Below are 144,179 nucleotides of genomic sequence, written 5' to 3'. Positions count from 1 at the left end.
TAGACTTGAAATGAATGCCAATATGGCGATTCACAACTCTGTACTGAAGGGAGACGGCGGGCTTGTGACGTAGGCGGCGTTGGGCCATCTCATTGGTCAACGCTCAGACGCACGCTCAGAATATCTGACATGCCAAATATTCCTCTGCACGTTCGGAAAGACTCTCGAGCGTGCTATTCCATGCTGTGACGTCAGAAACTCGGCACGCTCAACGCTCAACGTTCGGATGCACGGTCCGTGTGCCGACAGCTTAAGTAGCCACGCGTAGCCACCATGTACAGTGTTCCCCACTCGTTTGTCGTCCTTTGCAAAGCGCTTCTGTGTGTGTGTGTGTGTGTGTGTGTGTGTGTGTGAGTGACCCCCCCACGCGACTCGTCCTCTCCTGGAGTACTTGGTGACCACAGCCCGACTGCCGACCCGACGACTCGCGGAGAATTAAACCCCGGCGACGGCCGCGCGCTCGGCTGCTGCGGCCGGTCGGAGCGCGTTTGATGTGTGCGGGCTGCGCCGCCGCAGCTGCGGACCACTTGCCGGGATTCCCCCACCGGACAAACTTTGCTCCGCAAACCGAAGCCCGCCATTTTCTCCCTCCTTTTGTCGCCGGCTCTCAAGTTCCTACTTCCGTCTCTTCATAAGAGTTTGCCAGGCGAGTGTGTTCTCCAGCTCCACGAGCGTCAAGTTACGACTCCGCGAACGTTTGTAGACGGGAAAATCTAAACGAGTTGAGTGCCACTTTCGTAAAGATACGTTTCCGAACGAAGAAAAGCTACAAGCGTAGCCGAGTACTTACTTAAATAAACTATATCCCACCATCGCTTCTAAATCTTTTTAATTATAGAATTCCAATTTATGTCCTCTAACAAGTGTTTCAAGCAAATGTTGGCTTCAGGCATATTCTAGCATGTTATTACGTAGTTTTTCCCAAGATATACGAGGAGTATTCAATAAGTAATCCAACACTTTTTTTTAAGCACATTAATTGTGAGAGGTTCCATGCCCTCTTTTGCTTGTCTCCTCTCATTTTCATCAGTTTTATTAATGTTCTATGTCATTGCACGGTAGTAACAGACTGAATAAGGTCGTTGTAATGAGAGTATTTGTACTGAGAGCTCAAAAATACTTTTCACTTGATTCCTAAACATGTTGTTTTACTTCCGTGGGTGGGCTGGGCGAGGCGAGCATCGTAGGACGCGGCACACTGCGTTTCCGGTTGCGAGCTGCACTTTCCTGAATTCTGAGGGGTTCGTACAATAGGCCTAAGCGCCTGTCGGAACGACTGATGTCCGTCGAGTTTCGTCTATTGTATGCAGGGTGAAACGACATGCGAGACGTCTGAGTGTCGCCGCAGTTTATGTGTTTACCTTTCCGGCGCGTCCGGAGCGAAGGTTCCTGGCACCGACGGACTGCATTGTCCTCTTGATTCGGAGAAAACTTGTGGACTGTGCCCTGCTGAGTGCGACTGTCTAACACCGGATGCCCGGTGGCTTAGGCAGGTTGTTTTCGTAACCGTTCAAACGGCAAGTTCAGTGCCCTCCGCTGAATAGCAGAGGCATGATTGGTCATCTTAAACTGAGGCTACTTGACGTCATAAAGCCCTGCGCGAAATTGGAGGGAACGGTCGCTATTGGCGCGAACGATGTTCTGAGACAGTGTGGGGGAATTTTGGAATCAGAACTGAATGCTGATTCGCGGTTTTTCGAGGAGAGTAGGGAGTAGAGCAACGCTGGCTTCGCTGCTTGCATCGCATCACACAGGGAGATTCGGGATCTGATCTTCGTCGAAGTCGGACGGTCTTGCGACTTGGTCGCTCTTTTTCGGAAGAACTTAGAATTCTCGGACAGCCTTCGAGGCCAGGAGTTGACACAGAGTCTCTGCACGGCAGAAGTCGGCGCCTACATCAACAGGACGCTGCCTACCGACGGCGTGCTGCAGATTTCAGTACTGGTACAGTATTTTGCGGCTCCGGCATTGTAGGACCTTATCAATTTTATACTGAATCCCTCAGCAGCACGCGCGCTCGCTACAAGTCCACTTTGCTTGTTTCTCCATGTGATCCCGTATGAGCTCTCACTACTAATTGCGATACTGCTATATAGTCGGGAGATTAATATTTGATTCATTAGGACCTGCAGTCATTATCGTCAGTCAACTGCATCACAGAGAGTAGGAGCCCTTTGTACTTGAGCCAACTCTTATTCTCATAATATTTCAGTATACCCTATCCTTTAACCTATTGTGTGTGTTGACAATCATGTGCCCGCATCTCGTGGTCGTGCGGTAGCGTTCTCGCTTCCCACGCCCGGGTTCCCGGGTTCGATTCCCGGCGGGGTCAGGGATTTTCTCTGCCTCGTGATGGCTGGGTGTTGTGTGCTGTCTTTAGGTTAGTTAGGTTTAAGTAGTTCTAAGTTCTAGGGGACTGATGACCATTGATGTTAAGTCCCATAGTGCTCAGAGCCATTTGAACCATTTGACAATCATGTGCATTTATGTCCTGATGTATAATAAATCTCATTGTAATATTTAATGCGCATATCATTTCGTAGATGTAGGCAGAATCCCATTTCCTGTTGCTTATTATGATAAAGTTCTCTTTTTTCGAGTAGATAACGATTTTTATTAAATTGTTGTGAGTGTGCACTCCTTATTTTACCAACTAGCAGGGTCCACCATCATTTCCTTCCGTTACCGTTGCGCGCATAATTAATTACCTGGTAGATAAGGTGGGGGTCGAGTGCATGTTTCGTTCTCATGCAAAATTCGTCTGAATTAAAGAGGTACAAACTCTTCTCCAACCCGGCACCTCGCAGTTGTATTCAGGATTCCAATACACCAAACTATTTCTCACACTTTTACTTACAAAACTCCATTTTTCAACATAACCTCCGTTCAGTGTGGCGGTATTCCGCCCCCGTACTAACAGGGCCTGTATGCCCGCATGATACCACTCTAATGGTCGACGTCGGAGACAACTTCTCGCTGCTTCGATAACCTCCTCATCATCCACGTACTGTTTCCCGCGCAGTGCGACCTTCATAATCCAAACAGATGGAATTGGGAAGGTGCGAGATCCAGACTGTTGGGTGGACGAGGTACAAAAGTCGAACGAAGTTCTGTGAGCTGCTCTCGGGTGCGCAGATCTGTGTGAGGCCTTTCGTTATCATGGAGAAGGAGAAGTTCTTTCCCATTTTTGTGGCAGTGAAGGTGTACGGGAAGGCGTCGTCGTTGAGTGACTGTAGGAGGATACAAGATGACTTGGGCAGGATTTGTGATTGGTGTAAAGAATGGCAGCTAACTCTAAATATAGATAAATGTAAACTAATGCAGATTAACAGGAAAAAGAATCCCGTAATGTTTGAATACTCCATTAGCAGTGTAGCGCTTGACACAGTCCCGTCGATTAAATATTTGGGCGTAACACTGCAGAGCGATATGAAGTGGGACAAGCATGTAATGGTTGTGGGGAAGATGGATAGTCGTCTTCGGTTCATTGGTAGAATTTTGGGAAGATGTGGTTCATCTGTAAAGGAGACCGCTTATAACACACTAATACGACCTATTCTTGAGTACTGCTCGAGCGTTTGAGATCCCTATCAGGTCGGATTGAGGGAGGACATAGAAGCAATTCAGAGGCGGGCTGCTAGATTTGTTACTGGTAGGTTTGATCATCACGCGAGTGTTACGGAAATGCTTCAGGAACTCGGGTGGGAGTCTCTGGAGGAAAGGAGGCGTTCTTTTCGTGAATCGCTACTGAGGAAATTTAGAGAACCAGCATTTGAGGCTGACTGCAGTACAATTTTACTGCCGCCAACTTATATTTCGCGGAAAGACCACAAAGATAAGATAAGAGAGATTAGGGCTCGTATAGAGGCATATAGGCAGTCATTTTTCCCTCGTTCTGTTTGGGAGTGGAACAGGGAGAGAAGATGCTAATTGTTGTACGAGGTACCCTCCGCCACGCACCTTAAGGTGGATTGCGGAGTATGTATGTAGATGTAGATATAGAAAACGCTGAAGTCGTCTCTTCAATTTCCTGAGGTTAGCACAAAACACTTCAGACTTGATCGTTGCACTATGAGGGAGGACATCGAAATCCCTTTAAAGTCACAGACGGTAGGTGACGATCAGATTGGCTTTAGGAAAAGTAAAGGGACGAAAGAGGCAATTCTGACGTTACGGCTAATAATGGAAGCAAGGCTAAAGAAAAATCAAGACACTTTCATAGGGTTTGTTGACCTGGAAAAAGCGTTCGACAATATAAAATGGTGCAAGCTGTTCGAGATTCTGAAAATGTAGGTGTAAGCTATAGGGAGAGAAGGGTCATATACAATATGTATAACAGCCAAGAGGGAATAATAAGAGTGGACGATCAAGAACGAAGTGCTCGTATTGAGAAGGGTGTAAGACAAGGCTGTAGCCTTTCGCCCCTACTCTTCAATCTGTACATAGGGGAAGCAATGATGGAAATAAAAGAAAGATTCAGGAGTGGAATTAAAATAAAAGGTGAAAGGATATCAGTGATACGATTCGCTGATGACATTGCTATCCTGAGTGAAAGTGAAGAAGAATTAAATGATCTGCTGAACGGAATGAACAGTCTAATGATTACACAGTATGGTTTGAGAGTAAATCGGAGAAAGACGAAAGTAATGAGAAGTAGTAGAAATGATAACAGCGAGAAACTTAACATCAGGATTGATGGTCACGAAGTTAATGAAGTTAAGGAATTCTGCTACCTAGGCAGTAAAATAACCAATCACGGACGGAGCAAGGAGGACATCAAAAGCAGACTCGCTATGGCAAAAAAGGCATTTCTGGCCAAGAGAAGTTTACTAATATCAAATACCGGCCTTAATTTGAGGAAGAAATTTCTGAGGATGTACGTCTGGAGTACAGCATTGTATGGTAGTGAAACATGGACTGTGGGAAAACTGGAACAGAAGAGAATCGAAGCATTTGAGATGTGGTGCTATAGACGAATGCTGAAAATTAGGTGGACTGATAAGGTAAGGAATGAGGAGGTTCTACGCAGAATCGGAGAGGAAAGGAATATGTGGAAAACACTGATAAGGAGAAGGGACAGGATGATAGGACATCTGCTAAGACATGAGGGAATGACTTCCATGGTACTAGAGGGAGCTGTAGAGGGCAAAAACTGTAGAGGAAGACAGAGATTGGAATACGTCAAGCAAATAATTGAGGACGTAGGTTGCAAGTGCTACTCTGAGATGAAGAGGTTAGCACAGGAAAGGAATTCGTGGCGGGCCACATCAAACCAGTCAGTAGACTGATGACCAAAAAAAAAAAAAGAGTCACAGAAGACTGTCGCCATGACTTAACCGGCAGAGGATGCGGCTTTCAACTTTCTCTTCAGAGTACAAGGGGTGTGGCGCCACTCCACGAATTGCCATTTTGTTTCCCGTTCGAGGTGATGAGGCCATGTTACGTCACCAGTGACGATGTTGGACAAATAATTGTCACAATCAGCCTCCTAACGCGGAAGCAACTACACGCTGATGTCCGCCGTTGCTGTTCATGGTCTTCTGTTAGGCGGCGGGGAATCCAGCGGAATACACCTTAGATTACCGCAACTGGTGGACATGAGTGTCAGCATTACCAACAGAGACGTCCAGTTGTGCAGCGAGGTGTTTGATTGTGATTCATCGATCACCTCGAATGAGTGTGTCCGCATGTTCCTACACTCGAGAAGTCACAGCTGTGTGCGGCCGACCGGCACACATCCCCATATCCCATCATCGCTATCTTCCGACTGCTTAAAAGGGACAGTCAGTTTTCCCCACTTTATTTTCTGACGTTATCCTGGTTTGGTGTATGGTTTGGTCTATAAATAAAGCTTATATTACCTTCTCATGTTCAACAAATAAATAAATAAATAAATATAAAAACAAATAAATGACAAACAACAATAGATGACAAATATAAAAAATGCTCTGGAATCCCTTGCAACAGATACTGGCCAGATAAAGAGGGTAAATAAATTTAAATATTTTGGAGAAATTATCCAAGAAAATGGCTTAGAAAAATTCGCTATAGAAGAAAGAGAACATAAAATGGAGAGAGCTTATGGAATAACTAGGAATGTCTACAACAAAAGGTGTCTGTCTAAAAATTTGAAGATACAGCACTACAACACAGCAGTAAAACCAGAATGTCTTTATACAAATGAATGTTTAGTACTGAACTACAGATTACACAAACTTGAAGTCTTAGAAAGAAAAATCATTCGAAAAATACTTGGACCACCAAGAAATACAGAGGTATGGAAATTAAGAAGCAATGAAGAAGTTTATCGCAACATACAAAACATAAATGAAACACTACGAAAGAGGCGACTGCTATTTTTTGGACACTTACACTGAATGAACAGCAAAAGGTTAACCAAACAGATTTTTAAATATCTTTAGGACAAGAAGTCAACTATAGCCTGGACTCAAGAAGTAGAAAATATTTGGAAAGAAACAACATAAGTGAAAAAGATGCAACAGAAAGAGAGTGTTTCAAGAGGAAAGTGTTAAAAAATGGAAGGATTCTAAGGCAGGTGGGAGAAAAAGACAGGGTCAAAATGGTCCGAGGAGAGAAAAAGGATACACAGTGAAAAGATGAAAGAATACTGGAGGAAAAAGAAAGAACAACAGAGAAGGAAGCATTGAAATTGGTGCGTGGTGCTTAGATGACCCAAACGAAAAAAGAAGAAGAAATATAAAAAAGCGAGAGAAAAAAAAAGTCTTGAGAGCATCTGTCTAGTAAATAGGAGACCCGGGTTCGAATCCAGATCCGACACAAATTTTCGACTTTCCCCATTGATTTGAGCCAGTGGCCGCTGGCAGGTAATGTCTGTAATTTCTCTGTTTCTTGTTTTTCATTTATTTTTTCCTGAGGAAGTTTCAAACGTCGTGTTATACAGGGTGTCCGAAAAGTCTTTCCCTGATTACATAAATTGATAACTCAGGCTAGAAGTAAGATACAAATATGAAACTGGTGTCTAATTGTTTACGAACTATCAAAGTTTTTTTCACACATCAGTAAACTTCCACATGAGCACCCTTGATAGCACGTAGCACATCTAGGCTATATTCAATTTCCGTCCACACACTAGCCAACATCACTGGAGGGATCGATTCAACGACTGTGGTTATCCGTTGCCGCAGGGTTTCGAGATCTGGCACACGTGTTCGGTAGACCTCATCCTTGACGTAACCCCATAAAAAGAAGTCTAATGGGGTTATGTCAGGAGAGCGTGGAGGCCAAACCGTTGGCCCATCACGACCAATCCATCGCCCAGGAAAAGTCATATCGAGATAGTCATGTACGTCCAAACCCCAATGAGGTGGTGCACCGTCTTGCGGAAACAAGACATCGGGGTGATACTGAAGCAGCTGAGGAACAGCATACGGTTGCAACATGTTCAGATACACTGCAGATGTGATGGTAGCCTCAGCGAAGAAGAATGGCCCGATAATTCGATCGTGCAATAGCGCGCACCAAACATTCAGCTTTGGACTGCCTCTGGTGCACTCCATGACCTCGCCAGGGGGTTGTGAACCCCAAATGCGCACATTATGGCGATTCACTATTCCACTGACAAAAAAGGTCACTTCATCGGAAAAGGCAATTCGTCTGAGATAACCATCATCGTCCTCAATACATGATAGCATTTCGACCGCAAAGTCATATCGACGTGTACTGTCATTGGGCAACAATGGAAGTGGAAGTTTACTGATGTGTGAAAAAAACTTTGATAGTTTGTAAACAATTAGACACCGGTTTCATATTTGTATCTTACTTCTAGCCTGAGTTATCAATTTATGTAATCAAGGAAAGACTTTTCGGACATCCTGTATTACAGTACGTAATTTGCTGTGGAAAAATGGCAAAGATATTAGATGAAGGGTCTTAACAAAGATAAAATAGTTTTAGAATATCAACAAAAGAGACCCAACTCAATTTATTAATTAATAATTACCTAACAACACATTACATTCGAGAACAGAGCTGTCTTGCCTGTAATGGAACTACTGGCAATATTACTTACCAGAAATTTAAAGGGCCCTTATATTACTTCGATATAAGTTTTATGGAATTCTTTTAAGTCTTTTTTTTTTTGGTCAAGTATTGCATTTTTGAGTTGTGTCACTGTTCTTGACGGGTTTTGACGTTGTTCGACTTTTCGCGAGGACGAGTTTCGTTTAGTGGGTGGCGGTGTCGATACGAATCAACATCGAGGTAAAGGCGCATTCACCGATTTTACTGTTTCTTACACCGGAGATGGATTACCGGCATGGGAGAGGACTGGCGGCCGGTTGCCGTTTCGAGTCACGGAGCGCTCTCCAGACAGTCGAGAGAGGAAGCCCGGAGCCGTGATCCCCGAGGAGCTGTCTCGCTTAGGTGGAAGGAAAGCGGGCGGGCGGCGGAACAAAGGGAGGGCCTCCCCACATGTCACGCGGGTGACGGCTGGCGCTCCGCGCTGTTTGTCGCTGGCAGCTCGCCTCGCGCGGCACAAAGGCCGCGGCGCATCCGGCGCCGCCCACACCCCGCGAATGCCGACGGGATATCGCACGGATCATCCCACCGGTGAGCCGGGCCAGCACACAAGTTGGCTGCTCGCTGTTTCTGAACAACTCGGAAAACGTGACGGCTCCCGGAGACAGGCAAAACGACGGCTTGCCGACAGCGCAAGACCTGCTGCTTTCGTCTCTTGTACTGTGCCCATGTGGAGTATAAACGATTAATCTTTTGGGGGACTGTGGACCAAGAAGGAGTGTGTTTTTATACCGTGTTTATACGAGGAACGTTCAATAAGTAATGCAGCGCATTTTTCTTCTGAAAGCACCTTCGTTTTCTTCAGGATACCAATACACCCCACTCTTTGGTTCAAAACCATGCTGTTCAACTTCATTTCCGTTCAGTGCGACGGCCTTACGCCACTTTACTGGGAGGGTCTGTACGTCGGCATGCTACCACTGGGTCGACATCTGAACCAACTTCTTGCTTGTAACCTCCCCCTCACTTATCGACCTTAATGACAGTGAAAAATTAAACTGCGTGCACCTAATGGAAATGTGGGGAAAGCAATCATCACCGAAGTTAATTTGTCGGTAGAGAGGGAGGAAAGGCTTACATCTAAATGAAAGGAAAAATGGAAATGAAATTGGTGGAAATTAATTTTGAGAAAAGCGTAAAATTAATAAAGAAAGTAAATGTGAGGTCGTTACGTTAACAATTAATTGGCGTTAATTAGATATTTGAGATTTGGGAAAATTACGGTCGCCAGTCCTATGGACAACTACTATAATAACTGAAAATGAAAGATTAATGCACATATAATTAGCACTAAAGGCGTGGCAACTGAAGGTTGACACGTGTTGTGTGAAAACTGAATGTTTGTCAGAAGTAATAAATTTCGCTACGCTCTGACTTAATTTAGCAAAAGAATTAATAAAAGCGGAAAATTGAAAGTTAATTTAGTGATTGAATTTAATAGAGAAACTTTGTTTCTGAAGCACTACGAAATTCAATAAAATAAGGTTAGTCTTGGGCTACCTCAACAATCATTTCAAAAGCTACTTGAATCTACGCAATTTAGAAATAAGAGATTTAACTTTGAACTTGAATTAAATGATTGTGAACAATTAACAGTAGTAAAATTTAGTACGTACCAAGCTGAGCTGCAGTCGCAGGTAAGCCAAAATATGATAACAAAACTCGCACTCTTGATTTGTGCTTGTGTAATCTAAATATTGTAGCCAGCTGTGAATACTTTAACTGAATTTTGAAATTAAAGCAGTGAAATGGAATGATATCACTTTAATGCTGGCGTTTGAATTTCAACGACACTCGGGTTCATTCCGGAAAAGGAAGGAACCCTGCTTGGTAATGCAATTGGGACAATGAGCAACAAATGTTCATGCTAAGTTGCTGTATTTTAGTGATGCTAATGGAACAGTTTGAAAAGCTGAGGTCTACCATACAGTTCTAAAACTTTACGTGCTTTCAGTCTTCCTTGTTGGTTGATTGAAGGTTTGAAGTCGTCGATTGAGGAGGTGTCGACAATCACTCATTGTCGGCCGTAGCTGTTGCAGAAGCTGGATGTTGGCGCGCCTTCTTCTCGACACGGTCACCAGGCGAAACGGGCTCTTGATGTGTGCCTGCTAATGTTTCCCGTCCGCGACACCGTGCCAGAAACGTATCATAGCAAGTCGAGCGCAATTACATGCTGCCAAACCCCGGAAGCGCGGCAACTCGCGGGAGCGTCACTCAACCCACCTGCTCCACCGCCCAACTCCAGCCAGATCCTCTCTCTCTCTCTCTCTGCCCGCGCTCCACGCGGCAGAGTTAACACTACCAAAGATCCTAAACACTTTGGTTCTCCACACGACCTATCGATGTGTTTGTTCGATAGCATAGTTTTCCCTAGGCCAGACCCAGCAAAAAAATACTAATAATATTTACAAAACAAACCAATTATACATCGACATAAAAGCATAAATAAATAAATATATATATATAAATACAAATAGTAAAACTATTACAAAATATAAAGACACAGAAGTGTCATATCTTCAGGTAACAAAATAAGAAAAAAAATTATAGTACAATAGATGGAAATAGGAGTATATGCATTTCCTGCGTTACATGCATCAGAAACCTCCCCTTCATCCACGTAATGCTTCCCGCGAGTTACACTCTTCATTGGGCCAAACAGATGGAAGGCGGAAAGTGGTGTAAGATGGCTACAGAAGAACTGTCTAGTGAAGTTTTGTGAGCACTACCAACAGAGGCGTTCAATTGAGCAGCGGGGTGGTTGGTTGTGATCCATCCATCACCACGAATGAGAGTGTCCGCACGTTCCAACATTGCAGGAGTGACAGCAGTGTGCGGACGGCCGACACGCGGGAGATCGGACAGGTTTGCGCGACCCCGTTACGGTGATGACAGAAGCCTCGCCGTACGGCTCACCATGCTTTTATTCACTCCCAGGTCTCCGTAGACATTCTGAAAGCGCCTCTGAATATCCACGATGCTATGGTTTTTCGCCAAAAGAAAGTCAGTGAAAGCTCTCTGCTTGGAACGCACCTGAAATTTAAAGGACCCTTATATTATTTCAGTAAAAGTTTTGTAGACACCATTTTCAAGGATGCGTATAGCGCCGCGACCAATCGGAGCTTAATGAAACTGTACGGTCTGAAGCGGTAATATTCCACGACGCTCCTTCCGAATTTTTTCACCCGAAATTGCCCGAGAAAAAAAAAAGTACTGAATCGCTTATTAATCACCCATAGTATTCAACCAGTAACTGGTATGGTGGTCTCATGCGGAACTCTAGACGTTTGTTTTTTGTTTAGTTTGAATGTTTGTAACACTGTAGCGCTGCAGGTCTCAGTACCTTTTAGACAGTACGCTCTGAGCTGTTGAAGAGTGTGGTTCTGTTCACAACGGACGAGTTTGTGCCAGGAGACTAACTTGTCATACAGAGTATGAGATATCTGCCGTTATTTCACAGAAGTGACAGGTCTGATCTAAGAGCACGAAGAGCAACTGGCATGGTTCTGTGGGGGAAATGGGAGCAGATAATTTAGAAGCGATACACTCCTGGCGCAAATTTAACTGTAAATGAGCAGTTAGAACCTAATTCTAAAGCAATTATAACTTTTAATACTTTGTAAGTATTATGCCTTTAAATACTATTAGGGTCAGTATGACCCGAAAGATCACATGTGTATAGCGTGCTTAAGGAAGCGATCAGCGTTAATAGATTGAAGATCGTACTCAATGGATGCAGGGGAAGGCAACTGCCTCCCCCCCCCCATCCACCACACACACACACACACACACACACACACACATTAATAAGGAAAATTATGATCGAATTCTCATTCTCCTGTCCCACACATACAGACCTATCAGTTCAGTTAGTTTGAAGAAAGCCGGAAAGTGTGCTCGATACTGATCAGTAGCAGATGTACCCGGAGAAGGCGCTGATCCATTGTTGTTTATGGAAAGGGGGTCGTAATTCGTTACTTTCTCCCCCCGCCCACACACACACACACACACACACACACACACACACACATATATATATATATATATATGTATATATATATATATATATATCTCAAAAATATTACTGTTGACGTAAGATCTATGCGCGATTGGAAGCAGCATTGAAAAGTCGCAGATAATTAACAATCTTGTGAGTAAAATCTCATACGAACTCCTAGTAGAAAATAAGGAAAGGTGTCACCATGGGCTTCGCAAGGTTCCGGGAGTGGAAAATAGGGAGTATGACCGCACAGTGAATGCGAGTGAAGTGGGAATGTAAGGTGGTGCAAGTGAAGTGAACAGTGACTATACTGCGGGTGTGGAGCTGATACCTTCATAGTCAGGTATCCACATCGTCAGGAACACTTATATTTAAACCCTACCTGAAGAAGAAGAAGAAGAAGAAGAAGAAGGGAGGTAGATAGATAGATAGATAGAGAGAGAGAGAGAGAGAGAGAGAGAGAGAGAGAGAGAGAGCGAGAGAGAGCTCGTACGATAGCTGGTGTAGATCAAGCACAAATTATAGATTTGTATTATACTTCAATACAGAAGCTAGAATATTTTCTATGCAAAATTCATTGGTGATTTTACAGTGCAGTATAATGTTCCACAGTGAGTACTAACAACAGGGCTCTTGATCTTCGGAGCATGAATCACACCTACAAGACCGCAACTGCAAACACTAATAGAATTTAAGCAACTAGCTGTCGAGTGTTTTCATCCAGTGCTGACGCAGTCCTTATCTTTACCAAGTGTTTGATACTTTGCAATTGTAATATCTCACGATTAGTACCTCAGGAATATTTAATGGGCAGCCTGTACAGTTTAACTGACCCACGTCAATAATATAAGATAAAAGAGTGTAACGAGGCACCCTTTCAGGAGGAGGAGGGGAAGGAGGAGATTGGTGTTTAATGTACCGTCGACAACCAGATCATTAGAGACGGAGCACAAGCTCGGGTTAGGGAAAGGTGGAGAAGGAAAGCAGGCCGACATTTGCCTTAAGCGATTTAGAGAAAGCGCGCAAAATCTAAATGAGCCCTTGATGAAATGCCTGTAAGTAAGGCATACGGCGCTTTTATCTGTTTTAAGTAGAAACTAAAGGGGCAAGTAGAGCTCAATGAAACAAGCAAATAATCCTGCTAAGCATAGGTCCGGCGGTCTAAGGCGACTTGTCACGGTTCGCGCGGCTCCCCCCGTCGGAGGTTCGAGTCCTCCCTCGGGCTTGGGTGTGTGTTTTGTCCTTAGTGTAAGTTAGTTTAAGGTAGTTTAAGTAGTGTGTAAGCCTAGAGACTTAGGACCTCAGCAGTTTGGCCCCACAGTCCTTACCACAAATTTCCATAGATCCGGAAAGCTATTATTTCCCCGTTACGGTGTACGCGCTAGTGTACTCATGTCTTGGATGACGTACCTTGTGGTTTTAGGATGCGTTTGTGGTACACGCATGCAACGGCACACTTTCATGTGGTATTCGGGAATACGCAGCAGGAATCTTTGTTAAGAAGTGAATCAGTCGTAGCTTGCCGGGTCCGTGACTTCTTAGTTTTGTTGAATGGGTTGTGTTCTTTTTTTTTGGGGGGGGGGTGTCGGAGGCTTTTATAAAAGCTTTGATGTACTGCAACCCTATTGATAATGCCGATGAACCCTAGGAACGTGTTGTGGATGATTGTCTATGTATTCATACGCCCCTACACCCTCCAATAACAAATACATAGCAAACTTGACCATCCAACAACGGATTGCTTTGCGTACAATGCGTCCAAATACGTAATGCAGTGTCTGTATAAGCCACAGCATCTCAGTTTTAGATAATTCTGGAATATCTAAATGGAACATACAGATTGTGCTTTCTACTGAGCTACAAAAATAACAGTGAGCACTTAAATGCTTAAACCAGTCGGTTCTGAAATAGCATCATGCGTTGAAAAGCTAACCACAGACCACGAAAGAAAATAAAGCGAAACACACCATTCACCACTGACTAAGAGTGTGCGGATGAGCCTCCTTTATACAGACTAGGTGGGACCATAGGTTATCCGGATTACCGAAAATCATTACAGTTCTATCATATAGACAAAAAATTTACAACTGCGTTATGAAGTACCAATAGAACAATACGTAATATTTAGTTTCACCTAAACACACAAATTACACACCATTTTCACATAAATTCGTTTATACACTGCAATAATCAGTCAGTTTCTTTTGAGCCATGAGATGACATTCGTATGTAGTTTATGTGCAGCACGATCACGCAGGCGTTTCACTAGCAATAGTTTGGCCAAATTGTTTCTGTCTGGCGTTCCAAGTTAACCATTGTTGTATCCATCATCGTGCGGCTGGCCCCGGCGGAGGTTCGAATCCTCCCTCGGGCATGGGTGTGTGTGTTTGTACTTAGGATAATTTAGGTTAAGTAGTGTGTAAGCTTAGGGACTGATGACCTTAGCAGTTAAGTCCCGTAAGATTTCACACACATTTGAACTTTTTTTTTGTATCCATCATCGTCGTCGTCTGTAGACGAACAAGCGGCAATAATATCGTCATCTGAAGTTATCATTTTGAAATAAAAGTCTTTTTCTTTCCAGTTAGTCTTCGAATCTGACTGTGTTGAAGTTCAAACACCAAACTCAGCTACAATGTTTACCAACAGTACTCCTTTCTCCATCTTACGCAGTGCATCTGACTTCTTGCCTGTGAATACAACCACTTTCCTTCTGTTGTAAGTCATTTTACACTCGCTACAAACGGGGAAAATACTGTAATGTACAACTCAGTGTTGACTTGTTAGCTGTCACCGTGCCAGGACACGAGTATCGCAGTTGGGTGAATTTAAATTTAACGAATTTCGTCGTCACTTTCGGATTACCAAGTACTGAAAAAAATCGATCGAAATGAAACAGGAGATCCGGATTAATGAAAGCCATATAAACGAATTTCCACTGAACAACGCTTTTATTTGATGGAAAAGTTGGTATCGCCTGCAAAAACAAAAAGAAAATCTAACTTTTCGGAGCCTCGCACGGAATGATACGTCGCAGAGGGCCCGCTTTCGAGGGAAACAGGCCATCTAGTTGTCGGTGTTCTGTGGTTTCCCTAAATCCATTTAGGGGAAAATGCTAGTATTCTCGTTTGTGTCTTTAATTTCGTTCACCATTATTGTGCTGTCATATATTGCGCTCTGCCTGTTATGATTTCGACGTTGATGGGACGTTAAAACCTAGTGTTGCGGTTTTATCTTTCTTTGGGGGAGTTTCTGTATCCAGGTGCAGATGTCAATTGGCTGGTGATTGTTGCTACCATATCATAGAGCAAGTAGGTGTGAAGCGTGGGCGTCCGCAGTAATTTACCCAAGAGGGGGCAAGATTCTAAAAAATGGCTTCATTGATAAAATGATTCACAGGTATCCACTCAGTCGTGTTTATATATATATACTGCGATGGAAAGAATATTTCTTTAGTGTACGTTAAGTTCAAACTGTTATATTATTAGTATGAATGTGAATGCGACTAGCTTGATTCAAGAAATATTGAAAACCTGAAAAAGTAAAAAATTATTACGACCAAGAAAATCTTGACGGATAGGAGCAAAAAAAAAAGTAGGAAAAATGCCAAGTTGGTACTACTCAAAGTGGAGAAACAGAATATAAAAATCACAACATTTGCCACCGCACTAGGCATTGCTAAATCTGCGATTTAGTAGTATTACAGTCGTCGATAGAAATAGTCGAAAATTTTGTAGTAAATATAAAGTGTACACTGTCAGGTTCCAAAAGGGAGCAAGTGGCCCCCCCCCTCCCCTTACCACTCTCCTGCTTCCCTCCCCCCCTCCCCCGTCTTCTCCCCCTCCGGCGCCTCCCTTTGCGGACGCATATGGTCTGAAGATCAATTACACTAAGACTGTGTTCGAATATTATGAATTACCTTGAAGGTAACAGTCTATCGAAACATGGTAGGGAATGGTGTAGAGAGCTGTTTACGGCTTGTTAAAAACAATTATTAACTGTGTCCTTCATAAGGAAAAGAAAACATTTCATTTAATTGTAGGACCTGCGCAGAGAAAAGGATAAGTTGGCACTAGCAGGGTTAAATGGTGTTTGGAGAAACGCGTGCGGGTTCGTAGGTGAGAATGTGTAGTACCGGAGTTTCAGCTGCAAGATACATGTGGTTTGGAATATGGGTAACAAGCATGGAGGTCTTGCCATGGTTACGGGAAAGGGAAGAGAAGGATGGGGTGAGACAGGATGGGGAGGAATGAGAGCTGATGTGGTGGATAAAAATCAACATGGATTTCGTTGTCTGCGAGGAGTGAATGGATGTTGCGTTGGTAGATAATATGCAGAGAATGTAAGTGAAGGTCCGGTGGGATTTGATGGTATTGTCTCAACAGCAGGCCCTCCAGAGCTCTTTGTGCATTAAGTTTAGAGACTGTCTTGATCCTCTGTCGAGACCTGCGCAGCACAGCCCTTGACTTTTCATCGAAGCACTCAAACCTTTCCTCCCGTCACAAGCATGCCTTCGATTTCCACGGAAAGAAGCCAGTGGTATATTAAAGCAAGGAGCCGTTGTCGAGGCGTGCTGTGGTTGCTCAATACGAGGAGTTGTGCCCACTCCACGTATTAAGATTCGAGCCAAAATATCTTAATGTCTAGTTTCAGTCTTTTATTAACTGTTCTGTATCCATGGTGTGTTAATGAGGTGATGAAGTGGAGTTATTGAGAGCCGGAAACCAGATTTGAAGACAGGCAGGTTATGCGCGCACTTTATCTTAGGCCGTAATTGAGTGGGGTGCGGAGAGCAGAGAAAGACGACTTGCGCACCGTTGAAAGGGGAGCGGCAAAACGGAGCGATTAAGCTCCCACTCCTTCATGCAGGGGAGCCACGAGGTAAGGGAGCTTACCGCTTTGTTGTATCTTCAAAGGTAAAGGCGGCACGCGGAGATAACGAGCCTCTGTTGTTAGGTGTAATCGCAGTTGAATACGCATTTTTCATTGACATGATAAAAAAGCTCGGGTTTAATTCAAATAAGTGAACCTAAATATCTACTAGCGCACTGCAGTATTTTTGATCACGAAGGGTTGCTGCGATGGAGAAAAATGATGTCGAGGAGAGTCTTCCGACATCTAGTTATTATACTAATTATAGTTGATGATAAAAACATGCCGGAAGTATGTTTACCAGCATTCTGTACGTTATAATGATACTACCAGGCCTTGCGAATATATGACAGTATAATTCCAGAAATGGTTAGACACTGGACTCGCATTCGGGAGGACGACGGTTCAATCCCGCGTCCGGCCATCCTGATTTAGGTTTTCCGTGATTTCCCTAAATCTCTCCAGGCAAGTGTCGGGATGGTTCCTTTGAAAAGGGCACGGCCGACTTCCTTCCCCATCCTTCCCTAATCCGATGAGACCGATGACCTCGCTGTCTGGTCTCCTTCCCCGAAACAACCCAACCCAATTCCAGAAAGTCAATTTTCCCCTTACCCTGTCAGAAACAAGCTACTAAACTTAAAAGCCGTAACAAGTTACTGGAGATCCTTGTGGGATCCGTACCAGATAGGATTGATAGAAGAGAGAGAGAAGATCCAAAGGAGAACAGCGCGCTTCGTTACAGGATCATTTAGTAATCGCGAAAGCGTTACGGAGATGATAGATAAACTCCAGTGAAAGACTCTGCAAGAGAGACGCTCAGTAGCTCGGTACGGGCTTTTGTTGCAGTTTCGAGAACATACCTCCACCGAGGAGTCAAGCAGTATATTGCTCCCTCCTACGTATATCTCGCGAAGAGACCATGAGGATAAAATCAGAGAGATTAGGGCCCACACAGAGGCATACCGACAATATTTCTTTCCACGAACAATACGAGAATAGAGTAGAAGGGAGAACCGATAGAGGTACTCAAAGTACCCTCTGCCATACACCGTCAGGTGGCTTGCGGAGTATCGATGTAGATGTAGATGTAGAAATTAGTTGGTACTTTAAAGGTTTGCAGACGTGGTTACGCTTTAGCACTAGTATATTCAGCACTGTTGAGCAGTTGTCTCACGCACCAGACAGTGAGAATCATAACATGTGATACTTTGAAACTTTCAGGCAGAACTAAATCGTGTGCGGGACTGAGACTCGAGTTAGGGGCCTTAGAAAAGATCCCGAGTTCGAGTGTCGATCCAGCAAGCAGTTCTGTTCTACCAGGAAGTTTCATATCGGCGAACACTCCGCTGCAGAGTGAAAATTTCAGTCTGGATGTAATACCTGGTTCTCTATTTCTGGCGAGTGGTTAACCCTACTGTTCAAAATCCAGCCTCTATACACCAGACAGCAAAACCTCGTTGGTTAGATTATGGTCCAGGGTTCTACACAACCGTCATCTTTCCAACTGTAGGTAAACAAAAGAAAGTTATGCAGTAAGGATGAAACTTCGTAAAATTGCGTGAAGGATAGCCCATTTAGCTGATACGTCTTTTACACCTGACGAAGCGCAAAGACACTAATGATTTCAGTTACATTCTCGTGAACTACCAACATCCATGAACGTTTTGTAAAAATGGCTAGTTTCTACTCTACTCTTTGCTTGTGGACGATGTGATATGGGAAGAAGTGCGTCTGCTCTTTATCAATCGGACTGTTTTGAGTCTCGAGTTGGTGACAGTGATACCATCGCTTCAGCGAGCGCTTTCTGGTTTCATGGAATACCTAAATAGAGCATCACTTATTTTTTGTAAACTTTTGACTCTCTGACGAGTAGAGCTGGCTGTTCAGGTCCGGTCCATTATAAGAGTCGCTCTTCTTTTCAGCCAGCTGCCAGGCGAGCTAATATTGGGACAGAGGAGTTCGCAGTTTCGAATAAATAGAAGGGGTTTGCAGCCGAGTATTTACCTGACAATCAAGGAAAACCTCGCAAAATCCTTGTTCATAAGTGGGGAACTATTTTAATTTATTTTCGGGCAGAGATTTCCAATGTCTCGAAAAAAATTTGGATTTGTGCTGTAAGGTAATACTTTTTCGTGTACCTTTTCACTGTCAGAATAAGCGTGTTCACTTCTTAGGAAACAAAGATAATTTTTTCCTGCATCCAGATGAAATCTAATTTAAGTACAATGTTTATAATCTATGTGGGAAAAGAGGGAGTAGGAGTTAATTTCTTATTTTCGTTTTTTCGTAGCGAAAAACAAAATTTATGATTCGCACGGAAGAAACTGTCCGTGACAGGCGAGGCTATTACCATTCTATATGCATAATGAGAACGTGAAAGACAGAAACTATGGACCGCCGACTCGAGTGACACATGTGAGTGAGAGAAAAAATTTGAACAGGATCAGAAATTTTTTTTGAAAATAAGTGACAGTGATCTAGGTATAATAAGTGGAGTTGCCGTGGCGTCACAAACTTAAAAACCAATATCAGCCATGTAAGTTGCCCTACACTTAGCTTCTGGTGGAAGCGTTTCATCAAAACTGTCACCTTGCGTCATTTATGGACGTACTAACCCTAAGTGTAAGTGAATCACATTTTATTCCTGAGTGGATTCTTACAAGCGGTATTTTATTTTAAATTCAAAAATATTGGTTGTGCTGTTTACCTTTACTGTAATGGTTTTATACTAAAGCGCCAAAGACACTGGTATAGGAACGGGTATTCAAATACTGAGATATGTAAACAGGCAGAATACGGGGCTGCGGTCGGCAACACCCATATGTACACGTCTCGCGCAGTTGTTAGATCGGTTAATGCTGCTACAATGGCAGGTTATCAAGATTTAAGTGAGTATCAACGTGGTAGTCGGCGCACAGTTATGGGACACAGCACCTCCGATGTAGCGATAAGGTGGGGACTTTCCCGTACGAACATTTCACGAGTGTACCGTGAACATAAGGAATCTGGTAAAAAATCAAATCTCCGACATCGCCGCGGCCGGAAAAAGGTCCTGCAAGAACGGGACCAACGACGTGACAGAAGTGCAACCCTTTCGCAAATTGCTGCAGATTTCAATGCTGGTCCATCAGCAAGTGTTAGCGTGCGAACCATTCAACGAAACATCTTCGATATGGGCTATCGGAGCCGAAAGCCCACTCATGTACCCTTGATAACTGCACGACACAAAGCTTTACGCATCGCCTAGGTCCGTCAGCATGAATCCATGGACCCTGAATGTTAGCAGGGGACTGTTCAAGCTGGTGGAGGCTCTGTAATGGTGTGGGGCGTGTGCAGTTGGAGTGATATGAGACTCCCGATACGTATAGATACGACTCTGACAGGTGACACGCACGTAAGCATCCTGTCTGATCACCTGCACCCAGTCATGTCCATTGTGCATTCCAACGGACTTGGGCAATTCCAGCAGAACAGTGAGACACCGCACACGTCCAAAATTGCTACAGAGTGGCTCCAGGAACATCCTTCTGAATTTAAATACTTCCGCTGGCCACCAGACTCCCCAGGCATGAACGTTATTGAGCATATCTGAGATGCCTTGCAACGTGCTGTTCAGAAGAGATCTCACCCCCTCGTCCTCTTACGGATATACGAACCGCCTTGCAGGATTCATGATGTTAGTTCTCTCCGGCACTATTTCAGACATTAGTCGAGTCCATTTCACGTCGTGTGGGGAGACTTCTGCTTGCTTGCGGGGGCCAACAAGGTATTAAACAAGTGTACCAGTTTCTTGGGCTTTTCAGTGTATTTCTATCGTTTGACATTATTCCCATTAATCTAACTCTAAAAGCACTCGGGTTGAATGCTGTAAGAAGGAAAGACGTAAGACCGACCAAACAAGAAAAAAACATGTTCTCAGCATTTTCGGAAAGAGGACATAGACCGAACATCAGTTGCGGCAGTCCGTCTTAAGGAAAATGCGGGATTACGAAAGCAGCCTTTTCATGTCGCATATTTATCTTCTTGGTTATTCTAAACGTATGACAAAAAGAAAGTTATTTTACAGAGGTGAAATGCGTCGTATTACTGGTTTAAATGTGGGTTCAAAACCATAAAAACTCCTGAAAATGCTTTCGTGGCGCTGTATTATTCAAGAAAATTATGCGACGTTTTCTATTTAAAACAAGTGTTACGTGCACGCGACAGGAAGTAAGAACAAGAAATAATCGTAAAGAGTAGTCTGAGGCATCTAAAATGACGGTGCGTTTTCAAAGCCTCGTGCTGTGTAAGTGTTGGTAGCGCCATCTCCCTTCATTACGCCTTCATGGTGGCAGTGATGTAACTGTAATTAATAAAATATGTTCTTTTTTTAGCTACGTAACAATAGGATTATTTTTAATTTCTGTGTTGTTGAGAGTTACAGAAGATTGTTCTGGACTTTTCTGAAGTAATATTAGAGAGGTTTTTGTGGATGGAGTTCGGAGATGTAGTTCAGAGACTGTAAAAAGGAATAGCAGTGAGAATTGATAAAAACTTTCCAGATACTGTAAATGAAATTGCATTTTTCTCTAAACGACAATGCAGCGTAAGCTATCAGAGACATTTCTGTTTTCATTATCCAGGTTACAGCCTGGTACTTTTTAAATGACTTTAGTCGCAGCTTTGAAAGAGAGAATGATTGCAGGAGTTTTTTGTTGTGTAGGTAATTAATTCTTTAATCAGATCACTTTGCACTTAACGTGGGGCCGCGTGCGGCGTTAAAATAGAGGGCGGCGCAGCTCGACATCTTATACTGAAGTAGGCGGAAATAAAAAAAAATCCATTTCACGAGAACTGACCGCGAGTATGTCTTATAGTGTGGCAGTGGTGATTTGTAATGGTAATCCTGAGCTCCCAGCGTGTGAATAGCAACATTTATCAAAAAATTTGTACGCGTGTTTCTTTTTCTGTAATCTGCGTATCACAGCCTGCCCCACTATAAAGCCGCCAATGCAATTTTAAAAGCAAAACAGTATTTCTCGTAAAAGAAAGGTCTTAACTTCACCAATCGTTACGTTACTAACAGCAAACTCACTGATTTATTTTCGGGTACAGGTTTTGGCACGGTATCCTGGCTATTGATATTTAAAGCATTTACTACGTAACGTATACCAGTTCGCTTCACGGACGAAATCCGATACACACAACCTTTCTTCTGCAGCCGTGTATGTACAGGGGATGGGCAAGAACATGTAAATACCATAAATACAACACATTACCACGCCTAATACGAAAACCGTTGGCATTCAAAACAGCTTCCAGTCATCTCGGAATAATACATTCCCGCATAGTTTTGAAGGGAATCTTGTACCATTCTTCCTGCAAAATAATGGCAAGGCAACGATGATGGAGGTGGATAGCAGTCACGCGTTCTCTCCAGAGTAGACCACGAGGACTCAATAATATTGAGATCTGGGAATGATGGTGGCCAGCGGAGATGAAACAGTTCATCCTGATGCTCAGAAAACCAGTCCTGGAGGATGCGAGCTGTGTGAAGAGAGATCCTGTCATCTTGTAACACGACACCGCCATTGGGCAAGAAACATTGGACCATAGGATGGGCCAGATCAGTCAAAATGGGCACAAAGTTCTAAACAGTGACGCGACCTTGCAGAGTAACCATGGTGCCCACTGAAAACCACGATACGGCTGCCCAAAAAATTAACCGAACCTGCGCCATGTTTCACTCTTGGGACATAAACTCGGCCAGAAGTTGATGTAAGATCGTCTACTAAATGACTGTCCACTTTGCAACATACATAACGAGACCATCACGATCATACTATCGATTAAGCGGGGGAAGTTGAGAATTTACTCCAGAAAATGATAGAATTCGGAGGGACATGTACCATGCTGGGATCTGGTTACTTCCTGTGTGGCCAAGGAAGTTTGCTGAAGCAACACTTTTCTTTGAAAATAAGGTAATAGTGACCTAGATGGGGTGGAGAAGAGAAAAAGAACGGTCAGGAGTGGAAAAAAAAAATGTTGTTGTTGTGGTCTTCAGACCAGAGACTGGTGTGATGCAGCTCTCCATGCTACTCTATCCTGTGCAAGCTTCTTCGTCTCCCAGTACCTACTGCAACCTACATCCTTCTGAATCTGCTTAGTGTATTCATCTCTTGGTCTCCCTCTACGATTTTTACCCTCCACGCTGCCCTCCAATACTAAATTGGTGGTCCCTCGATGTCTCAGAACATGTCCTACCAACCGATCCCTTCTTCTAGTCAAGTTGTGCCACAAACTCCTCTTCTCCCCAATTCTGTTCAATACCTCCTCATTAGTTATGTGATCTACCCTCGTAATCTTCAGCATTCTTCTGTAGCACCACATTTCAAAAGCTTCTATTCTCTTCTTGTCCAAACTCTTTATCGTCCATGTTTCATTTCCATACATGGCTAACTCCATACAAATACTTTCAGAAACGACTTCCTGACACTTAAATCTATACTGGATATTAACAAAGTTCTCTTCTTCAGAAACACTTTCCTTGCTATTGCCAATCTACATTTTATATCCTCTCTACTTCAACCATCATCAGTTATTTTTCTCCCCAAATAGCAAAACTCATTTACTACTTTAAGCGTCTCATTTCCTTATCTAATTCCCGCAGCATCACCCGATTTAATTCGACTACATTCCATTATCGTCGTTTTGCTTTTGTTGATGTTCATCGGATAAAAAAAAAATCCGGACATTTTAAGTTCCGAGGCGAGGGAACACAAATCCGCCGTCAAAGTATCTCTGACGTGCGAAATATCTAGTTATTGAAAACAGAGAGAGGAATACACGTATCGTATTTTACTTTAAATTATTTTTGTCACGTCTTGTAATATTAATGTCTACTCCAGGAACACCATGTATATGAGAGCTTCTGTTCTATTTGCTAGTAGATTCTGTAACTACCAAAGCGGGAGAAACTTTTTGACATTACAAAATAATGATCACTGCAAATCCTTGTAGAAACCTAATTTTGGATGCTTCACAAGATGCATACTATAAGTCCTTTCTGTGGAACTTCCTAGTTAAAATCTGTTTTCCTAAGACAGCTTTACAAATAGCAATTATTCTGTAAATTGGTTTCTTCGTAGAATGCGGCTGATAGGGGTATTAGACACTAATGAAACAGTTTCTAGCAGACGAACAAAAGACTCTAGGAAAAGAGGTCGGGAAAAGAGGTTAACGACTGCACAATTGCTTGAGTAGCCCGTTATGGTCCCGGCATGGTATCGCCGACTGAAAGCGGCGTAACTGCTCTGTTCGGTGGCGTGCAAGTTATAACTCGGCCGCTCTGCTGCGGGCATTCGCAGCGCTCGCCGACGTGAAAAGCGATTATTGTTTCGCTGGCTGTTATCACGGTCCGCGCCAGCCGAGCTAGAATTCAATCCGGACGCACAATTTCCGAGGCGAGAGAGCACAGTTACGCCGGCAAAGTGGCTCTGACCTGCAAAATTTCGTTCGCCTGTGAAAGTATCGGAGCAGAAAAGCAGATTGTGCTGTTACGTTCACAGATTCCGTGCCACACTGAACACGGGGATACAATTTTCCTTCATGATTGTTTTCTCGCATTCGTGGAAGTATAGTGCCTAAAATGACGCGACAGTGTAGATTGAACTATAAAGGAAGATGATTGCTGTTCATAAATGACAAATTCTGTAGAACAATATTAATTGTTCGCTTTTAGAGATCATTTTTATTGCCTTTTTATTTAACCTAATGAGAATAGCCCTCTATTACAGCAGATCAGGGTTTTACACATTCAGTACTGTTTATATGATGATTACTTCGAGAATCGTAGAAATGACATATCGTAACACGTGAAATTGCTGTATGATTTATTTTTAATTGCACATCAGTTCAGAGGGCATTTTTATTTCTTGTTGTCAACTCGTGACGTTGTATTTAGATACAACTGCAAGTCGTTACATTCATCATAACAGTATTAACAGTATTAAGCGATTGTAAATATTTTATTCTAAATTCACGCTTCCACTGTTTTAATGTTTTAGCGTCGTATATGAATCATCATTATCAACCAGTTGACATTCACTGCTGGTTCAAGAACTACTCTAGATTTCTGCATGTCTAATGGTCTTGGGCTATACGCATATCTATTGCTGCATCTTTTTGATGTTAACTATCATTATCTCTGGTGTATTTAGTTTTGCATTAGGCCTACCTGTTTCTTTATTTTTTTATTCATTAGGCTTCCAGTATCCGTGTCTCCGTAACGTGAAGAATGTGGAAAGGTACGCAGGTCTCACAACATGTACGTACCAGCTTTTATAATATGGACCCTACCTGTATGCTTTCTAACCGGCCAGCAGTCTTGTGCTACCAAACTAAACAGTGGCGCTTCCAGATGCCGACGAGAAAATCAGGCACTTCCCTCAACATCGGGACTCGCCACTGCACCCTCGTCACTTTCAGTTAAACCCAACCGGTCGCCCCAAATTATCACAACTGTATCTAATTACGTCCAGTTGATGTGATGTGCAAATTATCTACTGCGATCTTATAGTCCAAGAAACCAGGGCAGCACAATCTGCCACAATACTCATCGTTCGCAGCGACTGTACACAAATTTAGCCGCTGTTACTATGTTGCTATGTCTTCTGACGATTGTATTTTTCTGTGTTTTCTGTGTTCCAGCTTCTCGGTCTTAGCATCCTGGCCGTGGGCATTTGGGCGTGGACCGAGAAGGACACCTTCAACAACCTCAGCCGCCTGACCAACATCGCACTCGACCCCGCCTTTGTCCTAATACTCATCGGTGAGTACTTTCTCTGTATTTTTTCCCCCACAGACGCTGTTTAATAGTGCTCTGATTGTTCATTTGACACTTCGGAAATAATTTCCATGACGACTGGAAATGGGATGACCCTACCCTAAAGATATTTAGACCAATGCAAACTCTACTACAGAGCCGGACGGATTATTTCCCTGGTTCAGGTTGCATCGACGCATGGGGCACTATAGGCAGAATACTATGACAAAAAAATTGCGGGCCAGGCATGTAGGATGGGCAAAACGTCAGGCCACCGTATAGGCCAGGAAAGCTGTAGTAGCATTCGTTCTTCGAAAGATCAGTAATGGAATACGTAGTTGCCTGACGACAAATACGAAGGGCTCTAAAACTGCTCCGATGTAGTAGTTACTGTTTACATTTCCCTTTGTACTTTGGAGTCGTGCTCGCAAGTCGTTTTTAATAGTGCTCCCCAGACCATGGTATCTGGCTTTGTCCACTGTGCTGACTATTGCAGAGTGGGGTGCGGTCATCAGGACAGCATCTAATACGACTGCCACCCTTCAGTGTAGAGCAAGATGAAGCGAGTCGCGTTCAAAACGTAACATTTTGTCTCACAGTCCACCAGCGATAGGTTTCGTTGAAATCTGAGGCGCTTGTAATTTCTGTTCAATCGAAGGCTGCAAAATGGGATGGGTGCCACCAGTAGAAGCAAGCAAAAATCGAATTGACGACGCATATGGGTGTGTCGCAGTCGTGAGGTGATATTGTAAAATTATCATCGATGGTTAAATGCTCGGCTTCGTAGATTTCTCTGTAGCTCTTCCGCAAAATGGCATCGAAATCAGTTTCTTCTACTACAATATGCAGAGGGAATGACACCTGTAATGCTGACCTAGACTGCTGTTCCTCAGTAGGAAACTACGTCCATGGCAAGTACCTCTGCTTAGAACTATACATATGCAGAAAAAAAGAAAGGAAAAAAAAGAAAAAAAACTGAGATTTTACTGTACAGGATGATTTAGCTGCGCCCGTATCGTCAGTCATTCCCAGAATTGTGAGAACGGATTCACTAAAGGACATACTGTATATCCCCTTGTTATATTTATATTAATTAGAAAAATGTCGGTATCAAGTATACTTTTTGAAATGAAACTGTGGGGAATTCTACTGCAAGTATTATCTTTAAGAGACGAATACACGCGCGTTACATTCTCTGAAACCCGATTACTATATACATTGAAGAGGGAAAGAAACTGGTATACTTGGGGCTAATATCGTGTACGGCCCCCGCGAGCACGCAGAAGTGCCGCAATACGACGTAGCAAGGACTCGACTAATTTGTGAAGTTGTGCAGGGGGGAATAGACACCATGAATCCTGCATAAACAGGTATAGGCATAAGTATGGTAGCTCCAGGAACACTCTTCTGAGTTTAAACACTTCCGCTGGCCTCCAAATTGACCAGACATGAACATTATTGATCATATCAGGGATACCTTGGAACGTGCTGTTCAGAAGAGATCTCCGCCCACTAGGACTCCTGCGGATTTACGGAAAGCCCTGCACGATTCATGGTGTCAGTTCCCGCCAGTACTACTGCAAACATTAGTCGAGTCCATGCCACGTCGTGTTCGGCACCTCTGCTTGCTCGTGGCGGCTCTCTATGGTGTTAGGCAGATGTACCAGTTTCTTTAGCTCTTCAGTGTAGGAGTGCTGTAATCTCAAGCAATAAACAAACAGTTTTACAATTACTGCTCTTCTTTTTCGTGCCCTTATTCTGTTCTATTCACGGGGTCGACACGTTGATCTGGATCTGGTAATATTAGTCGCAGAGGATGGCCGGATGGCTTTCCTGTCGCCAACCCTTCCCTCTGAAACAAGTCTGTTCACGCGGGACTGCATGAGCGTAGGCATTGTTAGGGAACTGTGTACGTGCTAAAGAGACAATAAAACAAAGTAATTTGACTTATACTGACATTTTCCATTTTTCAACTAAATACACTCCTGGAAATTGAAATAAGAACACCGTGAATTCATTGTCCCAGGAAGGGGAAACTTTATTGACACATTCCTGGGGTCAGATACATCACATGATCAGACTGACAGAACCACAGGCACATAGACACAGGCAACAGAGCATGCACAATGTCGGCACTAGTACAGTGTATATCCACCTTTCGCAGCAATGCAGGCTGCTATTCTCCCATGGAGACGATCGTAGAGATGCTGGATGTAGTCCTGTGGAACGGCTTGCCTTGCCATTTCCACCTGGCGCCTCAGTTGGACCAGCGTTCGTGCTGGACGTGCAGACCGCGTGAGACGACGCTTCATCCAGTCCCAAACATGCTCAATGGGGGACAGATCCGGAGATCTTGCTGGCCAGGGTAGTTGACTTACACCTTCTAGAGCACGTTGGGTGGCACGGGATACATGCGGACGTGCATTGTCCTGTTGGAACAGCAAGTTCCCTTGCCGGTCTAGGAATGGTAGAACGATGGGTTCGATGACGGTTTGGATGTACCGTGCACTATTCAGTGTCCCCTCGACGATCACCAGTGGTGTACGGCCAGTGTAGGAGATCGCTCCCCACACCATGATGCCGGGTGTTGGCCCTGTGTGCCTCGGTCGTATGCAGTCCTGATTGTGGCGCTCACCTGCACGGCGCCAAACACGCATACGACCATCATTGGCACCAAGGCAGAAGCGACTCTCATCGCTGAAGACGACACGTCTCCATTCGTCCCTCCATTCACGCCTGTCGCGACACCACTGGAGGCGGGCTGCACGATGTTGGAGCGTGAGCGGAAGACGGCCTAACGGTGTGCGGGACCGTAGCCCAGCTTCATGGAGACGGTTGCGAATGGTCCTCGCCGATACCCCAGGAGCAACAGTGTCCCTAATTTGCTGGGAAGTGGCGGTGCGGTCCCCTACGGCACTGCGTAGGATCCTACGGTCTTGGCGTGCATCCGTGCGTCGCTGCGGTCCGGTTCCCGGTCGACGGGCACGTGCACCTTCCGCCGACCACTGGCGACAACTTCGATGTACTGTGGAGACCTCACGCCCCACGTGTTGAGCAATTCGGCGGTACGTCCACCCGGCCTCCCGCATGCCCACTATACGCCCTCGCTCAAAGTCCGTCAACTGCACATACGGTTCACGTCCACGCTATCGCGGCATGCTACCAGTGTTAAAGACTGCGATGGAGCTCCGTATGCCACGGCAAACTGGCTGACACTGACGGCGGCGGTGCACAAATGCTGCGCAGCTAGCGCCATTCGACGGCCAACACCGCGGTTCCTGGTGTGTCCGCTGTGCCGTGCGTGTGATCATTGCTTGTACAGCCCTCTCGCAGTGTCCGGAGCAAGTATGGTGGGTCTGACACACCGGTGTCAATGTGTTCTTTTTTCCATTTCCAGGAGTGTAGTATTTGAAATTTATAAGAGACACGTAATCGTATTAGACACATAGTCAGGCTGAACAGATTCCTTCCACATAATTGCACACTCTGGAACAATGCGACGCATTGTTATTGTAATTTTTAACTGTCAATACGAAAAATGCTCGACATTTCAGTCACATCCGTTGCTGGGTACACTCAGAATGAAAGCATTCGTGAAAGTTAAGATGGTGGGCTGGAGCTCCAGTCCGGCACACAGTTTCGGTATGTCTCGAAGCCTCGTGCTATCGCACTGCACGTTCGTGTTCATTTCGCAGCCACTTCCCCACGGTGCCGGAATCCAGTGCGTTAGCTGCTTCGCTGGCCGCAGGTCGTTCCTCTCCGCTGGTTCGGCCCTCACGCGAGAGACTCGTGGTAACAATAAGTGGCCACTGGAGGAGGCGGATAGCGCAGACAGCGAGATTGGGCGGGCACCGTTGGGAAATCCCGGCCATTGCTCACCGGGAATCCACTTGAGCCGCTGTTGAGTTATTGATGGCGGCTGCTGGGGCGGACAGAGCAGCGCTGCCCCGGGACGCTGGATCACTGCAGCCGCACTCCCAATAGTCCCCTCGTAACGCACTCTCAGCGCCATGGGACACACGCGTTGCGTGTAACGTCGCCTGGCTGCTGGCTCGACTAGTCAGGATGCTGCCGCCTCCTCTGTTCGACAGGCATGTTGTACCGGTTTTCCTTTGAGTCAGTTTTCTCTGCCAAGTTTTCTCCTCATCAGGCAGGCTCGAGGGCCGGACTGAAAGGAGCACGGTACGTCCTGGCGTAAAATTGTAGACTCGATGGAGTATATACAGGGTGGAGAAAAATTATGTCACAAAATTTTAACCCTGGATGGCTGATGCCTGTAGGAGCCAAAATTATTACTGTTGTTTAGGTCGACACGCACAATTTTTAAACTACGGAAACTTGGCGCCACGTGCTCCGATTGGCCGCGGGATTTCCCTGTTGCTGGATGCTCTGGACAACGCATGACCGCAAATATTTTGCCTGCCGGAGATGGCGATGTATCCAAGGTGGCCCGCACGCTCGATGGTAGTATGCCAGCCTTCCTCTCTGGGGGCCTGAGGGCGAATCCGCCAGGATCCCGACACATCCATGTAGTTTCATGATAACACGTACCGGGAACAAACCCGTCAACAGCTGTTAGTTCTCGTTCAGAAAGTCTTTTATAAGTCATATCAGCCCTGAAAAGGGCCTTTTTGTAGCTAGGACATTGTTTACTTAAAGCAGGTGCTCGAACTGGCGACTCTCTGATGCGACACAAGCTTGGTAACGTCGAACAGTGTTTTGCCGAACTCTTTCAAAGATTCCTGGCATTGACCTAATGTGATTGGCGGTATGGTGAATGCGTCCATTAATTCCTCTTAGTGGTTCGCATCCAGGAGGGTGAAGTAGAACCTTGAAGAATCCCCACAGGAAAAAGTCCGGTGGCGTGAGGTCTGGTGATCGCGGGGGCCATGTCCTACGAGCACCTCTGCCAATTAGCCGGCCTTCGAAGAGTTCGTTTAAATATCCGCGCATAGCGCGACTGTTATGTGCGGACGCCGCATCGTGCTGCAACTACATGCGTAGCCCTGTGTTCTGGGAAACATCTTCCAGCAGGCCGGGTAAAGTTTCTTGCAAAAAGTGAAGTAATTTGCCCCGGTAAGTCGAGGAGGTAGGCGGACCAGCCCACTCAGATAGCCAACCACAATGCCTGCCCAGATGTTGAGCGAAAATCGTTCCTGGTGTCCGTGGACGTACGTGACGTGAGGATTTCCCCTTGCCCAGTAGTGAACGTTTCGAGTGTTGTGAAGGCCATCCCGATAGAAGGTGCACTAGTCGGTAAACAACACAATGGTGGGGAAGTCGGGATCTCGTGCAGCACGTCGCAGAAACCACCGGGAAAACCCTAGCCTGTGTTCATAGCCCTCCATAGGATTTAGGTTTGGATAGGGTGGAAACTAAATGGATGCTGGCTGTCATCCCTCAAAACCTCCCAGACTAACCGATGAGTGACCCCCATATAGTGTCCAACCACTCGAGTACTTGTCGTTTGTGCTTCCTCGAGGCGCTCGAGAAGAGTCTCTTCAAATGCAGCATCCCGTTATGTTCGAGGTCTTCCAGCATCACCATCACATCCCGCTAACGAGTGTCTCGCCAAGTCGCCAGTGAACTGCTATAAACATACGCGGGTGTGGTTGGCGTCTAGCTGGGTACCATTCCTCATACAACCGTCGAGCTTCACGCACATTACAATTCGCTAGTCCATAAATAAAAACCATACCTCGTTGTTCTTCAAACGAATATTGTGCCGCCATGCTTTCTGTATGACTAAATCGCAGGTCACGTGTCTGTGCTCCGAAGTGAAGCTTACGTATGAATGCCTTTAATGTGAGGCGGAGACTAACAGCCAGACCCTATTCGACACGTGTGCGTATCGCGTTGGGGCAGTGACTGGGCGAGAGATGTTCATATGTGTGAACCGACAACCAAATCTCTGCCCGTCATCCTACGAACGGCAACAAGGAAATCCCTACAGCCAATCGGAGCGCGTGGCGCAAAGTTTCCGTAGTTTAAAAATGGTTCGTTGTCGACCTGCACAACATTAGTAATTTTGGTTCCTACTGGCATCAGCTATTCAGGGTTAAAATTTCGTGACACAATTTTTCTCCACCCTGTATATCTATGGAGTGAGCATAACCTAATGCGCATGTCCTCGACATAAAACCGGGGCTAGTCACGTGATTTTGGGGTAACAGCGAAACCTGAATATTACATATATTCGCCTTGTTTTATAAACGTTTCTTCACGTGTCAGTTTTAGCAACAGCTGTGGTGCAGTATTGTCGTTGCTACAGATGTAAAAAGACGTATGTGAAAGGAGGACCAGTTATTTTTCTTAGGCATGTACAACAGATGTATAACTGTAAATGTCATATTGATATGAGGGACTTCGTATATTGAAAAATATCGAGACACAATATTATAAAGTCTTGTATTGCAAAGGTAATTTCAGCGATTTTGTGGCTGTGTGTGTACGTGACAAGTGCTAAATAAAATATGTGCGGGTTTGGTTGAGTGAACTACCAGTCAGTTGAAACGTCCCCTTAGAACAAATTATACAAGACTGTGCTTAACCTGACAGACTGTGCTTAACCTGACACACAATATTTTTAGCGCAACGCAATCTGACTTCCAATAATCCCTACAAAGGAATGGCCCTGACTAACATTAACCTATACCTTTCATAAATCACTTAGCTCACAAAAATCTTCGTTACTGGAACTACTGCAATACAGCGAGCGCCACTACTGCCAGCTAAATAAAAGATTCAAACTACGGAAGGCACTAACTACTGATAGGCATAGTTAGCAAATGAAAGATTTTAATAGAGAACAAACAATGTATTTACCTTAATATCATCAAAAGTCATAATATATGTAATTTCAAAACTCCGCCATCTCTCTCGTCACATCCACCGCTGCCGGCGGCTCACCTCTAACTGCGCAACGCTACGCGCTGTTCACATCCAGCTGCCGCTGCCCAACACTACAATGGCAGACAACAATGCAAACTAGCCACAGACTGCACACAGCACAGCCAGTGATTTTCGTATAGAGCGCTACGTAACGTTGCCAATAAGAAAACATAAACAGCCTACTTACATAAAGAAAACATAAACAGCCTACTTACACAGTGTATACATACTGATGCTATGTTCATATGCAGATAAAATTTATGCGTGGCAGTCTGATTAATTTCCACCAATTTATGCAAGTTCTCATATCTTTGTGTGTATCTAAGTATTTTTGTATCAGATAGTTTCCTATACAGTGTCATTAATTAGAACAGAGATTCGACAATATGAGTAAAAGCAATAGAAAACGTAAAAATATTATAGTTGGTTCTTACTTCTAATCGCGTCACCGAAAAAAAGTAAATAGAGTGGTAGTTGAGATATGATACTGTAGCGAAAAATCACAGTAGCAATTACTCATTGCTTCTCGAAGTTAACTTCAGTTCCTGCTATCAAATAGTTAAGATGTCTGTAAAACGCGAATACAAAAATGTTTCACGTTACTGCGAATGCTGTACTCAAAGTGTTACAGTGTTTACCACTTCTTGATGCTTATTGCTTTCTAGAGATTAGTAATTAGACGTAACTGGTGTACTATTAAAGTGCAAGAGTGTGAGAAGACAATGTTAGAACCGCCGAACAATAATAACACGGTAGTCAATCTTCTTACAGAATGTTGCAGTCGCTGTATTTTCCTGCTGTTTATCGTAAGTGCTAGGATATGAGGAATAGACTGTAAACCAACTAAGCATTCAATCATCCGTTTAGTGTGACTCACGCATTAGATTATCACGATTTCAATTATTATTGAACGGTTGTATATTTGGGCAGACTAGCTTCAGTACTTAATGTCAGTTGCGTTGCGGAGTAAGACTATTTACTATTGATTGGCTGTGAGGACACTTGTGGCTTCTCTTAAAAAATACTTTCAGTTAAGGTACTTGCACATTAACTTGCCTTTGCTGTTTGAATGTTTTTGAATTGTTGTAAATGCTACATTCTGCAGATAAAGGCCAACACTCATAATTGTTTCGAAAATAATTTCGACAAATTATGGATGTAATGTGTGGCTGAGTAATGACTACCACATTTGCAATCCAATTGCCGTAGGTTTTACTATGGCAATACTATTCAGTTAAATTCTACAGAAGTGTCGGGACAAAATATAATGTTTTTCAAATATTATTTTTTTTTTCTAAACACTGCAAAACGTGTAATAAACTGAGGTACGCTTTACACGCCCTATGCTAGAGGCTTATCAGCTACCCGTTCCCCACTTCGTCTCCGCTCGTTTAGTTTCGATGTTTTTAGTTTTCATATTTCGAGGTCCTGATTTTATTAGTATGTGGTATTAACGAGAGAAGCGCAGTGCTCATTATCAGCTTGAAATGACAACGAAACAAATCGTATCGATGCGACTCATCCATGATAAACAGAGAAGTAAATGTATTTTAATGTGAAATCATGACTAGCGGACATTAAAAATACAGCAACAAAACAGATGTCCTCAAAGAGTGTACTGCATGAGAGGGTGAAAAAAAAAATTAAAAATAAAATAAAATTTGCCTGCGCTAAATTTAACATTCAGAAATTAGGTACCAGGTACGGCAAATCAAAAGGGCCAGGCATTTAAAGTATGTCTGTGAGATTATAGAACCAACAGTGTTAAAAACTGTTTTCGTTCATTAAAAACTCAAAAGAAAATACGGGAGAACGTATGACACCCACAACAAAACATGAGTGGCCATTACAATACGGTGATAAAACCAGGAGCTCAGTACGCGAGTGAAATTTTGTTTTCAACAGGTGAGGCGATCTGCAAAACATGCTGACGAAAGAACAAAGGAGTCTGATGAAAATTCTTGATGCAGAAAGAAAGGAGGACGGATACGGACTGAAATCCCATATACCAACATTGAAACAAACCTGGGAGCACAGATTAAAAATTTTAAGAACATGTTCAAAGATTCTCAACGACGAGGCGTACACATAAGACATTGACAATCAAAAGTATCCGGACAGCCCTGTGTAATGCGAAATTGACCTCAATGTGTCACTAGAGGCGGATTCAGGTGTTTGAAAGGAGGCAGAGTGTATTGCGTTGTCAATAAAGAAACAGCTTCAGGAGAATGGGGAGAATTGGGTCTGTTAGGAGAGCTCAATGGCGTTGAACATGGACCAGTTTTCTGGATGTCACCTGAATGAAAAATTTATCAGCACCCTAAGAGAAAGCGTAGGTAGAATAAGTGGAAGTAGGGGGACAGAAATCTGTCCAGTCAAAAGTTCAGGTTAAAACAATGAGGAACCAAAGTGACTGAAGAAAGAAAAATAGTCTGCAGAGAGAGAATGAAAGCCATTTGGGAGATCATGAAACAAATGTAAGAGCGCTGCGTTAGCCAACATGGTTCATGCATAAATAATAATAATAATACCTAAAATTAGCGTTGCATTTAGAAATCTCTTTGCCCGATCTTATTTTCGGCAAATCCATGGACTGTGTCATGACAGTTAATCCTTTGTACGATCACCTTCAATTGTGAGTACACATAATTTGGCAAGTCTTTCTTTGCATAACAGTAGTCCAGAGATAATATTTATTTTTTTAAAAACAGAAAATGATGTTTACACAGAACAGTTAGATACCACTATCGATAGGTGCTTTCTAACAAGGGAACCTCCCCATCGCACTCCCCTCAGATTTAGTTATAAGATGGCACAGTGGATAGGCCTTGAAAACCTGAACACAGATCAATCGAGAAAACAGGAAGAAGTTGTGTGGAACTATGAAAAAAAGTAGTAAAATATACAAACTGAGTAGTCCATGCGCACGATAGGCATCATCAAAGAAAATGTAAGATCAGGAGCGCCGTGGTTCCGTGGTTAGCGTGAGTAACTGCGGTACGAGAGGTCCTTGGTTCAAGTCTTCCCTCGAGTGAAAATTTTACTTTCTTTATTTTCGCAAAGTTATGATCTGTCCGTTCGTTCATTGACGTCTCTGTTCACTGCAATAAGTTTAGTGTCTGTGTTTTGCGACCGCACCGCAAAACCGTGCGATTAGTAGACGAAAGGGGAACCGAAAACATTTGATCGCAAGGTCATACGTCAACCGATTCCTCGACGGGAAAACACGTCTGATATATTCTATATGACACTGGTGACGGCATGTGTGTCACGTGACAGGAATATGTTGTCGACCCACCTAACTTGTACACTTAGCGAATGGTTAAAAAGATTCTTGTACCTTGCCCGATTTAGGTTTCCTTGTGGATGTGATAATCACTCCCAAAAAAGTGATGAAAACATAAGAGTTTGTCACATAAACTGAAAATAAAAAATTAAACTTTTCACGCGAGGGAAGACTTGAACCTAGGACCTCTTGTTCCGTAGCTGCTCTCGCTAACCACGGGACCACGGCGCTCCTTGACTCCGAGTTTCCTTGATGTTGCCTATGTTCGCATGGACTACTCAGTTTGTATGTTTTACTAATTTTTTTCATAGTTCCACAAAACTTCTTCCTGTTTTCTCGATTGATCTGTGTTCACTTTTTCAAGGCCTATCCACTGTGCCATCTTATAACTAAATCTGAGGGGGGTGCGATGGGGAGGTTCCCTTGTAAGTACGACCATGAAATTTGGATATAATTCGTGTAGTACTTTTTCCTGGAACGACGACAAAAGGTTCAGTGGGGTTAGTAGAATAATAGCTAACACGGACAATAATGACAACTGGCAGACAATGCAAATGTCATTATGTGCACGAATCGATGCGAAACAGAATTAAACAACAGTTGCGACCAAGCGACATTAACAGTCGTTCTGACTGAACTCGTCAATTAGCCAAATGTGATGCCGAGAGTTCTGCTCGCTTGTCTTCCATTGTTTCAAATTGCATGTAATTCTTTTTTCTTTTCCTTGTGCGACGAAATATTCCGGAAATAGAAGCGCCGATCGAAGTCTCTCGGCGCCCTTTGCGTGAATTCAGCTGTGTGTGTCTCTACAGCGGCAGTTCCTTTAGGACAGGGGCGGCCAAGATTTTGACTTATGGGCCTTGCCGGGGTACGAGTGCTGAAGTGCTCAGCCCCACTTAACATTTCCCCAACCGCCACGCCATGCTGTTTGAGCGCGAGAGGGTAAAACTGCGAACAAGCCGCATTCAAATGGCAGCGCAGTCGCCCTGTCTACTATTTGGTTTTACATTTCACATTTCCCAACAATATAGATTACAAACAAAGATATTTTCAGTATTATTTAATTATTGTAGGCATACTGAAGACATAATATAATTTTTATCTGGTCCAAACTGTTGGCATACGCTCAGGCACAGACAATTTCAAAGACATTTGCACTCAAGTTGACACGTATTCGTGACGTATATACACTCCTGGAAATTGAAATAAGAACACCGTGAATTCATTGTCCCAGGAAGGGGAAACTTTATTGACACATTCCTGGGGTCAGATACATCACATGATCACACTGACAGAACCACAGGCACATAGACACAGGCAACAGAGCATGCACAATGTCGGCACTAGTACAGTGTATATCCACCTTTCGCAGCAATGCAGGCTGCTATTCTCCCATGGAGACGATCGTAGAGATGCTGGATGTAGTCCTGTGGAACGGCTTGCCATGCCATTTCCACCTGGCGCCTCAGTTGGACCAGCGTTCGTGCTGGACGTGCAGACCGCGTGAGACGACACTTCATCCAGTCCCAAACATGCTCAATGGGGGACAGATCCGGAGATCTTGCTGGCCAGGGTAGTTGACTTACACCTTCTAGAGCACGTTGGGTGGCACGGGATACATGCGGACGTGCATTGTCCTGTTGGAACAGCAAGTTCCCTTGCCGGTCTGGGAATGGTAGAACGATGGGTTCGATGACGGTTTGGATGTACCGTGCACTATTCAGTGTCCCCTCGACGATCACCAGTGGTGTACGGCCACTGTAGGAGATCGCTCCCCACACCATGATGCCGGGTGTTGGCCCTGTGTGCCTCGGTCGTATGCAGTCCTGATTGTGGCGCTCACCTGCACGGCGCCAAACACGCATACGACCATCATTGGCACCAAGGCAGAAGCGACTCTCATCGCTGAAGACGACACGTCTCCATTCGTCCTTCCATTCACGCCTGTCGCGACACCACTGGAGGCGGGCTGCACGATGTTGGGGCGTGAGCGGAAGACGGCCTAACGGTGTGCGGGACCGTAGCCCAGCTTCATGGAGACGGTTGCGAATGGTTCTCGCCGATACCCCAGGAGCAACAGTGTCCCTAATTTGCTGGGAAGTGGCGGTGCGGTCCCCTACGGCACTGCGTAGGATCCTACGGTCTTGGCTTGCATCCGTGCGTCGCTGCGGTCCGGTCCCAGGTCGACGGGCACGTGCACCTTCCGCCGACCACTGGCGACAACATCGATGTACTGTGGAGACCTCACGCCCCACGTGTTGAGCAATTCGGCGGTACGTCCACCCGGCCTCCCGCATGCCCACTATACGCCCTCGCTCAAAGTCCGTCAACTGCACATACGGTTCACGTCCACGCTGTCGCGGCATGCTACCAGTGTTAAAGACTGCGATGGAGCTCCGTATGCCACGGCAAACTGGCTGACACTGACGGCGGCGGTGCACAAATGCTGCGCAGCTAGCGCCATTCGACGGCCAACACCGCGGTTCCTGGTGTGGCCGCTGTGCCGTGCGTGTGATCATTGCTTGTACAGCCCTCTCGCAGTGTCCGGAGCAAGTATGGTGGGTCTGACACACCGGTGTCAATGTGTTCTTTTTTCCATTTCCAGGAGTGTAGTTTCATAATCGAAAAAAGGTCTTTCACACAAATGTGTCGATCGAAGTATTGTAGCACTTTAGCAACCTCATTATGGAGACTTGGAAACTACCTGAGGAAAGGAGTGTCGACGTCCTGCTCAGTTTTAACGTAAAAAGATTTGTCATTGAAACTGGAATTACCTTGCAGGTCAGTCAGTTACATCATCATATGCACAGGGACGCTTTCAACTGAAATGGCAAATGATCTCAAGAACAACACATAAACAGATGTAAGATTGACACTGTCCTCCAAATCTTTATAAAACTATCCTTGTTACTCTTTCAAGGCTGCAATGAATTCTTAAAACTTCGCGTTGTCTTTAACGGCAGTGAGCTTGGGGTAGTGGACTGTCCTTGTCAGAATGTGTGTCCCTTCTAAAACACGATTTTCTTTTTAAACACATTCCCATCAAATCAGAAAGTAGTTACCTTACAGTGTCTTACTCTGGCAGTGTGAATCAAGTCCACTTAGAATGCGAAGTCTGCAATCAGTTCCAGATGTTCTACTTTTCGTTTTTACACTCCTTTTTCTTTCGTAAAGTCAACAAAAACAAGTTTTAAATCGAAAATTCGTTCTAGGCATGCTCTTGACTTAAACAGCTTACATTGCAGTAGTATATAAAGTCTCCATACTCTTCGTTCAGTTTCCTGAAAACGGTTGCAACTGACAATGGACTAATGCGCGCGACTACAGAAATTTTACTATTCGTGCGACCAGTTTCTTCACGTCCTCCAGCCCTGCAAATTTAACACAGAGTGCTTTATATGTACAGAACAGCCGGCCGAAGTGGCCGTGCGGTTAAAGGCGCTGCAGTCTGGAACCGCAAGACCGCTACGGTCGCAGGTTCGAATCCTGTCTCGGGCATGGATGTTTGTGTTGTCCTTAGGTTAGTTAGGTTTAACTAGTTCTAAGTTCTAGGGGACTAATGACCTCAGCAGTTGAGCCCCATAGTGCTCAGAGCCATTTGAACCATTTTTGTACAGAACAACGAATCCCGTCTGTCGATCGTTGTAATATTTTGCTGCTTCATTGTCAACTAAATCATCAAATTCTTTCTGCGTGGTACTGTAACGTGTTTTCGTAACAAGTATGCAGTACCTGTCGTTATGGGAACTGGGAATTCTTGTCTGCTGTCATTCCTATTTATTTTAAACGATAGCGACGATATATCGCTAGACTACCTATTTTTGTGTAAACAGCAATTGGACCTGTAAACGTCCTTCATACCACGAACGTATAGCAAAGATTAAACAGAGCTGACAGTACGGGTCTGCTGCACTCGGAGAATTGTGCAGACCGAAAAATGCCGAATCGCAATGATACGTGAAATGTCCCGCTGTTCCGGGTGCTTCTGAGAAGGTCCTAGCAAAGCCGAATGACCGGCAAGACCTTGGCCTGCCCGCGGGCCGCACATGCTGCACGCGTGAAGTTTAGTATGCCATGGCCAGCCCAGCTTTAGGGCCTCACCGCACGGGCACACCACAGCAGTCGGTACAAGACGCTAGCAGAGATATCAGAGTCATTTCTTCGGCTTGCGTGCGGTATTGAAATAGATATAGAAGAGCTAGTAGATTTGTGAGGGACACGGAAATATACTCACGAGGGAATCTCCCCATCGCACCCCCCTCATATTTAGTTATAAGTTGGCACAGTGGATAGGCCTTGAAAAACTGAACACAGATCAATCGAGAAAACAGGAAGAAGTTGTGTGGAACTATGAAAAAAATAAGCAAAATATACAAACTGAGTAGTCCATGCGCATGAGAAGCAACTTCATGGACAGCGTAGGCTCAGGAGCGCCGTGGTCCCGTGGTTAGCGTGAGCAGCTGCGGAACGAGAGGTCCTAGGTTCAAGTCTTCCTTCGAGTGATAAATTTACTTCTTTTTTTTTCGCAAAGTTATGATCTGTCCGTTCGTTCATTGACGTCTGTGTTCACTGTAATAAGTTTAGTGTCTGTGTTTTGCGACCGCACCGCAAAACCGTGCGATTAGTAGACGAAAGGACGTGCCTCTCCAATGGGAACCGATAACATTTGATAGCAGGGTCATAAGTCAACCGATTCCTCCACAGGAAAACACGTCTGATATATTCTATACGACACTGGTAACGGCATGTGCGTCACATAATTGTCTGAAAATAAAAAATTAAAATTTTCACTCGAGGGAAGATTTGAACCAGGGACCTTTCGTTCTGCAGATGCTCACGCTAACCACGAGACCACGGCGCTCCTGAACCCAGGTTGTCCTTGATGTTGCCTATGTTGCACATGGACTACTCAGTTAGTATATTTTGCTTATTTTTTTCATAGTTCCACACAACTTCTTCCTGTTTTCTCGATTGATCTGTGTTCAATTTTTCAAGGCCTATCCACTGCGCCAACTTTAACTAAATCTGAGGGGGATGCGATGGGGAGGTTCCCTTGTCAGTAACATTGAAAGTAGCGCGCCCAGGGGCAAGAAAGGTACAAACGCGAAACTTTGCAGATAAGTACAGTGAAATCCTAAATGCTCGTGATCCACTTTTGATTCCAACACCCATGAGCACAGACCCTGCAATGGCGCTGCAGTCAGGCGGGGGGACGTTATTTAAACGGCGTATAGTGGACGCATCATGAACGTGACGACGACGAGCAGGACGTTAAGAGGCGCAGAATGACAGGCAGACGTGTTAGACGACATCTATCACACTTAAGCAAGTTTGTGCAGGATCCAGTCATCGACATTAAAAATGCACGCTGGTCGACACGCCGTGTGGCTCATCAGGTGTTCCTTCAGATGATGTTGGGACTTATCGACACGAGATGGCATCCACGCACGACTTACAGAGTCTGGAACGACCAGGAAGTCGGCAAACAAGAGGATCGAAGAATCGTACGATAAGCGACCAAGATTCCTACAGTGACTCGCTCCACGATAGTAGCAGATGTGCCGGCGCCATTTGTTCCACAAACCATTTCCAGACGCCTTGCAGATGCGAATTAGCAATCCAAACGCCCTTGTCGTTTACGGCCGTTACCACCGAGACACTGGTGACTCCGTCTACAATGATGCCAAGCCAGAACTACGTGGACTGCCGCAGATTGGCAAAACATTGTGTTTAGTGATGAATCCCGATTCGGATGATAAACGCATACTGGTACAGAGACAGCCTGGTGAACGGAGCAGATCCTTACATGCTGCGCGCGCCAGACTGCCCGCACAACCAGCTTAAAGGAACCACACCCTGCCTATCTAACCCATGTTAATTTAGGCAAGTATTTGACCCATTTCTGAAAAAAACTATTTGATGCAGGATCTTAATATTTTTATTGTATGTTACGTGATGCTAATAGAGTCAACTGTACTAAAATCTACTTTATCCATTTTATAGTTTTTAAGAAATACTTTTTTAAATTTATTAACAAATAATATTAAGTTTTTCTGCAGAAAATATTTTTTGTGAACATCCTAATGGGGGAATATTAATGAATGTAGTACCAGAGGTGGCTTTTTATGATATGCAGAGTCTCTGAAAATTTCATTCATTTATCTATGATAGTTTCTGATATAATGGGGCATATGTACTGAAAATTTTAGTTTGTGGGAAATTGACTTTAAAGAAAAAACTTTTGAAGTTTGTTACTTACAGTTAATTAAAACTTTCCTGCTGTATATGATGGCCCTTCTTTGGCCTCTATCAGGTATTCCAGCTTCTTTTTCATGTTCCTCGATGTTTGTCTTTCTTTCTTGGCCATATTAGATGCAGAGCTGTTTGCATCGGCTAACCTCATTTTATCCCAATATTGCTGCCCAGTGATCATATTTTCACCGGGATTAATTCCCAGATTTTTCAGTACCCAACACTTTCCAATATTACCACAACTGAATGTAATAACAGCATCATTAACTCCTAGTTTCATTTTATGCATGCCTACAAATACAGTTTTAGGAGGGCAGTTCCAAATTATCCTGTTGAAACATTCATTTGGGCTCTGTGCCTGCCTATGCAGACATTTACTTAGAAGGTCAGGATGAGCCAAGTCTCTGAAAATAGGTTTAATTGCTGTAATAACAGCAACAGGAAGAGAATGCTGTTGAGAATAAGATTCTCCAGTTGCCTGAGCCCTATTGTATTTGCACCACGAATTTTCTCTTGATAGACTCAATCCATGACATGGCTTATCATCAGTAGATGACTTACGGAAGAATATGGCCCAAACATCTTTCTTTATTGCCTCCAGGTTTTCTTCATTTCTCCTAATTGCCTGCCCATAGTATACCTGCAAGATTCCTGTTTTAGTTAACTGACCTTGTACGGTCAACAATTTTCCATCTTCTAATTTTTTTCCTCTCATATCAACAGTTAGTTTTCTCAGCCTTGTTCCCAAACGTTTTTGAACATGGCCTACACGTTCTATTTTGCTAATAATGGCATCTCCATATGGCTTAGAGTTCACCACATAGTTGTCTGCCTTACTGTCACCATCGCCCAAATATTTGGTGTACTGTACGCCTCTTGTTTCTACAGAACGATGAAATATTTGTTGTACTCCATGAACTTCCATACCACAACTTGTTCTTCCTCTAAAATTAGCCACAAAGTTGTGTTCTTTATGTTCATTGACTTAACAACATTTGCAATATTTAGACATTATCTCCACATCTAACACTTTACCGGTGTCTACACTAATGACAGTCACTACTCCATTCAGAGAAGTTTGTCCTCTTTTCTGCCAACTTCCATCAAGTGCAATATCCGAACATCCATCATTTTCTTCCACTGCTTCCCTAGCAGCCAGTTTCATGCTTTCCTCACTGACCTCACATAAATCTTTCTCTAATATTGCAGTCAATTTTTCAAATTAATTTGGTGGTTGATCACTGAACAAAATGTTCTCCCTGCAGCCATACCCTTGCCAATGGATCCTAAGGCATAAACTAATCTAGTATTGATTTCATATGGGCCACTTGCATCTTGTTTTGAAGAACTCATAAATGAAATCACAGCTGAGAATTTAGTGCAAATTAAATCCAAAGCAATTGCTAGGCCTTTTCTCCCACTGGCACTCTCACAAATTTTCACTCTCTGTGATTCACCACACTGTCTACGTTGTACAAATTTAGAAATTACATCTGATAATACACTCCTGGAAATTGAAATAAGAACACCATGAATTCATTGTCCCAGGAAGGGGAAACTTTATTGACACATTCCTGGGGTCAGATACATCACATGATCACACTGACAGAACCACAGGCACATAGACACAGGCAACAGAGCATGCACAATGTCGGCACTAGTACAGTGTATATCCACCTTTCGCAGCAATGCAGGCTGCTATTCTCCCATGGAGACGATCGTAGAGATGCTGGATGTAGTCCTGTGGAACGGCTTGCCATGCCATTTCCACCTGGCGCCTCAGTTGGACCAGCGTTCGTGCTGGACGTGCAGACCGCGTGAGACGACGCTTCATCCAGTCCCAAACATGCTCAATGGGGGACAGATCCGGAGATCTTGCTGGCCAGGGTAGTTGACTTACACCTTCTAGAGCACGTTGGGTGGCACGGGATACATGCGGATGTGCATTGTCCTGTTGGAACAGCAAGTTCCCTTGCCGGTCTAGGAATGGTAGAACGATGGGTTCGATGACGGTTTGGATGTACCGTGCACTATTCAGTGTCCCCTCGACGATCACCAGTGGTGTACGGCCAGTGTAGGAGATCGCTCCCCACACCATGATGCCGGGTGTTGGCCCTGTGTGCCTCGGTCGTATGCAGTCCTGATTGTGGCGCTCACCTGCACGGCGCCAAACACGCATACGACCATCATTGGCACCAAGGCAGAAGCGACTCTCATCGCTGAAGACGACACGTCTCCATTCGTCCCTCCATTCACGCCTGTCGCGACACCACTGGAGGCGGGCTGCACGATGTTGGGGCGTGAGCGGAAGACGGCCTAACGGTGTGCGGGACCGTAGCCCAGCTTCATGGAGACGGTTGCGAATGGTCCTCGCCGATACCCCAGGAGCAACAGTGTCCCTAATTTGCTGGGAAGTGGCGGTGCGCTCCCCTACGGCACTGCGTAGGATCTTACGGTCTTGGCGTGCATCCGTGCGTCGCTGCGGTCCGGTCCCAGGTCGACGGGCACGTGCACCTTCCGCCGACCACTGGCGACAACATCGATGTACTGTGGAGACCTCACGCCCCACGTGTTGAGCAATTCGGCGGTACGTCCACCCGGCCTCCCGCATGCCCACTATACGCCCTCGCTCAAAGTCCGTCAACTGCACATACGGTTCACGTCCACGCTGTCGCGGCATGCTACGAGTGTTAAAGACTGCGATGGAGCTCCGTATGCCACGGCAAACTGGCTGACACTGACGGCGGCGGTGCACAAATGCTGCGCAGCTAGCGCCATTCGACGGCCAACACCGCGGTTCCTGGTGTGTCCGCTGTGCCGTGCGTGTGATCATTGCTTGTACAGCCCTCTCGCAGTGTCCGGAGCAAGTATGGTGGGTCTGACACACCGGTGTCAATGTGTTCTTTTTTCCATTTGCAGGAGTGTATTTTCAAATTTACAATAATGTTACAGCACCCCTTGCCGCTTACAGTAAATTCGTTGTAACTCTCTTGAAATGGTGAGAGCTTCTTTGATGATACACTTGTTGAAGAATTACAGTTAGATACATCGTTGCCAGGCGACATAACCTCTTGTACTGAAAGCTTTCTAAACTTGTTTCCTCTAATTTGTTGTTTCTTGAAAATGCCTTTACCTTTCTTCATCTTCAATAACACAACAAAACACACGTAAACAAGCACTGCAAACGTAAGTATAAAAACTACTCGCAATCACACTTGAACAAAAGTAACCGCGTGTTTGAAAGCGTGTTGTTTACAAACAGCAGAAACGAAAGAATACCGACCGTTGCATTCCAAGGATAGCCAAGACGCTCGGGAATAAAAGAAAAAAAAAGTGGGGATATAAAGATCTAAAATATATGCAGAAAAGTGGGTGGCAGAAAAGTGGGCGTGGCACATAAACACACGTGGTAGGAAAATGCTCTTTAAATGCTCGAAAAAATTTTTTTTGAGCAAAATCCTTAATCTATCGAAAAATGATGAAAACCGAAAATCGATTTTTTTCGGCCTGAACCACGGTGTGCCCATAGCTGTTCTACTCTAATTGTGATAGTGGTATGTGGCACCTTAACGACCAGCCTTAAGTTGATGACATTCTTCGACTCCGCGTGAGACTCTCTCTACATGGTCGACCAGGGGCACTTTCCAGCAAGATAATGCTCGTCCGCATACAGCTAGAGTTGCTCAAGACTTTCTACGTCATATTACGACTCTTCTATGGCCGGCGTATTCCCAGAACTTGTCCTCCAGAAACGCCAGATGCCACTGCGTCATTTGGAGGTGGTTGTTCGTTTCTGGGACAGTCTACCTCTGGACGACATCAGACATCAAATCAAATCGATGCTGGATCGTGTTGTGACCTGTATTGCAGAAAAAGGTGGCCTGACGCGTTATGATTTTGTACTGTATTCGTATGCTTGTACTCACTGTATTTTTTATTTTTCTTGATTTTGGGATCAAATGAATCTCTCATCTGTGTCATTACGTATAATAAATCTCATATCCATTCGGCGCTCCTATCTTGGTGTGCTATTTTCAGTGTTCCTGAGTGTAAAGAGAATGCAGAAAAGAAGTTTTGCGTACATCCCCTTAATGTTAATTTTGATATTTGGGTTACTTCAGACACTGTACAGTGATGTGAGAAATTACAGTGTGAAAATTTTCATTTTCGTAAGAATGTCAGTACCTGCACTTGACGAATAAGTGGAGATCTCCCGAGATGAACTGAAGAAAGAGGACTCTCTTTCAAGGAAAGTCATTTCGACAAAAGAAAAGATTTTCGTGGTATTAAGGTCTAATCAATAGTTACTTATGTGTTATTTGTAGCGATATGTAAAGTTTTAGTTATATGTGTAAGGTATATGTAAAGTGATTAGTGACTTTTTGGGTATTTGAAAACTGCTTTATTGTGAACTCAAATTCAATTTACAAATTGTTAGATCATATTTAGGAAACCTGCTACATTTTTTTGTGTCAGCAGGAGATGTAGCTCTGCTATTTCAGTATGGAAGTAGGTTTTGAGGAAAACTTGCATATCCCGGATTGTAAAGTGATTTTTCTGTGTTGTAAAGCTATTGTGATTGATGTGGAACGTCAGGAGCGGGGTGCAAGGAAGTTGACGATCGATACTTTCCTCATTCTCCGACTGGCCAGTATTCTGAAAGTGCATTATTATAAGTATTTAAATATGATTACAACAGGACATATTCTTCGATCTGGGCCTCATTTATGACGCTCATGATTCCCAACGCTTTTGTTTTCAGTTCATTGTATGAACAGACCTGAGATCCCCAACCAGAAAGCCATACGTATTAATGCACTGCTTCCGTGACGACGAGGTGCGCTAAGCCAGTTGACAGTGAGGGATGGTGTGCCGGCCGACCTGGATGTGGCTTTTAGACGCCCTCCCACAACCCGCTAGGTGAATATCAGGCTGGTACGCAAGTCGTGCCTCAGTTACAAAATTCAAAAATATTTTGAAAAGTTTCTTTCACTTTCACATGAATAAAACTACACGCATACCGTTGGGGTTCAAACATTTCATCCTAGGTGGGACGGGGAGGGTCTCAACTGAATCTCGCAGGTGAAACTATCCGTAACGCAGTCGTGGAATTCGAAGAAAACTACATTTTATTCTGCTGCTGTGCCATCCTATTGCTGGAAACCCCTAAGGGGTCACAGCAGCCCTGCTGGCAGAGGCGCCAGACACGGTGCGAGGGACGCAGTGAGTCTCTCGCACTGGCATCTACTGGGTGTGCCAGAGTTGTCACCATGAGCAGGTCTGCCTGCCGGGAAGCGCTGCCAGGGGAATGCGCGGTGGCTTATGGCCGGTACGATCTAGTACGCCAGCAGAGCTGCCACGCACTTCCTGTTCTCACCCGTACATTGTTTTCTTCAAGTTTCACCTGTGTTCAGAGAATAGTTTTGACAAAGGATCTTTCATCTGCGACATGCAGATGAGACCAGCAATTCGGAATACTTCATTTGAGGTCTATTCAAACCACAAACTGGGAAAAAAGTGTCAGGAATTGTGAACGTCATAAATGATCTCCTGTTCGAAGAGGACACCCCTCAGCATTACAGTCACATTTAAACTACCTTGTTTTTCTGCAGATCCACAGTGTCACTGTACTTGGTCCAGTTACATTAATGTGACCACCAACTATTTTTGATGTCAACATGCAATAAACACCCGCATAAGTCATGTGGCATTACCAGCAGTGGAGGCTACACAAAGTGTGTCAGCAAACGCGGAAAACATTGCAGTAATTGTTTATCGGACGTCCAAAAGGGCGTGATCATTACCTTTAGGGCCATGGGTGAAAGCATTTTCAAAACACATAAGGTTGTAAGTTGTTCACGTGCCACTGTGGTTAAGGTATACTTGCATGGCAGAATGGCGCTATCAAAAACCTGTTCTGAGTCAACTGCGATGCACCATGGGCTATAGATGATAGGGATGAACGATGCCTGTACAGATGCATATGGGGGAACAGACATCTGTTGAGCAACTGACTGCTGCCAGCAGTGTCTCATCAATGACTGTAAATGAATGTTGCTGCATATGGACCTCTACAGCAGGTGCCGGTTTCGTGCACCAATGCTGACTGCTATTCATCAGCGATGAAGGCTGGAGTTTGCACACCAATCCCTCAACTAGACGTCCACTAAATGACTACAGGTGGCCTTTTTAGATGATTTACGTTTTATACTCCATTAGACAAAACCCTTCAACAAACATCAGAAGGGGGCCAGGCATGAGAAGGGGTCGTTATGGTCTGGGGAATGGTTTCGTGATATTAGCTGGGTGATCTCGTCGTTCTGAAAGGCACATTGGATCACCACACGTATACATCTGTGTCCTTCGGGCCATGAACATCTCCACATGCAGTTTGGTTTTCCTCGGCACAATGACATCAACCAACAGGACAGTGCAATGTGTCACATAGCTCACAGAGTACATGCATGGTTTGAAGAGCACCAGGATGAGTTTACCATATTCCCTGGCCAACAACCTCGGTGAATTTTAACCGAAACGAGAATCTGAGGTGTTATGTGTCGACAGAAGTGCCGACACAGTGTTATTTTGAAGGGGCCGAATAGGCACGCTATAAGCTCACCCAGAATATCGTGAAGTCTGAAACAGGATGCTCAATGAATGCTAATAAGAAAAGTACGTTGCTTTGGGAATACTTAACTTTAATCCATCCTTTTGGTATACATCGTTTATGGTGAATACAAGTAAGACTCTCTCCAGATATGGTTAACTGCGCCTTGCTAGGTCGTAGCTATGGACTTAGCTGAAGGCTATTCTAACTGTCTCTCGGCAAATGAGAGGAAGGCTTCGTACGTCTAGTCGCTAGCAATGTCGTCCGTACAACTGGGGCGAGTGCTAGTCCGTCTTTCTAGACCTGCCATGTGGTGGCGCTAGGTCTGCAGGTACTGACAGTGGCGACACGCGGGTCCGACACGTACTAATGGACCGCGGCCGATTTAAGCTACCACCTAGCAAGTGTGGTGTCTGGCGGTGACACCACATGAGGAATCATCTTAAGAGGCTTGTTTGTTCTCTGGATCCTCAACCGAGAAACCTAGCGTACCTAGCCAAGGCACTGGAGTCGGCATGGTTTCACAACTCTGTCAGTACCTTTCAGAACCTCACTGATTTTCTTCCACTACAACAACTTCCCCGAATTTTAGCCGAATCGAGAATCTGTGGAATCATCTTAACATGGTTGTTTGTTCCTAGGTTCCTCAACCGAGAAACCTAGCGTACCTAGCTAAGGCACTGGAGTCGGCATGGTTTCGCGTCTCTCTCAGTACCTTTCAGAACCTCATTGACTCTCTTCCTGGACATTCAGTGTGGTCCACGCTACAAAATGAGGTTGTTCAGGCGTCTGACAGGTAGTCACATTAATGTGACTGGACAGTGCATTATGTAAAAGAAAACAGTGTCCTTTGTAGGCTGTTAATTTATTGTTTATTAACTGCATCATTTTCCTATTTCGATACTGAAGTCATTTTCAGCCACATACATAAGGACACTACGCACCAATTCACGTAATATATGGCACATGAATCAATTTTTCAGTCCACATGGGGGACCATGTATCAGTGATGTGCATCTTCTGTATCACACATAAACATGGAGGTTGTAAAATATGTGAAACAGCCACATGGAGTACTACATATGAGAAGCTTAACAATGGTACAATAAAGAACCACTGTATATCGTGTGTGAAATTGACTTCTCTGTGTTGTACTATGAGAAGAGAGGTAAAGAGAGAGAGCTGCATTGTTGCCAAATTTATTCAAGATATAGGTTCTCCCTAGGTGGTCCCCCCACCACATCTCTATGAGGGGTAGATATGACAGTATTGCAATGATGATGTCACCACCCCATTCCTCCCCCACTTACCTTCCCCTCCGCCACTTCCCCCTTCCCCTTCACCACTTCCCTCACCTCTTGGCGATAGGTGGGAAAAAAGACTCAATCTGTGGTGAGCTGCTGGAGAGGAAGGACATAAGGTAATGTCCTGGGAATTGTGTTTATTTATTTATATGTGTATTACACTGCTGGAAGAATTTACTAAATTTTGGCAGGGAGACCAAACTGACTACTTGCTTCCTGCTTGAAGTTCAAATAAACACAACGGCTTAAAATTGATGGGGACGATAGAAAACTGCTCTTGTAAAAAAAAAGGATCTCATTACATGAAATGGATACAAATTCGAGGGATATATAGTTCATTTATTTAAACGTTAATTAAGTTAATTAATTAAATTGCTGGGGAATGTGTTCAGTTTATGATATGTTGGTTTTGGACAGAGAGGAGTTTAAGTTTAGGAAGTGTAATACACATAAGCATACAGCTGAGAACTGCATCCATAGCCTCCTACACAAGGAAGGAAGGAGATGGCAATGGATGAGCATAAGGGGAACACTTTTCAGCAAATAATGATGGTGAAGTAGGATGGACTGAGGTAGCATTTCGCAATTCATAGAGACTACTACGTGTATTGAAAGGAGGATATAAGATGAACATCAACAAAAGCAAAACGAGGATAATGGAATGAAGTCGAATTAAGTCGGGGGTTGCTGAGGGAATTAGATTTGGAAATGAGACATTTAAAGTAGTAAAGGAGTTTTGCCTTTTGGGGAGCAAAATAACTGATGATGGTCGAAGCAGAGAGGATATAAAATGTAGACTGGCAATGGCAAGGAAAGCGTTTCTGAAGAAGAGGAATTTGTTAACATCGAGTATAGATTTAAGTGTCAGGAAGTCGTTTCTGAAAGTATTTGCATGGAGTGAAGCTATGTATGGAAGTGAAACATGGACGATAAATAGTTTGGACAAGAAGAGAATAGAAGCTTTCGAAATGTGGTGCTACAGAAGAATGCTGAAGATTAGATGGGTAGATCACATAACTAATGATGAAGTACTGAACAGAATTGGGGAGAAGAGGAGTATGTGGGACAACTTGACAAAAAGAAGGGACCGGTTATTAGGACATGTTCTGAGGCATCAAGGGATCAAAAATTTAGTATTGGAGGGCAGCGTGGATGGTAAAAATCGTAGAGGGAGACCAAGAGATGAATACACTAAGCAGATTCAGAAGGATGTGGGTTGCAGTAAGTACTGGGAGATGAAGAAGCTTGCACAGGATAGGGTAGCATGGAGAGCCGCATCAAACCAGTCTCAGGACTGAAGACCACAACGACAATAACTACACGTGCTTGGGCCGCTTTTGTTTTTTGAAATGGATGGTCAGTCCACAGTGCAGGGGACAACTTTGTCCTTCTCCACTACACTAGACTTAATAAACCAGAGATCCTCACCTTAATGTATAGGGCTTTAGGGCTCGACTGAGGACACTTGAAATATTGTGTGTGTGTGTGTGTGTGTGTGTGTGTGTGTGTGTGTGTGTGTTGACATATCTGTGTAAAATGCCACACGAAACTGGCAGGGAACTATCCTACAGCTGCTGTTGGAATAATTGCCGCCCACTGATCTACAGATATGTGGTAGATGGCATAGGACAGAAAACTATTGCTGAAGTGTAGGAAGCGCAACACACACTACCGTAACTGATGGAAAGTGCGTCACTGCTCTAATTACACATCGAAATTGTTGTGAAAAACCACCATTCATAAACAGTGGATCATAATGCAACGCACATACTGGGAATTGAGAAAAATCTTGTGATAACCCAGCTATCAAAAAAACTAACCCCAAAAGATCTCGGCCTCCCCTTCTACCTCTCATCGTGTGCCTCCCCCCCCTCCATCTCCTAGGTATGGATACACATTTTCCACACCCATTCTAACCTTTCGATGATGATAAACAAAGAGATCCATCTGCTGACAGTGATATAATGTTTCCGGTAGTTGTGTTATTACGATTATTTTGCTCAGTTTCAGTGTGGTTGTGTGTGTGTGTGTGTGTGTGTGTGTGTGTGTGTGTGTGTGTGTGTGTGTGCGTGTGTATGTGTTGCAGTATGATACGTTGTTTATGAGTAGTGGTTTTTTAACAACAATTTCGATATATAATTACAGCAGTGAAGCATTTGCTATCATTTGTAGTAGCATGTATTGGGCTTCCTACACTTCAGCGATAGTTTGCTGTCCTGTGCCTTCTACCACATATCTGTAGTTCGATGGGCGGCAATTATTCCAGTCAGTCCGGAACCGCGCTGCTGCTACAGTCGCAGGTTCGAATCCTGCCTCGGACATGGATATGTGTGATGTCCTTAGGTTGGTTCGGTTTCAGTAGTTCTACGTCTAGGGGACTGACGACCTCAGATGTGAAGCCCCAGTCCTTTCTTACCAAGTATGTATGTCTTTGTACAAGTTCTTCAACAGCTCTACACTTGCACATCGGTAGGAGACAACGCTTCCTATGCCTTGGTGATAGTTTGTTGTCTTGTGCCTTCTAACCATGTATCTGTGTACAAGTAGCTCAGCAGCTTTTTCACTTCGGTATCTGGCTGCTCTTCCTACAATTCAGCGATATTTGCTGTCCTGTCTCTTTTTACCATGTATCTGTGTATAAGTTCTTCAGCAGCTATACACTTGTACATCAGTGGACGGCAGTTTTCCGGCAGATGTTGTCGGACAGTTGACCACCAGTTTCGAGTGGTATTGTGGTCTAGGGCACACAGCAGGGTGAACATGTCCAATGGAAAGGGGAACAAAACGCGCTCTAAGCGTCCTCATTCGAGCCCCATAGATCAAGGCAAGCACCTGTGCTTCATTCAGTCTGGTGTGCTGGAATAGGAAAAAATTGTCTCCTGCTCTGTGGATTGACTGGCCATGTCAAAAAATACGAACAGGTCAAGCACAGGCAGCAGATTCTATGAACTGCTAAATCACCCTCAGTCCATCCTGCTGCATCACCATTATTTGCTGAAAAAGTGTTCCCCCTTCACTCATCCAGTACCACCTCCTTCCATTCCTTGTGTAGGAGGCTATGGACGCAGTGCGCAGCTGTATGCTTACAGGTACTCTTTACAACACCAACATATCGTAAATTGAACACATTTCCCAGCAATTTAATTAATTAATTAAATTATTGTTTAAATAAATAGACAATGCGTTGCTCGAATTTGCTTCCCATTTCATGTCATGAGGTCCGTATTTTCACGAGAGCGTTTTTCTAGTGTCCTGCCAATTTTAGGCGGTTGTGCTTATTTGAATTTCAATCAGGTAGCCTGCAGGATAATTGTCAGTTCGATTTTCCTACCAAAATTTGGAAATTCTTCCATCTGAATAATACACACAAGAATAAATGAACACAATTTTCAAGACAGTGCCTTATCTCCTTTCGTTCCAGCAACTCAAAGCAGACTTTCCTATCAGTTCCCAAATAGAGGAGGAGAGAGAAATGGGGGTGGGGAGGAGAAGTAAAGGAGAGGAGGGGAAGTGAGGGTGGGGATGGAGTGGGGGTGGCGATAGCATATGTGCGACGTTGTCACATCCACCCCTCACAGACAAGAGGTGGGGGAACACCCACACTGCAAACTGTCCCAGCTCTCTCTTTATCCCTCTGTGGATTTGTCTATGTGGGTTGCTTTTGTAGTGAAGCATGTTTCTACTATTGATGATGATTATCAGAAGCAAAGAAAAAGGAAAGTGGGTCATGTTAGAGACATAAAGTGGAGCAGTGAGCCTAAACAGGTCACCTGGTGTGCAGAGCACCATAAACGTGTCCCTTTACATCTACTCTATTAGAACGCTCAGACTGAGGATAGTGGTGTTGTGGTGAGAAAGAGGACTCACGTTTGGGATTACGGATGTTGCAATTGCCATCCGGCCATTCAGATTTAGATAGTCCTTATGTCACTACATCGCTTAAGGCAAATGGGTCTCTGGTTCCTTAAAAAAGGTGACAGGCGATTTCGTTATACCATGATGTTGATGATTGATCACAGTCATTCGTTATACCATGACGTTGATGCTTTTTTAAGTTGCTCACGAGATTTTTATATTTTATTCTGGGTACTGGAGCATAGTCTTGTGACCTATGACTCACACCCCGCTACCTCTGTTTGCATATTGATATTATTCCTACACGCGTGCAAGTGTGTGCGGTTTAGGCGTGTGAGGGTTGTGCCTGCGCAGAGGCAGACAGTGAGTACGTAGTGACTTCACTTATTTACGCTCTCACTCAATTTCTCAACCCTGTCCTCTGTTTGCATTTGGCAGAGCTGGGGAGCTATATCTGAGGTTTCTCAGTTACCCCTTCTGTGGTTCTATTGAAAAGCAGATACAGAAAAAAAGCAATGGGTTTTGGGTTCTATGTATGACAGGACATATTTTGTGCAGCTCCTGAGTACTTCAAAAATCCCATACTTCAACCGCTTTTAATTCGCAGATCATCTTCTTCTGCAGTGTTAGTACATTTTACCATCGACTGTGTAATATATTTTACTTTCGACGACAGAGATGCAACGTGGCGTCTGCATTATTTGACATCATCCTATTTATGTTGCCTCGAAGTCTCTTGTAAATAATTTCATGCTGCCTGAAGATCATCTGAATACTGAAACCAGTTGTGAATAAAGAAGGATTTATCGGCGGCTAATGACGCTAGAAATGTCACGTTTTCCAACACAGGTTGTTTTACCTTCTGTAACGCTCTATGACTGTGAGAGATGTGTTTAACATGGAAATCATTGCTAAATGATGTTCAACCCTCACTAGGAAACGAATGATGTTTGCAGAAGCTTAGAATGAAATTGTGGTCCCCACGAAACGACAAATGGCTTCGTCTGTGCCCTGTACTCAGAGATATGTTAGTTGCCTCGTGTATGGTGAGGGAGAAGGAAGAAAACAAAGACTTATTGAACAGTCGTGGTACATTTAATTAATTTGCAGGATGTAAGCAGAGCTGTACATTGTGTGTGTGTTGTGTTCCAGGAACGACGACGTTCGTGATCGGCTTCACGGGCTGCGTCGGTGCTCTACGCGAGAACACCTGCCTACTCTCCGCAGTGAGTACCAACCTATTGTGCTGTACTCTATTGTACTGTTCTGTACTAGGCAGGGTTACAATGCATTACATACCGTACGCAGTAACAACCTATTGTGCTGTGGCCTACTGCACTGTACTATAGTAGGCAGGTGTACAATACATTAGATATTATAATCTTTATGTAAATTCTATGCGGGTGGATCCGAGTCGCCACAGAACCTGATTGTATTGCCCTCAAAGGATGTAGAACAAATAAAGAAACTGAAGTTCATTTTCTTTTGGAGCTCAGTACAGTGTCATAAACATAATAATGTAAAAATTCTAAAATGTGTAACATTATTCCTAGCCTGCTGTAACGAAAAACCACTTAGAACTTATATACAGGGGTTGGTCAAAAACGTAGAAACATCAAAAACAAAATACAGGGTTATTACAAATGATTGAAGCGATTTCACAGCTCTACAATAACTTTATTATTTGAGATATTTTCACAATGCTTTGCACACACATACAAAAACTCAAAAAGTTTTTTTAGGCATTCACAAATGTTCGATATGTGCCCCTTTAGTGATTCGGCAGACATCAAGCCGATAATCAAGTTCCTCCCACACTCGGCGCAGCATGTCCCCATTAATGAGTTCGAAAGCATCGTTGATGCGAGCTCGCAGTTCTGGCACGTTTCTTGGTAGAGGAGGTTTAAACACTGAATCTTTCACATAACCCAACAGAAAGAAATCGCATGGGGTTAAGTCGGGAGAGCGTGGAGGCCATGACATCAATTGCTGATCATGATCTCCACCACGACCGATCCATCGGTTTTCCAATCTCCTGTTTAAGAAATGCCGAACATCATGATGGAAGTGCGGTGGAGCACCATCCTGTTGAAAGATGAAGTCGGCGCCGTCGGTCTTCCAGTTCTGGCATGAGCCAATTTTCCTTGGGCTACACGTGAAACTTGCCCGCACGCGTTCAACCGTTTCTTCGCTCACTGCAGGCCGACCCGTGATTTCCCCTTACAGAGGCATCCAGAAGCTTTAAACTGCGCATACCATCGCCGAATGGAGTTAGCAGTTGGTGGATCTGTGTTGAACTTCGTCCTGAAGTGTCGTTGCACTGTTATGACTGACTGATGTGAGTGCATTTCAAGCACGAAATACGCTTTCTCGGCTCCTGTCGCCATTTTGTCTCACTGCGCTCTCGAGCGCTCTGACAGCAGAAACCTGAAGTGCGGCTTCAGCCGAACAAAACTTTATGAGTTTTTCTACGTATCTGTAGTGTGTCGTGACCATATGTCAATGAACGGAGCTACAGTGAATTTATGAAATCGCTTCAATCATTTGTAATAGCCCTGTACATTACCATGCCTAATACTGTTTAGGAAACACGCTGGTATTCTAAACAGCTTCCAGTCGTCCCGGAAAAATGCAGGTCCTGTATTGTTTTCGTGGTATCTCGTGCAATTTCTCCTGCAAAATATTGGCAAGTTTAGGTAACAGTGGTGGAGGTGGATAGCGATCGTACGTCCTTATCTCCAAAGTAGTCCACAAAGGCTCAATAGTAAAGAGATCTGGTGACTGGTGGCCAGGGGAAATACGATAATTCATGAAACTTCCTGACAGATTAAAACTGTGTGCCGGACCGTGACTCGAATTCGAGTTCGAGTCTCGGTCCGGCACACAGTTTTAACCTGTCAGGAAGTTTCATATCAGCGCACACTCCGCTGCAGAGTGAAAATCTCATTCTGGACGACAATTCATGCTTGTATTCTCAAAACCACTCTTGGGCAATGCGAGCTGTGTGAAGAGGGTCGTCTTGGAACACAGTGTCACCATTGGGAACAAGCGTTACACCAATGGGATGGACCTGAGCTGACAAAATGGTAACATAATCGTTGCCAGTAATGTGAACTTGCAAAGTAAGCACGGGGCTCCTGGACTACTACGATAGGCTGCTCAGAGCTTCACCTAACCCCGACCACGTTTCACTCTCGGGACGTGAACTTGATCAGAAGTTAGAAACAGCGTGAAACAAGACTCATCCGACTAAATTACTTTCTTCCATTACTCCATAGGCTTGGTTTCTACATCACTGATGAGTAGTTTTGGAATTCCAGATGACCGTGAAATTCCCTGCTTATGGATCTTTCTTCGTGTTGTTTTGTTGCTGTGATTTTTGCAGTTGTCGTCTTATTTTTCGTCGTATTTTTCTTCAGTGATCGTCCGTCACGATCTCTCGACACGCACTTTCTTCCGCGCTGTGACTTAGCGGGTGATGTTTTTGCGCTTTCCCTGTTTACAGTATAAATCTTCAATTCTGTCCCTGTTGAAACCCAAATGCCTTGGTTCTCTTGTATACGGAAGCATCCACCAAACGAGCACGAACTATTTTCCATGTTCGAATTCACTTAGCTCAGACATAATACACTCACAACTACAGAGAACACTCTTCTGACCACGTTTCCAACGTGTTGTGGACATTGGCCAGCACATTCGTTTATGTTGAAGGATCCATTTATCACCGTGTTTCCATATTTTTGTAAAAGTCCTGTACATTGATTAGTGGACTATTAACGTACATAGATCCCACACTCAGCGATGGCATTAATAGTATATGTGAATCAGTTGTGATAAACAATTTATCAGCCGAACAAGAGTTGGTGTCCAGTAGATCTTTCCGGTTTCTCAAAAAGTTCACTTTGTTGGTATATGATCTTCTTAAGATTGGTAAAAGACCAAAAATACAAAAAAAATTGGAAATATTCTAGCTGCTTTTACTATGAGCTGGTTTCTGATCATAAGGCATTTGTCAGGTAACAACCGGCTGGCAAACGCTGCCGTAGTCGAGGTGGAAAGAATGCAATTCTCTGGTTCAAATGGCTCTGAGCACTATGGGACTTAACAACTGTGGTCATCAGTCCCCTAGAACTTAGAACAACTTAAGCCTAACTAACCTAAGGACATCACACACATCCATGACCGAGGCAGGATTCGAACCTGCGACCGTAGCAGTCGCGCGGTGCCGGACTGCGCGCCTAGAACCGCGAGACCACCGCGGCCGGCCAATTCTCTGGAATTAACATTTTATTGTACAGGGTGCAGAAAAACAAGCTGGCAATGAGGTTTGAGCCAGTTTGGGACGTCTAATGTAACAAAATTTTCGAAATTATCACAGGTCGGAATTGCAACGTTGTGGAGCTACGACCATAAAACGATAGGCAATCAGCGACGAACGCCTGAAAATACGTGCATTTAAAGTCACTTGCTCCAGCTAATAACCTGTCATGCTAAGAGCATACTTGTTGAGTAAGCTGTTGAAGATAATGGTACGCAAACCTTAAATTACTTTCCTTGGCTGGTTACATTAGAAGCGAATTTTCTGTGATGATAACTATTCTATCATCTCTGTTAAAATTATCGTAATGCCAATAACATAGGAACAACACTGCAGTAGGAATGTCAGCGTGAGGTACTTCAAGGTGCAGTGTTATTAATACTGAAACCCAAAGGCCATCTGTTTCAATTTCCAAGCAATCTTTATCTCGTATATTACTTCTACCTAAAAAAGCACTATTTGGGTTAAGGAACAGATGCTTCAAACAGCAAAATGTCGATGCATATGAAAGAAATAACAGAGTCTGGAAGTTCATGTGTGGTGTTATATGGGTTAATGAAGTCATGTTGTCACTACATTTTACCAGACAGTTCCGCGCAGCCGGCCAGTGTGGCCAAGCGGTTAAAGGCGCTACAGTCTGGAACCGCGTGACCGCTACGGTCGCAGGTTCGAATCCTGCCTCGGGCATGGATGTGTGTGATGTTCTTAGGTTAGTTAGGTTTAAGTAGTTCTAAGTTCTAGGGGACTGATGACCTTAGAAGTTAAGTCCCATAGTGCTCAGAGCCATTTGAACCATTTTTTTTTAGTTCCGCGCAGAGGCACTGTGGACGTGGCACATGATGGAAATGTCACAAGTTTTCTTTCCTACATTTCACCGCTTCCCTTCACGCCTATGCAATGACGGTCCGCGCCGCGACGCCAAATGTTGAAATCACGTAGTTTTCTTGTGGGTGGTTGAAGAAAACATTTCACACATAACACCACTCAGAATCGACGTGAAAAGGCCGCCTGAGGTGCCAGAAAGGGCGTCAGTGAAACTACTCATTCCCTGGGGACAGTGTGAAGTGCGGTAAACAACAGGACGATTTTCTTGGTAAATTTTGACACTGCTGATACCCCCTGGACGATTCAACGCTTCTCTAAGAACATTGTAGACCTGCAAAGTAACTGAACGTGATCGTACCCCTTTAGAGTGTAATGCGACTGCAGTTTTTTCTCTGGTGTACAGGTTGGAACCACTAGGGACTGCTCAAAACCATTTGACTGAATTTGAACTTGATCCGAATCAGCAAAAGGTGTGTATGCTTTTTCAGCCCTCCTGTTTCGCGTCCTCATGTACCATTACCATTTTGGAAGGGGGGAGTGTGCCCTCATGCGTGAATAAAACGTCAAAGGGTCCTCCTGAAACTCCCACATTTTGAGAACACTTTTGTTTGTACCTCGTCCGCACCTTTGTTGAGCAGTTTAAAAATGTACCTATACAGGGACAACCCGCTAACGGCCTTGCCACAGTGGTAACACCGGTGCCCGTCGGATCAACGAAGTTAAGCGCTGTCGGGTTTGGCCGGCCGTTGTAGCCGTGCGGTTCTAGGCGCTTCAGTCTGGAACCGCGCGACCGCTACGGTCGCAGGTTCGAACCCTGCCTCGGGCATGGATGTGTGTGATGTCCTTAGGTTAGTTAGGTTTAAGTAGTTCTAGGGGACTGATGACCACAGATGTTAAGTCCCACAGTGCTCAGAGCCATTTTTTTGTCGGGTTTGGCTAGCGCTTGGATGTGTCACCGTTCGGGTCTTCCGTGTCGTGTTCACAAGCGTGGTGAGCTCAGCCCTTGTGAGGTCAGTTGAGGAGCTACTTGATTGAGATGCAGCGAGAAGTAGCAGCACCAGTCACGAAAACACATAACGGCCGGGAGAGCGGTGTGCTGATGACATTTCCTCCGTACCCGTGTCCGGTGACGCCTAAGGGCTGAGGATGACACAGCTGGCGGTCCTTTGGGCCGTCAATGCCTGTTTGGACGTTGTCTTTTACGGACAACCATTCACCAACTCGTAGGCGTTTTCAGTACAGGCAACAACTTCAGCAACGTACAGCGATTATCACTACACTGCTGCTGCAGCACCTGCTTGCAGGCATAAGAAATCTGAGGGGTGTGGAAGGGGTTGACTATCCCACAGGCGCCTAGAATCGGTGAATGGTTGTTACTGTACAGGTACATTTTTAAAGTGCCTTAAAAAGGTGCATCGTTGACATCAAGGGCGTTGCCGAACTGGAGGGACTCTTTGCGTTTTATTCACACACATCAGTTTCGAATCTCCCAATGCATACGTCACAGGAGGGCTGGGAAAGCATAAACGCTATTGCTGCTTCGAGTCACGTTCGAATTTCTTCGAATGATTTTGAACGGTGCCTAGTGGTTGCACCCTGTATACCGGAGCAATAATTGCGGTCGCGCTACAATCCAAACGGGTGAGATCACGTTTAGGGGATTTCACCCCGCGATGACTATAGAGAAGTGTAAGCGTAGGCTTCCGCGGCCGTTGTCATCTTCAATAAAATTCTTCAGGGTATCAGACCGCATCGTCATAATTTATAATGCGCCAACGTTTCGGCCAGCGTTGCAGCTAGCCTTCATCAGGGCCTTACGTTAAACCGCTAAATGAAACACACATGGTTCCTTAAATAGCTGCACGAGAAAACCGTGTCGTTACTTGATTGGCTGTAAAAGGAGGAGGAGGAGGAGGAGGAGGGGTAAAAGGTATGCTTCATTGGTGTTTCCTTTATTATCTGTCATTGGCTGAAATAGCTGTTTTCTATTGGTCTTTATATTAATCCACCCCATTGGAGGAGACGGACGAATAGCGAACAGGTGATGGCTGTGACGTCACACTGTTTACATGCTGTCCAGAAGCCGGCTGCGGCGTGTCATTGCTTTGTGTGCTCGCGACCACTACTGCGGCTCTCCGCGTGTCTGCATGGGCCGCCACGGCTCTGCCGCCGCTCCGTAGCCCTGCTATTGCAGGCAGCCAAGACCTCGGAAGCTTGTACCCGTCCTCTCTATTCATGTTGGCGGGTCTTTTGGCTATTTCTATCGCCTCTCTAATCTTTCTTTTGAAAGTGAGAGGCTGTTTCGCCAGGACGCAGGCTTCTTGAAAAAATATTGGTTTCCCGCACTCGTCTCGGTGTTCCGCCACTGCTGACTTAGTGTGTTGTTTCAGGCGGATATATCTTTCATGTTCCGAGAGCCTTGTGCTAATCGGACGTCCCGTCTCACCTATGTAGACTAATCCACACGCACAACCAATTTCATACACGCCAGCTGTGTGTAGTTTGTCAACTGCATCCTTGGTAGAACCGAGCATGTCTGATATTTTGTTTCTGCTTCCGAAAATTGGTTTGATGTCGGCTTTTCGTAGAATTTTGCCAATACGTTTGGTGACCCCTTGTACATATGGTAACACAACAATGCTCTGTGCCTCCTTCTCCTCTTCCCTATTAGTCTTCTCCCTTATCGACATGGTGCTGTCTATCGTCTGCTTCCCATAGCCATTGGTTCCGAAGATGGACCTGAGGCGTTCAAGTTCTGTCTTCAGATGTTCTTCGTCGCTTATCCTGTACGCTCTCTTCGTTAGCGTGTGCAGGGCGGACTTCTTCTGCGTGGGGTGATGGTGGGAGGAGGCGTGAAGGTACCTGTCCGTACTGGTTGGTTTCCTGTACACTTTGTGGCCAAGTTTACCATCAGGTTTTCGATAAACTTCCACGTCGAGAAAAGGCAGCACCCCATTCTTCTCTGTTTCCATTGTAAACTGAATTTTCCTATGCTGTTGGTTAAGGTGCTTGTGGAAGTTCTGTAACTCCTCCGTGGGGCCAAATGACGAAAGTATCATCGACATAGCGAAGCCAACAATTTGGACGTAATGGTGCGGACTGGAGGGCTGTTTCCTCAAATGCCTCCATGAAGACTTCTGCTGCGATAGGCGATAGGGGTGAGCCCATAGCTACACCGTCAGTTGGTTCATAAAATTGACCTCTCCACTTGAAATAGATGGTCGTCAGACAGTGGCGCACAAGCTCACATACACTCCTGGAAATTGAAATAAGAACACCGTGAATTCATTGTCCCAGGAAGGGGAAACTTTATTGACACATTCCTGGGGTCAGATACATCACATGATCACACTGACAGAACCACAGGCACATAGACACAGGCAACAGAGCATGCACAATGTCGGCACTAGTACAGTGTATATCCACCTTTCGCAGCAATGCAGGCTGCTATTCTCCCATGGAGACGATCGTAGAGATGCTGGATGTAGTCCTGTGGAACGGCTTGCCATGCCATTTCCACCTGGCGCCTCAGTTGGACCAGCGTTCGTGCTGGACGTGCAGACCGCGTGAGACGACGCTTCATCCAGTCCCAAACATGCTCAATGGGGGACAGATCCGGAGATCTTGCTGGCCAGGGTAGTTGACTTACACCTTCTAGAGCACGTTGGGTGGCACGGGATACATGCGGACGTGCATTGTCCTGTTGGAACAGCAAGTTCCCTTGCCGGTCTAGGAATGGTAGAACGATGGGTTCGATAACGGTTTGGATGTACCGTGCACTATTCAGTGTCCCCTCGACGATCACCAGTGGTGTACGGCCAGTGTAGGAGATCGCTCCCCACACCATGATGCCGGGTGTTGGCCCTGTGTGCCTCGGTCGTATGCAGTCCTGATTGTGGTGCTCACCTGCACGGCGCCAAACACGCATACGACCATCATTGGCACCAAGGCAGAAGCGTCTCTCATCGCTGAAGACGACACGTCTCCATTCGTCCCTCCATTCAAGCCTGTCGCGACACCACTGGAGGCGGGCTGCACGATGTTGGGGCGTGAGCGGAAGACGGCCTAACGGTGTGCGGGACCGTAGCCCAGCTTCATGGAGACGGTTGCGAATGGTCCTCGCCGATACCCCAGGAGCAACAGTGTCCGTAATTTGCTGGGAAGTGGCGGTGCGGTCCCCTACGGCACTGCGTAGGATCCTACGGTCTTGGCGTGCATCCGTGCGTCGCTGCGGTCCGGTCCCAGGTCAACGGGCACGTGCACCTTCCGCCGACCACTGGCGACAACATCGATGTACTGTGGAGACCTCATGCCCCACGTGTTGAGCAATTCGGCGGTACGTCCACCCGGCCTCCCGCATGCCCACTATACGCCCTCGCTCAAAGTCCGTTAACTGCACATACGGTTCACGTCCACGCTGTCGCGGCATGCTACCAGTGTTAAAGACTGCGATGGAGCTCCGTATGCCACGGCAAACTGGCTGACACTGACGACGGCGGTGCACAAATGCTGCGCAGCTAGCGCCATTCGACGGCCAACACCGCGGTTCCTGGTGTGTCCGCTGTGCCGTGCGTGTGATCATTGCTTGTACAGCCCTCTCGCAGTGTCCGGAGCAAGTATGGTGGGTCTGACACACCGGTGTCAATGTGTTCTTTTTTCCATTTCCAGGAGTGTATATCAGGTGACACGCGTTCTTCTAGGATGTTCACAGTATCTGACACTGGGACATTCGTGAATAGGGATTTGACGTCGAAACTAACCATCAGATCTTGGTCCGTAACACGCATTTCCTTTAGGAGAGACACGAAGTGAGTGGAATCCTTAACGTAGGACTCGGTTTGATGCACTAGGTGTCGGAGCCTAGGTGCCAGTTCTTTCGCTACGTAGTAGGTCGGCGAATTTATACTGTTTACTATGGGCCTTAAGGGGAAGTCGGTTTTGTGTACCTTCGGTACACCATATATCCTTGGTGCCTGTGTCACTTGCGGGATGAATCTTCTGGCATGTGTGTCGCAATGGCAGAAAATAATGATGATAAAAAAAATGACACTTTAATTCTGTTGCCCATTATATGGTACTTCAAAAAACTTGACACATTTCTACAGGACTAGTGTTACCTAAGACTAGAAGAAAAGTTTCCATCATTATCGTATAGGCCCCTATAGTGTTCAAATAACTTACGGGAATGCAGTCCGTATTTCGATAGGTGCACACCCTGCCCCTGCAGCAAGCTTAAAATCTCGGTTTGCTGAACAATTCAGGAAATATAACACACACACACACACACACACACACACACACACACACACACTAGAAACACTAGCACCACCAAACAAGCAAAGATGACCGACATCAGAAGCTATCGGTAGTGAAAATTAGTAACAATCGGGTGAGGCAGCGTTAATTCTCTCTCTTTGTTTTTTGACAAGGGACAGAGCAGGAATCTACGCAGATCTCAGAATTGAAACAAATACATTGTTATTTGTTAATTTAATTTCAACTGATTCCTTATTAACACTATCCCAATAGCTGGATGTGCTTCCAGGATGACCGGTGCCAAGACAGTGTCCTGCAGTAGCAGATTTGCTCGATTGTTGCAAGCATGTGTGACGCTTGTGCTCAGTACACCGTTCCACCATAGTCCTGACAGTCTGACCAATGTATGACATGACACAACTGCGGGAAATACGATGGGCATCCACCTCACCGAATCAAGATCGTCCTTTGCGGAATCTAAAAGGATGCTGATCTTAGATGATGGTCAGAAAACCCATTTAATTTGATACTTCCGCAAATTACGACCAATCCTGTCGAAAATTCTCATGCATAAGACAAAAAGGTAGACTATGGTGCTATCTTGGTATCATCATCACTCACCCGGTGTCTTGTTGGTCGATAGCGCAATGTGATCTCTCTTTAACTCTATCCATTCTGACGAAATGTGACTTCAAGATGGGCTAACTCAGCTGATGAACTCTCAGGGTCTGAGATGACGTGGGCCGTGTGAACAAAGGTACGAAGTTTTTCTTCGCGCTGAATTGGATGGCGACAGGTGACAGCCTGTAGACAGAAGTCAGTGTGAGTGAGGCTTCCTATAAAAGGCGTGTCCCAACGTACCGTGACCCTTCTGGTTGACCAATAGATCAAGAAAAGGAAGGCAGCCTCTTTTTCCACCTCCATCGGGAAACGAGTATTCGGATGGATTGAATTCAAGTATTGTAAAAAATCGTTCAAATTCTCACTGACATGAGGCCAGACAACAAAATTATCGTCTACATATTTGAGAAACACTCTGGTTTCAAAGCCACCTTCTTTAAGGCACTTTCCTACAGGTCTTCCATAAACATAAATTGGCCAGACTATCAGGACTGTGGAGGAACCGTATCATCTTATAGAATATAACAACACAGAAATTACGGCGTGTACTTTCAGCTACTGGGATAGAGTTAGTAAGGAAATAGTGGAAACGAAATTGGCAAGTAATCTTATAAATGGAGGTTTCTGAATAAACTCCGCGTGGAATCCTGCTCTCTCTCTCTCTCCCTTGTCAAAAAACAGACGAGCAGATTTAATGCTACCTCACTCGATGGTTATTAATTTTCGGTATTAGTAACTTCTGAAGTCAGCCACCTTTTGTGTGTGTGTGTGTGTGTGTGTGTGTGTGTGTGTGTGTGTGAGGGAGAGAGAGAGAGAGAGATCTTACCAGAATTGCTCCGCAGTTCCTTTCGAAAGCACTTACTTGCTGCAGTTTTGCCTTGGAAAAGACAGTGTGTCCACCTGTCGATATATCGGCGGTTATTGACGACGTCACGCAGATGTACTCATTAAATTATTTGAACGTGGCGAAATGGATGAAAACACAGAATACTAGCAATTTACGATGATTTATTGATAGGAATATAGTAGTACTTAAGTGGAGTAGAAGACTGAGCGTGGCAATGTAGATCAATATTCACTTGCACTGATCTCTTTAAGCGCTGGTACAGTCCTAGACACAGTGAACCGTGACTTCTAAAATGTCCAGTGGGGCTCTTCTTGGTGGCGACTGTAGATGAGTCCTGAAACACTGTCGTGAGATACTAGCCTGAGGTACGGTCTAAGTAACTAACTGGCGAGCGGAGCTGTGTGTCTGCTTATATCCGCGTTTGGCGGATGTGTGTCCACTTGGGAACTGTTTGTGTGACCCAAAGCGGAAGCCTGAAATGATTCTTGACGTGTGTGTCAGCGTTGTTGTACAGTTGTCATTTCTTAATAGCTCAATAACAAAAGAACATTTCATCACTAGACCAAGCCATGCCTGACACTACATATGGCCCTTAAACCACAATGCCCTGTTCCCTTCATCCAGTTGAGCGTGTCTAGGTGCCATAGAAGGTTCCATATTTAATTATCGGTACTGGCAGGAAGTTTTCCGTCTTAGGAGGAGTGAATGGGGGTGGACTCAGCCTCATGATGCTAATTGAGGAGCTATTTGAATGAGGAGTAGTTGTTACAACGTCGGGAAAGCTGAAAACTATCGGAAGAGCAGTTTGCTGGCCTCGTCTCCACCATGCCGTATGCAAATGACGTCATTTGGCGGAAGGTCGGGGCGAACGAGAGGTCCTGTGACATACGTCACAGCACGTGACACTACAGGTCTTACGAGATGCAGCGGCCGTCTCCGGCGGGAAGGGTCTTACTATCTGACACTAGTTTACTACGGTCAGGCTGTCAATAAGACGTGACACAGTTAAAGACTTCAGCTGGTACATTTTCATTCACATGCTGATTTTCCGCCTGCTCCCGGACCTAGCCGAGCGTTTGCCATGCACCGGGCGATCCAAATGTCCGTTAACATCTGAAAATGCACAAATTCACGGAATAATGTAGATAGAGTGGTAGAAACTGACAGAAATTCCTGAAATGATATGGGATTGTATTGAAACCAAGAGCGAGAACAAAACTGGTCGACAAATGGCGATGGACAGCAACATGTTAGTGACGCCGCGTGAGAGTCGTGTATGAAATGAGCTATAGTGAGAGAGGGTCAGATCATCCATAGCGTGGCTGATAAACACCTGCTCTGCTGGAGGGTACGACTTATGCAGGGTGGCGCTCCATCCCATGCTGCTACACTTGTGAAAGACCTATTGCGCATATCGTATAGTGAGGATAGCGTGCTGAGCCGCTACGTCAGTCATGCGCGTTGTCCAGTGTCCCCAGACTTCAGTCCGTGTAGTTACTGGTTGTGGGGCTAATGTGAAATCGCAAGGCTGCCACGATGCGACCTCATTACGGATGGTAAAAGACAACATGCGACGCAAATTTTTCACCGTACCTACTGATACGCTGTGCAATGCTGTTCACAACATTGATCCCTACTACAGGTATTGTTGATGAATAACGGCCAACATGTTGAGCGTTTGTTATAAAGAGCATGTCTGTGCTAAAACTCAATTGGTGTGCGAATTACTGCTTTTGAACCATATGAAGCGCCATCTGTTGTTAATTTTGTGGACCTTTTTCTATTTCAATAAAATCCCATATCATTTCAAGCATGTGTGCCAGTTTTTACCTCCATACCTACGTTATTCCATGGGCTTTAGGGTCACCCTCTACAACAAGTGTGACGTCACCAGTTCGTTGCGGGGCCCGTATTTCTCGTGCGCCTCGGTAGAGGACAACACAGCGTCCGGCCAGCACCGAATATTGTGGATCCACCTTTTTTTTATTTACGAAATTCCACCCCGAACCGTCCCTCTTCCTAATTGGAGAATTTTCACCCTGCCACGTCCTGTTAACAACTGGATACTGCATGGACAGAACTGATACACCACACTGTATATGTGTACATATGTGCACTTTCTGAATTAACTAATAACAGTATCTGCGGAATACATGAACTGTTGGTATTTTTAATATAGGAAATAAATTTCATGTATGAGTCCGCGTTGATTGTGAGTATTTTGTGAACAAAACCTTCTAGATCTGACTGCTGTATGGAGACCCATGCTGAATATCCTGTACTGCCGGAGGCTTTTCCTCGTTGGGGGACTGGAAGGGGATGCACACAGCCTCGTTATGCCTAACAGGTTCTAAGTTTTGATCAGCTGAAGGCAGCAGCTGAAACTATATTATAGATAGATATTAAGCTGATCCTGATGGTTTTGTTAACGACACTGTTTATGCACATGAGTGAGTTTTGTTAATATACTTTTTGCGTGGCAGACTGCCTTCAGCCTTTTACTCGTTTACTGAGCTGCTGAGCGCCGGCCCGCTTTGTGTTTCAGTATGCCATCTTCCTCGCCATCCTGCTGCTCCTCGAGATGACAGCGGGCGTCTTAGGCTTCATTTTTAAAGACTGGGTAAGTAGCGCGCCGCGCCGCGCAGCGCAGAGCTCCTTTCCGAAAGTGGCTGCTCCGCAAAATTAATGCGGCGTAATTTCTTTTTTCCGTAGAAAGACTACTTTGCTGCTCGTTTGTTATTAGGTATATTTCTGAAATTGGAGCACAAGAGAGGCTTAATTTGTTACTTAGTACAGCATCTGGTAAGCAGAAAACATATTTCTGGAAAGACTTGGCCGCCCAAAACACTGAACTGTTTGCGACCCGCTCGCAGTCTGTTTTACCTGTTTCAACTTAATTCGTGGCATAAGTGATGGGGTAATAATCCGATAATGACTTCATCATCATCATCTCCTTCCGGGTGTAATCTCCTGTTCCGATCTCTAGCATCTATCCATCCATCTCTTAGGACGTGTACCTAGCTGTGTTTTTCTAGTGGGCTCATAATTCACTATCTGATTTGGCAATCTCTTTTCTGTCACTGCATCAACATGAACCTTCCATTTCATTTTATTCTCTTCTGTCTTGTCGTTAACTGAAAAGATTTTTTAAACCTCATCTTATTGTCTCATGCCTTCTGAACTCCCTACTTATTATGATTTTTATTTCTTTAAGAACGCTGAGAAAGAAATTTATTAGATGTGGTTTAATTTTTATTGGGTTTGATTCCATGAGGAAGCAGATGCCCCAATGACTTATTTACGAGGGCTTTTTGAAAACTAAGTTGCGGTCGATAGCGAAATGGAAAAAAAAAACAGCAAAATCCGATGAAGCCTTGCACAGATTTGTTGTTCAGTGTCTGTAATACGCCTGTCGATCGCGTCTCATCTTTCTTTTCAGTTTTGAGCGCACAGTGAGCGTATAAAGATGCCCAGAAAACAGTACCTACCGCCACGTACGAAGGCCTGGTGAGAATTTTCGCCTGTAGCTATGCAGCCCACATAACATAACTGTTGTTATGATGTAACTCTTCAGGCTTTCCCGGCGATCTAATGACATCTTGGGTTGTCGGGTGTTCTGTCGGATATCAGCGTCGTACTTGCACGATATTTCGGTCACGTAGCTCGAGACCTTCATCAGGTGCGACCTGAGACTGCTCCTCCAGTGGACCTGGTCCAGTATTTATCGTGCAAGTACGACGCTGATATCCGGCAGAACACCCGACAACCCAAGATGTTGTAATGATGCTTATACATTATTTTAGTCTTATTACAGTACTTTCTGTAGTCTATCCCCAACTCTATTCAGTTCCTCCATTCGTCGTTAAAATGTTATCTGCGGACGCTGCTACCAGTATATTGTTAACAGCAAAACGAAGGAAGAAACGGGTATGAGGCTTGTTGAAACGTTGTCGTGCGATGACATTATTACTAGACAGAAAATCTGTGAAGGTTTTGTTGGAGTGTACACGGATTAACCTGCAAGAAAATCAAACTGTTTTCCATAGTTATTCAACATATCATTCTTCCGATTTCAGGGCTGCAGTGTCACTTTTAAACTAAGCCTTTGTTTTATAGAATCTTATTTCTGTCTTTCTCATTGTTTGCGTTCGTTTTTGCAGATAAAAAACCAAGCCACGGAGGGTTTCCAGGCTTTCATAATCCACTATCGGGAGGACCCGGACCAACAAAACCTGGTAGACTGGATACAGGAGGACTGGGTGAGTAGTTTTTTTTTTTTTTTTTGGCTATGTGTTGCTTGTAATTTACTGAAACACATTTAACATAAACAGAAAATTTTGCGTCTCCGATTGGCGGAGCGCTTACACATTTTCTGTGCGTAGTTAGTACGCATCATCTACACTCATGGTCATAAATTAGGGATAACTGCACAATGTCATGTGCCACAACATGGCACTACACAAAACTGGCGCTAATAGCATAGGCACATAGGGAACACACACGACACAGATCTATAAGTACACGGTATTGGTAATAAATTGAGAAAACCGTCCAGAAACACATGTGCTACAAAACGCCACTGTTTCCTGCGCATGTACCCCGACATCAATATGGGATATGATCACCATGCACACGTACACAGTCCGCACAACGGGTTGGCATACTCTGGATCAGGTGGTCGAGCAGCTGCTGGGGTATAGCCTCCCATTCTGGCACCAGTGCCTGTCGGAGCTCCTGGAGTGTCGTAGGGGTTTGAAGACGTGCAGCGATACGTCGACCGAGAGCATCCCAGACGTGCTCGATGGGATTTAGGTGCGGAGAGCAGGCAGGCCATTCCATTCGCCTTATATCTTCTGTTTCAAGGTACTCCTCCACGATGGCCGCTCTGTTGGGTCGTGCGTTATCATCCATCAGGAGGAAGGTGGGACTCACTGCACCCCTGAAATGGTGGTCATATTGGTGCAAAATGACGTCCCGATACACCTAACCTGTTACAGTTCCTCTGTCAAAGACATGCAGGGGTGTACGTGCACCAATCAAAATCCCACCCCACACCATCAAACCACGACCTCCATACAGGTCCCTTTCGAGGACATTAAGGGATTGGTATTTGGTTCCTGGTTCATCCCAGATGAAAGCCCGACGAGAATCACTGTTCAGACTATACCTGGGCTCGTCTGTGAACATAACCTGGGACCATGTTCTTGACACCAGGCCTTACGAGCTCTCCTGTGACCAGGGGTCAGTGGCATGCACCTTGCAGGTCTCCGGGCGAATAAACCATGTCTCTTCAGTCATCTGTAGACTGTGTGTCTGGAGACAGCTGTTCCAGTGTCTGCGGTAAGGTCCCGAGCAAGGCTACCTGCAGTACTCCGTGGCCGTCTGAGAGCACTTATGGTGAGATATCGGTCTCCTTGTGGTGTTTTACACTGTGGACGTCCCGTACTGCTGGAATCTTTGCCATAATCTTGAGATCACACTTTGTGACACACGGAGGGCCCGTGCTGCGACCTGCTGTGTCTGACCAGCCACCAGTCGCCCTAGTATTCTGCCCTTCATAACGTCATCAATATGTGTTCTTTGAGCCATTTTCAACACACAGTCACCATTAGCACGTCTGAAAACGTCTGCCCAATTACTCGCTGCACGGTACTCTGACACGCACGAGAACAACCTTGCGTATGTGGACTGCTGCCAGCGCCACCGTGCGACTTCCGCAGGTCAAATGATGCAAGGTACGGTCATACCCCGAGGTGATTTAAACCCGCAAACCGCCCACCAGAACGTTGTTTCACCATGTATCAGCGTTATCCTTAATTTATGAGCATGAGTGTAAATCGATGATCCAAGCTATTAGTTCTCCGCACTAAAGAATTCCACGCAGTCATTGTATAGCGCCGTGCTTTGAAGCATCCATGTGGAATACTCCAGTGAGCACTTTTATTATTTTCTGTTATGATGTTGCACGATAGTGAGTATGAGACTTGTTATTGTGCACTAGAAACAAAAATGCTTAATTACATGACGTGTTCATTGCGTTACCACTCTCAGTACGGCACTAAGAATTTCAAGCCTCAGCTTACTGACACGCTGCGATTCGTGTGTTAATGTATTTTTAAACGATACACAAATGCATGTGGCTCATAATTATGCATAGGACGTAGACCTACTTGAAAGGAGAATGGAGGTCAGAGCGTCTCAGGAAACGACAGAAACTACGTCAGTCTAAAAGGGTTCTGGGCAAACACTGGACGAGGTAGACCTAGCAACAATCAGTGTTTTAGTTGTAAATTGTCGCAGATGCGTTGGGAAAGAACCAGAGCTCCAATCGCCAATAGAAAGGAGTGAAGTTCAAATCGTTATAGCTACGGAAAGCTAGCTGAGCCGGAAATAAGCTCAGCCGAAATTTTTACAAAGGACCTAACCAGGAAGCATACAGTTGGTGGTGGAGTTTTTATTGCTGTCCGAAGTAGTTTGCCTTGAAGTGGAAAGTTCCTGTAAGTTAGTGTGCGCTGAGACTATACTGGACAACCGGAATAAATTAACCTCAGCAGCACCAACGTACTTTCCAGTTCGCGTACTACCGGGGGGAGGTACTTTATTCACGGCCTAAAAAGCAAAAAAAAAAAAAAAACATTGTTTGTTCATGGCTTACATCAACAACATACTTTTTAAAGACGTAGTGATGCGCAAGTAAGGCTCAGAACTTGAAAAGGTCTTTTAGCACTCTCCCAGCAATATCAACGCACTTTCAGTAATTGTACTAACTACTTTGTGCCCGCCATATAAAAGATGTAAGAAATGAAAACTTCGTGACATCTACTCCTGAGACTTACATGTTTTGGATACGTTTATCTGAACAATTTTGAACATTTACGGAACATGGCAGAAAAAATCATTAGAAACAAATATATTTTTTCAAAAATTTTATATATAATGTAACTGATTAGATTACAGTATTTTCAGTAGGTGAGCATAATGTATTCTTCCCCCCCCCCCCCCACCCCACCCCGTTGGTACTGCGAGGGCTGATAATTGTTTGCTTTTTCCAACCGTCCAACTCTGGTGATACATTGCTGAACAGTTCCAAGAAAAGCTGAGTTTCATTTCAAATAGGTACTCCACTGATGCATTGATAGTTGGCAGTGACTTCAATCTATTCTTGATAAGTTGGCGAAAATAGATGTTTAAAGCTGGTGTTAGGCATAAAACGTCGTCCGAAATCGATCGAATCGGAAAATGAGTTTAAACAATTACTTCAGAAGCCCTGTCGAAGCGTAACTGGTTGCGAAAATACACTCCTGGAAATGGAAAAAAGTACACATTGACACCGGTGTGTCAGACCCACCATACTTGTTCCGGACACTGCGAGAGGGCTGTACAAGCAATGATCACACGCACGGCACAGCGGACACACCAGGAACCGCGGTGTTGGCCGTCGAATGGCGCTAGCTGCGCAGCATTTGTGCACCGCCGCCGTCAGTGTCAGCCAGTTTGCCGTGGCATACGGAGCTACATCGCAGTCTTTAACACTGGTAGCATGCCGCGACAGCGTGGACGTGAACCGTATGTGCAGTTGACGGACTTTGAGCGAGGGCGTATAGTGGGCATGTGGGAGGCCGGGTGGACGTACCGCCGAATTGCTCAACACGTGGGGCGTGAGGTCTCCACAGTACATCGATGTTGCCGCCAGTGGTCGGCGGAAGGTGCACGTGCCCGTCGACCTGGGACCGGACCGCAGCGACGCACGGATGCACGCCAAGACCGTAGGATCCTACGCAGTGCCGTAGGGGACCGCACCGCCACTTCCCAGCAAATTAGGGACACTGTTGCTCCTGGGGTATCGGCGAGGACCATTCGCAACCGTCTCCATGAAGCTGGGCTACGGTCCCGCACACCGTTAGGCCGTCTTCCGCTCACGCCCCAACATCGTGCAGCCCGCCTCCAGTGGTGTCGCGACAGGCGTGAATGGAGGGACGAATGGAGACGTGTCGTCTTCAGCGATGAGAGTCGCTTCTGCCTTGGTGCCAATGATGGTCGTATGCGTGTTTGGCGCCGTGCAGGTGAGCGCCACAATCAGGACTGCATACGACCGAGGCACACAGGGCCAACGCCCGGCATCATGGTGTGGGGAGCGATCTCCTACACTGGCCGTACACCACTGGTGATCGTCGAGGGGACACTGAATAGTGCACGGTACATCCAAACCGTCATCGAACCCATCGTTGTACCATTCCTAGACCGGCAAGGGAACTTGCTGTTCCAACAGGACAATGCACGTCCGCATGTATCCCGTGCCACCCAACGTGCTCTAGAAGGTGTAAGTCAACTACCCTGGCCAGCAAGATCTCCGGATCTGTCCCCCATTGAGCATGTTTGGGACTGGATGAAGCGTCGTCTCACGAGGTCTGCACGTCCAGCACGAACGCTGGTCCAACTGAGGCGCCAGGTGGAAATGGCATGGCAAGCCGTTCCACAGGACTACATCCAGCATCTCTACGATCGTCTCCATGGGAGAATAGCAGCCTGCATTGCTGCGAAAGGTGGATATACACTGTACTAGTGCCGACATTGTGCGTGCTCTGTTGCCTGTGTCTATGTGCCTGTGGTTCTGTCAGTGTGATCATGTGATGTATCTGACCCCAGGAATGTGTCAATAAAGTTTTCCCTTCCTGGGACAATGAATTCACGGTGTTCTTATTTCAATTTCCAGGAGTGTATATTTAACCTCTTAGGGTAGTGACGGAGGAGAAAAAACTCTTGAGACATTCTCGTTGACATTGTTGTGCCAAGGGTAGATTTACTTCTGGAGGAGGTTGAATGGATGCTGCAGCATAAAAAAATTCAGTCACTCCATGTACACATGAATGACAATCTTGTATTTGTGACTGGCGCTGAACACTATGACTGTTGTCACTTGATACAATACAGAATTACAGTCTCATCTCAAGGTATAATTGACTACTTAAACTTTGATATACAGTTCTGACTAATAATTTTGTTAGTTCGCAGCGAGATCTGATGAGCTAAGACGATGCTGTCGTCGTATGCGATGATTACCCAGTGACGTCAGCGGCAGTGCACTCAGACGTAGATAATCGTTATGTCGCGGGTGGGTGTGTACTTCTTGAGGACGTGTCTTCTCCTACGTATTTCATTCTTCGATGTATGTGGCTGCGACGGTTCTGACTTGTGGTTCCCTCGTGAGGTACTAAATTTGACGTGAGACCTCGTTCTTCAGACGATACCATATTTAGCGACAAATAATCTTCAACAGTTAGGTAGCATTATGACGGACATGGGAATCGGGTCTGAAGACTGAATACCGTCATATATAAATTCACCAAAAATAAATGCATAATACATCTATTTCAAAAGCAGATAAAAATTTACTTGACACATTACTGAAACACAGTCTTCACATCACCCAATCTGACTTTGTAAACATAGATGAGATGTGTTTTAAATTCAAGGAAATAATATCGGCGACAATTGAGAGATTTATACTGAATAGATTAATAAAGATGGCAGCGATCCCCATGGTACACAAAAAAGTCAAAACACTGTTCCAGAAGCAACGAAAAATCATGCCACTTTAGTTAGATTCCTTTCAGAGTATGCTGATACAATAGCACCATACCTAGCAATCATATACAACCGCCAGCTCGTCGAAAAACCGTTTCTAAAGATTGGAAAGTTGCAAAGTTAACACCAATACTCACGAAAGGAGATAGGAGTGCCGGCCGCGGTGGTCTAGCGGTTCTGGCGCTGCAGTCCGGAACCGCGGGACTGCTACGGTCGCAGGTTCGAATCCTGCCTCGGGCATGGGTGTGTGTGATGTCCTTAGGTTAGTTAGGTTTAAGTAGTTCTAAGTTCTAGGGAACTTATGACCTAAGATGTTGAGTCCCATAGTGCTCAGAGACATTTGAACCATTTTTTTGAGATATGAGTAATCACATGAATTAAAGACCCGTATCACTAACGTCGATTTGCAGTAGGATTTTGGTACATTATGAATTCCTTTGAAGAAAACGATTTACTGACAAATAGGCAACACGGATTCAGAAAATATCCTTCTTGTGAAACACAAGTAGCTCTTAATTTTCAGTGGGCGTCAGATTGATTCCACATTTGCAGATTTTCAGAAGGCTTTTGACGCCGCTCCTCATCAGCGTTCTCCAGTCAAACTGCGTGCCTACGCAGTTGTGCGACTGTATTCATGATTTCCTGTCAGTTCATGATTTCCTGTCAGAAAGGTTACAGTTCATTATAACTGACGGAGAGTCATCGAGCAAAACACAAGTAATATCTGGCGTTTCCCAAGGAACTGTTAGATGTCCTCTGTTGCTCCTGAGCCATATAAACGTTTTAGGAGACAATCTGGGCAGCCATCCTAGACTTTTTGCAGATGATGCCATCATTTACTATCTAGTGAAGTCATCAGATGATCGAAACTAATTGCAAAATGACATCTGTAAGGTGCGAAAAGTGGCAGTTGACTATAAATAAGGATAAGTGTGAAGTCATCCATACGAGTACTAATAGAAATCCGCTAAATTTCGGTTGCCACGAAAAATTACATAAATCCGCCACTTGTGGTCTCGCGGTAGCGTTCTCGCTCCCCGAGCACGGGGTCCTATGTTCGATTCCTGGCGGGTTCAGGAATTTTCACCTGCCTCGAGATGACTGGGTGTTGTTGTGTCGTCTGCATCATCATCATTCATCCCCATTACGGTCGGAGGAAGGCAATGGCAAACCAACTCCACTAGGACCTTGCCCAGTTCGGCGGTGCGGGTCTCCCGCATCGTTCCCCTACGCTCTGTGAAGGAATTAGGGACTTCATCATCATCGATAAATTACATAAAGGTCAAGGCTGTGGATTCTACTAAACACTTAGATATTACAATTACAAATAATTGAAATTCGAATTAAATTCTAGTGAGCTCATAGATAAGGATGTGGAGAAAGCGAACCAAAGACTACGATTTATTGACAGAACACTTAGAAAATGCAACAGGTCTACTAAAGTCACTGTCTAGACCAAACTTATCCGTTCTCTTCTGGGGTATTCAAGCGCGGTTTGGGATTTGCATCAGATAGTATTGACGGATGACACCGAAAAAGCTCAAAAAAGAGCAACTCATTTTGTATTATCGCGAAATAGAGTGAATACCATGAATTTGATACGCGAATTAAGGTGGCAAACAATAAAACAGGCGTTATTCGTTGCAGCAGGGTCTTGTCATGAAATTTCAATCGCCAACTTTCTCCTTCGAAGGTGAAAATATATTGTTGGCGCCCATCTACAAAGAGAAAGATGATGATTTACTTCCGCCAGTAAAGCTTTGAGGACAGGTGGTGAATCGTGCTTGGGTAGCACGCGAAAGGCAAAGGTCCCGAGTTCGAGTCTCGGCCGACAGACAGTATTAATCTTCCAGAAAGTTTCGTATCAGCGCACACTCCACTGGAGACCGGAAAGCTCATGTTGACGGTAGGCTGAAGTCACTACCAAGTGTACTTGTATGAGTGGGGTAATTGAAACCAGACTCAAGTTTTCTTTGAACTCTGTTCAGCAACTGTATCGTCTAGATCTGGGGGAGTGAGGGAGGGAAGGGGATTGTTAAAAGGGGTCAATAATTAATTTATTCTGGTTTTCAGCGTACCCTAACCTTTACCCATACTATAGTTGGAGTCACTAACGATGGAGGTCGAGTTTAGGCTTATTCTGCGCACCTATGTCACGCATGCTCGGACAGCCAATGAGCGTTCAGTATGTTCTGATCGCCCTGCTGTGAATGCCGTAGCTAATGCGAGCGTTAAACGTGATCGTAGCGAGTTGTTTAGTGAATTTAAGTTCCATTTGTTGCGAGTTGTCATCGCTGATTGTGGTGATAAGTGATAAATTCTGCATAAGTAAGCGAGAGACATAATTTATGGGATATACGCTTTCTTCAAGCAGAAGGCAAATGCTTGCCCGACCGCAACTGTCGCTGGGAATCGTCACCAATGCAATCCCGTCCGTGCTTCGACATGCGCGAACTGTCATCGTTCGTGGATCGCACTATAACTCACAGGAACTATCTACTTGAATTTCGCTACAAGCTAAAGTACATCTAATGCCTTGCAGGTGCCCTAGAGGAGAAAGTCTTTTTTTACCGGTAGAAGGAAAATACCTATGTACTCCAGGAATTCGGGTATTTAGTGTTCTTACAATAACATACACTCCTGGAAATGGAAAAATGAACACATTGACACCGGTGTGTCAGACCCACCATACTTGCTCCGGACACTGCGAGAGGGCTGTACAAGCAATGATCACACGCACGGCACAGCGGACACACCAGGAACCGCGGTGTTGGCCGTCGAATGGCGCTAGCTGCGCAGCATTTGTGCACCGCCGCCGTCAGTGTCAGCCAGTTTGTCGTGGCATACGGAGCTACATCGCAGTCTTTAACACTGGTAGCATGTCGCGACAGCGTGGACGTGAACCGTATGTGCAGTTGACGGACTTTGAGCGAGGGCGTATAGTGGGCATGCGGGAGGCCGGGTGGACGTACCGCCGAATTGCTCAACACGTGGGGCGTGAGGTCTCCACAGTACATCGATGTTGTCGCCAGTGGTCGGCGGAAGGTGCACGTGCCCGTCGACCTGGGACCGGACCGCAGCGACGCACGGATGCACGCCAAGACCGTAGGATCCTACGCAGTGCCGTAGGGGACCGCACCGCCACTTCCCAGCAAATTAGGGACACTGTTGCTCCTGGGGTATCGGCGAGGACCATTCGCAACCGTCTCCATGAAGCTGGGCTACGGTCCCGCACACCGTTAGGCCGTCTTCCGCTCACGCCCCAACATCGTGCAGCCCGCCTCCAGTGGTGTCGCGACAGGCGTGAATGGAGGGACGAATGGAGACGTGTCGTCTTCAGCGATGAGAGTCGCTTCTGTCTTGGTGCCAATGATGGTCGTATGCGTGTTTGGCGCCGTGCAGGTGAGCGCCACAATCAGGACTGCATACGACCGAGGCACACAGGGCCAACGCCCGGCATCATGGTGTGGGGAGCGATCTCCTACACTGGCCGTACACCACTGGTGATCGTCGAGGGGACACTGAATAGTGCACGGTACATCCAAACCGTCATCGAACCCATCGTTGTACCATTCCTAGACCGGCAAGGGAACTTGCTGTTCCAACAGGACAATGCACGTCCGCATGTATCCCGTGCCACCCAACGTGCTCTAGAAGGTGTAAGTCAACTACCCTGGCCAGCAAGATCTCCGGATCTGTCCCCCATTGAGCATGTTTGGGACTGGATGAAGCGTCGTCTCACGCGGTCTGCACGTCCAGCACGAACGCTGGTCCAACTGAGGCGCCAGGTGGAAATGGCATGGCAAGCCGTTCCACAGGACTACATCCAGCATCTCTACGATCGTCTCCATGGGAGAATAGCAGCCTGCATTGCTGCGAAAGGTGGATATACACTGTACTAGTGCCGACATTGTGCATGCTCTGTTGCCTGTGTCTATGTGCCTGTGGTTCTGTCAGTGTGATCATGTGATGTATCTGACCCCAGGAATGTGTCAATAAAGTTTTCCCTTCCTGGGACAATGAATTCACGGTGTTCTTATTTCAATTTCCAGGAGTGTACAAGGGCGTGTTGGAAGGTAATGCCTCCGATATTTTTATGTGAAAAGTCTTAAAGTTTTTTAAATAAAACAACCGTTTTTAACATTCTACATATTTATTGTTCACTTCGACGTATTTATTTCTCAATATAACAACACTGGTGCTGCAAACATTTCTCCCAACGAGAGACCAGCTTGGTGATATCGCCCCTGTAGAATATTTGACTTCGCTAGCGCAGCGAAAAACTCACCTCTCTGTGTACCGCTTTATCACCGTCAAAGTGAAGGCCTCGAAGGAGTTCTTTAAGTTCTGGGAACAGATGAAAATTGGACGGGGAAATGTTGGGACTATATGAAAGATGAGCGATGGTAGTGAATCTAAGACGAAGGACTGCTGTAGATGTCACAGCAGTCGTGTGTGATGTGACTCTGTCATACAGCAGGAGGCGGAGCTCCACGCGTGGAGGAACTTTGCGAATTCGAAGCTTGTTTCTCACGCACCGACGTAACTGTAAGCTCGTCTTTGAACAGGTTGGTTGCCGGACCCCGGCTGTTCAATATAAAATGTCAGATCGCAACACCTTCAGCTATTTAAATTTTCAGTTTTATTTTGGCTTTCAGCGTTACACTAGGCCATCTTAAGGCCACCAGACCGACTTCTAGGAGGAATCCCACCTGTTGTACAATCGAAATAGGGGCCAGCATACAGTCGCGGTATCCATAGACTTCTTTTAAGACAGCGATCGCTTCGATCATCATTGCAACTGGAAATTTAGATGACTGGGGCTTGTGATTTTACATTTTAGTTACGTTCCAGAACGGTATGTTACACGCTAAAATTCGAAGATCTGTGGTAACAGTGGGCTAAAAGTATGTAGACATGAAGATTAAAGGTATAGAATGTTAACGACATTTGTTTTGTTTAAAAAGATTTAGAAGTTTTCATATAGACATTCAGAGGCAATACTTTTCAACGTGCCCTCGTATGTGGGCAGAGATGGCGAGAGAAAGGGAATCTGGCCACACTATACTACTGACATGCAAAAATCCAGATTAACAGGCCGACCACGTTAGATGTGGACAAAGAGCAAAGAAAAAGAAGACGTTCTATACAAAGGTTCCCATGGCCAGAAAATACAACGCCATTAAAAGAGCAGAAAACGTTAATAGTGAGAAACCACAATGATTTCAAGTTTTTACAAAAAAATTAAAACTTTTTTAATGCTTTTCGTTTTATTACTTCCCAAAATTATCATCTTTAAAACTTATACAGTTTTGTATGCTGTAAAACCAATGTTGGAAAAGTTTCTTCTGCTCAGATGTTGGCACCTCAAAAGCATGGACTGGGAAGGATTCAACAGTATTTTGGAAATCGCCGCTCACTCATTTATTTATTTTTTTGCCGTACGGAAGCAAAAGGTTGATAATTGATGCACATGCAATGATACATTAATTCAAGGGGATACTGAGTGTCTTCCGTTGCCGGGCTGCTCCTCTGATGCGTTCCAGCGGTTGTCCAGTTCCCATGCCGCCCTGAATGTGCGCCCCGTGTGTTGCAGCTGCAGTGCTGCGGCATCGAGGGCCCCAAGGACTGGGACCGCAACAACTACTTCAACTGCTCCTCCCGCGAGGTCGGCAGCAGGGAGGCGTGCGGCGTGCCTTTCTCCTGCTGCAAGCGGAAACCCAACGTAAGTACCCACCCACCCAGTGGGCGCTCTGCTCACTCACCTTTTGGCGGGCTACAGATATTTATGTTCGTTGTTCACATAGCTGAATAGTCTGGGGAACCTAACAGGAATAAACGTCTCTCCTAAGCATTCGTAAACTTAAATGAAACTCTCACACTTTTGATGGTAATCTCGAATTATTTATTGGAATTTTATCTGTCTAAAATAGTGCCACGGCAGGATTAGCAGCAGCATAGGGCGAAGAGTGGAAATAACTGTGGTTTTTGGAGGCCTATATGTTTCTTCTGAGAATCCACAATTTCTTAACAAGAGAATCACCAGAAAGTTCCAAACAAATGACAAAATCTTCCATAAGGGACAGTGAAATGAAGACCGAATACCGGCCACAACGGGAACATGGAACGTTTCCATTCAAAAGTAATCACCATACACACGAAGACATTTATCACACTGCGAGACGAGCCGATCAATTCCTTTCTCGTGGGACGCCGTTGACCGCTGATGGGTACACAACAGCACCCACCGCCAAAAATCTGAAAATCACAAGGTGAACGATCGGGGCTGTGCAGAGGATGTTCATTGTTTCTGAACCAAGCCGCTGAAGCGTCCGATTGACAGTTTGGGAAGGGGGGGGGGGCGTTATCGTGCAGCAAAATGATTTCGATCGACAGCGTTCCTGGGCGTTTTGACTGCAAAGTGTCTTTGTAGCACGCCGCACTGATTACGGTTCCACGTTCGAGAAACTCGACAGGCAGAGGGCCCCTACAGCCGAAGAAGAAGGTTACCAGCATTCGCCTGTAGTTGCGTATAAACTATATTATGTATGTAGATAGCCCAGCTATAGGTTTTGTTGAGCGAGTTTGCAAGTATGAAACTATGTGATCCAAATAGCAGTTTCTTTTGATCGAATTGACTTAAAAACTGAAATCTTTTTACACCTCCAAGTGACATGACTAATTTCAAATCGATATCGATATCACCATCCATATATATATTCTCATTGGAAGATAAACCTAATCTTATTTACCAGTTTTGAAAATTACTTCAAGTAAAACAGTTCTTCTTACTGTCATGACATTGTCTTCAGTTTCCTCTGCTATTCTGCACAACGACTCACCTTGCCTTTCCTAAACAGTGAGAAATGTCATTTCTTAGAGTACCACACGGTGCTTAAATATACATTCTCCAGGACGCTCCCTAATATTTTTTCAGTTCTTTAAGAAAATTCTTTCGCTGTGAATTGAGGTTATCTCGATCTCGGCACGAACTGCTGTTTATTACGCAATTCTTCCCTTACACGGTACGATATATTGCTTAATATACAGAGCCAGCATAAATATTTTTAAAGCTCTGAATTTTCCTTCAGTACAAGTATATTGCGCAAACACTCAACACCGCTCTCAGACTGTCAACAATATTGCTCAATAGTCAGTACTACGCAATAAATATTCTGCATTTGACGGTTCCTTAAGATCGTGGTAAATTAGTGCTCTACTGTAAATTTTACATTTTTGTGGAAACAACTGGGCAATTTTAGCAGTTCTTCACTCTCCTCTTTAGTCCCATCATATAGCAACAATTTACCATCACCTCACCTCCAGTAATACATAATTTTACTTTTGAGCATATTGTTTTCTTTAAAAAATGGTTTTCCAAAAGGTTGGGAAGATTTGTACGATTATATGAGCTTATCACCAACTTCTGAAATTAAGAAAATTATACGTTCTCTCAAAAAGTAAAGCTCAGCCGGTTTTGATAGTGTTTCCAATACAGTACTAAAGTTTTGTTCCCATGAAGACTGAAATTTCCCTCTTTAACGTGATAAGAGGTTAATAACTATCGACCTGTTTCACTGCTGACATTCTCCAAAATTTTTTGAGGAGACTATGCATTCTAGAACAGTATATCACCTTAGTAACAATAATATCGTAAGAAAATCACAGTTTTGGTCTCAGAAGAGTTGATTTACTGAGAATGCCATTTACACGTTCACTCACCATATTTTAAAAGCATTAAACAATAAAATAGCGCCGGTTGGTATTTTCTACGACCTCTCTAAAGCATTTGGCTGCGTCAATCACAGTATTCTCCCAGGTAAATTGACGTTTTATGGTACTCATGGTATAGCCAACCAATGGCTAATGTCGTAGCTAGCAAAAGAATGCAGAAAGCTGTACATAGAAATTCGAGCAATATAGTCCAGGGACATAATTCTGACTGGGAAGAGCCGGCCGGGGCGGCCGAGCGGTTCTAGGCGCTTCAGTCTGGAGCTGCGCGATCGCCTGTAGAGCGAGCCCGAAGGCAAACGGCGAAGCCAACAGCCGAAACATCTCACATCTCCCCAGCAACTGAAATCCAAAGCTGTTCACCCATATCGGGGGTCATGATGACCTTCTCCGACTGCAATGGCCCTTTGCTCGACGAGTTCAGCAAGCGTGGAACCACAGTTAGTGCGCAGTGCTATCGAGATACTCGGCAGGAATAGCAGAGCGCCATAAATTCAAAATGCCCAGGAACGGTATCGGGCAGAATCATCCTGTTGCATGACAATGCCCGCCCCCCACACTGCCAATTGGACGAAAGCTACACTTCAGGGATTTGGGTGGGAAACACTGCAGCATCCTTCGTACAGCTTCGATCTTCCACCGTGTGACTTTCTCGTCTTTGTCGACCTGGGGAAAAAAAAGAAATGCGTGGACGTCGGTTTCTGTCGAACGACAAAGTACAACCGTGGGTGCAATTATGGATCCGTCAGCAGCTGAACATGTTCTACGAAACAGTAATTCACCATGTCGCCTACCACTGGGTTAAATGTCTTAACGTGTATGGTGATTACTTTTGAATGAAACCATCCCATGCTTCTGTTATGGCAGTGTTCGATTTTCATTGGACTGCCCCTTATATGAAACATGTGCCCCACATATCGTAGAATCTTTGTAGATATTTTGTAATTAATATACAATGAATATAGCAAATCCTGAGACACAGCAAAGCCTATGTCAAACGTGCAAGACATGAACGACATGTGTGGCTGTATAAGATATATATAGATTATATAGATATTTTGTATAGCCAGTTACTTGTTCAACTAAGGATATATTCGCTAAAGACTTAATTCTCATACAAGATAGAATTCAGGGTCGCCATTAAAATATACTCGTCGGTACATCGTTTTAATTTGCTTAACAACTGTCTGATTAGTTCCTTTTTTTAAAAAGTAATAGATTAAATGAGCCAGTTGTCCAAATGCTATCTGGAACCGCGCAAATGAGCCAGTTGTCCAATTGCTATCTGGAACCGCGCGACTGCTACGGTCGCAGGTTCGAATCCTACCTCCAGTATGGATGTGTGTGATGTCCTTAGGTCAGTTAGGTTTTAAGTAGTTCTACGTTCTAGGAGACTGATGACCTCAAAAGTTAAGTCCCATAGTGCCCAGAGCCATTTGGTGAAATTGCTCGATAAGTCTTAGGATCAACTGAGAGTATCTCCAGCACTACATAATTTTCTTACTCGACAATGAATAATTTGGATTTAACAAGCAGAGGACAAGCCTCTCTCATCGAATGATACTGCAAATTGAGAATAGGCTATGAACGCCCAACGGTGCCGACCTGGGGCCGTGTCATCCTCATCCCGAAGACGTCACTGGATGCGGATAAGGAGGGGCATGTGGCCAACACACCGCTCTCCCGTTCGTATGTCAGTTTACGAGATCGGAGCCGCTACTTCTCAATCAAGTAGCTGCTACTTCTCAATCAAGTAGCTGCTACTTCTCAATCAAGTAGCTCCTCAGTTTGCCTCACAAGAGATGAGTGCATCCCGCTTGCCACCAGCACTTGGCTTGCTAAATAAATGCGGAATAACTAGCACAGATTTTATGACTAACGAAGCTCTATGCGTAAATTCACGTAACAGTCAATAAAATCCACAATGGATAGAACAAGAGTAAGAGCACAATATTAATACAATAATAAACAGCAGAGTTAAGTTACTCTATGCCGCAGATCATAGAATCCACAAAAATCGAGTTGTAGTTTGACGCGCTCGGAGCCCTTCACGGACAAAATGAAACAATTAAATGGTAGTTGTGAATCAACTCGCAAATTGCGATTATGGTTCCGCATCAGCTGTACAATATTTGAAAACAAATGAAAATTTGTCCCCGACCGGCGCTCGAGATCCGGTTTCCCCGCTTGTCGCTATCGGTCGCTTAACCAATTCGGTTATCCGGGTTAGAATCCCGGTCCGACATAAATTTTCTTTTGTTCTCAAATATTCTACAGCTGATGCCGAACATTCCTTCATTCCAAGAGATCCTCCACCTCTGCTGTTCTATGCGGTCGCTCGTTGGCATCCATAAAAATCAAGTCAGGGCCGAATGCACCCCTTAAACGATGCATGTAAGGTAGCAGTAGTGTCCCAATAACGCTGACCGGTGAGTGTGCCGTATTGAAAGGAGCGACCATTACAAATCGCGTGACTTCAGTGTAATTATTATCTTTGAATAAAATTGTCGTTCTACTAGTCTCATTTATTTCTTTCCGTTACCTTCTGTACTATGCTGTAGCAGTTCTTTCTGTGTATGGACCATATTTCGTCGAGATATTTTACGTGGCAGGTACACTACATGAGAAAATTACTTCCGTCCTTGAATTTTGCACATCAGTGTACTTGGATGGGCAGGCCGTTTAGGTCTAGAGTTGATAACGTTTAGGGTTGTGCGGAACCAAGACGGAACCCTATTCAATAAAAAATTCCCAAATATGTTAACAATACAACTATAAGTATTTGACTGAGTGGTGCCAACGGCCTTGCCGTAGTGGAAAGACCGGTTCCCGTCATATGACCGAAGTTAGTCGCAGCCGAGCGTGGCTGGCACTTTGGTCACCGTCCGGGTCTGCAGAGTGCTGTGGACAAGCGGAGTGCACTCAGCCCTTGTGAGGCCAATTCCGGAGCTGTTTGACTGAGAAATAGTGGTACCGGTCACGAAAACTGACAACGACCGGGAGAGCGGTATGCTGGCCACATGCCCCTCCATATCCGCATCCGGTGACGCCTATCGACTGAGGATGACACCGTGATCTGTTGATACTGTCAGGCCTTCAGAGGCATATTCGGACGGAGTTAAGATTGACTGATACTAATGGAGTTGTAGGTGCCTCCAATCAGTATAAACTTGCAGTTCACTGACATAATTCCATTATTTATTTTTATTTCCCATGTAGAACACCTCTCGTTGATTTTCCCAAATTGCGTTGTTAAATCAGTTGTGATGCAGTTGAGCTTCTGCTTGCTATTAGCAAGAACAGTATTATCATGAGCGGAACCAGGTGATTACCGCCCCTCCCCCCCTCAAATATCAGCCTTCATCGAAGAAATAAGGATTTTTAACATGTTGCAGCCCTGCCAGCAACTGTGACAAATTAATACTTCAAAGATCCGCCTCACTTACGAAAAGTTACTGGTTTTTACCCAGGTCTCAGCTGGAGTTCCAACGCTAAGTTCCTGGAGTTCCTCAGCTAAGTAATGTAGCTTGGCATGGTAGCACGGTTCTTTAGCTTTTCATGTTTGACCGTGCCTTATTCTGGCATGTATTAGTTTATTTATGCTTCTGAAGAAGGCTAGATTACTCTAGCTGAAACCTCGGTAAAGACCAGTAACTTTTCGCAACTGAGGCGGATCTTTCCAGTATTATTGAAGAAATAAGGCGCAGATTGTAAGCTGGTGAAGGGGACTGTCAGATTGGGCGTACAGGGCAGGGCGTCACGTCGTGCCACACATAAAGGCTTCGTCTTCGCTTTCTCGCAGTGGCACCCCTATACCATGGGCATCCATTCTTGAACGACCAACCTTCTGTTTCATTCTACATCTACATCTACATCTATACTCCGCAAGCCACCTGACGGTGTGTGGCGGAGGGTAACTTGAGTACCTCTATCGGTTCTCCCTTCTATTCCAGTCTCGTATTGTTCGTGGAAAGAAGGATTGTCGGTATGCCTCTGTGTGGGCTCTAATCTCTCTGATTTTATCCTCATGGTCTCTTCGCGAGATATACGTAGGAGGGAGCAATATACTGCTTGACTCTTCGGTGAAGGTATGTTCTCGAAACTTCAACAAAAGCCCGCACCGAGCTACTGAGCGTCTCTCCTGCAGAGTCTTCCACTGGAGTTTATCTATCATCTCCGTAACGCTTTCGCGATTACTAAGTGATCCTGTAACGAAGTGCGCTGCTCTCCGTTGGATCTTCTCTCTCTCTTCTATCAACCGTATCTGGTACGGATCCCACACTGCTGAGCAGTATTCAAGCAGTGGGCGAACAAGCGTACTGTAACCTACTTCCTTTGTTTTCGGATTGCATTTCCTTAGGATTCTTCCAATGAATCTCAGTCTGGCATCTGCCTTACCGACGATCAACATTATATGATCATTCCATTTTAAATCACTCCTAATGCGTACTCCCAGATAATTTATGGTATTTACTGCTTCCAGTTGCTGACATGCTATTTTGTAGCTAAATGATAAGGGATCTTTCTTTCTGTGTATTCGCAGCACATTACAGTTGTCTACATTGAGATTCAGTTGCCATTCCCTGCACCATGCCTCAATTCGCTGCAGATCCTCCTGCATTTCAGTACAATTTTCCATTGTTACAACCTCTCGATACACCACAGCATCATCTGCAAAAAGCCTCAGTGAACTTCCGATGTCATCCACCAGGTCATTTATGTATATTGTGAATAGCAACGGTCCTATGACACTCCCCTGCGGCACACCTGAAATCACTCTTACTTCGGAAGACTTCTCTCCATTGAGAATGACATGCTGCATCCTGTTATCTAGGAACTCCGCAATCCAATCACACAATTGGTCTGATAGTCGATATGCTCTTACTTTGTTCATTAAACGACTGTGGGGAACTGTATCGAACGCCTTGCGGAAGTCAAGAAACACGGCATCTACCTGTGAACCCGTGTCTATGGCCCTCTGAGTCTCGTGGACGAATAGCGCGAGGTGGGTTTCACACGACCGTCTTTTTCGAAACCCATGCTGATTCCTACAGAGTAGATTTCTAGTCTCCAGAAAAGTCATTATACTCGAACACAATACGTGTTCCAAAATTCTACAACTGATGGACGTTAGAGATATAGGTCTATTGTTCTGCACATCTGTTCGACGTCCCTTCTTGAAAACGGGGATGACCTGTGCCCTTTTCCAATCCTTTGGAACGCTACGCTCTTCTAGAGACCTACGGTACACCGCTGCAAGAAGGGGGGCAAGTTCCTTCGCGTACTCTGTGTAAAATTGAACTGGTGGCTTGTCGATACAACATGAGATTTAAATTCCTTTTAGAAAACTTGTGGATGGAATAAGAATGGATGCGTTTCAAAACTCATTTTTAAAATGTTTTCATTTTTTATGCTGACAGGTTTATTGAATTTTATTCGGTTTCACGTAGTGGAACGACGCACCTTTCCAATTACTCTAATAAACACTTAAACATGTTATTGACATGTTATTGTATTTTCTATTTTGAGCATTTCTTGTTGTTACAGGAAATTATCAAGAACAAACAATGCGGATATGACGTCAGGAAACCAGGTTATGTGAGTATCTGCATTGCCAAATAGTCTGATTCTATACATATTCTGCACGGATCCAAAATCTAAATAACTGAAGCCTATATTAGTGAAATAATATGCCAACTGTGACTTATACCCGTATCATAGATGGTACATGGGCAGAAAAATTTTCTTATTTAGTTTTCAACCATTTTGTACTTCACCAGTAAAAGCAATCGTAAACAGATGATGAAGTTTATTTCGGCTTTATGCTTGAGTAATTTAAAACTGACCATTGTTTCATCTTTGAATGGAGAGGCGAACTTGCAAACGCGGCTCGTTGCCAGTAGGATGGAGGGATCAGTGCTGCGCGCTTTGTATCAGCCAGGGGCAGTGAAATGCTTCCTTTCTTTGGGCCTGTGGTGGGTGGAGCGTAACGAAACTCAATACTCTTATCAGACTGGGATAACTGGGAACGAAACAATGTAAAGACAAATTAATTAAGGAAGAGAAGACAAAGGATACATGATCCCCTGTCGGAGAGGTACACTGCTGGAAGTATCCTATGTAATTTTACCATATTATTTACGCTTGTGGTGAATACTTAACGACAGTCGTTCGATAAGTGCATTAAAGTTCTGTGAAAGATCAGGATTCTTACTGAAATGGTCTGGCATTCGTAATCAACTTCAAAAAGCCTTCGAAACTCTCAAATGGATGTGAACAGCAGTTATTCATTGGCTGCTATTTCAACGGCTTAACGAGATCTGTGATATACGAAATAGGGTAAAAAGGAAGAAGAAGCTTTTTTTTCTGTCGAGAAACGAAGTGGATGGATTTGATTTGAGACTGGAGCCGTAAGCGACATCTATTTGAACGTGTATTGATGAGTTGCGTCGGAGGCAACGAGGTTGAAACGATAAGCGGTCTGTCACTGGACGTCACGATATGTAAAGGAAAATTTCAAAATGAAAGTGTACCAGATGAATAACTGTATAGGCATGTTCTTGCGTGAAAATACTTGTCACTTAACACAAGATACAATGGTTGATTACTTACATAAGACTCAACTGATAAAAATAATATTTATATCATTCTTTTGCTCGAACTAGAAGGTACCGTGAATGTTCAAAGAATTTGCACAGCACAAATAGAATGGTGATATAAATGATGATTTGCTGTCTACATCTCTCCTCACCAAGAGCCGACCTAATTTGAGGTTGAAGGCTGCGTGATGCAGGGAAAGAATAGTTCTGCACGGAGCGGGTGACGCGAAAACTTATGTAAGGTGGATTTTATCGTACTGGGTCGCGATGCAGTAGTTCTGGCACACGATATAGTCGTTCTGGCTTGTGATTCGCGAACTCGGAGTTACAGAATGTCGTGTGAAAGCACTATTTATTAAACGGAACATAAACTCTTTAAGTACCTCACATAACAGTAATCTTAAAACGTTTGTAGTATTCATTTATTCGAATCCCAGCCACAAAACGTATAATCAAAGAATCTACACAGCACATAAAACGTAACTGAGGCTTACTACTTACTTTCGACCAATAATGGATGCGGGAGAACATTTGAAGGTACAATCTGTCGATAAAAACACGCAGCAGCTAGGAAATATCACATAGATTCCTGGCTGTTAATGAATTTTGATTCTAGGACACTCCAGAGTCGACGCATAAATCAAAACTATGGACAAATAGTCGTGAGAGTAAAACAGAATGATAAGAGTCTAACGCTCCACGAATAACGCGATCGTCAGAGATGCAGCTCTATCTCGCATTGGACAAGGATGGAACAGGACTTCGGACGTGTTGTTTTGAAAACAACACGGTATTCATCTTAAGTGTTTTGCGGATATCGCAAGTAACATAAATCTGGATTGAGAAATCAAGATTTTAACGCTGCCTCTTACGAATGCGAGTGTTTGTCAGACTGCATTTTCGAAACATGGGTAGACGATGGCTACTGCTGCTTCTGATTTGGAGGACATCATCCTGATAGATTTCTTGGACAGAGCAATAGCTAACCTTAATGTGCTACGTTATTGGTTCAGTGCAGAACCTTAGATAGGCCGTAATACCCTTCATTACTAAATCGTCTGTGCGAGACGTCGACTGAAATAGGACTGATCTTTCACGAGTATAACGCTCCAACCAACGCACCAGCACTTGCTATGACCAAAGGACATCATTTATTGTTCTAACTAACCCTTTCCCATCTTACTCGATAAAATATTTTCGCATGTCCTATAACATGAAAATTTGAGTTGATGGAAGATATAGGTAGCAGACTAAGAAGGCACCACGTTCACAACGTCGTATTACGCAGAATTTTACAAAATGTATGGGATGAAAAAAATGGGAGCTTTGTTGAGCTGTGTGCATATTCGATGGAGAGGCTGTAGAAAAATAGTGTACTGTTTTCACTAGCGAAAATCATAGATCGCTTTTATACAGAACGTAGCAAACAAGCCTCATAATTTGAACGCCAGTGATGTTGACGTACTTTCAAAATAGGACACGCGCATGCATTTCAGTTCTTGTTTTGAATTTTAGTGGAGCAGTTGCGTTCATAACTGTTGACAGATAGGTCTGCTTTGGAGCTTTCCAAAGGGCATTGGGTTTCATCTCAAAGATATTACAATTGGCTACCAAGATAAGATTACGTAGAAAAACAATATCCTCTCAATGTCTCGATACTCGCAGTCCTTACGGACCGAAGGTATGGGCTCTGCCTTCAGGAATGTATAAAAATATTATTCACAGTTATTTAACGGGAGGTATCGTCTTTCGAAAGGCTCAGTGCTGTTAAATATCTATCTCGAAAGGAGAATTCCATAAACTGCCAACAAAAGAACTTCTGGATTTTGGTGAATGCGTCCGTCGTAAAAAATTATCTGGAAGGAATTCTCAGAAAGCAAACAACTTCGCACAGGTGAAATTTGCGGACGATTCTTCAGTGTGGACGTTTCAAACACAGATTAACAAATGTTTGAGCCTTTTGATGGAAATCGTTTCCCAGTATTCGTTTGGTAGCATAAGTATAATAGGTGACCAGGGAGGGGGGGGGGGGAGGGCGCAAAAACACGTCAGAATATTGTCTCTGAGGAGCATACTGTGGTGCTGAATCTAAATAATAGAAGCATTCAGAGAGCAGATCAATACTGTATACTGATGATACTTAATGCAGAGTATATGTACATATTTAATATTATTGTGAAAGATAGGATCTACTTTTAGGATTATTCAGTATAAAATGGAAAAAGTCGCGAGAGGTCTGTATCATTGTGGATAAATATTATATGTCCATTACATAACTTTACACTCCATGGAGCACACATAATGGAATGCACCATATCACTTCCACAGGAAATTCGAAGTTATTGAACCTGCTTGGAAATCCTTATGCGAGTAGATGAAACATGTTAAGATAAATAAAAAAAATCCACAACCAGGCAATTGTCATCTAAAATATATAAAAATAAAGGATAGAAATGCATTTTATCGCAACTGAAATAAGACTCGACTCAAATAAGTTGTAAACATTCACATATTTTATTGTCATACTCATAAAATATTTGTAGACACGCAATCTGTGTGTACTGTGTGTATTAGATTGTGTTCTGGATCCACAAAGTACCATATCGAACGGTATGTTCGATTTTAAGCTCATCATCGATCTGTAGAGAGGAGAAAGGCGAAGTAAGGTAGGTGATATGCAGCTGCGTGAAATATCAGGCGATTCTGTAATAATTGATTTTCAGATTCTCTATTTTGGTGAAGCAATGGTCGTGTTTTAAATAAATTCGATGGAGAAAAAGAAAACAGATTTATTATTATGTTTATGTGCAGGGTGGTCATAAATTATTCACTTGATTACATATTACGGTAACTGTAATGCAGAAAGGGATACAGAGACAAGTTTTATGTTACCTCATAAACTGAAAACGTTTTCAGTGCGAGTTATTAGTCCGTAAAAACTTTCTAGGGAGCCCTGATAACATTGCATTTACGTATTAATTCAACGTTTTGGGAATTACGTCCACTATTACTGAGGATACATCATTTCCAGAACTATTCCATAATTCTGGCAAGTCCTTAATTTTCGTTCCGTAAGCTGTGTCTTTAATGTGATTCCACGTAGAGCAGTACGGGATGGGAAATTTTAATGGAGGGGGTTAGGGGGTTGTGCCTCCACGAGTGAACGGATTAATGATTCACTGTTACCCTACCGTTCGACGTAAAACTACCGGGCACACAGTTCATCAACATCTGTAACCAATTCACATATCACTGATACGACTCAACTGCATATGTCCGTTCCACGCGATACATGGAAGACGATTGCCCTCGCATCATATAAAGGCACGTGAGCGGGAACACTAGGGCATTGTTGAATGAAACAGCAAGACAATTGCCTCCTGCCTGAAAAGACGCATTCGGAATACTCCGGAGAACCAGTGATGCGTAAAGTGTACAATTGAGTACGTCTACATCTACATCTACATCCACACTCCGTAAGCCACCTGACGGTGTGTGGCGGAGGGTACCCTGAGTACCTCTATCGGTTCTCCCTTCTATTCCAGTCTCGTATTGTTCGTGGAAAGAAGGATTGTCGGTATGCTTCTGTGTGGGCTCTAATCTCTCTGATTTTATCCTCATGGTCTCTTCGCGAGATATACGTAGGAGGGAGCAATATACTGCTTGACTCCTCGGTGAAGGTATGTTCTCGAAACTTCAACAAAAGCCCGTACCGAGCTACTGAGCGTCTCTCCTGCAGAGTCTTCCACTGGAGTTTATCCATCATCTCCGTAACGCTTTCGCGATTACTAAATGATCCTGTAACGAAGCGCGCTGCTCTCCGTTGGATCTTCTCTATATCTTCTATCAACCCTATCTGGTACGGATCCCACACTGCTGAGCAGTATTCAAGCAGTGGGCGAACAAGCGTACTGTAACCTACTTCCTTTGTTTTCGGATTGCATTTCCTTAGGATTCTTTCAATGAATCTCAGTCTGGCATCTGCTTTACCGACGATTTACTTTATATGATCATTCCATCTTAAATCACTCCTATTGCGTACTCCCAGATAATTTATGGAATTAACTGCTTCCAGTTGCTGATCTGCTATTTTGCAGCTAAATGATAAGGGATCTATCTTTCTATGTAATGGCAGCACATTACACTTGTCTACATTGAGATTCAATTGTCATTCCCTGCACCATGCGTCAATTCGCTGCAGATCCTCCTTCATTTCAGTACAATTTTCCATTGTTAAAACGTCTCGATATACCACAGCATCATCTGCAAAAAGCCTCAGTGAACTTCCGATGTCATCCACAAGGTCATTTATGTATATTGTGAATAGCAAAGGTCCCATGACACTCCCCTGCGGCACACCTGAAATCACTCTTACTTCGGAAGACTTCTAAGACTTCTCTCCATTGAGAATGACATGCTGCGTTCTGTTATCTAGGATCTCTTCAATCCAATCACACAATTGGTCTGATAGTCGATATGCTCTTACTTTGTTCATTAAACGGCTGTAGGGAACTGTATCGAACGCCTTGCGGAAGTCAAGAAACACGGCGTCTACCCGTGAACCCGTGTCTATGGCCCTCTGAGTCTCGTGGACGAATAGCGCGAGGTGGGTTTCACACGACCGTCTTTTTCGAAACCCATGCTGATTCCTACAGAGTAGATTTCTAGTCTCCAGAATAATACGTGTTCCAGAATTCTACAACTGATCGACGTCATATCACTATTGACGGTAGTAACCTTACAGTAGGAAAGGAAATATGGGGAAAGCTTTAATTGAGTGAATAATTTATGGTCACCCAGGATACTGTACTTTTTAAGTTGATAACATGAAATAAATTAGCTATTTTGGATTGTGATATGTGTTGGTGTGCGGGTTTCTGCTTTTGTCTGTTTCTCCCGTATCCCATTCCTCTCTGCCCATTAATCGCAGTGTGTCTGTTTGTGTGCGTCTACTCGCGGCGCGAAATGGATACTGCAATTTGTGGCCATGATTGCAGGCCCTTGGCAGGCAGCCAGCCGCGGTTGCAAGGGCCGCTGTTTAAATTACTTCCTCCGCCTCTGCGGCCGGCCGTTTCCCAATTAGAACTTGCGGCCGTGGCTGGCTGGAATTCTTACCCGACTGCGGGATTGCAGCTCCGTAACCGAATGCCCGGCTTGCACCCAGCATCCCGCAGCCTAACTCGTATTAACCCAGCTCTCCACTTGGGCACTAACACGGGGCTTGCGCCGCCACGCTCGCGGGAAGTAACAGCTTTTTTTGCTACGTGACCACCTCGAGCGGCGCCTAACTGTCTTTCTCACCTAACTAGATGCAGCAGCCACAGAATTTGTTTTGGAATTTTAAATACTAATATGTGGGCAGCGAAAACCACGATCTTGCACAGTAATATAGCAACATGAGCCCACCCCAAAGACTGAAAATTTACACCTACATCCATAATTCGCAAGCCACATGATGGTGTGTTGCGGAGTGTACTTCTGATTCCACTGGCTGATCCTCACTCCCCTGTTCCTCTCGAAAATGGCACGTGGGAAGAATGATTGTAGGTAAAGCCTCTGTGTGAATTCTAATTTCTCGAATTTTCTCATCTTGGTCATTTCCCGCGAGGTACGAGGTAGAATTTTGCACAGAGCGTAATTTAATAATCGATTACACTTGGTTTAAGAATCGCGAAAGAAGGTTGTGTACGTGAAAGAAACCTGGAGACACCGGGAGGTTTCAGGTTGGTTATATAATGGTAATACAGAGATTTCGGAACCAGATTTTAAATTGTTAGTCATTTATAGGGGCAGATGTGAACCCTGATCACAAGTTATTGCCTATGAACCGTAGGTTGTAACTGAAGAAACTGTAAAAAAAAGTAGGAAATTAAAGAGATGGGACCTAGATAAACTGAAACAATGAGAGGTTGTTGAGAGTTTCGGAGAGCATTAGTCAACGGCTGACTGAAACAGTTGAAAGGGATACAATAGAAGACGAGTGGGTAGTCTTGAGAGATGAAATAGTGAAGCCAGCAGGGGATCAAATAGGTAAAACGCCAGGGCCTAGTAGAAATCCTTGACCATCACAGAAGATATTGATTTTAATTGATGAAAGGAGAAAATGTAAAACTTCGACAAAAGAAGCTGGCGAGAGAGAGTATAAACGTCTAAAAAATGAGACTGACAGGAAGTGCAAAATGTCTAAGCAGGCATGGCTAGAGGGCAAATGTAAAGGATTAGCTGCATATTTTACTAGGGGAAAGATAGATACCACCTACAAGGAAATTAAGGAGTAAAAGATGCGTATTACTATTTTGGCAGCAAAATAACTGATGACGGCCGAAGTAGAGAAGATATAAAATTAAAATGTAAAGGAAAGATTTATGGAGAAGAGAAATTTGTTAACATCGAATTTAGATTTAAGTGTCAGGAAGTCTTTTTCTCAAGGTACGTGTCTGAAGTATAGCCATAAGGAGGTGAAACGAGGACGATAGAAAGTTTAAATTAGATGAGCATATAGGCTTTTGAATTCTGGTGCTACAAAAGAGTGGTGAAGATTGGATGCTTAGGTCGCGTAATTAATGAGGAGGTACTGAACGGAAATGCAAAGACAAGAAATTTGTGGCGTAAATTGACTAAAAGAAGGAATCAGTTGATACCGCAGGTTATAAGGCATCAGGGAATCGCCAGTTCAGTTGGAGGGAAGTATGGGGGGGGGGGGGGATAAAAATCGCAGAAGGAGACCAAGAGATGAATGTAGTAAGCAGATTTTGAATGATGTAAGTTTCAATAGTTCTTCGGAGATAAAGAGCCTTCTACAGGTTACAGTAGCTTAGAGAGCTACATCAAACCATTCTTTGGACCGAAAACCTCAACAACAACCACGTGGGTATAAATAGTAGTAGTAGTAGTAGTAGCAAGTGCCCGCGAAAGGCAGAGGTCCCGAGTTCCATTCTCGGTCCGGCACACAGTTTTAATCTGCCAGGAAGTTTCATATCAGTGCACACTCCGCTGCAGAGTGAAAATCTCATTCAGTATTGCCGGTAATCATCCAAGTGTGATGAACAGTACTCAAGAATCGGTCGAAAAAGCGCCTCGTAATTAGTTAATTGTAGTTAAATTTCCTTAAGATGGTTCCTATGAATCTTAGTCTGGCATCTGCCATTCGTGCCAATTGTTTTGTCTGGTCATTCCACATAAGGTCGCTCTGGATAGTTAGTCCTAGATATTTTGCGGTACAATTTCGAAGATGAAAAAGAAGCTATAAGAAACGTCGTAGGGGAAGGTTAATTTTGATCCAGAGAAATATAGGTACATGACAAGCAATACTGACCGAATAATCATGGAAGACAGACTGAAGGAATATCTAAATTTTTAGTATTTGTGAGAGGTAGTCATAAAGTTTTAATTATCTCTTCAAACAAATAAAGTTAGGTAATAATATATATTTTTTGTGTTGTTATTGTTGTGGTCTTCAATCTAGAGACTGGTGTGAAGCGATTCAGAAAAAGCTGTTCACTGTGCAAGGGAGTTCTTTTACTCCACCACGACGTAGTAGATCATTCTTCACATGACACAGTCCTACTTCTTTTGGCTCTCAAATTTGGGCTCTTGACACGTCACCCAATGAATACTTCGTTTCACAACGAGTCGATTTTGGAGGTGGAACGTTTCGTGAGCGGCCAAAATGCTGATTTGTACAATCAAGGTATCCGCCAAGTGAAGCATCTTTGGGAGAAACGTGTCCGATTGAAGGGTGAGTTTGTAGAGGAGGACTGCCACCATCACCAAATTCCATGGTCGCAGCTTGACTGGTTCGGGATGGTAATTACTTTATGACTATCCCTCGGAGATTTAGGAAAAGCTCTTGACAAGAATAGAATCTTTGAAATTCAGAGGTTATTAGGAGTAAAGTACAAATATGGAAAGGTTATCTACTACGTCTTGTATAGAAACAAACTGCAGTCCTAAGAAGCGAAGGCCGTGAAAGGGAGGGAGTAGCTAAGAAGGTAATGAGACTGACTTGTAATCTCAGTCTGCACGCAGAATAGGCAGAGAAGGAAACTAAAAGGGAGTCTGGAAAATGAATAAAAGTCTAGCGAGAAGAAATAAAAATGTTGAGGTCTTCTGATGACTCTATAATTCTCCCAAAGAAGGTAAGGGCTCCGAAGACCTACTGAACGAAATCTAGGAAAGCGGTTTTGAGATTAACACAAATGAAAATCAAACAAAGATAATGGAATGTAGTTGAATTGTCTGGAGTCATGCCGAAGGGATTAGTTTAGGAAATGAGATGAGCTCGCCGGACAAAAGATTTGTCACCGCAATGCGCACGCACAGATGAATCGTTAAGCCTTTACAGATGGTGCAGCGATAGAGTGATGAACCTCTCGCGCACTGCCTCTACGTGAGCATAAGGCAGCAGCGATCAGTGAGACATTTGTGTTTCAAGCGAACATTGTATGTAAATGTGGGTAAATATAGGGAAGTGACAGAATGACAGAAAGGGAAATTGAGTTCAGCAGTGCCCATGCCATGTGGTGTGTGAAGTCGCTTTACTTGTTGGTGTTTCGCTACGGAGTGTGCGCCTTGTCTAAGGCAATGGCGTAACACACGTGGCCGCGTAAGACGACGTCATAATTGCGTTCGGAAAAAGATTCTGAGAGGGACCGGGGACAAGTTTCACGGCTTGTGAATCAAAAACGCTTCCCAACCCGTCAGGATCTGGTGCAGGCAGCGGATGAAGGTCCATCCCAGCCTGTTAGCAAGAGAACATTGCGACGGGAACTACGTTTATAGTCGATCACCTCCCAAGAAGCCAGGCACATAAAGACGACAACAGAAAAGTTCATCAGCCTAGAAGATTATGTGATTGGTCTTCTGAACACTCCTCCATCCTATTACACACACTATGTGATCAAACGTATCCGGACACACTCAAAAACAAACGTTTTTCATGTTAGGTGCATTGTGCTGCCACCTACTGCCATGTACTTCATATCAGCGACCTTAATAGTCATTAGACATCGTGAGAGAGGAGAATGGGGCGCTCCACGGAACTCACGTGGTCAGAGGATTGGATGTCACTTGTGTCGTACCGCTGTACGCGAGATTTACACTCCCCTAAACAGCCCTAGGTCCACTGTTTGCGATGTGACAGTGAAGTGGAAAACTGAAGGAAGACGGACAGCACAAAAGCGTACAGGCCGACTTCGTCTGTTGACTGACAGAGACCGCCGACAGTTGAAGAGGGTCTAATGTGTAATAAGCAGACATCTATACAGACCATCACACAGGAATTCCAAACTGCATCAGGATCCACTGCAAGTATCATGACAGTTAGGCGGGAGGTGAGAAAACTAGGATTTCATGGTCGAGTGGCTGCTCATAAGCCACACATCACACCGGTAAAAGCCAAACGACGCCTTGCTTGGTGTAAGGAGCGTAAAAATTGGACAATTGAACAGCGGAAAAACTTTACGTGGAGTGACTAATAACGGTACACAGTGTGGCGATGCGATGGCAGGGTGTGGGTATGGCGAATGCCCGGTGAACGTCGTCTGCCAGCGTTTGTAGTGCCAACAGTAAAATTCGGAGGCGGTAGTGTGATGGTGTGGTCGTGTTTTTCATGGAGGGTGCTTGCACCCCTTATTGTTTTGCGCGACACTATAACAGCACAGGCCTACAGTGATGTTTTAAGCACCTTCTTGCTTCCTACTGTTGAAGAGCAATTCGGGGATGGCATCTTTCAACACGATCGAACACCTGTTCATAATGTACGGACTGTGACGGAGTGGTTACGCGACAATAATATCCATGCAATGGACTGGCGTGCACAGAATCCTGACTGAATCCTATAGAACACGTTTGGGATGTTTTGGAACGCCAACTTCGTGCCAGGTCTCACCGACCGACATCGATACCTCTCCTCAGTGCAACACTCCTTGAAGAATGGGCTGCAATTCCCCAAGAAACCTTCCAGCACCTGACTGAACGAATGCCTGCGAGAGTGGAAGCTGGACCGACACTATATTGAATTCCAGCATTGCCGATGGAGGGAGCCACGAACTTGTAAGTCATTTTGAGCCAGGTGTCCGTATACTTTTGATCACATAGTGTACGTTATAGTAGTTAAGCAGACGTGAAAAATTGCATCTGAACAGTCTTCACAGTTGAAAACTGTAAGGTAAAACGCGGATGGTAAACGGAGTAGACAAGAAGAGAATAGCTCTTAGAATACGATCCCATAGGAAATGGTAAATATTAGGTGCATAGTTCGGATAATTAATGAGCAAGCATGAAAATAAATTGTGAAGAAAAATCTACGGGACAACTTGATTAAAAGAAGGTATGATAGGATATATCGTAGGTCGTCAAGGAATAGCAAGGACGGAAGTGTGGTTGGATTCAAATAATAGAGGGTAACCAAGTCTTTACTACAGTAATCAGGTTCAAACTGATGTATGTTGTTGTACTTACTCAGGGATGAAAATACTTACACAGCATACACTGGCGTGTAGAGCTGCGTTCTACATCTACATCTACATGATTACTCTGCAATTCACATTTAAGTGCTTGGCAGAGGGTTCATCGAAACACAATCATACTATCGCTCTACCATTCCACTCCCGAAGTGATTTCTCTTATTTTATTTTGATGATCATTCCTACCTATGTAGGTTGGGCTCAACAAAATATTTTCGCATTCGGAAGAGAAAGTTGGTGACTGAAATTTCGTTAAACCAGTCTTCATGAGGAAGATCACAAGAGCAACGATGAAAGTAATAGAGCTCTGAAACCTCACAAGGAAAACCAGCTGTTCGTGGGTAAGTGACGTGAGGCAATAAAGATAAAAACCCTGATAGCCATGTTGTGAACGAAGTAACAACCACATACTGCGATGAAAATGCAGATATTATCGGTTTGTAAAAGAATTTTTTTTTTTCATAAACTCACTGTAATCTTGATTGTAATCACAAGCCTTCTCTGTACTTTTGATAGCCATGTTGTGAACGAAGTAACAACCACATACTGCGATGAAAATGCAGATATTATCGGTTTGTAAAAGAATTTTTTTTTCATAAACTCACTGTAATCTTGATTGTAATCACAAGCCTTCTCTGTACTTTTGATGCAGTTTAAGTCACACTCCCAGATCATCTTTTTTGATGCTGCTTAGTGTAACACGTCCAGAGAGGCCGGAAGTGAAGAAAATATTACGCTGAAAAAGGGATAATATACGACTTCAATGTCGTCAGACTTCACGAATGCGTCCTTCAAAAACGAAACGCGCGAGCAATGTATTTTTACTGTTTTGTTTCGCTTACGACAACGGCACACCCAAAGAAAAATTACTCCTCTGAGACCTGGCTTTCTATACACTACGTTCGTGCAATTACGTATTCTTCTCAAGCTTACTACCGATGGTTTGCAATTAAATCTGAACAGTGTTTGTCTTGTTACGTTCGAGTAACGTATGAAAGAGCATAATTTTGTATAATGAGTTATTACGCAGTTACAAGTTATGTAAAATGAAAAAGTCTGGCAATTCTTTTTAAAAGTAGTGCGTCTGGTAATGTTCGCGTTGCGAAATGAGCATGTCTGGCAGAAAAAATGAGCAGTAATACTGCTCAGCAGTCCCGCAGAACAGAAAGGGACCGAAAAAAAGTCTCTGTGAAGCTCATACGCTACACTCCAGATTGCCCACATCGCATTTCAGCGACAGCCGGAGATAAAAAGAATGAAAATTGTCCACAAAATTAATATACTCTGCGAGTTTTAATGTTAGAGGGGTTTATTAACAGTCCTGTCACCAGCAACATTAGGTTCCGTCGTGAAAAAAAAAGTACTGAATTCAAGCACGGGAGTGCACCGTTACTAAAGACATCTGGATCGTGCGCTAGTATTCGTTCAAAAATTTCTAACTTCGTTCTCAACTCTGAGATTTTTCTTAGGTCAGCCTTGTTAGCGTATCCGTGATCAGAAATTGGTACCAACTCCGCTCACAACATGGCTCTCTGGATCATTGTCTTAACTTCCTCATGTCAATGCCCCACAAAGAAATGATTGTCCTACGTGAAGATTTTAAAGTAACTTTATTTTCATCGCAACCAATCGTAAGGGTACACTCATCAAATACTTTCAGAAAAGGCTTCCTAATACGTAAGGTTATATTTGATGTTAACGTGTTTCTCTATTTCTACATTTTACAACGACTTTAGTTCCGCCTTCGTCAGGTGTGTCGCTGCCCAAGTAGCACAAAGTGTCCACTACTATCAGTATCTCATTTCCTAATATAGTTCCTTCAGCATCATCTGAAATGGACTGCACTCCATTGCCCTTAGAAGCAGTCTGTTGAGAACTTCGGCAGTTCTGATCTCCTACTGTGCTGTCTGTAGCAGCGTTCCACATTTTCGAACACAAAGACCTTTTTTTCGTTCTCTGAACTCCCGTCTGAAGTCTTGTTTTTCTAATCCATGTGTTCTTTCTGGCTTGAGAACAGGCAGTCCACATTTTAAGGGCGTGACAATAGTGTTATCTGCTGTCTGTAAACTTCTTGTAACGGTTGGCATTTAGCGACTTATTATTTTCGAGTAGTCACCAGCACCAGTCACCTGAAGATATCGTGCGTTTGCCTGGATGAAATATTGCTGGATTTATAAGACGCGTTACGGCGGCTGACGCAGGCATGGCCCCTCGTTCGTATTTGAGAAAAGTGAGGATTCCAGACCACGTCCAGCATTTCGAAATTAAATTTCCTTAAATAAATGTTGATGACTTCTTGCAGAGGCCACGGTTGATTTATTACCCAGTTTCTCACCTGCAGATCTGAAGTAGCTACTGCTCCTCTTTAATTACGACGATGTCAACGGAACGGTAAACTGAAGCCTACACGACTTCCTTCATTGGAATGGGAATAATGGCATTCCTTGTAAAACATCACCCATTGCGTGGAAAGTGAACTAGTTGTCGTACACCCTATTTGCGTCAGAAGCTGCCTAACTCCCCATGCTGCTCCGTGTTCAGTGCTTTGTCTTCCTGAAGTTGCTGCATCGGAAGCTGCATTCGAAAAGTTTATTTCTCTCTGAAGTAATATATTAATTCCCCTGTGCGCTGCAGCAAAAACCACATGCTGTAGCGTGTCTCTATGCGAGCGCGCAATTCTTAGAATAAGCCCACCAGAGAACAGTGTCACCTGCAGGAGACATGGTTGGTATATCAAGGTGGACTGTCCAATGTATGGAATGATGGACCACTTGCAGCCACGCAACGGGGATAAGAAGACTGGTGGTCCTAGCCGACACAGGCCGCAGTTGAGTGTCACACCTTGTCAGTGACAATCGGCTTCAAACCCGACAGCAACGTGCTGTCAGTGAACAGAGGTCGATCTCATCCAAGTTCAAGCGAACACGGCGAAGGGAACCGCGTACAGTGGACATTTTGAGTCTTGTAATCCGCAAGAGGCCATTTTCCACAGCGACAAATAAGCCGCACACCTTGAATGGACAAAACAAAAATTGAACAATAGCTAACTAGAGGTGCGTAGTGTGGTACGACGAATCGCGATTTTGTGTTTTTTCAAATGATTTAGGTCTCTGACTGTACCGACGGCCCGTTGAGGAACACGCAGTGTATGGAAGGTATAGCTCAGATCGGAGGTGATTTTGACTTCTGTTTTGATATCCAATCATTAGGGTTATCGTGAGTGTCAACTAGAATGTTTATTTCAATATTCATGGCGTTACCCTTTCTTCTACGAAGGAGACTAAAATATAAACCTGACTTTTTTTTCAAATTCGAGTTTCAGAAAAAATTCATACACACGAACTTATTTTTCTATATAGTCTCCTGAATAGAAAATGAATTTTCCCCCGCGGACAGGCAGTTTCTTGATCCCAATTTCGTGGAATAAAAGTTGCTGTGACACCAGCCATTTGCGCGCGTAGACTTCCGACAGCGCCATCGTCGTCAAATCTTTGTCCTCGAACTGCTTGCTATAGTGGTGCAAACAAATGAAAATCGCAGGGCTCTCAGTCTAGACTGTAAAGAGGGTGCTCTATTGTGGTCCACCACATTTCTGAATTTTTCCTTGAGTTCGGGTACCTGTGTGGGATTGAGCTTTCTCATACCGGATTGGAAATGCTCACCTTTCCTGACGATGTGCACGTTTTGTTTGAGGCAAGTTGGCATTAGTGTGCACCGTTCATAGCATGATACCCGTGGAGAAAATCTACGAGAAGAACTCCTTTAAAATCAAAAAATACTGTTGCGATAACCTTCCCCGCGGAGAGACGGGTTTTGACTTTGGCAGGTGCAGATTTATCCTTTTTGCCCTTTTTGCGCGGTTCCATGCTGCTTTTTTCCCGATTCTTAGGTGTAATGGTACACCCACGTTTCATCGCATGCGACAGTCCAGTGCACAAAATGCTCCCTTTCAGTTTTGTAGCGCGTCAGTTGCCGTTTGCGCACTTCGAGACTACGAAATTTGTGCTATGCGGTGAGAAGACGAGTGATTCACTTTGCTAGGATTTTCTGAATTACAGGGTTGTCAGCAATGATCGGCCAACGACCTTGCCGCACTATTAACACCGGTTCCCATTACATCACCGAAGTTAACCGCTGTTGAGCTTGGCTTTTACCTGATTGAGAAGCAGTGGCGCCGGTCAGCTAGTTCGGACGGAGCAGTACTGTTCGCGTGAGCCCTACCGTATCTTATGCGGATCTCAGTAGCAATTTCGGGAACTGTTATTCGGCGATTGCCTTCAGTAAGCTAGCTAACAATGCCCTGGTCCTCGTGCGATGTCCGCGAGGAGCATTCTCAACGGCCTCTCGTCTGCATAAAAACTGTTTGTTCCTTGCGGTACACTTGAGTGTGCTGTCCCCGAACTGTCACACAAGTCTTTTTCAAATTTCGGACGGTTTCACGCGCTCTGTTGTGAGAAACTTGATCATAATGCGTTGCGCAGCTGATGACTATACCCATGGCTCTGACATTGTGAATATAATTAAACGAACGATACGACAACGTTCTCGATGTGGAAAAGAATCGCTGGAAACGGAAGCTACGATGAGCAGAGATCGCGCCGCTCTCCGTTCACAAAAAAGGCGCGTGAAACAAAAATTCCAGTTTATATTTGATTCTCCCTTTTATATCTTTGGTACGCTGTGAACAGTCCCGTCTTCCAATATGACAACAGCCGTATTCACAGAGCTACAAACATTTGTTGCTGGTTTCGCGAGCACTCAGGCATCCCACCACACCTCGACAGGCTCCGTAAATCGTGCTATCTTGATCCCAGAGGTAATGTCTGGCACTGCTACAAGCAGCTAAAGCCACTCATTGGAAAATACATCTCACAGAGCTACGAAATTATGGGGAAGCTTTATCCACTGTTCGAAATAGTTCAAGGCATTTTTCGTGAGTGTAAGAGCGGGCGATTTATCGAGCTAATCGGAGGGCGGCCCTGTGAACATGGCTCTTATCATGTTGGAAGAAGGGAGTGCCCACAGCATACGTATTGTGAAGATATTGAAGAAAGGGAAACACTGGGTCACCAAGTATGTAGAATCCAGGGGAAAAGTGCTCCTATCGGAGCACAAAAAATATAATATGCTCCTCTGTAAAAGACTCTGAAAAGAAGGGTACCAGCTGCCTCATTGAACCTCTCTTAACACAGTTTAAAAATTTTCCGAAAAATTTTGGCATGCGAACACATTCCAGCTGTATCTAACGGGCAACTCAAACCTCGCTCCCACAAGCTCGCGCAACTGTGATTCGCTCATATTCACGAGTGCATCCCCGTAAGTCGCTCATGTCCATCCTCTCCCACTTGCCCAGTCCAACACACTCATTCAGTCAAATTCACAGTCACTCTCTCTTTGTGTCTCGCCAATTGTCACTGTCTTTTGTCTCAAAGCCATATTCGTTCTATTATCACTGTCTCCTCTCGCTGTCATTGCCTCCAACTTGCTATCTTACAGCTATTATCTCATTCATTCCTTTCCACTGCTCCTGTGTCTCCTCACTGTCATATTTCCCTGTTCCTCATCATCATTAGCATAGACACTCTCCCTCATTATCAATGGAACTCATCCATTTCAACGTTTTACTTCTCTTTATTTCTCTCCCACAGTCACTGTTTCTTCACTCTTTGCTAAGGACTGATCTCTGACATTTCATATGTTCCACTGCCACTGTGTCCCTCTCTTTCAAACTGCCGTTGTATCCCTCGCTGTTTCAATGCCGCAGTCACTGTCTATTATCTTCCAGTATTTGTTACTTTTCCGTCTCTTTCCCTCTGCACGTATCCTTTTTTCTCAGAATAATAAAGCGCGTATATGTTCGAATTTCAAAATATTTATGAAAATTTTTAAAGGTGCTCAGGAAGGTAGAATGAAGCAGCTGGTACCCCGCTTTTGAGTCAGATTTTTAAACAGGTGCATATTCTATTGTTTATGCTGGGATAGGAGCATTTTCAGCTGGTTTGCTTCTTTTCCGTACTACAGAAGGCAGTGTCACTCATATGGATAGAACTGTACGAGTCAGTAAAATTTTAGTGAATTTGAAATAACGCCAAACTAATTTTTCTCCGCAGACTGGACTTGACGTGCACAAAAATTTTGCATGTGCTTCAGAGCAACAACAGCATAGGGTTCCCAGAACCTTTCTGATGATAACTGAGACATTGTACAGCATATTTATCCGTGTCTCGTCACTTTGTGAAATACGTTTCCGCCTCACACCGTATTTTACGTGTACAAGTAGGGTAACTTTGAATCGCTTTATCTCGGAAACATAAAAATATAAAAAAAAATCTTCAAGGGTTTTCTTCAGTTGAAACTTCCGGGCTGAGAGGCCGTGGTCGCTGTATAAAATTTCCATCTGACGTTTCGTCTCTATCTGCGGGAGACATCTTCTGAGGTCGTCCGGCTACTGCCACTGAGGCTCCAGGTACTCTCGCTTTTATAGAGGGCACCACCATTCGTCACGTGATGCCGACGGTATGCTTATCTTTGGAAGGCGTCATCATTCTCAATTAAGGGTAATCGATTGTCATTCTGCTGGCGTAACGTCGACATCCATATTTTGTCCAACTTTAAAACTTCTTCTTTTCTATTAAAATTGTTATGGTGTGTAAGGAAGATTAAGGAATATTTAAGAACTGCAAAAGACGCCCGACATCCCCTAGCAACACCTGGGGTATACAAAATTCCATGCAGTTGTGGACAAGTATATATTGGAACAACAAAAAGAAGTGTAAAGACCCGCTTAGCCGAACATAAAAGAAACTGTCGCTTAGGACACATCGAAATATCGGCCGTAGCTGAGCATGTTTTTTGATATGGGAATCACGAAATTAAATTTAATGAGACAAGCGTTTTAGCAGGAACATCCCATTATCATGCGCGCATGTGTAGAGAAGCAATAGAAATTCGCAAACACCATAACAATTTTAATAGAAAAGAGGAAGAGTTAAAAGTTGGACAAAATATGGATGTCGACGTTGCGCCAGCAGAATGACAATCGATTACTCTTAATCGAGAATGATGACGCCTTCCAAAGATAAGCATACCGTCGGCATCACGTGACGAATGGTGTTGCCCTCTATGCGCTCTATAAATGCGAGAGTACCTGGAGCCTCAGTGGCAGTAGCCGATCGACCTCAGAAGATGTCTCCCGCAGATAGAGACGAAACGTCAGGTGGAAATTCTATACATCGACCACGGCCTCTCAGCCCGGAAGTTTCAACTGAATACAACACCGGCCGTGAAAGCCTACATTGTATAATTTTCTAGGTTGTTCGATATCGGGATTTTAGAAATATATCTCAAAAATTTCAGCAATTTGCTGTGCATATCAGTCTTGGTATCGGCTGCTCGGTTTGGTGCCCAAAAACCATGCTTCTCGGGTTTTCTCAAGAACCGAAAATGAACTAAATGGTGCTTACATAAGCCCCTGCTGTGAGCAACGGTCTTTGGCGAGTTAACAGACTCTGAATGTCCATGGCATGCATTTCCATTCTCACAGTTTGCTCGGAATCTGACTGAGATGGACCAGCATTTACTGACAGCAGCAACTGCTGTCGGTTTTGAAACTGAGTTTCGTTTACAAGGCGTGAATCTCGTCTCCAGTCAGTGTCTGCTAGGATCGTTTTACAACCACTACTCTTACACTGTCTTACGCAATTTCTTGTAGACACATTGAACAGACCGGGTTGATACATCAACAAGCCATGCAACTGCTTCCACAGTGTAGTCACAGGCACGTGAAAACTCCTTCTTTGCTATTGTGTTTCATCACGCGTCGACCCATCCCTCTGTGCTGATTCGTTACGAACGACTAGTACATATACATCACCTCACGGACTTGACATAGCGATGGAGGGTCCCATGGCTGCCTAATACCAGTTTACGACATGTACAGCGCTACAAAGCGACCTTTTAAGTGGATGAGAAATATTTTCTCCGCCGAGCTTATGTTCCCTGTGTGTGTGTGTGTGTGTGCGTGTGTGTGTGTGTGTGTGTGTGTGTGTGTGTGTGGGCGCGCGTGTATGTACGTGCGTGTGCGTGCGTGCGTGCGTGCGTGCGTGTTTATCCGTGTCGTGTCCTGTGTCCGTGTGCTCGTGCGCTTGGCTGCCTTAACCTTGCCGGTGCTCGTGTGTCCAGTCTGGCGAGCGCAACATCTATGACAGAGGGTGCTTGCGCGCGGGGGAGGAGTGGGTGGAGGCTAACCTGGTGCCCGTGGCGGGCGCGGCCGTAGGGGTGGCGGTGCTGCAGGTAACAATAACCGGCGCCTCCCGCACTGCATGCCTGTCCACTGTACGTTCTGCATCCTGCATCTTGCGTGCACGTCTCTTTGTTTCATGGCGTGGACACTGCGCTTGCTCTCTGTGCGAGACTAAGGCTGACACATGTATGTCGCTGCAAATATCTCTTGTTTTTCACCCAACGGCAGAGTACGGGAATGTAATACTGACGCTTTCAGGTATGCCACGAAAACATTATCAAATGTAGCATGTCAAAGGTGAGTAAAAGAAACATACACTAATGGCCATTACAATTGCTACACCACGAAGAAGACGCGAAATTTAACCCACAGGAAGAAGATGCTGTGATATACGAATGATTAGCTTCTCAGAGCATTCACACGAGGTTGGCGCCGGTGGCGACACCTACAACGTGCTGACATGAGGAAAATTTCCAACCGATTTCTCTTACACAAACAGCAGTTGACAGGCGTTGCCTGGTGAAACGTTCTTGTGATGCGTCGTGTAAGGAGGAGAAATGCGTACCATCACGTTTCCGACTTTGATAAAGGTCGGATTGTAGCCTATAGCGATTTCGGTTTATCGTATCGCGACATTGCTGCTCGCGTTGGTCGAGGTCCAATGACTGTTTGCAGAATATGGAATCAGTGGGTTCAGGAGGGTAATACTGAACGCCGTGCTGGATCCCAGCGGCCTCGTATCATTAGCAGTCGAGATGACAGGTATCTTGTCCGCATGCCTGTAACGGATCGTGCAGCCACGTATTGATCCCTGAGTCAACAGATGAAGACGTTTGCAAGACAACAACCATCTGCACGAACAGTTCGACGACGTTTGCAGCAGCATGGACTATCAGCTCAGAGACCATGGCTGCGGTTATCCTTGACGCTGCAACACAGACAGGAGCGCCTGCGATGGTGTAGTTAACGACGAACCTGGGTGCACGAATGGATGAACGTCATTTTTTCGGATGAATCCAGGTTCTGTTTACAGCATCATGATGGTCGCATCCGTGTTTGGCGACATCGCGATGAACGCATATTGGAAGCGTCTCTTCGTCATCGCCATACTGGCATATCACCCGGCGTGATGGTGTGGGGTGCCATTGGTTACACATCTCGGTCTTGTTCGCATTGACGGCACTTTGAATAGTGGACGTTACATTTCAGATGTGTTACGACCCGTGGCTCTACCCTTCATTCGATCCCTGCGAAACCCTGCATTTCAGGAGGATAATGCACGACCGCTTTTTGCAGGTCCTGTACGGGCCTTTCTGGATACAGAAAATGTTCGACTGCTGCCCTGGCCAGCACATTCTCCAGATCTCCCACCAATTGAAAACATCTGGTCAATGGTGACCGAGCATCTGGCTCATCACAATACGCCAGTCACTACTGTTGATGAACTGTAGTATCGTGTTGAAGCTGCATGGGTAGCTGTACCTGTACACGCCATCCAAGCTGTGTTTGACTCAATGCCCAGGCGTATGAAGGCCGTTATTACGGCCAGAGGTGGTTGTTTTGGGTACTGATTTCTCAGGATCTGTGCACCCAAATTGCGTGAAAATGTAATCACATGTCAGTTCTAGTATAATATATTTGCCCAATGAATACCCGTTTATCATCTGCATTTTTTCTTGGTGTAGCAATTTTAATGGCCAGTAGTGTAGTTTATGATGAATTTTAATGGTCTTGATCGCAGTATTGTAATAAAAGTTAGATGATAAGTGGTTTCGGTTGACCAGCAACCATTCTCAGGTCGTTCTTGCTCTGTAATAGGTAACTAAGTAGAGCGCTAATCACTACAACATCTTTACTAAGCGTAACTTGTTAGTATCCAGAGGCTGGCTAAAGCAAAACTGTTAGTGTATTAAACCAGTAGGAGAATGTGTACGTTAACAGTCGTGCTTTGAACAGCCTTTGGATATTGAGAATAACGCTCATTAACGATGTGTTGGTTAGCATTGTACTTAGTTACCAATTACAGGCCGGCCGCTGTGGCCGAGTAGTTATAGGCGCTTCAATCCGCAACCGCGCTGCTGCTACGGTCGCAGGTTCGAATCCTGCCTAGGGCATGGATGTGTATGATGTCCTTAGGTTAGTTAGGTTTAAGTGGTTCTAAGTCTAGGGGACTGATGACCTCAGATGTTAAGTCCCATAGTTCTTAGAGCCATTCGAACCAAATACAGTGTAAGAACGACCTGACTGTGTTTGCTAGTCAACCGAAACCAGTTATCATCTAGTTATTACATTATATTGCAAGCAACACGATTAAAATTTACAATAAACTTTACAGATCGCTGTGTCTTCATCACCGGGCGGTGTTAGATCGAACAAAAATTACACTGTACCCATAGGACAAAATACTATATTGAACAATTCTGTGTGGCAGCTAGCAGAGTCAGTAGACTGTATTAATGAGAACACACGTGCTGACTGCTCTGCAGTTTTGAGGAAACCATTTGGTAAAAAAGATCTCACACATCTTATAGCCTCATTCATCATCTTCATGATGAACAGCTTGTCATTTCGTTAATGACGATGACATTTCGAAATTAAGTGACTCATTGCACACAATTCGAATACTGTGCAATGAAAAATATGAGTCTCTATGACTTTACGTTTGGTGTATGTTAGGGTATACAGTGCTGTATACGAAATGTAGGTAATAGACTGAATTTTCTTTTAAACTTGGGAGGAGATCTACATCTTTCGTTAAAACTTGAGAAAATGTATTGTGCGGAGTGCACAAACTTTTGTGCGCACAAATGATACGGCGAGAGTAAAATAATCATAACATATCTCATATTTTACAAATACTTCGGGATGTTAATAGGAATTTTGGCTAATGGTAGCGCACGAAGAGAAGACTATTTTACCATATGGTTAATATGAGAGACTTCCTCATTTACTATGATATAAAATCGTCTAGAAATATTTTAATGAAATTATGTAATTTCTTTAAGGCCGTCGATAGTTTGTGAAACGAGAATTGCTGTGGGCATTGCAACAAAATAAGTGAAGAAATTACGTATATTTTTATACCATGTATGATCTTTTTCACAAGCTATTGACCTGCTTTGCCCTCAGTTGCTTGTTTAATAATACACTGTTTCAGGATTCTGTCGCGGTTTCAAATGAATTCGAATCATAGTGAGATGATTTTTTTGTAAACTCCACTTTATTATCGCACAGGAAGCAAATTTTAACGTCGCAACAAGGAAGTGTAGGTTTTCTCAGAACTCTTGAGAACGGATTTCACTGGAGACTGATCAGTTGGTTGAGCGACGGTGGCACACGTTTCCTCTGCTGCTCTCTTAGGCTCACTATGCGGCCTGTCTTTGACATTGCATGAAACACAAGCATGTTTCTTCGAATCAAGCCTTGCCAAAACGATCTACAAATGCACTCATATACATGGAAAAATATAAAACAACACTACAAATCACAATTTATTTACTGGAGATAAACGGCTTCGGTTATAATAACCATCATCAGACCAAGTTTCTGAAAAACATAATACAAAAATTGTTTATAAGACCGATTGCCATAGTAAGCAACAGTGAATCTTAAACATTTGTCATCGCTGGTAACATACATATAAATAAAATAAACTCAATCCAGACCACGCCATGCACGGAACTGCTGTGAACGCCATAAAGTGTCCGCCACCAACTGCAGAGTAGGTAGCGAGGACTTGGAAGTTATAAAAACGTGGCTCCCCCCATTTTTTCCTTTATCAATCTTCTCTCTGGTTTAATGTGGCACAGCACGAATTCATTTCCTGCGTTAACCTCTTCATTTTAGCGTAACACTTGCACACAATGTCCTAAATTATTTCTTCGATGTATGACTATCTTTGTCTTCCTCCAAAGTTTCTATCCTCTGCAGATTCCTCAAGTACCATGGAAGTTACTCTTTGAAGTCGTGATAAATGTTATATCATCCTATCTGTTATTCATGTCAATGTCTTCATAGGATCTGTCCACACCGATTCTGTAGAGAACCCCCTAATTCCTTATGTTATTGGTCCACCTAATTTTCAACATTCTTCTACAGCACCGCACCTCACACTTGGATTCTCTTCTCTGTCGATTTTTCCACAGTCCACGATTCACTTCTATACAATGCTGTTCTCCAAACATACGTTCTCGGAAATTTCTTCCTCAAATTAAGGTAAATGGTTGATAGTAGCAAACATGTTTTCACCAGAAATGATCTCTTTGCCAGGGCTAGTCTGCTTTCGATGTCGTTCTTGCTTGTACCATCATGTGTTATTCTGCTTCCAAGGTAGCAGAATTCCTTCACTTCGTTTACGTAGTGGCCCTTAATTTTGATGTTAAGTTTATCGTGAAAGACCTGTATTTTCAATGGTCGTGACCTAATGCATAATGGCTGATACGTTTTAACTGGTACGGAAGTTGTTACTGCTTAGTAATACTATTTCTCAGAATAGAAGTTATGCAGTAATCAAGGTAGTGAAAGTTTTCACCAAGTGAAATTCCTATATTCTCGTTTAACATAACTGAAAAGAGTCACCACCATTGTCTTACACATCTGTTAACGTGTAATCTCGACACAGCAGGTCAGTACATTGGAATATTGTCACATGGTGTTATAATAATTTGCACACGTCATCCACACGGCAATCCATTGCACGCCGCTGTAGACGCGTACGCGTAATATCGGCACTCCGTATTTATAATCAGCTTTTGGTAAAGACGCTTTGTCACCATGCGGTATAATTTTTGAACGCCATTAGAACAACCGCTTACACACTGACTGAAATGTATCTGACCTCAGTATCACTCTCTGGGCGCATTCGGCACTTGACCATCGATTCTTGGCCTGTCCTCGACCTGTGCGAGTAAAATATGGTTCTCTCTGAAGAAGGGACCATGCATTCCATACAATCTCTAATCTCTTTTCAGGTACACCTTATTATCTTCGTCTTTCTTCGGTTTTCTGTCAGTCCATAATATATGCTTACGCGACTGTTGTTTGCATTCATTAAGTCCAACAAACATGTTCCTCACTTTCCCCGAGGATAACAATGACATTAGCGAATCTTGTGACTGATGTCCTTTGACCCTGAATTTTGATCCTACTCCAGAATCTTCCTTTTATTTCCGTCTTTGCTTCTTCGATTTATAGGGCTTCATTCCTGTCATATAATTTATCTAATCCGACCACTTCGTTGTTGGTCTTTCATTCTTGATTTTCCCTCTTTTTCCTGATCTGTACACAAAACGATTAAAACCTAAAAGATAGTTGTTGTTGTGGTCTTCAGTCCTGAGACTGGTTTGATTCCATGCTTCTCTATCCTGTGCAAGCTTCTTCATCTCCCAGTACCTACTGCAGCGTACATGCTTCGGAATCTGCTTAGTGTATTCCTCTCTTCGTCTTCCTCTACGATTTTTACCTCCACGCTGCCCTCAAATACTAAATTGGTGATCCCTTGATGCCTCAGAATATGCCCTACCAACCGATCCATTCTTCTAGTCAAGTTGTGCCACAAACTCCTCCCCAATTCTATTCAATACCTCCTCATTAGTTATGTGATCTACCCATCTAATCTCCAGCATTCTTCTGTAGCACCACATTTCGAAAGCTTCTATTCTCTTCCTGTCTAAACTATTTATCGTCCATGTTTCACTTCCATACGTGGCTACACTCCATACAAATACTTTCAGAAACGACTTACTGACATTTAAATCAATACTCGATGTTAACAAATTTCTCTTCTTCAGAAACGCTTTCCTTGTCATTGCCAGTCTACATTTTATATCCTCTCTACTTCGACCATCATCAGTTATTTTGCTCTTTTACTACTTTAAGTGTCTTATTTCCTAATCTAATTCCCTCAGCATCACCTGACTTAATTCGACTACATTCCATTATCCTCGTTTTGCTTTTGTTGATGTTCATCTTATACCCTCCTTTCAAGACACAGTCCATTCCGTTCAACTGCTCTTACAAGTCCTTTGCTGTCTCTGACAGAATTACAATGTCATCGGCGAACCTCAAAGTTTTTATTTCTTCTCCATGGATTTTAATGCCTACTCCGAACTTTTCTTTTGTTTCCTTTACTGCTTGCTCAATTTAAAGATTGAATAGCATCGAGGAGAGGCTACAACCCTGTCTCACTCCCTTCTCAACCACTGCTTCCCTTTCATGTCCCTCGACTCTTATAACGGACATCTGCTTTCTGTACAAATTGTAACTAGCCTTTCGCTCCCTGTATTTTACCGCTGCCACCTTCAGAATTTGAAAGAGAGTATTCCAGTCAATAAAAAAAAAGATATTATATACAACATTATATTTTGGTATACTGTACATGCTAGTTGAAGGTTTTAGTTGCCTTGTATAAAGCTCAGTCTGAGAACGATGGATGAAGCGTCGCTTTCATAATTGCTACCCGTGCTGATCAGTCATCAGTTGGTGACGGAAACCCTCTGACAGTACACAGCAGCTCCAGGCAACGAAGCACTGGGTCTTGTGCAACTTTTTTTCTTAAGATTGTTTTCTGTTTAAGATTCGGTGTTTCGAATAGTACAGCATCCACTTCTATGGCCAATTTTTATATGTTTTCCCAGAATCTTGATCTGATGATGGTTAATCTCTTTTAGCAGATACACCAAATTTCGGCATTATTCAGAAAATTCTAAGTGATTTTCAGAATTAGAAAAAGAGCTGTTCTCGTCATGTTGCCTTAGACTCGCACGTGTAACGCGTATGTGTCCTGTTGCTGCACCCGAATGTTGGTATGCTGCATGTTACCTGCATGTTGAGCTAGGTCCTGGCGGCGGGGCGGCCTACTAACTGACTCAGGTAAAGCTGTCCGCGGCTGCAGAGTGTGTACGAGTGTGTGACTTTGCAGCAATACGACGTGGCCAAGATCATCAACGAGAAGGGCTGCATCCAGGCCGGCGAGGAGTGGATCGAGCGCAACCTGCTCGTCGTCGCCATAGTCGCAGTGGCCACCGCCTTCCTGCAGGTCTGTTACCTTTCGCTAGCGCTCTCTCTACGTAGTACGCCACGCTGCTAAAGAGGTAAGCGTGGAGGCGATCTTGCGACAGCATCACTTCTGCGTCGTCCAGAAATCTTATCTTTTGTACCATATTGCTGTTGTCGCACGAGTATTAATGGATTCTTTCGCCGCTGCCTGGGATATATACTCTGCAGATGACTGCGATGTGCATGGCAGAGGGTACTTAGTATGGTACCACAGGCTATGGTTTCTTCCCGTTTCAGTAGCGTATGGAATGCGGGAAGAATGTCTGCACAGATCTCTCAGAATTTACTAGTCTTCGTGGTGTTATGGTAAGTGACATGTAGGGGATGAAGAATCTCTCTACGTCGGGGTCTCCAAACTTTTTAGTCTGCGGGCCACATTGACTCCTCCACGAAGTCATAAGGGCCAAGATCTACCTAGTGGGATTAAAGCATCCTAGCACTCCATGATCACCGTAATGTAAGGCTAAAGGAAAGATGAAATCGCAAAAAATCTAAGGTTGTGGGAATAGCTAGCACTGAAACGGACTACGATTTTTATGCTGGCTTAGCTGCTGTAAAGTTCTGACTCGTTTTTTTGAACTCCGAACAGTAATCGAAATTTTTTTGAACGAAGGAATCGCCCTCTGGCTGATTTACGGAACGGTGAGTGGTTACGGAAGCTAACATTTTGTACAGGCTTATTAACTAAACATATGAACGACCTTAATTTAAAATATCAAGGTGAAAACTAGCTTCTGCCTGATTTATACACGCATGTTAAGTCCTTTCGACAAAAGATGCTTTGTTTCAATCTCAGTTGAACAAACTATGCTTCACGCATTTTAATACATGCCAAACATTCAGTCAGAAAACTGAGATTCCGTTTCCTGTAACTTTCGCAATTTAAAGCTTTGGGCGCCTTAAAAAATTAATTTTGTATCACGTTTTTCAGATATCGATGCAAATTCAAACGATATCAAGATATTTCAAAATCCCTTTGACGTCAGTATAGAAGCGTTGCCCGCAGAACTTCAGTTTGAAATTATTGATTTGCGATGTAGCGACTTTTTTAAAGAAAAACATTCGAAGTCAACATTACTGGAATTTTATGTGTCTTCCATCCACACAGTTTCCAAATTTACATAAATTTGCCAGTGGCTTTTTTTCCGCTTTTGGCACTACTTATTTGTGTGATAAAACTTTCTCCAAAATGAAACACGCAAAAAGTATTTACAGATTAAAATTAAGTGATGAGCATTTGAAGTCGCTGATGATTATCTCTACCAGTAAACTTGATCCACAACTGGAGGTAATTATGAAAGGAAAGTTACAGCTACATAAAAGTCATTAATTATCACTAAGATGTTAAATTTCTTTACGTGAATACTCTAACACTGTGAGTTTTCAAGATATAAATTAATTAGTTATTTTTATACATCAGTTACAACTAAAATATCCAATATCATTATGTACATCAGGTATTGTATTTGCTTTAAATTGCCTTTAAATAAAAATATTTTATACGATTTACTTGCTATGCGTATTTTGCAACGTAATCAAAAGAAAGTGTAACCTCACTTAAGAAGCACCTTCCATAATGATTAATTACTAAGGCTAGTCGCCGAAGTGGTGTCCATTTGAAAGACTTGCACCAGACTCGTGAGTAGAATAAAATGCAAAGAATGTTTTTACTTAAAATGTTTTCGCCAAACTAGCCTGTTAACCGTCCTTTTTTTTCACTATCGCACGGAGAATGGTCTGTCTGTTTATTGTGAATAGCCACAAGTTTAACCATGACCTTCCGCTTTGTAATGATAGAGCTTCGACAATGTCGCGGTGTATTGGTCGCGATAGGCCTCGAAACTCATTTGTTGGCAGTATAGGTACCACCTCAAATATTTGGCAGCCCGGATACCGGGGAAGTACGGCCAGGTAACGCGGGCCGGTTTGCCGGCTCTCGCGGGCCGGTTTCGGCCCGCGGGCCGTAGTTTGGAGACCCCTGCTCTAGGTAGTTCACTATACATTGTTTATCGAAACTTTGTAAGTAGCCTTTCGTAGCGCAACAGTTTCAAATTTGACCAAGTAAAGCACCTATTTTAAACCTTGTACGTAGGCTAACTTTCCGTCTAGCTCATTACCTACATCCCTGCCCTTCAAGCGCAGTCCATTACTCAATTGAGCTACCAAATCACGGCTCAGGGGCAGTCTCAGAGCTGTAGGGGGACGATGTATTCTCTGTGTCTGCCCCTCATATAAGCTCTTCAGCACTTGCGGGCAGCCGGCGCCCTGCAGCCTGATCCGGCCCGCGATTGAAAGGAGCAAAAACATCAAAACTAGAATTTGTACCTGGAATGTTAGAACTCTGCTACAAGCAGGAAAACTAGAAAACCTCAAAAGAGATATGGAAAAGAATCATATGGACCTCATTGGAGTTGCTGAGGTAAGATGGAATGGACGTTGAGAATTACAGTCAGATGGATATGTATTGTACTATTCAGGAGGAGAAATAAAAGGAATGAATGGAGTAGGAATGATTATGACAAAGGAATTGGCTAAATGTGTGGAATGCGTGGACTGTGCAAATGACCGAGTTATTGGTATAAGGCTGAAAGGCGCACAAAAAGATTTACTGATTGTTCAGGTGTATATACCAATTTCAGAACATGATGACCAAATTTTAGAGGAAACATACAATGTATTAGAGAGAATAATAGACGAAAATAAAAAATGCTGCAAAATAGTAATGGGAGACTGGAATGCCATTGTAAGAAAAGGGAGAGAGGGAAACATAGTAGGCAGCCATGGTCTTGGAAAGAGAAATGATAGAGGTGAATGGTTAATTGACTTCTGCAGGGAAAGGCAGCTGATAGCGGCAAACATATGGTTCAAGAACCACTAGAGGAGGCTCTGCACTTGGAAATCACCAGGAGATAAATACAGAAACCAAATCGATTTCATAGTGGTAAAAGAAAGATAAAGGAATGGAATCAAGAAGATGCACACATTACCAGGTGCAGATATTGATAGCGATCACAACTTACTTATGGCAGAAATAGAAGTAAGAATGAAAAAAACTGAAGAAGGCGACCATGGTGAAGAAGTGGGATCTAGATAAGATAAGATCCAACAAAGAACAAATTACAGAAATGCTGTCACGTGAGTTTCTAAAGACATTACGGGAGAAAGAACCACCTGATAATGTCAACGAGTACTGGAATATGCTGAAAGAAGGAATCATTAAAACAGGACAGCAAAATATAGGATATGTAAAAGGGAAAAGGTAAGAAAAGAACTATGGGTCACACAAGAAACTATTTCCAAGATGAAGGATGGAAGAAAATTTAAAAACAAGAACACTGAAGATGCAAGAAAGATATACCGAAAGTTAAATAACGAACTGCGAAGAGAAACAGAGCAGGCTAGGAAAAAATGGCTGATACAGGAATGTGATGCAATTGAAGAACTGGACAAGAAGGGAAGATACGACTTACTATACAACAGTGTAAAGACTATGACATGGGAACAAAACAGAGCAGCAAGTGCTACTATGGAAATTTTGAGTAAAGACGAAGAGGTAGTGTACAAAGATCGTGACGATGTCCTCCAGAGATGGAAAGAATATCTAAAAGAGCTATATGACACAAATCGCAAACCAGAAACTCTGGAACTTGAATAACACAACAGTGTAAGTGATGACGAGAAAGGACCAACCATTATAATGGAAGAAGTAAAGTCTGCCTTAGCTGCAATGAGAAATGGCAAAGCGGTAGGTACAGATACGATATCGGGATAAATATTAAAATGCTTGAACCAAGATGGAATAAGAGAAATATTGAGGTTATGTAATAAAGTACATGACAGTGGTGAATGGCCTGAGGACTTCCTGACAACAGTTATGATTCTATTACCGAAAAAACAAGGAACCCAAAAATGCAGTGAGCACAGGACAATCAGCCTCATTTCACATGCAGCCAAAGTGATGTTAAGAATAATTAATAAAAGACTTTAAAAATAATGGAGGAGAATCTTGGCTAGGAGCAGTTTGGCTTTAGATGGAATACGGGCACCAGAGATGCAATAGGGCTCCTACGAATCTAGGGAGAAAGGGTTACGGAAAAAGTAAGAGACTTATATATGTGCCTCATCGATCCAGAAATGGCATTTGACAGTGTGGTTTGGGACAAGCTGTCGACTGTAATGAGGGAAAAAGATAGTGGACTGGAAAACCAGATGACTTGTAAACTCATTATATCTTAATCAAAAAGCTTCAGTTAAAGTGAGAGGAGAAAGTACAAACTGGATCGGACTAGGAAAAGGAGTAAGACAAGGATGCTATCACCTACTCTTTTCAACCTCTACTTGGAAAATATGATTGACCAATGCCATTAGATGACAAAGGAGTATAAATTGGAGGAAGGAGAGGAGGGTGTTTGTGATTTGCTGATGACATGGTCCTTCTAGCTGCAGGGCAAAAAGAATTGCAGGATTTGGTGGACACCATTGAAGCTAACGGAAAAAAATTATGGAATAAAAATTAGAAAACAAAAGTATTTGCACTAGGAGGAAATAAAGAAATAAAAATTATGCTGAATGGAGAAATACTAGAACAAGTGCAAAATTTTAAGTATCTTGGAAGCAGGATAGACACCGACTGGAAGCGCACCGCAGAAATTAAAACGAAGATAGCAATGGCAAAAGAGGCATTTTATAAGAAAAGGAGAATGTTCTGCAATTGTCTGGACAGAGAACTCAGGAAGAGACTCATGAAATGTCTTGTATGGAGTGTTCTACTGTATGGCGCCGAAACGTGGACTTTGAGGAAGGAAGACAGAGAAAGGCTGGAGGCTTTTGAGATGCGGACATGGCGGAGGATGGAAAGAATAAGTTGGATGGGCAGAGTAAAAAATGAAGAGGTACTGAGAATGAAAAAAAAAAAGAAATTGGATTGGGCATATATTAAGAAAGAATGACGGACTGATAAAAACAGTTTTAGAATGTTATGTAGAAGAGAAAAGGAAACGAGGAAGGAAGAGATTTCAGATACTGGATGACGTGATGGATGGTACAATTACAGCAGCCTTAAGAAGGAAGCAATGGATCGCAGAAAATGGAGAGGCAAAGGACCTGCTAATATAGCAGAAAACTGATGATGACGCACTGTCTCATGGGGTGAGGTTATGTGACAACACCGTTGATGATGATCCGTCGGCCGGATGGGGGTGTCAAGTTTGGCGGCCCCCGTGGTGCTATTCGAGTGACGGTACTGAATTTCAACTTCTCCTTCTCTCATTATTATCATCATGCAACACGAGCAAAACATTACACTATATTTGAATCCACTTCATTCGCCTTTACTCTGCAAATAGATATACAAAGTGTGTGTCGCTTATCTACATGAAAAGGGTCAACGTGCGCCTACAAAGAACACCCTTTCCGACTGGCACCTGAGCCACCTCGTGGAATAACCAGCCAACAATGCCATACTGCTTCTGCATTTATGGCCTTCAGTCCGAAGACTGGCTTGATGCAGCTCTCCATGCTACTCTATCATGTGCAGTCCTTTTCACTTCTGCGTAATTCAGCAGCCGACATCCATTTGAACCTCCTTACTGTAGTCAAACATTGGTCTCCCTCTACAGTTATTTCCCCACGCACTTTCTTCCATTACCAAACTTACGAATCCTTGATAACGCAGGACATCACGTATCAAGCGATCTCTCCTTTCAGTCAGGTTCTGCCATACATTTCTTCTGTCCTCACTCCGATTCAGTACATCCTCATTAGTGTCATTAGTTATCCGCCCTACCCATTTAAACTACCATGAAAGCTTTTCTTGTTATTATCAGTCTCCATTTTGTAACTTATCCAGTTCGGTCATAGTAAGTGTATTTTGTTATCCTAATAGCAAAATTCATCAATCGCTTGTAGTGTCTTATTTAATAATCTAATTACCTCAATATCTCCTTTGTGTCTTTTCAAGACAATGCCCGTTTTGTTCAATTGGTCTTCCAAGTCCTTTGCAGTCTCTGACATCATTGCAATGTGATTTGTAGATCACAAAGCTGTTTTTTCTTGTGAACTTTAATCAACTCTCCAAATTTCACCATACTTTCCTTTAGTGCTTGGTCCATGTACAAACTTAACAACACTGGGGATAGGCTACAACTGTCTCAACTACGTCCTTGCTTTTATGTAGTTTGACTATTGTAAACACAGTGTGGTTCCTGTTCAAGTTGTAGATATATTTCACTTCCTGTGTTATATCTCCATTACCTTCAGAATATCGAAGACTGTGACCCAGTCAACATTGTCAACATGCTTTATTTCGAGCTACAAATGCTTTAAACGAAGGTTTATCTGCCTCCACTCTGCTTGCTAAGATAATGTTGCAGATTCAATATTGCCTTGTGTGTTCCTACATTTCTGTGGAAACCAAACTGATCTCCCCCTAGGTCGGCTTCCATCAGTTTTTTCCATTCTTCTGTAAATAATTTTTGTCAGTATTTTGCAACCATGACTTATTAAACACATCGTTCTGTAAAATTGATACCTGCCAGCGCCTGCCTACTTTGAAACTGAAATTATTGCATTCTTATCGAAGTCTGAAGGTATTTTAGCTGTCATACATATTTTTCTTAAGAGGTAGGATTGTTCTGTGATGGTATGTTCTCGTAAGGATCACAACAATTCTGAAGGAATGTCTACTCCACTGTTTTGTTTCGACCTAGGCCTTGCAGTACTCTGTCAGATTCTTCTCGAACTGCCATATCTTCCATCTCATCTACATCTCTTCCCTTGCCAGAATACCGTCATAGAGCTTTTTCATTTGTATAGCATTTCTGTATAAACATTTCACGTCTCAAGCTACCTTCCTTTACGTAGTGCTGGCTTCCCATCTACGCTCCTAATATTCACACAAGTGCTTCTCTCTTCTCCAAACGTCTCATTAACTTTCCTGTAGTCTGCGCCTTTGTTTACTACGAATACTATACATGTTTCTACAGTTTTGGATTTGTTCGACAGCCATTCCTGCTTTGCCAGTTTGCTCTTTATCTGAGCCACATTTTAGACGTATCTATTATCAGTTGCCTGTTCCACTTGCTGCATTTTTATGTTATCTCTTTCTATCAGTTAAATTCAGTGTCTCGTGTATTAGCCATGGATTTCTACTGAGCCTTGTCTGTTTTCCTAGTTGTACCTTTGCTGTCTTGATTATACCAATTCTCAAACCTGTCCATTCGTCTTCTGCTGTGTTCCTGTTCTCTCTTTCATTCAGTTGCTGTCTACTTCTCAGTTTCAACTTCTCGATAACCTTTCGTTCTTTCAGCTTATTGGTTGCCATCCCCTTAATTTCCTAGCTTTCTGCATTTTTCAGGTTCACAGTTAATAAACGATACATTATGATAAGAGATGACGTCTGCTTCAGGAAATGGTTTGCAGTTTAAAATCTGTTTCAGAGTCTCTTTCGTACTACTGTGTAATCCCTATGTGTCTCTAGTTTCTCCTACGTACGCGGCATCTTTCATGGTTCTTGAATTGTGTTAGCAACGATTACATTGCGCTGTAGCTTTTCCTTTCATTACTTTGCTACAGTGAATGTTATCCTACTTTTTTCTTTTCTTCTAGCCTGTCATAATTAAATTTTCGTCTTTCTTAACTACTTGAATATTTTCTTTTACCTCATCGTACATTTTTTCAATCTCTTCATCATCTGCAGAGGTATCAGGCGTATAGATTTTTGCTGCCGTGATGGGTAATGGTTTTGTTTCTGTCTTGGCTACAATAATGCGTTCACGATGATGTTCTTATTGGCTCATCGTCATTCCTATTTCCTTATTCAATATTAGACTAACTAATGCATTATCCCTATATGATTTTGTGATGATAACCTTGTAGTGGCGTGAACAGAAGTCCTAGCCTTCCTGCTACTGCACTTCACGAATTCCCACTGCATTTAACTTCAATCGATCCCTTTCTCTATTTAAATTCTTTAAGCTAATACCTGGCGACAATATGATTGAGAGTAATTCCAGATCAGAAATTTTTCCTCCAACATTTGTTAGTCAAGAGGATGCATACATAGTAAACCATTCAGTAGTGTTGTATGTCTCAGAAAATGTAACAGCTGCAGTTTCTCGTAGTTTTCAGTCATTCACATAACTACACTACTGGCCATTAAAATTGCTACACCAAGAAGAAATGCAGATGATAAACGGGTATTCATTGGACGAATATATAATACTAGAACTGACATGTGATTACATTTTCACGCAATTTGGGTGCTTAGATCCTGAGAAATCAGTACCCAGAACAACCACCTCTGGCGGTAATAACGGCCTTGATACGCCTGGGCATTGAGTCAAACAGAGCTTGGATGGCGTGTACAGGTACAGTTGCCCATGCAGCTACAACATGATACCACACTTCATCAAGAGTAGTGACTGGCGTATTGCGACGAGCCAGTTGCTCGGCCACCATTGACCAGACGTTTTCAATTGGTGAGAGATCTGGAGAATGTGCTGGCCAGGGCAGCAGTCGAACATTTTCTGTATCCAGAAAGGCCCGTACAGGACCTGCAACATGCGGTCGTGCATTATCCTGCTGAAACGTAGGGTTTCGCAGCGATCGAATGAAGGGTAGAGCCACGGGTCGTAACACATCTGAAATGTAGTGTCCACTGTTCAAAGTGCCGTCAATGCGAACGAGAGGTGATCGAGACGTGTAACCAATGGCACACCATACCATCACGCCAGGTGATATGTCAGTATGGCGATGAGGAATACACGCTTCCAATGTGCGTTCACCGCGATGTCGCCAAACACGGATGCGACCATCATGATTCATCCGAAAAAATGACGTTTAGCCATTCGTACACGCAGGTTCGTCGTTGAGTACGCCATCGCAGGCGCTCCTGTCTGTGATGCAGCGTCAAGGGTAACGGCAGCCATGGTCTCCGAGCTGATAGTCCATGTTGCTGCAAACGTTGTCGAACTGTTCGTGCAGATGGTTGTTGTCTTGCAAACGTCCCCATATGTTGAATCAGGGATCGAGACGTGGCTCTACGATCCGTTACAGCCATGCGGATGAGGTGCCTGTCATCTTGACTGCTAGTGATACGAAGTCGTTGGGATCGAGCACGGCGTTCCGTATTACCCTCCTGAACCCACTGATTCCATATGCTGATAACAGTCATTGGATCTCGACCAACGCGAGCAGCAATGTCGCGATACGATAAATCGCAATCGCCATAGGCTACAATCCGACCTTTATCAAAGTCGGAAACGTGTTGGTTCGCATTTCTCCTCCTTACGCGAGGCATCACAACAACGTTTCACCAGGCAACGCCGGTCAACTGCTGTTTGGGTATGAGAAATGGGTTGAAAACTTTCCTCATTTCAGCACATTGTAGGTGTCGCCACCGGCGCCAACCTTGTGTGAATGCTCTGAAAAGCTAATCATTTGCATATCACACCATCTTCTTCCGTTGGTTAAATTTCGCGTCTGTAGCATATCATCTTCGTGGTGTAGCAATTTTAATGGCCAGTAATGTAACATAGCAAGATGTCAGCGATTAATGTTACATGAACAGAGCAGCCGATCATCCAGGCTTTTACCCCTGCAACTACTGACGAGGCTGGTGTTGTCTGTACTCAGGAATTTGTGACTTTCTGACCTCTCCACAATGAGTTACACTGATCAGCCACAACATTGTGACCACCTACTTAATAGTCGGTATGTCCGCCTTTAGCACGGATAACAGCAGCAGTGCATCAAGGCATGGAAGAAATCAAGCCTTGGCAGGCCACTGGGTGGCGTTAGTGCCTCATCTGCACGCACAAGTCACCTAGTTCCTGCCGGCGTTGTGGTCGAGCGGTTCTAGGCACTTCAGTTTGGAACCGCGCGACCGTGACGGTCGCAGGTTCGAATCCTGCCTCGGGCATGGATGTATGTGATGTCCTCAGGTTAGTTAGGTCTAAGTAGTTCCAAGTTCTGGGGGACTGATGACATCAGATGTTAAGTCCCATAGTGCTCAGAGCCATTTGAACCATTTGAATCTAATTCCTGTAAATACTGGGATGGGGGCGACGAGCTCTGATGCCACGTTCAATCACATCTCAGATGTGTTCGATCAGGTTCAGATATTGCGGGTTGAAAGGCCAGCAAATCAATTGGAACTCGCCACTGTATTCCTGGAACAACTCCAGCATACTCCTGCCTTGTGACATGGTGCATTATCTTGATTGGATAACATGACCTTCATGAAGGGATGTGCGTGGTCTGCAATCATTGTACGATACAGCTTGACTGCCATGGTGCCTTGGACGAGCTGCACTGGACCAATGGATATCTACGTGAATGTTCTCCAGAGCATAATTCAGTCACTGCCAGCTTGTCTCCGTCCTGCAGTTCAGGCGTCAAGGAGCTGTTCCCATGGAAAACGACGGATTGGCGCCCTCCCATCGGCATGAAGAAGGTATAGGGATTCATCAGACCATGAAATGCTCTGCCACTGTCCCAACGTCCAGTGCCGATAGTCATATGTCCATTCCAGTCATAGTTACGATGTTGTGGTGTCAATTTTGGCGCAGATATAGGTCGTCGGCTGCGGAGGACCATTGTTGGGAGTGTTAGGTGCACCATATGTTCAGACACAGCAGTGAAGTTTGATGTTAGCCGGCCGCGGTGGTCTAGCGGTTCTGGCGCTGCAGTCCGGAACCGCGGGACTGCTACGGTCGCAGGTTCGAATCCTGCCTCGGGCATGGGTGTGTGTGATGTCCTTAGGTTAGTTAGGTTTAAGTAGTTCTAAGTTCTAGGGGACTTATGACCTAAGATGTTGAGTCCCATAGTGCTCAGAGCCATTTGAACCATTTTTGAAGTTTGATGTTAGTTCCGCCACTGTTCGCCGCCTGTCGTGTGTTTTACCAGTCTGCCCAGCCAGCAACGCCTGACCACTGTAATGAGAGATAGCCACCCCACGACGTCTGGACCTGGTTTCACCTTGGCTTTGCCATGTGTTGAAGACACCACAGCACTTCTAGAAAACCCGACAAGTCGTACCGTTTTTGAGAGGCTTGTGCTGAGCCACCATTACGATCTGCCCTCAGTCCTACTCAGAGAGATTGTGCACCTTCCTCATTCTACATATGGACAGCATGCTCACTGATACTACATGCACTGTGCATGTGTCTAACAATGCTCGCCAGGTAGATGCTGCCATCGCCCGGATAGCTTTATATCGATAGTAGGTCGGTGCTCGTAATGTTATGGCTGATCATTATATGTATTCTAAATGCCAAAATCACTCTTCTCCACTCCTGTGTGTCAGTGATATGCCCTTCAATTCTCACAAACTCTCTCAACAGTTTCGCATTTTCCTGCTCTGTAGATACTCTGCCCAGTTACATTAATAAGACCACCTGTCAGAATCCTTTGGCAGTGCAGACCACAACAAGATATGCAGGACAAGAGCCATTATGTTTCTGGAAGCTTCTGATACGGATGTGGAGCCATGTCGACTCCAGGACTGTGGTCTGTATACATCTCCACAGTTGTCATTCGCCCCTGTCATCTATGGCTGTGGAGCACCACAGTTGATTCGGCGTCTGTTTTGAAGAGCGCCGTTTTGCCAGGCACTGTATAGTTTAACCATGGCGACACACACACAAACACACCCACCCACCCACCCACCCACCCACCCACCCACCCACCCACCCACCCACACACACACACACACACACACACACACACACACACACACACACACACACATTTGCAAACTTAGCTGCTTCTAAAATGCTTCCACCCTTGGCCCAAAAGGCAGTGGTAATGCTCATGTGGACGTTAGATGTATCACTACTTGTGCATTACGACAATGTCCACATCCTCCAACATGCTTTATATAACTTTCAGTGCTAGTGCTGCCATCTGCCGTCTGTGTGACTACTGCATGTTGACGTCGAATGTAGGAAGTGGTCACATTAATGTGACCGTGTATTACATGAAGTAATCAAAATGAATGCAGAGAGGAGCTATCTGTATGCAGTATGTACAACTGTTTGTGTTTGATCATTGTGGTAACGTTCAGAAACAGACAATCACATTATCCCCTTTGTTGTTAGTGACGTATGTTAAAGGCCATCTAAGAAGACCACAAAACCCTGTGGAGTGTTGCCATTCTGCAGTGCTGGGCAGGCAGATGGCTCTGGCTCTCACGTGCTGACCATCTGCAGAATACCTGTCAGGTTTGCTTCTACCGATGGCCAAAAACTGGCATTTATAAAAAAGAGTAAGAAGAGAGGTCATGACGTGATTCTGAACGCCCTGAATCGTCTCACGAAGTCCACAGTAGAAGGGGAGGTCTCCAGCAGGAGCTTGCGTGGGAGAGGGACTGTGTTTAGTTGCTGATGTAATGCTGAGTGGTCAAGATACACAGCCCAGGCAGTGGAAGAACAGTTCACAACACAGACCGTGACCATCAACCAGCATCCACTCTTCTGTTATCACAGGTATGTCGCTGAGATATACAGTTGGGCCTATGGATTCTACAATAAAGAAAGCAGCGTTATATCATCCACGAAACAGGACCCATAGGCTCCTCTACATCTTTTTAAACAAAAAAACAGGAAACTATAACAATTCAGAGAGGAAGAGGATCTCAATTTGCCTCTTTAAGGAGGACCCGACATGCTGTCATTTGCGATAAAAATTGCTTGGATAGGATGGTGAACCACAATCTGTGTGGGCCATTGAATCGGGACTGCTCCTCAGTCAATTACGTTGTGGGTTTCGATGATATCATTCCATCATTGATAACCTTACTAGAAGAAAGCTTTCTCACACAAACAACATCTTGTGTTACTTTACTTTTTGATACCATTTTAGGCATAATATGTTCTGATAGCTACACCAGTGTTACTGTCATTCCAGTCAGAGCGTGAGAATGATATTTTACAAGGAAACTTTGGTTACCATTTTTGCCATTGCTAACTATAAGATCCACATTAAAAAAAGATTCAGTAGAGTGCTCCTCCTTTGTGAGTCCATCTGTTTTGATAATGAACAGTCCAGTTGTACTGACCAGTGAGACCTTCTCATCTGAGTATGATAAACGCTATCCACAAAGAGGTTTTGGCACTGGTACATGCAGAACAACCACAGTATCTGTCATCCATATGGAGTCTGGAGAAGAGCTGCTATTAGTCATACAGTGACAATCCTCACGGTGAGTCAGTCTGTTGACTTCTTTTATGATCTACAGTCGTTGATATTCCACTTGATTCAATGCCCACTTATGGAAATGGCATTTTCAAATCACCACTGAGAGATAGAGCCACTTGGACTTTGTGCTGAAGTTGGTGGTCATCAGATTTCAGTTCTCTCCCGGAGGTGAAGTCAGCTGTTTAACCTTAACGAAAAGGCACATAATTATTTTCGATTTAGATAAGTACAAGAGGGAGTCTAGAATGGATTTCATTGAAAAATAACATTTCTTAGCGCATTGTGACAGCTCTGTAATTATTTGTCAATTTGCACTGACAGTTCTAAGCAAGAGGATAACCTCAGCTTCTGAATGGTATGCTCCAGTCATATTGTGAAGCGCCCCTTACCAAAGCTTAAACTCTATGAGCTTACCAGAAATGAATGCAGTCCGTTCACGACATTCTCCTTAATGTACGCTTTTTTGCGAAGAAGGTGATATTTCCCTGAGTAACAGGTCATTTAAAACTTAGGAAAGAAGCAGACAGATATTGCAGTGGAAGAGGTCAACACTATATCTATGTAGAACACTGTTCACTTCCTCTGTATTCATTGACCTTGAAGTTGATGCAAAGGAGGAGTGACTTCAAAAGAAAATGGTAGCTGGAAGCATCTATGTTTCACCAAGGGTATTGCCTTAACGTCCTATCAGCAATATGATCATTGGAGCCAAAGCAGAAGTTCTGTTGTTGGCACAAGAACAAGAAAAGATATCACCTGCGTCTTTTCAATCCATGATGGCGTTTGTCTTACTTGATGGAGCAAAGCCACGGAAAATCTTCATCTACTTGCCAGGAAGGGTATTCACACCTTCTGCCGCCCCCCCCTCTCCACTTGAATATGAGCCAAGGGTATTACCCATTGGGCAGTCTCTCTGAGAGAGATTGTCTGTGGTCCACTACTATTCCCTCTCTGACATAAGCAGCATCACCTGTTTGGCCATTCTTTAAATGACTTATTACCATATGCAGAAAACTTCAAGAACAACTTGTTCCTGTATATTATTATAGTCTTGTGTAACATCTTGAGTAGGAAATTAAAAATTATCATATACTTCTTAGACAATTTTATCTTAGAAAATAAAATATCCTTCTAAACATTAGCATTATAGTTACACAGTTTGAAATATGTAGGAGAAATTGGATGAAATATGAGATAAAACTGTCTCTGCCAGAGCTGTCACAACAACATAAGTATTGCATACTGATTATAGTGATTGTGAATTGTTTTTGACTTACTGAATAGAGGACAGCTGTCACTGGTGCAACTTACACTTTACCTAATAGACAGTATAGATCATGTAATTGCAGGGTGTGAGCAGTTTTGACAGCTATAAACGATCTTCACACATCAGTTCTTGGCAACTTTTGCAATACACTGACTTGCACACACTGACTTTTGTTACTCATCTGATTGTATGTAAAAAGGAGAGCTCAAGATGGAGACTAAAACATCAAAAAATGAAGGAAACCGAGATGTTTTGACATTCGTTGAATTGTTCATTACTGGAGTGAGGCCATATCAGAAGCGTTTTGTAAAGACGAAGACTACAGTGGTTTGAAATACAAGGTAGTAATGTCTGTCAATAGACCGAATGAAGAGAATGATAGAGAATTAAAATGAAGCAGTATCTCTGTCATTACCTTTTATATACATTTTTTGTGAATGATGTAGGTTGTTTCTTATCAAGTAATTGAAAAGCAATTGTGTTTTTACCAAGCTAGAAACTGAAAAACAGAAACCTTCTGATCAGAATTGTAATATTTAAACGAATCCCATTGGTTCTGAGTTCTAGAGTGTGTATGTCTGTATGATCTTAAAGTGTATTTGACTTAAAATTTCTTAACAAAACATTTTCAGAATTTTTACAGCCTACAAGTCATTTCTTGAAATAATCCTGGGAGTTGCTGTTACAAACTTTCTTTTGGGAGGTGGTGAAATTGAAGAACAGTCAATAGGTACCCTACTAACAAAAACTATATGTGCGCCATCAAATTATTGCTCCTGTAAATATAGTGTTCTATTGTAGTATTGGTGGAAGTAGTTGTAGTATTGGTCGAAAGTGCATTACTTGGTAAATTCAGAAGAAATAGATGTAAATTGTAGATTTTAGACGACATACGAAAGTGGTTATGGGCGATTTTTATTTTTTTGTTGCTACTTTTTTTATTCAGCCATTTCTTGTGTAACGGTAGATTTGGCATTGTTTTCTACACTTCTTTTTACAGTCCATCTTCTTTGCTTGTGTATGTAGGATGGTTTAATAGCAGTCACAAAAGACACTCACTATTTAAAAAATCAGCCAATACATACTCATGTTCTGATATTTGTTGAACTATTTATTAGGGAACAGGTGTTTGTCAAGTTGTCTGTACAGGTAAGACAATCAAAGACAAATTGTGATGAGTTGATTTTTATGTTCATGTTGTATATATTTCTTTGTATTTTTTCAGTCACATCCTACAAATAGTGTTTGAAGTTAGTGTAATAACCTAATAACATAAGTAATATTTTTCTAGGAATTCTATACTACTTGAATAAACACATTTGCTCATATTTATGAATAAAAAAGAAAAAATATGTATCATTATTTACCAGTATATTTGTGGTTATGAAAGTGATGCAAGACTCAGAAATCAGACCATGTATCAAAGATAAGGAAAGATAAACATTATTCACTGCATGAACTAAGTCCTTAAGTTTTATTGGATGAGCACTACATCTAAATTATTTTAATTTAAAGTTCAGTACTTAAGTTTTGAATAGGCCTTACGTTATATATTCTTATACTCGAATATATATATAGTTTGATCATTTTTGTTACAGATACTGGGGATCTGTTTCGCCCAGAACCTCAGGGCCGACATATTTGCACAGAAAGCAAAATGGCATTGACAGTTTCGGGCCCCCACTGCTGTCTAGCGACAAACATTTTTGAAGCAAGGTGTAAGAAGGATGCATAAACCAGTGCAGCTTTAAACTGCTGTTGGACATCCTTCCCATCTTTCTTCTCAGTGTGGGGCCCGTACAAAAAACTGTTGACAACAAACTCAACTATTGAGTTTATGGACTGCTAATGCATGGACAAAATAATATTTGTGAGATTAACAATACTAATTCAACATTCTACAGTGATGATGCAATTGTAATAAAATTATATTGTAGTGCTGTTGCTGATTTATAAAGTGATGTGTCAAACTTCATATATCCAAACAGTGTGGAATATAAATAATATTTTCTGGAACAATTGGATATAAACTTGGAATAATAATATTAACTGAGTTCTATTGCTGTGAAACAGTATTTTCTGTTAACTGCAAAGTGCTATTCCATATGCAAAGAATATATTATGCTATCTGTTTACAAAATGTGCTATTGCATTTACTATAATACCTGCAGGGATGAAAAAACTCTTTGCCAATGTAATTTTTCATCACATGGTATGTGAAATATTAAACTTGTGTAGTGATTGAACAGTGCATCTTGGATTACTATGCTGGAACATTTTTATCCATTTGCTTCTGTTGCAGTGCAAACTTTTTACAAAGGTTTTTTTAGGGAAACTTTTTTTACAAATTCAATATATTTCTGCATAAATATCTTAACTCACGAAAATTCAAAAATCGTTTTGATTTTCTATGTTTCATAATCCTGTTTCAGGATAAAACGGGCTACGCAGTGGCTGCAATGTTATAACTAGGAATGTTGCACTGATTTTCTGTTTGGTCTCCAGAGAAGTAAAAATAATTAGGCATTAAAACTGTTTTCATTGACTGGTCATAACATTGATCATGCTATAGTATTTATATTCAGTTTGTTTCCAAATTATTGTGTTATTGAGAATATATAGTGTAGCCCAGTTAAAATTAATTTTTAAGTGTCATTATTGCTACAAGCAAATTGACCAGCAGAAGTTCATTCAGATTGATACCTTCATTGTGTTCTACAGGATGTTTACAAAGTGTATTGACTTATGGGTTGTGGTGTTGTTACACTTATTTGTTAACTGATATAATTTTTTGTGATCATTCAGTAATATACAAATAATACTATCAGTCGTTTCTGTAGAAAATATTGGATTGTAAGTGTTAAAGAAATACAAAATATGACCACAACATATCCAGGATAGGATACAATACAAGTGAAAGCCTGCTGCAGTAATGGTGAAAAATTTTTACCAACATGTTACTTACTGCAACATAAATAAATTTTTGTATGTTGAAATGTTTGGTTAATTATTTCATTTTTTTTAACACAATTACCTTTATTACATCATATAGAGTCTTCACTGTTAATGTTGCAAAGTTGAAGAAATATTGTCATTTTAAGGTTAGTGATAGTATCTGAAAGAATCCAGATAAGTCGTAAAGTCATTCTTACCAGATATAGTACACCATTGTGACAGGTATCACATGTAAATTCGTTTATAAAATATTGTTCAGTAATATTATTATGTGAAAAATACTCATTCGTTTGCTTAAAGATTATGATATATATTCATTCTCTGAAATTGTATAAAATCTAAATTTTTATATTTGTGTGAATAATGTGTGAGGCTGTGTAATCTTTTCCAGAAAATAAGGTTTATTTCCATGTATCATATTTCTCAGAGCAGAAGATGATGTACTCTCTCTGTGAAATTTTTAGTTTATTTTGGTGGTGGCACATCTGTGATTCTAATATTAAGTGGGTCACAATTTCAACATTAATGTTTTTGTAATTTTCACTGAACAGTTTCCTCCATTGTACTAACACAGTTACAGCTTTTCCGGCTTTTACTTTTATTTGTAACTGATATAATTTATTGTTACGTAACTTAAAACTATTGTTTTCATATAAATGTGAGAATGACAGATCAGATTCCAGAACTCCAATGTATTTTGATGAATATAAGCAGTTTAAATGGATTAGCATTTCATATTTTTATATCTTGAAATTACTAATTGAATATTCTGTAACCATAAATTCTTTTGTACATCACTATGTCCTGCAAATTATAAGCTACTATGCAGCTAAGGAAATACTTGGCTTTAAATTGCATATGTTTTGAATCTTTTGTATTTTTTTAGTATTCTATCATTTTAATTTTTTATGAAGGACCTATAAAAAGTTATTTTATTGTGCCTATGTTAAATTTATTTTAGTGAATTTTGAAGTACTTTAAGAAGAGTGTACTAATGATATAGCTAAGTAATGTTAACTTGTTGAGATGCATCTGTTGAACCAGTTGAAAGGCTTGCTATGTGTTGAAATCTGTGGTGACCAATAGATTCTGACAATCATTGTTTCATATTAATGTAATTTTGTCCTTAAAAGAGATGGGCAGCTATATATGAATGTTCAGAGGTCTTTCTAACATTGATTAGTACAGTTTTGATTGAGTAGCAATAATTTTAGAGGGGGTAAAATGTAACCAACAGCATGCCATTCACATTGTCTTTGAGTTTATTAATTTAAAAACTTATATACCTTGTGTACTCACTCCTCCCTCAGACATAATTATTCATTTTTACATTTCATAGACATTTTTTACATGTGTCATAATCAAAATGTTTTCCTTTAATGCTTTAAAACATAATCTAAGTAAGTTTCAAATCGTACACTTTTGGAATTGGGCATGGTTGTATTCCAAAGTTAAATATGTAGTAGAGTCATATGGAATAACTGATTTTGATTCACACAATCGTCATGACTGTGGTTATTTATTACTGTCAGAAACAATTATGTTGCTTTACCCAAAGCTTCTTAGCTACTTTCATGCTTGCTGTCTATACAGTTACATTTCTCTGGTAAATCAAATGTATCACAAGTTAACAACTTCGAGTTATTATTTATTTGAGAATGATATTAACAATCAGTATTGCCACAGGTGTATGTATTTGTGTACCGTCTATGAAAAGTTCATTTAAAGACCAACTGTTATTATGATGATATGTCTGCAGATTGACTATTGCATGTATTTGTTCGTGATAGGGTTGCCAATAAAGCAGTAGAAAAGTATTTGTCAGATTTTCAGGTGTGTTTTAATTTGAAGCTATCCTAGATTGTGTCAATGAGAAATAAATATTTCATGTTCTGATAACTTATCCCAAACTGCTAACTTCTCAGTATTTTGTGTTTGTTTAGACATAATATTATTCTGATAGTTTCAGTGCAACATCTACAGGAAATATTTGCCATTGCCTCATTTTGTTCAAAATTGCTAACTTGGAGTTTGAATGCCAGATAGGACTTTCATTTTACAATTACATAATCATTTTGCTGTCTGTTTTTGTATTAGTGAAATAAGCACTACATAGGAGCTGTATACTATTCTTGAATATAACTATAATTAGTTGACAGTATTGTTTTTAACTGTTATTTTAGTTACTGTTTCACTCTACGCACAACTGAAAATTGTTAGTATATCATGAGTGCTGTAGTGGCTCAAGTAAATATATTTTGTGTATTGTATTGTAAGTGGCCAATGAATACAACCTTTATACAATCTTAAGAAATAGTCACTGGAGGTGTTTGTCAAAATAACCTGTGAACTACAAATCATTTATTATACATCCTTATACTGATCAAATTGTGTATTATTTTCACAAAATTATAAAGACTCATGTTCCTTCTTCCATTGGTACACCAGGAAATATATGCAAATAACTCATTTTGCAGATGTAACATCTCAAAACAAAGTTGTTTGAAACCAAGGTGCCATTGCTCATACGAGCTTCCAAAAGCTAATAAATAAACGATGATTTTCACTCAGGTTCAAAACACCATATTTGTGATCAATCTGTGTGTCATTTGAGTGGTTCTCGTGGAATTAGCAGCAAAATATAAAATTATCATCTAAAGACATGTCTTGATATTTTTGAGTGCACTTTTTGCTGAGTTCCATGTGAAAGTGAAAGCTATGTCACGAGTTTCAACTGTATGCCAGAAATACTGTGTAATCCAAATTGTAATTTACAAATTGCTGTTTTATTAATAAAAACCATTTGTACTGTAATAAACAAATCATCAGACATTCACCAAACTTTCTCTTTTCAGTTAACTTAGTCAGAATGGAGTTTTCAGTGACAATTATAGTTTTATATTAAACAATTTTTTATGTGAGGAACTGTATGTAGTGAACCTAAACTGTATTATTAAATCATCCTGATTATAAAGTTGGAGTTGTATATGAGTATTTATGGAATCAATTTGAGATGTCTGTGATTACAAGCTTTGTAAATGTCACCTACAGTTCTTACAAACTGTAGGCTAGCTGCAACACAAACTAGTTCCATGTAGACATGTTTTCAAGGTCCTCACATCGGATGCTTGCTTACTGTGAAAGTAATTTGCTTATCACAATGTTACCCTATAACATAGGATGATCGAACAGCTTTATTGCCCTGAGCCTTCTTACTTCCCCCATGAGTTACTAAATGGATATGTCATGATGCAGTTGCCTGTTGTGGTTTCTGGTTAGCCTTTTGCAGACAAAAGGTTACAGAAAACGATTGGTTCGCTGTATTATTAATCAAATGGAAGTAGCTCAGTTTTAGAAATGTTTGGATGAAATCTCCACTTATACTACTATATATTTATGGTTTCTAGGCACTCTTACAACACTTTTTCTGTCTTCTATCATAGTAATTAGAATTGTATGGTTCACATAACCAATCTGGATGCAAGTGAAATTAGTCAAGTTATTGGTGTTTTGGAGCTAACATGGAACATCGAGGTGTTCCATACTTTACTCTGAATGGTGTACTTGGACTGTCACTGTCTAGGCCATGTGGTATCATATGTAACAATTAGAATGATGAAAAGCATTAATGTTTTCACCTTCTTTTCATATTAGATTGTACAGACTCTTTACAAATCCAAATATTTGGAAACGCTGTTTACTCATTGGAACCAGTAATCAGGTAAAGGGTTACATGTTTGGCATTCTCTAACATCCTAATTTTTAATGTAGTGAGATGTGAATATTGGTTGACTGGACTATCGAAAAGGTAAGTGCCTATTAGATGCTTAAGGGATATTAGTGAGATCATAACTTTTGGGCTGTTTTTGTATAATATATCGTAACAGTGGGAGTAAAATTCACATTCCTGCAATGAACAAGAGTAGCTAACAGCCCAAAAACCCTAATTTGAGAAAGACAATACTAAGAATGTGTGGTTGGAGCACAGTATTATGTGGACATGTATCATTGACTATGGGGCAACTAGAAAAGAATTAAACTATGTGAGATGTGGTACTGTAGAAGGATGTTGAGAATAAGGTGTACTGATAAGACAAGGAATGAGTGAGGAGATGAACACGTTGAAAACATGGAGAAGAAAAAAGGGTAAGGTGATAGGACAGGTTTTAATATGTCAGGGAATAACTTCCTTGGTACTCGGAGCAGTAGAGGGTGAAAGTTGCAGGGGAATATAGAGACTGACTTATATCCAAGAAATTATTGAGGAGGTCGGGTGGATGTGCTGTTCTGAGATAAGCAGGCAGGTACTGGAGAGGAATTCAAGGTAAGCCATATCAAAACTAGTCTTAAGACTACTGAAAATGAGCTCAAACACCATTGAGGAACCGGCAAGAAAATTTTTGGATCACCTGATCACTAACAAATGTTTGTGAAAGCTCTTTCAGTAGCATTTAATTTTTTTTCAAATATGCGAGCATTTTCTCAATTATTTAGTGTTGGGAGATGCTATAAGAAAGATGTTATACATTGCAAAGAGCCATGATGATCATTCCACTTGGGACCAGTGGAATGGTAAATTAGCTTATTTGTTTTAGTTGTAAATATTTGTCATGTATTGTTGTTTTCTGACATGTTCTACATCCTGGAGGACCTCCTCACTACGCATCAATTGGAATGAAAGTAAATCTAATTTCATCTAATCTTATTCTCAAAATTCTGAGAGGCCAGTCACCAGTACTGGCATGTGTCAACAAACATTTAACAAATCCAAGAATCACGTTGCATAATGATAATGGTGAAAAAATTGGAGACATTCTAACCTACATAAATTGTTAGGGATGAACATTGTTTACAAATATTACACACGAATAAAGTAGTGTGTGGGGAATATTTGTGGTATATGATGAACCTTTGTGAAATATAGATGCAGTTGTAGACAGTTGGTGTCATAAAGAAGGATAGCCACAATAGTTTTTCGTGCACAACATCCATGAATGGGAAAGGAAGAAAAGGCCTGGGGAGTAATTTTAGTGTACTACATACCCTTCATTGTACACTAAGTGATGGCATGCTGGGTACAAATGAGGGTTTTGTGTATTCATATTTTGATTACACTGATCGTTTGGAAGGAATAGTTTCAGATTTCGCGATTGTTACTTACGTTCTGTACTGTAGTCCTCTAATCCAAGATCAGCCAAGTTTTCAGAAACTCGCTCCCAGCGCAGTTTTCAAGGAGTATGTTGCTTGCTCCTCTTATCCAAGATTGGGCCAGTTTTGAGAAATCCGCCAACAGCAAAATTTTGGAGGAGTATCTTTTTTGGCAACTGGTCACTTAAACTTGTTGCTCACCATGGCCTTAGGCGCATGTTGCCTTCATTGTACACATAGACTTGTGACTAACAAACTATAGCGTATTTATTCAGTTACCTTTTGGTACTCCTAGTTGTATCTGCTTGTGAGTCAAGGTGTTGTGGTGAGGTAAGATGCTATTTTTGTCCTCTTCCTACTGCAAGAAATTCGTACGCTCCTCTTAGATGAGCATAATGAGTCCTTCTGCAATGTGTTATTGTGGTGGTGTTATGGATGAACAAGAAACCCATTACCAGCTCATATGTAGCTGTGCCTGAGGAACGTCAAGAGCACGAACGGTCGAATCATCAGAAACCGTGTTGCACGTCTCGCTCTGTGAGAACCAGTGGAGAAATTTTAAGTGTAACTAAGAATTGGCAGATTCAGGTGATCAAGGACCATCGCGGCTCCTCATCTGCCTGGGTACATACTGCAAGTGAAAATTTCTTTAATCAGCAGAGAGAGAACTTGCTCCTCTTCTAGCAGCAGGGTACTGTAGGTTGATGGAGGTGCGAAGCATTCCAAAGTGATTGGAAAAGTAGCAGGTCATTCTCATTTTCAGGAAGGGTCATCGAATTGCCACGAAGTACTACAGACCTGCAGCTCTGACGTCTGTCGATTGCAGAATTTTCGAACATATTTTATATCCGCGTATTATGACATTTGTCGAGACCGAAACTCTCCTTTGTAGGAGTCAAGATGACTGCCTAAAATAACCGTCGTGCGAAATCCGGATCACTTTGTTCGTCCACCAGACTCAGCAAGCTGGAGATAGCGCCGCCTAGGTTGACCCTTGTTTCCTGACTTCGAAAGGCGTTCGATACGGTTACACACTGCTGTATGCTGTGCTGAACAAAATAAGAGTGTAAGGAATATCAGACCAGCTGTGCGACTGAATTGAAGACTTTCTAGCAAGCAGAATGCAGCAAACCATTCTCAGTGGGGAGAAATCTTCAGACGTAAACGTAACTATAGGCGTACACCGAGGGTGCTTTTTGGAAACATAATCTTTCGCAATACATGTAAATGATTTAGTGTATACCGTCTAGGATCCATGAGGTCGCTTTGCTATTTTACCCAGAGAGGTTGCAAAGTTTGAAAATTTACCGCAATGCAGGAGGACGTGGATCTACGATTGGTACAGTGATTGTCAGGTAACCCTGAACATAAACAAATGTAACGTAGTGTGTGTAAATGATGAGTACTGTAGGATACCGTGTTGGCGACGCCGTTGTCTGGAGAATTATATCGCCGTTGGGTGTATGTTACAGAATACGTAATAACTAAGGTCTAGGCGTATTGAATGTCACCTCAATCAAAATGCAGATACGAGGGTAATCCCAAAAGTAAAGTCTCGCATTTTTTTTATAAGTACAGAACTCTGTTATGAAGAGTGCTTCACGCGCTGTTTGTAAACATGCGCACGCCGCGCTGAGCAGCTCGGTCTTGGCTTGGCAGCCGTTGAGAATGGAGATCCCGTTGGATGTTATCGCCAAGTGCGAATTGCGCGCAGTTATTCGGTTTTTGAACGCAAAGGGCACTGCGCTGATTGAATCAATCGCCAATTGACGGAAGCGTATGGTGAGCCGTGCATGGGCAGTTCACAAGAGGAATGTTGAGCAAGGACATACACATTCTCCATGACAACGTTTGCCCACATATCGCTCGGCAAACCGTTGCCCTCTTGCAATAGTTTCAGTGGAACATAATCACCCACCCATCCTATAGTCCTGAAATGGCGCCCAGTGACTATCACCTGTTCCCTAGGTTAAAAGAACATTTGGCCGAAAAGCGATTCAGCTCCGACGACGAGGTGAAAGAAGAGGTTCATAACTTTCTGAACAGCATGGCGGCGAGCTGGTGTGACATGGGCATACAAAAACTGCCACAGCGTCTACAAAAATGCATCAACAGAAATGGTGATTATGTCGAAAAATAGCTAAATGTTCAAGCTGTAAACTGATGTAAACCATTGCAGAAATAAAAGGTCTATGTACTAATAAAAAAATCGGAGACCTTACTTTTGGGATTACCCTCGTAAATGCTACGCAGAAGTCATAAAGAAGAGAATGAAGCCAATGGTATACGATTACAACAGCAGTTCTAAAATTCTGGAGCGCCTTGAGTAGTCCTTCCATATTTTAGGTCCTGATTAAGTAAATATCGAAGCTGTTCCGATGCGCCATACAAGGATCTGCGCGTAATACGTCGGTTTAGCTATATTCCACACCGAAGCGCCAAAGAAACTGGTATAGGCATGCGTATTCAAATACAGAGATATATAAACGGGCAGAATACGGCGCAAGACAAGTGTTTAGCGCAGTTGTTGGATCTGTTACTGCTGCTACAATGGCAGGTTATAAAGATATAAGCGAGTTTCGACGTGGTGTTATAGTCGGCGCACGAGCGATGGGGCACAGAAGCTCCGAGGTAGCGATGAAGTGGGGATTTCCCTGTACAACCATGTCACAAGTACACCGTGGATATCAGGAATCAGGTAAGGCATCAAATCTCCAACATCGCTGCGGCCGGAAAAGAATCCTGCTAGAACGGGAACAGCGACGACTGAAGACTATTGTTCAACGTGCAACCCTTCCGCAAACTGCTGCAGATTCCAATGCGGGGCCATCGACAAGCGTGCAAACAATTCAACGAAACATCATCGATATGGACTTTCGAAGCCGAGGGCGCACTCATGTACCCTTGACGACTGCACGACACAAAGCTTTATGCCTCGCCTGGGCCCATCAACACTGACCCTGGATTGTTGATGACTGAAAGCATGTTGCCTAGTCGGACGAATCTCGTTTCAAATTGTATTGGGTGGGTATGGAGACAACCTCATGAATCCGTGGATCTTGTATGTCAGCAGGGGACTGTTCAAGCTGGTGGAGGCTCTTTAATGGTGTGGGGCCTGCGCAGTTACAGTTATATGGGGCCCCTGGTACGTCTAGATACGACTCTGACAGGTGACATGTGCGTAAGCATCCTGTCTGATCACCTGTATACATGCATGTTCATTGTGTATTCCGTCGGACTTGGGCAATTCCAGCACGACAATGAGACACCCTTCATGTCGAGAATTGCTACAGAGCGGCTCCAGGAACACTTTTCTGAGTTAAAACAGTCCTGCTGGCGCCGCACGTCTAGGTAGTGCAGCCACTCCGGGACCTGAGACGGGGAATGTTCTACTGTTTTTTTTTTTCCCCGCTACTGACAACTCACAGTCTTGCGAATTGGTAACCGAAAGCAGCTGGGTTCGATTCCAGGCCGAGTCGGAAATTTTGTCTGTTCTGGGACTGGGTGTGGTTTTGTCCTTACGTTCGTATTGTCATAATTGACATTCCACTATTGAGATGACGTTCCGAAAGCCAATATATTAATAAAAAATAATTAAAAAATCCAATGGACTTGTGTGACTTGTACCGACCAGCTGCTATGGTGTAAATTTTTGACATGAAAGTAACATGGGTTCGTTAATGTCTGTTATAGAGACTGTATTTTCAAATGCTGTACATATTTTCTTCAAAGAGTATGAAAATAGAATAAGCCAGTTGAAATGCAACGCAATGAGTAGAAGTAAAAGACATTCAAAACAATTGTGGCAGTCTCTCATATTTCAAAAAGTATTTTAAGTACAATTTTATCAACAATGGGCTTCCAGATGTTCTACCAAGTTGTTTCCATTTTCTATATACAATATTTCGACGACCGACACAGCCGTCTTCTTCAGATGCTGCGTGTTTTGCTTTTATGTGTACTTACTGCCTGGACTCCAGCGGAACTGTGAACTCTTGGTCTCACGCTGTTTTTTATAGGTGAGTTCGATTCCTGACATATCCTTTGATGCTAGTTTGTTTTTCAGAGTTCTCTCTGTTTATTCCGTCAAACGCCAATTCTCTCAGCGTTTTCCAACTCTGGTCGATATGATGACAGAACATCCGCAAGTATACTATTATTATCAATCGCGTCGAGAAAACCTGGGAGATCACGTAAGTACAATTATTATTGTTAATTAATCGTGTGCTCACACAGCAGACTTCGTCAGGCAATCACAGGGTCTCAACTTCGGGGTCGCTGAATGTAGAAGGAATCAGAACAGTTGACACGATGTGTTCCGAATAGTGCCGACTTTTAACGACTAGAATTCACGACTGGCACCATGTTATCGTCCCCTGGTTAGTGGTAGTCTATTTGTGGCTCATCACGGAGCAATTTGTGTATATTACCAATTAAAAATAAGATCGGTAAAATATGCTGCCCGAGCTGTCCCTCAAAATGCCAGTATTAGCTCTTGAGGAAAAACCGTTGACGACCAGTGGTCTATATGGCCAGAAAAGATCCCTGACAGTTGGCAGGTTTCAACCAGGGAGCGCGAAAGGTTGCCATCAGTGTGCTGCCTGAAATTCATAATCGACTAGATCTGCGACCACACTGAGACATGCCCATAGAATAGGAACCAAAATCCCGTTACGTGATTAGTCGTGATAGTCGCACAAAGCATGGGAGCAACCAACATTTCAACAGTCAGAGATAGAACTATAAATGCGGAAGTGTAACAATGGTGCCCAGGTAATTACAATGGATTTGTCTGATGAAAGGCGAGATTGTTCTCGCTAATCGCCGGTAGGGTAAATTTAGTGAACCGATTCGGAGACAGATCGTTGAACATTGTTACTGGCTACAAAGGAAATAACAACAAATAAAAGGAATGAGGCGCATACAGAGGGGTGCAATCACTAGTTATCCCGATCTAAATACATGAAAGCAGTGGGGTGTAGAATGGCTCAGGCAAGTATGTTTCGCCAGCACTGTACAGTGTACAGTGACTTTATCATTACAGGGGGGTTTCAAAAAGGACTTAATAAATTTAAAAATTCTTATAAATTTATCGGTAGAGGATACAGAGCTGGGTTTAGTGTTACTTCGTAGGAAAACGCAACAAATTTTTTAACCTTAAACTAAAGATGTTGTATGTGGCTTCCGTTGAAAGTCAGTTTCTTTCCAATCTCGCTGTAGCAGTGCATGTGTATCTTGCTCAGTGGTGGCGTAAATTCTTGCTCTAAGTTCAGGTAGAAAAGACAGCACAGTAGGTACAAATAGGATATCCTTGATGAATCCTCATAAAAAAATCGAGTTTTTTGAGGTCTGGGGAACGTGGGGGCCACGCAATTGGGACATCACGGCCAATCCTTTGACCTGGAAAGCGGTCACTCAGAAATTCCCTAACGTCAGCCAGGTAGTGCGGTAGTACACCATCTTGCATGAAGTAAACATTTCGTTCTTGGTCATCGTCATCAGTTTGTGGCATCAGAAATTGTTGTAACATATACAGGTACGATGTCGTCAGATGTGCTTGGACGACCCGATGATTTCCCATGTCTTAACGAGCACTCTGTTTCTAGAGCATATTTCTGCCACTCATTAACTGTAGGCCTACTAGGAGGATCTTTGGCGTACTTGGTACGAAAATTACGCTGAACTGTTGTCGCCGACTTCGATTCTTCAAACCAAAACACTCAGCTAGCACGGTCCAGTGAAGGTAGCCATCTTTAACGAAACCACTGCTAGTTTTCCTTACGGCGCGATTCGGCACTAGCGAACTACGCGAGACAAAGCTTGATGTATTTCCCAGAAAATTGAGAATACAGTCATCTCTGTAGGTACTATGAATTATTTAATATGAATTTTCAAAGTTATAAAGTCATCTTAGGAACACCCTGCATTTATATAGATGTAACCCAGTAGTGTGGTGTTATTTCATGAAACTCGAACTGTAGTTTACAGTCAACGCTTTGGAAAAGAATCCCTGATGCACCAAAACAGGGTACTACTAGTATCAGATGGTGATACGTTCCGGGCGTCTTCGGTGACAGTAATCGTCCAAAATTACCGACTTCTGAAAACCAGAAATTCAGCACTCTGTGGAGTTCAAAG

General features: G+C 43.4%; 1 protein-coding gene across 1 annotated transcript; it reads left to right on the top strand.

The window, feature by feature from the left end:
• Positions 1-25,597: 25,597 nt before the first annotated feature.
• Positions 25,598-135,867, top strand: LOC126092802 (tetraspanin-17; the record flags this gene model as incomplete). Its single annotated transcript, XM_049908531.1, has 9 exons — positions 25,598-25,739; positions 55,081-55,154; positions 68,341-68,415; positions 69,956-70,054; positions 80,977-81,105; positions 88,659-88,709; positions 108,358-108,468; positions 115,338-115,454; positions 131,537-135,867. Coding segments are annotated over 9 exons (867 nt in total), but the record flags the coding sequence as incomplete, so codon positions are not given.
• Positions 135,868-144,179: the final 8,312 nt, after the last annotated feature.

The sequence above is a fragment of the Schistocerca cancellata genome, chromosome 7, assembly GCF_023864275.1.
Source record: "Schistocerca cancellata isolate TAMUIC-IGC-003103 chromosome 7, iqSchCanc2.1, whole genome shotgun sequence".
Taxonomy (NCBI): Eukaryota; Metazoa; Arthropoda; class Insecta; order Orthoptera; family Acrididae; genus Schistocerca; species Schistocerca cancellata.
The sequence above is the reverse complement of the archived record's forward strand: the minus strand, read 5'-3'. Positions and strand labels throughout refer to the sequence as shown.